The 112781-nt window shown below is 46.9% G+C and overlaps 1 protein-coding gene and 1 non-coding gene across 6 annotated transcripts; both read right to left on the bottom strand.

Annotated features, from left to right (window-relative positions):
• Positions 1-4928: 4928 nt before the first annotated feature.
• Positions 4929-89961, bottom strand: LEMD1 (LEM domain containing 1). 5 transcript variants are annotated; one of them, XM_037884965.2, is made up of 10 exons: positions 89830-89961; positions 39148-39359; positions 37377-37552; positions 14760-14931; positions 14292-14417; positions 11101-11174; positions 10158-10241; positions 9336-9434; positions 7219-7307; positions 4929-6507 (listed from the first exon to the last, which is right to left on the bottom strand). In XM_037884965.2, the coding sequence occupies exons 3-10, from the start codon at positions 37512-37514 to the stop codon at positions 6261-6263; spliced, it is 1029 nt and encodes a 342-aa protein (XP_037740893.1). In that variant the 5' UTR covers positions 37515-37552; positions 39148-39359; positions 89830-89961; the 3' UTR covers positions 4929-6260. The 5 variants fall into 5 exon arrangements, with proteins under 5 accessions (XP_037740893.1, XP_043389674.1, XP_043389675.1 ...); XM_043533739.1 differs by lacking the exons at positions 37377-37552; positions 39148-39359; positions 89830-89961 and adding exons at positions 7745-7837; positions 22908-23062; XM_043533740.1 differs by lacking the exons at positions 37377-37552; positions 39148-39359; positions 89830-89961 and adding exons at positions 7745-7837; positions 22845-22995.
• TRNAW-CCA lies at positions 22663-22734 on the bottom strand. The gene has a single exon. It is a non-coding gene; the product is annotated as a tRNA-Trp (tRNA).
• Positions 89962-112781: the final 22820 nt, after the last annotated feature.

The following is a 112781-nucleotide window of genomic DNA, read 5'->3' as shown; positions in this document are numbered from 1 at the left end:
GACCCCGAATAGAGGGAGTGGAATTCCTGCTGAGCATTTATGAAATCATTTATCTTGCCTCATCTCAGCAGCCTAATTACTTCCTTTGGCTGCTTCCTTTAGTGAAGAGCCAGCTGATTAAATGCTGCTGCTTAAAACCCATCTCCCCGTCCTGCTGCTCTGACCATGTGTCATTTCCCCACTTCACATCCCTTTCCTACCTTCCTCTCACCTGACCTACCAAGTTCTAGCTGCACATCCTCACCTTCGAGCCCCCATTTCCATCTGCTCCCCTGCTGGATACCCATCCTTTGCTTTCTCCACACTCATAATTTCTTCTCCCATATTGTCCCTACTACTTGGAACTCCCCAGGTCAAATTCTTTGCAAGTGTAACTCTACTGACCGCAATGGAGTTACACAAGTAGAGATTTAGTCCTGTCTCTACTCACATGCAACTAAACTCTATTTAAACCCACCTTAGAACATGATTTTCCTATTAAAGATCAACATAATTTTAAGATTCTTAAATACTAAGCCATGTGCAAATTCTACCCTAAAGTTGGCCACACAAGCTCTAAACTTGTGGAGACTGGCATAAAAGATACCTCCAACATTCTGCTTGCAAATATGGACTGTTCAGCCATGTTCAGCTGAAACTCAGCAAATGTATTACTGAAATCTTACCATCTAATGACCTTAAGTGTACAGCATATCAAGTTCAAAGACCCAAAACTCCTACAAAATGGATTTAAAAGAAAGAGGTAGGAGCCCGTCTAGCTGAGTCTGAGCATCACATTTTGATTGCAAAAGAAGTTTACAACTTACGGCTATTTGTAACATCTGAGTTTCCAAGAACTGTTAAATTCAGTTGAGGCAAAAAGCTTTCAGCCAAGTAACGATGGCCCCAGAACAACTTGGAGTTACTGAGCTTCCACCAGATGTTTGACACCTTAAAATAAGAGTGAAAACAGAAATATAGAGCCCTGTTTATTTTTCTCTTTCCTCATTTGGCTAATTAATGAACTACAACCCACTTGTGATCTCTCTATAATGGAATCTGGTTTATTCATCATCATGGGCTTCATCCTGTGCCCTTCTGGAGCCCAGAATAAAGCTCCCACTAACTCCAATAGTGCTGGATGAAGTACCATTCATGGTAATGCTTTACCTATCTGCCATTTTTGGCAGGTTTCAGAGTAACAGCCGTGTTAGTCTGTATTCGCAAAAAGAAAAGGAGTACTTGTGGCACCTTAGAGACCAATTTATTTGAGCATAAGCTTTCGTGAGCTACAGCTCACTTCATCGGATGCATACTGTGGAAAGTGTAGAAGATCTTTTCATGCTTTGTGTGTATAAAAAGATCTTCTACACTTTCCACTGAATGCATCCGATGAAGTGAGCTGTAGCTCACGAAAGCTTATGCTCAAATAAATTGGTTAGTCTCTAAGGTGCCACAAGTACTCCTTTTCTATCTGCCATTCCACACCTATCAAAACCAGTGCAAGAGGCAGGTATTGGCTGTACAATGTGCCTTGTGATCACAATATCATCTTTATGGTTCTCATAAGGTAGAAATCATTCAAGGGGCTTGCCTTAAGCCAAGGAAGACGAGCAACTGTTTGAGGTTGTCTGCTCTCACTCAGGATACGCTGCAGCAGCCTCAGCACTTCATATCATGATCACCACCCTTCAGCAGCTGGGCCCGCAGTAAAGATCCCTGGCTACAGAGGGAATCGTTTGAGTTGGAAGAGCAGCCTTGATTACTGCAGAAGTAGTAACAATAAGCATAACCTTCCCCCCTGCCCCCCAAAAACTGGTCACTTAATTTCAGCAACAAAGCTGCACCCCTGCATAAACTTTCTTACAACTGCAATATGTTCTAGGCCACGTCTCAAGAGCACATGACACGAGGCATTCCTCATGAGTACATACAGTCAGGGAACCCAAAATGTTTGTGAAAAGTAAAGTTCAGGCTGAATAAAGGAAGAACCAACACACACACACACACACACACACGAGATCTAATAGATTCTAGGATTGTCGCTCAAGGGAGTTGGAAGTCCAGCTAGTTGATAACAAGCCTGACAAAGCACTAGAGAGCCATGCTAGACTCAGTTATGTCCCCTCCTCCCATTCATTCCTCAGGCTAGGGCTTTGTCTTCATTGAAAGGTTTGGGTTTTGAAATACGGTGAGAACACGCGGTATTTATCTTGTTGTAAAATCCTAAAAGAAGACAAGGCACGTGTAGCATTTGCTGCATGGTAGCGAGGTGAGGTTAGCACTATACCCACACCCATGGCTGACCTGGCCTAGTTTAGCACACAGTAGAACTACAGTGCTTTGTCTCCAGTAGGTTTTTACAGCTGGATAGTTTGGTGCGTTTAACAGACGCAGGTTGTCAGTGAGGACCTAGTAAAAGAATGTCAACTCTTTGGGGCCAGGGTTGTCTTTTACTCTTTGTCTGTACAGTAGAATGACAGAGCCCTGTCTGGAGGGAGCTGTAAGTCTGACTGTAATAATAGTATGGTATATTGCAGGGAACAAGAACACGAAGGGAGGAGGAGGAGGAGGAGGAAGGAGCAGTAAGCCAATAAGGTCTTTTCCATCTCCGTTCTCCATGGATCACTTCCCTATTCCCTTGTTTTGTCCAGGGCACGTGGCTGAAAATGAAAGCAGCAGCATTTGAACTTGAATAGGTGCCCTGCTGCACTTCTGGATGATCCCTGAACTTCGGACCCATGTTTTGCCATAGGCATTGGCTAGGACTAACGTACTGGTAATTTCTGATGGCCCCCGCCTTTCTGTGCCCATCAGGAACAATGGCTGTAGGCTAATTGCCAAGAACACACACACACACTATTAGTTACGGACTGTATTAAAGCTACCTTCCACACACGAGAATATTGCCTGTAGCTATCATTTTTCAACAACTGATATCCTGGTGTAGCACAGCTCATCTTCTATCAATGCCTTACACCACCTTCATGTTTGTTCGTTTTGCTGATCTGTTCTGTAAAATGAACAAGCACAATATGTGCTAAGTTAGCTCCCTGGGGAACAGGCATTGCTTCCTATACCGCTTTGGTAAGGTAACAGTTGCCTTCTCTAGCTCAGGGGAGAAGGGTAACAGCTGGCACAAACAACTTCTCTGGAGGTTGAGGAAGCTGCTTGTGTTGCCCCCTTCCAAGGTGAGAAGGGGAATTAAAAAAAAAAATATTGACAAGGATTAACTAAGCTTTCAATCTATTACATGCTTTAAGTAGACGAATCAATTACAGGGAAGCAGATATTGCTATAGGGTGGGTGGAAATTTGAATACTAGGCATTTTCAGCAGATCCAACAAACCAGTTTTCCGCATTTGTTGCAATAAATTAAATTCAGGGTTTTCCCTGGCCCCAGGTCTCTTCACTTAGAATGTACAGCACCGAACATAGTAGCCCAGCAAACTGAAAATTAAAAAATAAAAACCCACCTATATACACTTGCCCTTGCAGGTCCTAGATCAAGAAATAGAACCTAGTGAGGGAGAGGGTATTACCTGCTAACATTTTCCTCATGAGTAGATGGCAGCAGGAGAAGCAAGGAGCACATGATGTCCAGAGCAGTGGTTCTCAAACTATGTACCATTGTGGGCTGTATATGCAGCTCTCTGTGTGTTACATGGGCTCCATCCATCCATACCCCACACACACACACGCTGTATGGCCCTGAGGATGTCACCTGGGCTGCTGATGTGTGCCACAAGCAGCCCACAGGTTGAGAACCACTGGTCTAGAGACGGACAAGAGTAAATTCACTAGCTTCTTTGCATTATCCCAGTGTGGGAAGCACTGATGGGTCCCCCAATGTGTTCCATGGTGTTAGGCAGCTAATGCCAAGAGACGGGAAGTCTGGTTAATATTGCTTCTTCCTAGCACATTATAAACTTAATTGATCTGGTGGCAATGAGAGGAACAGGCTTTAAAAGAACTCGCAGACAAAAGTTAAACAAAAAAAATTGACGTTTGTGTGAACTACCCATTCAACATACAACTCTCTCCAGTGCAACATCCTTTGTAATTCCATGAAGACTATTGTGTAAATCTGGCACATCAGTTGCTGTGGTCTCAGATCACATCTCAATGCTGGGAAAATGACAGGTTCTCTTCAAAACACTTGTGGGCTTGTCTACACCAACACAGAGTTCACGGTAAGCTAGGTTGCAGACTGAAACGGGAGTAGATTACAGAGCATTAACAAACTGTGTGCACACGCATCAGAAGAGTGCGCATGGACAGTCAGCGCACGGCAGCCTACTGTAAGGTAGATTCATGCCCCAGCTTGCCACAAACTCAGAGTTCATGTAGACAAGCCCTGTGCTGCATTACCCTGTATTCAGAACTTGGAACAGTCTCAGCTCTTATCTCAAAACCAACATAAATTTTGAAAGTCTCTGTAGAGGCAAGAGAAAGTTTCTCAGAATCTGCAGGAAATGGGGGAAAAAAGGGAGACAATACCTAGCTCTTTTCATCACAGGAAGCACCAAACTTTGACCTTAAGAGGACAAAATTTAAAGCTAGTTGCTTAAGCCGAATCATCTATCAGAGGCAATATATTTTACAACTAAGACAGATTTTGGGAAGACAAAAGTTGCCATACTAGCTCAGAACAGCAGTCCCTGAGGGGGGGTATGCCAAAAAGCAGAATACTAGCTGCTTCAGAGGAAGATTTAAAACCCTTCTAGAATAGAAGGGTTTTGCAATAGCAAGCTATTAGGAATGTTAAGGGTGTACAAACTACATCTCCCATTCTCCATCCTAAATAACCAGACCTAAGAAACCAATTTCAGCTGGAAAATACAACACAAGATTTAGAGAAGGGACTGAGTGACAGCTAGATTGCTGCTTACGTGCCCCTGCTGTCAAAGGCTGAAATCACAAGGTGTGAATTTGAGAAGGGAAACAGATTTCATATCACAAGGCTCTTTATTTAACATTGTAGCAATTGAACTTAAAATAGCTTGGTACTTACACAACAATCTGAACCAGGTAAGTGTTTCCATGTAAATACAAAACCATGCAAAAATAGCACCGTCCAGCTTCCGTTGCATATGCTATATTGAAAGATGGCATTTTTTCAAAGCAGCTAGCATTTTAGAACGTGCAACTCAGAATACAGTGGCAGAATTTTCTGAGACAGTGGAATTAAAGACAACAATTGTAGGAGTCAAGCCCTTTCTCCTTGTTACTAGTTATCTGTTTAGGAAAGAGATAATCCATTATCTCACACTGAAACTTTAGCCAAGGTTTTAAGTGAGGGCATTAGACACAGTCGTAAAGTGATTTGCTGAGATCTTAGGCTAAATGAAATGCCTTTAAAAATTAGAAGAGACCATTCAATCTCTTATGCCATTAACGGACTACATGAGTAGACTTCAAATTAAACACATTTCATAAGGCTTTGGTGATGTGTTAGATTTCTTAGGGTCAAGCCCTAAGTTCAGAATTCTGTGTTTTTCCTACAAGAGCTGCGGACACTAAAAGCCCTCAACTTGGTCCCAGCAGGTAAAGAGAAATGAACTTTCATTTATGGTTTTAAAGCATCTTAATTTTTACAGCATTGTAACTTGAGTGATTTAGGATTTTATATTTAAAAAACAAAAAAGACAGCTCAACTTTAAATCAGGAGGAAGCGCATTGCCTCAGAAACGTGCTGATAACCACAGTACCCACTTTTGATACGATCCAGAATTGGAGGAGTGAAAAAGAAAGCAAATTTCCTGTCATAGTTAAGATATGAGAAGGCACTCCGGGGGAACCTGAGACTTGCTCCTCACTGTCTATGGTACCATGCTGGCTGTTACCTGGCTTGTTAGAGGTGTGCAATTTGTTTTCTAGGTCTCAAGCTAGTGCTTCTCCAATACAAGGGAGCAACAGTTCAGTACAAGAGCGTTCATTTTGGGGAAAGAATGATCAGCCACTGATAGTTTAGAAAAATGCAAAACCCTTCCGAGTGGATGAACTGATGAATCTGATCATGAGATACATGTCCGCTTCTCCCCTGCTCAAGGTGAGGTGATAAATTGTGAAACAAGTTGGGTCTCCAAGACATATGAACCTCTCTATATAATGAATATTTGACAAAGAAAACTCAGCGACTAGAATTTTTTTTTCCCTGTTGGCCTTTTAATTCACCATCTCAAGAGCTTATTCACATGTAAGTAGGGAGCGAAAAAGGCGTTTGCTTTGTTTTGTAGTCACTCCTAAATGCTCCCTAGCTAGGTATCAGGACAGCACTACTATCCTCTTCCTATGATGAAGTTTGTGAATGGATTGTCTGGGTTGGTCTCCATAGTTACATAGACAAAGAGTACGAAAACAAAGATAGCGAGTATAGCAATCCTTATGGGCATTGATAAGATTCCTCGATGGACCTCCTCCCGCTCTAATGCTGCTGCCTTGGGCTTCTCCTTTTCCACTTTGGACTTCTCCACAATATTCTGTGTTGACTGGTCACTCTCCCTCACTGATCTTCTCTTAGCAGGACTGTGAAAAGGATGGTAAAGTTTAAGACAACTTTTAAAAAAAATCCATACCGCTAACCACGGTTACCTTTCAAAGTTAAGCACACAAACTCAGAAATATAGCACCAGGAATCAGGCTTCTTGTGATCAAGACAAACTAAAATATAGTCATGGCTGGAGCAAACCTCCATATGATCAAACATGCTCCTTTGAGATTAACGTAAAAAGAGGTCGTTTTTGTGAACTGTGTATACGGGGACAGCCAAGGGTTGCTTTAAACTCAGGCTGGGCACCCACTGCAGCCAGGAAGTTCATTTTAACACCGAATGGACCAGCATGACCTGCCTTAAGATAGAACTGGAAGGAATACATTCCCAGATGGGCTTGTGCCATATGGTCACTATTTGTTGCGTTAACAGTGATGGTAAAGTGGTATTGGGAAACACTGCATTCTGGTTGGTAGCCAACAGAAGCAAAATCTGCAGGTCAGGATGCCTTTTGTTTAATGAGCTGCACTGCATGATAAGCGCTCCTCCCCAAGGCTTTCTAAGGCAGCAGCAGGACACATGGGTTCTTGTCTATGAGAAGCGCTAAAGAATTAGAAAGTAGCTTTTTTGCAGAGCTGCAAAGGAAGCTCATACCTAAAAGAGAAGCAGCTAAAAGCCTCTACACTAGTTTCAGTGTATTTTTGAGTAGTGAATTTTTGAATTTGTGAATGGCTGAAGAGCATTACCTCATTCCTATGGGAGACCGAGGATCAGGAAACCATGTTTCACCTTGACCATCATCTTTGCCCACTGAGTCACCCATTGTGTCAGCTGCCTAACAAGAGAAGAAAGAGTTTATAGTGGGAGATTTAGTAAATAGAATTTATGCAGGATCCTTTATTCCCAACTGCTGAGGCCACTGAACAAGGTGTGGATACTTGAGAGGAAGAATATCTTCGTTAACTTTTTTGGAGTGAGGATTCATCATGGTGGATTTTCAATGACCAAAACCAAGATGAATGGGAAAAGGCAATTACATGCCCAGTGCTAGCCTGGAACATTAGCTGTGATCACAAAAGCCGGAAGGAGAGTTGTGCCAGAAATGTAATAACCAAATTCTTTATTTTCAGATAAGAAGCAACTCAGTAAGTGGAAACAGCCTTCAAATAACTTCATTTAAAGTGAATATTTCCTCTATCGTGACCAGAAAAAACACCTTGTGAAGGATTTATAGCCACCCAGGAGATTAAGTTTAAAAAAATAATTAGTTGCCTGCAGTCTACTCTGTTTAACAAATATTGAGGCCTGTGGAGTATTAGCTGGTGTTCGATAAGTCATTGTGCTCTTGTCCAGCATGATCTTACCCTGCCAAAGAAGCAAGTGATTGCAGCTTACTTTAAGTAAATAAATCAACATTCCACAGTAAGAAGTACTTTGTATCTGGACATAGGATCTAAATCCACTAATTCAATAGCCCATATAAACAAGCGTAACAAAGACCACCACTGCAATTAAAAAAAAAAAGTGGTTCAGGTAAGAAAGAAATGGAATAATGGGTGAGGGGGAAATGGGTTTTAAGCTTTTTTTGATTGTAACATTTAGGGCAAATCTGAAATTCAAGACTGAATTTGTTCAAAAGATTGGAATGGCACTTACTCCAAATGGACCTAGTTAGGTTGTTGGAAGGCTGACTAGCATTCACTGATCCAAACAAAAAGTGTTCAACTGCCAGTCAACAATTATTTTTATGGATAAGCTAGGTTTATGGGCTGAAGCACACAATAGGTCTGGTCTAAAGCCCTCAGAATGAAAAAGAAACAGTGATATATCATATATATCCCACGTCTCGTTCATTTCAGCGGGAGCAGGACTGGAACCTGAGAAAGAGCTGCTAACGCCTTCAATCCTTTCCCACCATGAGATACTTACAAGGAGAAACTGGGATATGCCACATTTGTGCTTTGTAGCATACTGGCTGGTCCAGGGAGATGGATGGGCAGGGTCCCATAGTCAGGCAAGAATTATTGCTAGGCATCGGTACCGTCCATGTGACACTGCAGGAGCAGGCACTGAGCGGCGCTGGGGGGTTCCTCTCTTTTCATGTGCTGGTGATATAACATTTATGTTATCACAGCATCCAAAGGCCTTCATCAGGACTGGAGACCCACTGTGCTGGTTGCTGTACAAACATAAGGACAGCCATATTGGGGCAGACCAATGGTCAGTCTAGCCCACTATCTTGTCTTTGACAGTGGTCAGTGCCAGTTACTTCAAACACAATGAAGAGAACAGAACAATCAAGTAATCCATCTGATTGTCCAGTCCCAGCTTCTGGCTACCCTCACTTTAAGGACATTACAATCTAATGCCCCAATCTGGCAAAGATGTAGGCATGTGCTTAACTTTGTGCTCTGTGATAAGACTTTACAGGACTGGGGCCTAAAACAAATTCAACTCTGCTGCACTGAAATTTTGCATAAAGTTATTAAGGGTATATCATACAGTTTCAACATCTCTCGCTGATTTAGAAATGCAAAGAAACATTGTGATTTTCTATTCTTTAAAAGGAGGCATGCAAATGTTTGTGCATTTTGCTTGTTTTAAGAGTCCACCTTTGGGGTAGCGCTACTTTGTCTTAAATTAGGGTAAGGGAAGATTTGTATTCGGGATCAAATGCAACACCAAGGAAAGGAATTTTGAAGGGCATGGATAGTGCCTTAGGTAGCTAAATGCTATTCACTGATACCTCATTTGCACCATTTTGCTTTACTATTTGCTCTGGGACATGGTTTTGTGGATAGCACTTTTGGAAGATTTTCTGGAAAAAAGCCAGTTTATTATAAGTTAATTGGTGCCAGAGTACCTTTGTCCTACGACTAGCCTGGGGACTGCCGCCACCTGACCTCTTCTGTCCTTGTGTCCGATGTGCTGGCAACTTATCCTCTGGCAATATTTGCTCTAGCTGTTAATATCCAAGACAGGCATTCATTAATTGGAAGGGTAAACAACCTATGCATAATTGAATACTCTCCTGGTCAAAGATGCTGTATCAAGGTCAAGAATACCGTGCACAAGAGACTATTCTCTTGCAGTTAACAACCTGCGCTTATCCAAGTAATGACTACTAGTGATCTTTCCACCTGTGACAATAAGTCTACACCTTCATTTATTGTGCACTGCTAATTTTTTTTAAATGTAAGAACCTGGAATCATCTGTGCTTCACACATCAGACGTATAAAATAGTTCTCAAGATAACAGTTTCTGCTCTAAGTAGCAATCGAATATCAGCTTGCTTTATTTGTTAAAGGCCCAATGTAGATGTCTAGAATACGGCCCATTTGACAGTTAATGGAACACCTTCATTGACATGGGCCAGTAATTTCATAAGAATTATTCTCATGACTATTTCTAGTATGTAATTTGAACGATAAGGCTTTTCTATATGAACAAGAGGCAAATAGGCCAAAGCCAATGTTATAGGTCAACCCCTGATCAGTAATAACCATTGCTGAAAAGTTAGCAGTAGGTGAAGTAAGAAGCAGCGAAGAAACATTCAGCTCCACTACAGTATGCCTAATGAGAAGCTTTTTCTCATGCAAGTTCATGCACAAAATTCAAGATTTTTGAATTGTTAGGAGCACCAACATAACCATAAATTAAAACATTGGGAGGGTGGGTACTTTCCTCGGCCACTATCTTGGCAAGACTGTAATCTGCATCAGGTGCTAGGAGTTTCTTGTGGCGTTCTGAAAATTCGATGTGTGGCGCCTGTAAGAAAAAGAAATCCATGAGGAACGCTGAAAACCGATGGAGACTTTTACTAACAGTGACCTTAACTAAAGGTCCATATTTTTTAAAGGGCACAATATAGAACTGTTTATTTTACACAGATGGAGCCAGCATCTTAGTATGGTATTTATCACTTCAGCTTTCTTCAAATGCTGCAGGGCAATCTTGGAAGCCAATTGTTGTAATTATGAAATTTTTTTCCCATAAAATATGAAGAAACATGAGGAAGGCTTGTCCAATGGTTAGAGTAGTACCTAGGACGGAGGTTCAATTACATGTCTTGCCACAAACTCCCTGTGCAGCCTTGGGCAAGGTCACTTAGTTTCTCTCTGCGCCTCAGTTCCCCATCTATAATGTAAGATGGGGATAACAGCACTTCCCTATAAGAACTTTAGATAGATGGGATGAGTCTGGTCTTAAGGTTTATAGGAACTTGCTTTCACACCACTTATAATGGTCACCTTACTTTGTGTCCCTTTAAAATCTAAGCTTAAATGTTATTTAACATGGTGAAACACTGGTGACTGAATCAATATTTAATAGTTAATTTTATATTGTAAACACACTGATAAGTCAGCATTTATAAATTACTTGGGCACTTTGTATGTCAGGAAATACACTTGCATATTCTTAAACACCCGAGCTGACTTTTACAGTTGATTTCCTTGGGCTGCACAGTAGAAGTTGTGCCATAGAAGCATACTATAATTAACTGATTGAAGGTAATTGCTGCATTTGTCAAGAGCTTAATACAAAGAACATCCGTTTCTATTAACTTGAAATTTCCTGCATGTAGCAGCAGTTACATAAAATATTCACGCATTAGTAGATTACTTACTTTACAGTAGCCACTGGCACAAGCTGCTGTCACTTTAAAGTCTTTTGTTTCAAGGACTACTTCAGTACCTGTCTCTGAATAAGAAGAGGAAAACTAATAAATGAGGGACTTAAGAGTAATTATGCTGGAGTATCTATGCCACCTTGCCTAAGTCAATACTTCAAAACAAGAGCTGTAGGACAGCCATCTTTAGAAATTGCTTTGCTTAATTATCCTCCTGTGCTTTCACCCAGCTACAATGGTGATAGGCAACGTACAAACCTGTAGATGAGAAGGTGCAAAGAGGCAATGTGCCCAAATGCCAGCGGTCTACCTAACAGAGGATTAGATTCAAGTCTTCAGGGCTACAGGGGCAGGAGAGGGGTCAGAACAGTATTCATATATTGGCAATCACGTCTGGAAAATTAACAAGGGAATAATTCCTTATCCATTCCCTAGCACTATGCAGTAGAACCAGGAAAGTTTTTATATTGAGTGAAAATAATTTAAAGGAAAACAGGCAGCTTGTTTGAGCTAGCTATGCTTTTGTTAGGACAGCTGCTATGCTGTCAGATTAGTCCAACGTGCAGCTGTTGGTTTAGTATTTTTCAAAACATTTCTAATCCCCTCAGGATTTTGGAACTCCCTTTTTTCAAACAGCAACAGAAATTGAACCACCAAACTAATTGCTTAAAGAAAGCTAGCAATTCCTTACAGCCTGTAAAATAAAAGAGGCTTGGCTATCTCCTTGATAGGAACTTCAAAGGAGGCTTACAAGTGATAAAAAAGAAAGCTTGGTTTTCAGTTCTATGCAGCTCCCCAAAAAGGTCTTCAAGATTGAGCTACTGAACGTTACACTTCTGCCGAGAGAAAACCCTACATTCGTTTTTTCCTCTGAAGATACTTCAATTCCCTTGATAGTCACAAAGGAGTTGCATGCCAGATCAGACCACAGGGCCATCAGGTTCAATAGCTGTCAGACAGCGGTCAGTGCCAGACATTTCAAGGAACTCTGTGGCAGGCAGTCACAGAACAACCTGCCCATAGAATAAATTACTTCCTAATTCCCACACAGATTGATTTATGCCCTGAAACATGCTGGTTTACATTTCTTCAGACTTCTAAACGTCTCATTTAACAGTGGATGTTCTCATTTTCCATATAGGGCCTGATTCTAAGTTACAAGTTAGGAGCCAATTTAAGGCCCTTTACAATGTCAGAAGCAAATCCTCAACAAGGGTTATGATAGTTTACACCAACTGTGGATTTGCCCCTCAGAGTACTGTAAAGAAGTGTTAGTGCAAATAAGAATCAGGCCCCTAACTTCTAGTCCTTTTTATAAAAATCTAGCTAAGATCTCAGGCCTGGTCTCTGCTACAGAATTAGGTCAATGTAAAGCAGCTTATGTCGCCTTAACTTTAAGTATCTACAGTAAAATTTAGTTCCCACCGACTTAACTCGCCCACTACACCTACTTAACTCCACCTCCATGAGAGATGTAGTGCTTACGTCAATGTAGTCAGGTTGACGCAGCGTCAGCTTAGACACTGTTGCAGACATTCACAGTTGCTACCTTTCAGCAACTATCCTACAGTGCCCCACACTGGCAGTGAAATCGATGCAAGTGCTCCTGGTAAGGATGCGCACCGCTGACACAAGGAGCATAGCGTGGATGCGTAAAACAGATTCACTTACTGCGGTGGCTGCACGTCAACGTAACTTAGGTCAACTTAATTTTGTAGCGTAGACTTGCCTTCAGACTCAACAATATCTTGTGACGCTGAGTTACAACAGTTAGCTGTGCATCAAGTATTTCCTTTTATCAATATTCAGTTCATTACCATTCAATTGCATTCATTTGTTCTGTGTTTGTCCAGAGCCTAGCACAATGGGGTTCTGGTCCATGACTAGGGTTCCTAGGCATCTAATACAAATAATTCTATGTCCCTAATTTACCTTCTTAAAACTCTTGCTTTGTTTGCCTGGATTGTGTCTCCTTATTTCCCTCCTCTTCAAACTGAGGAGTCCCAGTGTTTTCAGCATAAGAGACGAGACTGAAGACTCCATCCAAAAGCCAAGGAAACTTATTTTCTGATTTGTGGAATACGTGCAAGCCCTGTAGTGTATGTGGTTTACTGGGGTTACGTGGCCCAGATCTGAATTTTGTTGCAGGGACATTTGCTGCGGAATCACACTGCTCATCCCAGTGTTTTATAGCATTTTTAGTTTTCCATCTCGGAGCAGAGTCAGTCTACAACTCTACTGACACTGAATAAGCCATGTGCCATTTTAGTTTTGGTTTAAAAAAAAAAACCAGACAGTATGCAGGGGTGCACTTGATAGTGAAGTGCAAGATGGGGATTGGAGGAGTGGAAGACAGCAAGAGGTGATAAAACAGTTAGACCACAAACCCATTAAGCCACACTAAATTAAGGACAATAGGTGAAATCCAGGCATCACTAAAGTCAATGACAAAGCCCCCACTGACTTCAATGGGACCAAGATTTCACCCCATGATTCTATGAAGAGCACAATATGGAAGGGACAGAAGGCATTTGACCTAAGAAATTACTCTGGAGTTCAGCTGCAAAAACTCTCAGAACCATTGCAGCAAGATTACTTTCCTTCATAAAAGGTCACCATTGAGATACTTTTGTTTAACATTTAAAATAATTTCAAACAGGTGGATTCACACATCGTGCACACTATATTGAGTAGACTTTTCAAATGTCAAAGGGCTCATCTACACTTAAAACACAGCTGCACCACTGTAGCGTTTCAGTGTAGACACTACCTACGCCAACAGGAGGGGTTCTCCCACCGGCGTAGGTACTCCACTTCCCTCAGAGGCAGTAGCAAGATCTAGCCGGGGATTTAAGTCTGCTTTACTGCACTGGTCAGGGGTGTGGATTTTTCACATCCCGGAGTGACATAATTATGACTACGTAATTTTCTAGTGTAAACCAGGCCTTAGGAGCACAAGTCCCACTGAGAGTCAATGGGATTTGTGCTCCTAAATTACTTAAGACCAGATTTTTGAAGCACTCAAAGATGCAGATAGGCCTAACTCCCATTGAAATTAATGGAAAATAGGTTCCTAGGCAATTTAGAAAAAGCTCACTCAGTTATACTAAATGCTCTCAAACACACAAAATATTAAGATTGATAAACTGACATTTTAATTTCTGCATCCAAAGAGTCGAATACTGTACCTTTTTCTTCCTCACTCTCAGAGTCCCGGTCAAGATCTCCACTTTCCTTTGGCTTGGCACATAATCCTTGTGGACTTGGATTCACCAACTGCCGTAGTTTATTCTCATAAAGAGTCCTTGTAGAAGCTAAAATAAGCAGTTCCGAATACAAGGGGATTAATAACAATTGATTTCTGAGCAATTAGTTTTATTGTTGTAAAAACCCTGAAATTTAGGACCAGATTTTCAAATGAGCTCAGCACCCAGCAACTCCAGTTGAGAACAAGCGCTGAGCACGTATGAAACGTCTGGCCACATCATTTAGGTGCTGAAATGGGAGCTGAGCTCTTTTGAAAATTCAGGTCTTTGTTTTTTGTCTTATGTTTTTGAATTGGGCTGAGACTCAATCTCTCACTTTAAAGACCCTTTAAATTGATTAGGAACAGATGGGGAAGTAGAATCCAGAACCATAATTCATTTGAAGCGTACGTAGTATCGGTCCAGGCTCGGCACCATACATGAAAAGCTTTTCCTGCAATTCATTGTCACTCAGTAGTTTAATGCTGATTTCATCTGTTGTGTCTTGATCTCGGTTTTCTTGTTCTTGCTTTTCTATCAACACACCAACAGTGACCTGGGCCATCTTTTCCAACAGCAGAACCTTTGAGATAAGATATGAGAATTTACCATGAAAGTTAAATACAGCACAAGGCATCTTTAAGCATTTATCCTGTTGCTCTGCAAATCCTGTTTTATTAATCACTTCTATATTTTTAGATAAACTGGAAGAGTTACATTCGGGTTTCCTGCCACTGTTGGAATGGTTTCCAAGTGCCTCACTATTCCATCACAGATTTCATACAAAGTTAAGTAATAATTATATTTAACTAACAATTACAACTAAGTGGAACAAGAGATGATGTGCTCAGATTTCAGAGGCGGCTTCCAGAAATGAGGTAAAAAGACTGTGTGTACACTAATATATATGGTCAATAATTACTACTAAATCCCTAGGCCTATATGCAATATGTTTAGAAAAGTAGTTTGAGTATCCCTTTATAGTCCAGATCTCCATTGTTTGCAGTATCAAGAGTTTGGAAATAATTTCTCCTCCTTCCCACCCTCAATCCTGCCTTCTTCACTTCCTTGTCTGTCACGAATGCTCCAGAAATATGGTTTTGTTAACTTGCTTTCCTTTTGCTGGCCGTCTCTGCAGCAGCCTAAAAATATTGTATCATCATTCAGTTATGTTTGTCGTGATGGAGAGGTGTCCTTTTCAGGCCTGCCACTCTGTCCAAGTTGTATATATGTAGATTTAATAGTCTTCAGTAAAGCGTCTAGAGCGAAGAGGCAGATTGCCTATGCCTATATGACCGAAGGGAAAGCCTATAAGATCTGCAAGTCAAAGATCTGCTTTGTCTGGGTTATATTAATAAGATAGGTTATTTTCAAGTACCAGACTGACATTCCCACAGCACATTTCCATATATATTACACAGACTAAATGAATCATTTCTAGCACAAAAATACTGCGCATGACTGCATGCAACAGCTGCTCTTCCATGCCTTGGTCTCTTGCGCCCTGGTTTTGATTAGAACAGGCACCGTTCTGATTGGAAGAGAGTCTGTAGAGATCCAGATATTTTAAGGGGGCAAAAGCATTGCCTAAAGCCATGCCTCTTTCACTCACTTCCCCTTCCCTTTAGTGGGAAGAAAAGGTTTCGAAGCCATCTTATGCATCTTTTCAGATTGTGTTTGGGAACCACTCTACCCCAATTCTACTTTGACAGAACTGGATAAGATCGAATTAAAGTGGTTTCACTCTGTTTGCTTACTTCTGTGTCCATCACCCCATCTGTCTCATGCCTCACAGGGACGTTGTGAGGTTTAATTCATTAACATTTACAAAGCCCTAGGGGATTCGCACATGGAAGTTGCTATAGAAGGGTGATGTTTTTATATAAGCAGAACACTGTATTCCTCTGCACACTTGATTTTTTCAATTGACCCATGAATGTCAGAATGAAGTCTTAGAAGCAGTACAGGAAACACTGGCAGACAAGTCCACATATTGTTGGCAGAACAGACATCTGTGGTGCACTTTCATATGCCTTTATTATTTATTGACTGTCATCAGCATATGAGGTGCTCTGCAAGACAGAAAGACAGTCCTCCAACAGTTTTCAGTTTGGAGCAGACAATCCAGTTTTTATCTCAAGATTAGTTAACAATGCATTAGAATGAGATTATTCCAAACACAAATTCTACACTTGTTTACCGAACGTCTTAAACATTCAACCAGACCTTAACGCTTTGCATCACGGGAAAATAAATAGTTAGACATCAATTCAAATTCTCACTCTGCTTATTTATGATTTGAGACGTGAACTTAACCGTACGTTGTCTATGATCACTCACTTCTACCCCTCATTTACCAGAGCTGTTTGCAGTGACTATTACTGCAATATAATTACGTGTTACAATATGATCAGTGCCAACGTTAAACTGGTACTCTGCCAGCGATCTGTCACTGTCTAATTACAAAAAAAACTTCACTAGCCAGGTCTGTAGACTTTTATTCTGTAACACTGGCTAATTCAAAACCCTGTCACCTCTACTATTAAGATAAAAACTCTGTTTAAAAAAAGCGTATTAAAAGAACATATTCTATTGTAGCAGATTATCCAGAGCTTGTCTACACAAGAGTTGCACCAGTTTAAAAACAGATTTGGTTAAACCAGTACAAACCCCACTGTGGACACTTAGCTAAAGGTCCAAGCTCAGCTGATATAAAACCAGGTTTAAACTGACATAATAGTGACTACACACAAAGCTGCCCCAGTTTATCGTCACACCATTAGCTAAACGGATGCAACTTTGTGTTTAAATCAGGCCTCAGGAACGTTAAAAGCAGACCTTCTTTCTAGTTCTAGAATTCTGTAATTCAGACTGGGATTTTCAAAGCAGCATGAACTAGCTAGGCATCCAACTGCTGACTTCCAGTGGGAGCTGAGCACCTACCTCTTGGCCCCACCCTAAATCTGTTTAATAACAAACACATTTCCATCTAGAAGAGGTTTTAAAAATAAAATTAATTGTACCTAAAAGTGTCTAATGAAAATTCTAGAACAAAGACCCTAATGGGTTATCTGAGGCAGCTTGCACTCATTTTTTCATGCAGGGAGCCAGTCAACTCACTATATTTTAGTGTAGCTTAACAAGTCTCTTATCTCTTGGCTGAAGCCCAGGATACAAAGTCAACTCATGCCTTCATTTCTCTGTAGTGAAAAAGGGCAATTTTCTAAACGACTTACTTATTTTTTACGGTAAAGTACATAATTTTACAAGAACCAAGTCTAGATATTTCATGTCACTGTTTCAAAACGTATTTGTGCCTCAAAGTTCATCAGCCTTTTTTTTTTTTTTTTTTTTTGGGGGGGGGGGGGGGGGAGAGGTGTTTAAAAAAAAAGAAGGTATCCCTGAAAAGACCCATTTCAATTTAAAATGAGGGTGTCATTTCCGAAGGCTGAATCTACCCTGGTCAAAATTACAATTGGTCACTCTCCACTGGGACAGCTCTACGGATAAGAATGCCAGATCCCTCGTATGCCAGGTTAGAAACAGTCTTGGAGACTGTTCTGATATTCCAGACAAATTCACTTACCCCCTCACATCATCTTATGAAATTCTGACTCTGTAATTAAAACAGCTACAGATGTTAAAAAGGACTTCCTCTTTCTCAAAGCCCAAATGCCCCTGCTCTTCATGCCCAGAATAAAGCTCTAGTGACTTATCTGTGACATCATTAATTTCCATGGTAATAGACTGGTGTCAAACCAGATTGTGACTTCACTACAGGTTCATTACAAGGAGGAATTTTGCTGGGAAGAAGAAAAACCAATCTATTACGCCGGTGAGGCCTGAAAATAACGTAACAGCTTCATGAGGTTAGAAATACAAGATGCATCTGTTCAGAAGGCAAGTAAATACATATGGGGAAAGCTAATCCAGGATAGATATTTATGGAAGGGATCCTTCAAAAGACCATCTGTAATGTCTACAAAGTTCTAGGAGCTATAGCAAAGGACAGAGCAGCAGAAATGCTAGTGTTTTGAGGGTCGTAGAGGCATCACACAGTGGAAAAGGAGAGAGATACTCCGTCTATAATCACTCAGTTGAGAGCATGACTAGAATACTGCATTCACTTCTGGACACCTCAATACTAGAAGGTATTAGTTACAGTCCTTGACTAAAGGATACTGTATAGTAATTACTAAGACAAAAGGTAATTCAGAAGAGCAACAAAAATGATGAAGAGTCTGGAGTGATTTATTTATGAGGCAAGATTAAGAGAACTAAATATGTATAGCTGACTGAGACTGAATGTTAATGAAGATCTCCTCTATAGGAAGTTAACTACACTGTAGAAGTCTTCCCAGAGAATTGGCGGGGGGGAGGACGGGGACGACGACATTGCTTAAAATGCTTAGGACAAGATAAAGCTCTCCACACTACGATGCAACTAGAAGTCACTGGCTGATGGGTGTTTTAAGAATGACGTTATTAGGATTCTGTGTTCCAGTTCTTTTAAAAACATTTAGAGCAGGAAATAGTTACAGAGAGCGCCATTTTAAAGTTCTGATATTCGCTCAGCCATTACATTAACCAAGCTCACTGAAGGTGGCTAATATTAAACAATATTTCTTCAGATGCTTTACTCCCTACCACAGACAGGCCTCAATCTGTCCTTGGCCCCTAGAATAACAAAGCTAGAAATTAGTATTTACTAAGTACCTGGCATGTTTCAGCCCCTGTTTAAAGCAAGAAACACCCCCCTCTGCCCATTATAGAAAATTATTCAGCTAGCACTGGGATAGACATTTACAATCCTTTATCTAGCTTTGTATTTATACTATGCACCTTTCACTAAAGGCCTATGTGAAAATAGGATTCCCTTTGAAACATGTGGCATTCTAGAAATAATTTGTACAAGGAAACAAGAGCTGGGGACCTTCAGTGACATCTCGCACTTACAATTAAAACATGACTAACAATTATCTTAAATTGTGTTCAGTTCCCTTCCCATGGAAGCCACATTCCATTTAAAGACCCTTTTCAGGTTGCACTTGTGAGTGTACGCATTCACTTAATCTACAAATACATTATTTTAACAAAGGAGTCAGCCAAACTGAACGAACAGCATTTCAGATGGCCATCTGCTAAAGCCTATTTCCATAAAAACCTCAACAAATTGCAGCAGAAAACTGAAAGTTCTGTTTTCCATTCATTTTTATGCATAAACATACAACTCTTTACTAGTTCATTCATTTGAAGAGATGCTATTAACCTGCCTCAAGTTTCCCCATGACACTTCATCTCTTCCCCCGCCTACCCCACCCCCAAACATACAACTAAAACACAAAATCAAGGCTGTATGTTTGGTTATCAGAGTCAATGTGACAAGGCTATATGACCAATTCAGCCCCACAAAGGCTAGGTTTAGACTTAATTCTAGATCTTGTAGCCATATGAATGATTTTAATATAGCCTCTTTCATTCACAGGACTCTTAATCAAGGCTTTTGGAATTATTGGTTTTGTCCATCAACTTCTCTTAATTTAAAGAGCATCAAGGACGACAGTACACTGGACTAAACGGGAAATTCGACTTCAGCTCTTTTTAGTCAGAAATTATGTTTCTAAATAAATAGAAATTATTGAGGAAACAGATAAGCTCAAAAAACAACTTTTGTTCGCAGCGAGATTTGGTGAACAATCTAGTCATAACAAAAGCCATCTAAGGAAAAGAGACTGAACATTTAAATGAATAGAAGAGCACTAAAGACCAAGGTTAAAGGAAATGCAGGTGTACAAAATAAAACATCTTGAAATGAAGGTTGAAAGGGTTAGAATCCAAGAACACTCAAAAGCTTTTTCTATTGCAAAATCGACAACACTTTTATAAGGCATTCTGTTGCTTCCCAATCCAAAACTATTTGCATAACCAAGTGCGTATGTCACTTTCCAAGCTACCATGACACTGCAATGTCATCATGACTAAATTAATAAAATGGCATTATTAGGTAAAATTAGTTCCAAAAATTGGGTTAGCAATTGTTTGTTCCAGGCAACTACTGACTGAATGACTTTGCAAAAAGCTCTGCTAAACTGTGTCATGTCATAGAAACAGTCTAATGATCTAACAGTTACTGGTGGGTTTGTTTTGTTTACCTTTCTCAAAGTTAGTTGCCTAAGTTTTCCTCTAGGCTTTGTACAGCGTCAAGGACTGTAAGGAGCTGGAGACTGATCCAAAACATATTGAAGTTAGTGAACGAGACCCCAATAGATGTCAATGAGCTTTGGATCAGGTTACTGTTCTGGACAGGTGCTGAGTTCTCACAGCTCCCACTGAAGCAAATGATAGCTGCAATTGCCCACCACCTCATGATCACATTTGACTATGCTCAGTACATTGAGAAGACTGGATAACATTTTAAACATAGTCAAAAGCAGTTAGACTTCCTATCAACTTTAAAAAGCCTACTCTGCCTGAAAGTGTTTTTCCCCGCTGTGGTTACGAAAAACACCTAAAAATGCTATAAACTGAAAGATGAGAGCAAAATATCCCTCTCAACACTGAGATTTGTTTGCTTTATGCATCTGACAGCAGCACTGTATGTAGAGATGGTCTCCGTTTCCCCAATTATAGTCAGTTTCCTCGGTTATATTTATAAGGGTATTTCATACAGCAGAGAAAACAGAATTTTAAGAATCAAAAAGTGTAGTTGTGAAGCTGTATGCATTGGCAGAGGAACTCAGAGGCAGGTGCAATAGTTGAAAACAACCTCAGATTTGTTTGTTTTTTTCAGTTGGCTAGGTTTGTTGGTAGTTAATGGAATCGGGCCCCAAATTTAGATTTGTGGAGGTTTTGATTGTTTTGTTTTTGAAAAAAACAATAAGCATTATACCCACTCAATCTCCTCCTGACTTTTAAGTGTTAGTAAAACAGCTTTGTGAGGATGTTTACATCCTCTAATTATTTGTAACTTAAGTACTGTAGCCATAAGTTTCTGCATGATAACCAGAGTGAAACTAACTAGTACAATAATTCAGTTAAAGGGAAAAAAAGAAAATAAAATTAAACTTTGATTGTTTCAATTTAACCTTTGGTGTAATTTATATAGGCAAATGAGGCTCACCCCCATGTAATTTTAACCCAGTAATGTCAATTTACTTTGCTTAAGTAGTTTGTATCTTAACACAACTGTGAATTAGAACATAAATGCTGCACAAGCACAGTGTTTAACCAATAATCATAAGTACTTGCTTAGGATTTACATCTGTAATGATCCCTCTTTTCAAGTTGATTTTGCTGAGACTAAAGAAGACTGCTGTAGGAATATATGCCAGGACTGTATCATGTACATATACATAGTGTTTTTAAAAAGGAAGAGGAAGGCATAAAATTCACTCTATCATCCTCCCTCAGGGGAAGTCACAAGTCAGCTGAGCATCTGCATCCAAAGGGCAGGAACATACAGCCCTCCCTGTGGGGCTAAGCAGGAGTGCAATAGCTAACAAGAGAGGGGTCAGCTGCAGCAGGATGAAGTAGCAGATTGCCTGAGGAGGTGCCTTCCAGCCCTACATTTCTGTGGCCTGGTCTACACTGGAAAATTAAATTGGCTTAACTACATCACACAGGGGTGTGAAGCAGGGTAGTTAAGCCACCCTATCTTCCCTCCCACACAAACAGTGCTAGGGTGAGGGAAGAATTCTTCCCTTGACCTAGCTGCTGCCTCTTGGGGAGGTGGATTACCTGTGCAGAGGGAGAATCCCTCCCAGAGGCCTAGGTAGCATCTACGCTGAAAGTCTGCAGCTGGGCCACTGCAGTATAGACAAGACCTATGAGTGGAAATTATATATATATAAAAATGCTCCTTGGGGTGACTCCTGCCCAGGGCTCTACCCTGCAACCACACCTCCCAACTGCCCTTTGTTTTAATTTGGGGAATCCTTATCCTTCCCATTATCTCCCTCTGCTTTGGGGGAAACCCTATGCTGCTCCCCCACTGCCTCCAATTGAACCCCCATGCACTATTCCTAGCAAAGGGGATTCCCAGAGACCCTATCTTCCTCCATTTTAATGGGGCCACCTCCATTTTACTTTTAGGGGCACCCCTCCCATGCACCATCAACTTGTGTTTTATTTCAGCTACCCCCCACCCTTCCCAGGGATCATTACTGGGGGACCCCCAGTGCCCTGTCTCAGACTGCCTGGGTTTATGGCTGGGGATCACCTCCCCTTATCCCCCTACACCAGAGGAAACGCCCCCACCCCCACCTCTAGTTTGTTATGGGTGTAAAACAAATCCCCCTGCAAGCCGGGGGCACGCTGACCCCGACGTGATTCGAACACGCAGCCTTCTGATCTGGAGTCAGACGCGCTACCGTTGCGCCACGAGGTCCCATCAGCCCAGCCTGGAGCCGCGCTTGAAGAGGCTGTGCGTCTCAGGTCTCCCCGTCACTCTCCCTCCGCGCATGCGTACTCTGCCCCAGGGGCGTCCCAACCTCACACCTGAGCCTCTCGCTCTCCCGGCCACCCCCGGAGGCTGCTGCGCGCTCCCGTGGCGGCCCTCACCTCGGTCTCCCCGCCGGACGCCGAAGGAGACAGCGATAGCGCCCCCACGTCATCCTCCCACGGCCGGGCTGGGGCCCACCCAGCCGCCTTCAAACCGCCCGCCCGGCCGCCTCGCAGCCAACCACCGCCCGGCCACGCCCCTGTGGGCGGTACCAACGCCCTGTGTCAGTGCCGCGGTGGGGGTGTCAGCGGGCGCTACCACTCGCACATCTCATAGGGTCATACCACCGACAACTCCCGGGAGGGGATCTGCCTCTCTTACTCCACAGGACTATACCATTCCCGTACATGCCCAGCCAGGGTTGGAGCTGTATTAGGTGCACTGAGTTTTCTCAGACATCAGTTCTCAGCTCAAGCTGAAATCTCTGGGTTTAATATTAACTATTATTATTATTGCATTTAGTATTATGTAATATTTAAATCACTATTGTACTTTAGCATTTTAAACCCTTTATACATTATAGTATTTAACATTTATTCTTACACGTTGGACTATTAACTAATCAGTTAATCTGATATCTCCTTTCATAATGTCCATCTCTTTCTTCTTTCTAATGCAGGATTGTACTATATGCTTATCTCACTCATTCCACTTGTCTCAGTTTGACATTCCTGCAAATAATATTATTCCCCCTCCAACCTCATCTTCCTCTCAGTAAATTCAAACCCCACTTTAAACTTAAGCCTGTCATCTCGTGTAGTTTGTTGATCAGGCTGGCTTCTGTGGGGAGTGGGAGGTGTTACATTGTCTGGTCTGGTTGATATAATGAGTGGTACAAGAACAAAGTGACTCCTTTCAGAGTAACAGCCGTGTTAGTCTGTATTCGTAAAAAGAAAAGGAGTACTTGTGGCACCTTAGAGACTAACCAGTTTATTTGAGCATGAGCTTTCGTGAGCTACAGCTCACTTCATCGGATGCATAGCATATCGTGGAAACTGCAGAAGACCAGAAACTGCAAAAGTGACTCCTGACAGCTGTCTGAAACCTACCCAGACTGGAACTGAGGAATGTCCTATAGGTGGCACTGTCTCACCCTGTCTCTCAGCCTGTCTTCAGCCCACACAAAATCAGGCAATGAAGAATGCAAAAGGAAAAAAGCAGAACATGCCATTCACATATTTACATCAATACTGTCAAAACAGTTATTTTTAAGCTGGGCACATCTTGCTGCTGATTTAAAACTAAACAGAATGGCTGCATCATTCCTGGAGGAGCTCTGGGTTACAGCGGCACTGGTAGAAAAGAAAGAACGGACCCCAGATGCCCCAGCATTTGCAGGGTGGGTTGGATGAGAGTCCCCCGATCCAAACCCACGTGTGAGTGGTTCTGGAATGAATCCCAGACAGAAAGGACCTATTTTTGCAAGTTGCAAGGTGACAGAAATCGCACCGATCTTCTGAGGTTTACACCATTTTGGGCCACACTCCTGCCCAAGCAGTTATGATATTTCAGTGCTGTTGAACCCTAGCCTAACCCGTGGGCCTTGAACACCAAGCCCCAGACAAATCCAGATCCAAGCACCATCCATAACAAATCAATTGTCTTTCTCATTTCAATCTTGTTTTTCAAAGGCAATTTCTCAACATCTCTGTGGTAGCTTCCTGTATTGACTGTTTGCTTCTGTATATGTCCGCAGAATGATCTACCTTTCCAGTTGTCAGGGCCATAGGTGCTGGAACTAGCAGTGCCGGGGGGATGCTGCTGTACCCCCTGGCTTGAAGTGGTTTCCATTATATACAGGGTTTATAGTTTGGTTCAATGGCTCTCAGCACCCCCCACTGTATAAATTGTTCCAGCACTCCTGGTCAGGGCTGTTTCAGTGGGAATCTTTCCATTGACTTGGATAGGATTCAAATCAGGTCACCAGTGCATTGTACAGTGGAGACTGCACCAAGATTCGCCTTTTGTAGGCCATGTCCAAGTTCTTCTCACATCACCAAAGTTTCCTGTACAATTTACTCAGCCTTTAAAGACCTACTTTACTAGGTGGCTAGTTTTTGCTAGACCCCTGCCTTTAGAGAGAAGCAGCATGGAGTACTAGATGGTGCAACAGACCGGCACGCAGGAGACTTGTGTTTTAGTCCTGGTTCTGCCACTAGCCTGCTGAGGGACCTTGGGCAAGTCACTTTACTTGCTCTGTGCCTCAGTTTCCCCATCTGTAAAATGGGGATGATGATACTGACCTGCTTTGGGATCTAGATATTTTTATTCTTTGAAACGAGTGACACTTGGCAGGATCCTTATTTGTCTTGCTGCAAGTCCTGCTACTCTATTTTTAGCTCTTCTTATTTTTAGCTCTTCTTATTTTTAGCTCATCACCTCCATATTGGTGCACATAACAAAATTCATGTGGTGGGGGTGGAGCTGAGGGGTTGGGAGTATGGGAGGGGACTCAGGGCTGGGGCAGCGAGTTGGGGTGTGGGGGTGAGGGCTCTGGCTGGGGGTGAGGGCTCTGGGGTGGAGCCAGGGATGAGGGGTTCAGGGTGAGGGAGGGGGCTCACGGCTGGCACAGAGGGTTGGGTGTGGGGGGGGGGATGAGGTGCTCTGGCTGGAGATGCAGGCTCTGGGGTGGGGCTGGGGATGAGGGGTTTGGGGTGCAGGCTGCCCCGGGGCTACAGCGGGGAGAGAGGACTCCCCCCAGCTCACTCTCCCCGCAGCAGCACCTTGTCTGGGGGGGAGAGGCAGCAGCTCTGGGGCTGGGACTGCAGGATAGGCGCCTCTTCCCCGGCTATAGTAGGTCTGGGCTGGGCTGGGTTGGGGCTGGGGGAGGGTTGAGGTGCGGCCTCCTGCAACTTTCACAATAAAGAGATTGTACTTCAGTACTTGCATGAGGTGAATTGAAAACTACGATTTCTTTGTAATTTTTACAGTGCAAATATTTGTAATAAAAAATAATAATAGAAAGTGAGCACTGTATACGTTGTATTCTGTGTTGTAATTGAAATCAATATATTTGAAAATGTAGAAAAACGTCCAAAAATATTTAATAAATTTCAATTGGTATTCTATTGTTTAACAGTGCGATTACAAGTGCAATTAATAGAGATACATTTTTTTAATTGCGATTAATTTTTTGAGTTAACTGTGATTAATCGACAGCCCTATTTATTATTTATTTGTGTTGCAGTAATGCCTAAAAGCCCCAGTCATAGACCATGCCTCCATTGTGCTAGGCGCTGTTCTAACGCAGAACAAAAAATAGTCATTGACACATCCAAAATGGCTATAAAATGCTACCTGACTGGAATTCTCCACTCACAGAAGGGCTGATCCAAAGGCCAACATAATTCAGTGAGCTTTGGATCACTTTGGACCTTTATGTCACTGCTGGCGTTTTACACCCACTTTGCACAAAATAAATGGTTAAAGAAGGTACAAGACAATGGAGAATCAGGCACAGGGAGTTTCCAAAGTATCTGGGGGCTTGGGAAGGGGACAGGCCTTTCTGAGCCTCAGATGCCCCAATATGCATGGAGAAACCCCACAGATCGGGAGGCATCCTTGCAAGAGTACAACCTCTGTAGAAGTCCCCTGGGGTCCCTTGTCCGCTGTGGCAGTACAGTTCCCTCAGGATCCAAAACAGCCATTTCCAAAATGCCCCCAGTTTTGCACCGCTCTACCAAATACACAGCATGTGAAGGGGTGTTTCTTTGGCCTATGTAAACAACAAAGGGTGCAACCTCTAGATTTAATGAGGAGTCCTTGTGGCACCTTAGAGACTAACAAATGTATTTGGGCATAAGCTTTCGTGGGCTAGAACCTGAAGTGGGTTCTAGCCCACGAAAGCTTATGCCCAAATACATTTGTTAGTTTCTAAGGTGCCACAAGGACACCTCGTTTTTTTTGCTTATACAGACTAACAGGGCAACCACTGAAACCTGTCTAGATTTAATGTTATCTGCCGTTAAGTTGATTGAGTGACACCTTATTTGTTTTCATGAGAGTCAGGATAATAAGGAACAATTGATCAATTTTGACCGTAATCTTAATGACCCCATTTGCACTCTCTTTAAATGTTCTCCTTTCAGCCTTACTCTTTGTATTCTCTTTCCCACCGTCTGTAAGTGCCATGTTTGTACTCCTTTTGCTTGGCAATGTTTGCAATAGCCTGTTGGTGTAGATTCACTGATCTCAGTAATAATAAAGAAGTATCAACAACATGGAAAATGTAATTCATCTACTGCAAAGGGATATTATAAAGACTCTTTATTACAGCAATTAACATACCTGCTTTCCTAGTCATGCTTTTACAGTTAGAACAAGAAAGTGCTTACTCCAGGTGCATAGATTTCAGAGACATACAAAAGAACAGAAATAAAGCCAGTTAGCCGCTTCCAAAAATGGAACTAGTCAGTAAAGAAAATTAATCAGCGGGAGACAGATCAATAGGCCGGTATTTCAGTGCAAGATACAGACATGATATGCATCTATAATTTATAATACATTCTTGTAAACTAGATATGTTACACCAGAAGTCACTGGGCTACATGTATATATAGCCCTAGGATAGCTATTAAGTGTATAAAGAAAATCACCTTGGTCATCATCACACGTGAGAGTTTTATTGATCTGATTCCAGGACAGTTTTCCTAGCCCAGCTACCAACGTTGGAGTGAGTAAGCCGGATCCTCTGCTACATTGATTTACACCAGCTGAGGATCTGGCCCTGTGTTTCTATGGCATCAATGCTGCAAAGTATCCTCAATACTTCCTGCAAGATACAGAGTGTGCCTTCAGCTCCCCTTGAAGTCAGTGGGAGCTGAGAGGCAAGCAGCACCTTGCAGAAGACATTCAGCCCTTTGCAGGATCAGATAGTCTATGAAGGGTGGCTTGCACAGCACCATTGCCCTACCAGAATTTTCCACCCCACAAGGCTTGTGTGATCTGTATGAAGGGTGTATAAGGTTAGGGTATTCAAAAAATACCGTACAAGGTATACATGCATAATTTTAATCAAGTCATACCAAGTATGTGGGAAAATACCACCAAGGCCTCAGTCCTGCAATGTGATGTATGTGGGTGGACTTTTGTGCCAGTATTATTGTGCCACTGAAGTCACTGGGGCTCTGCATGTGTGCAAAGGTCTGCCCCGTTACATTGCATTGCAAGTCGGGGACCTAAATAATTTCTGCAGATGTGACTGGTTTTAAGAAAACCTCAATGAAACAGATCCTCTATCCCGCTACATTTATTTCATATTGCATATTGAATTTGGCTGTAGAATGCTAAGCCACTGTCACTCATTAAAATGCGGCGTGATAATTAATCATACACATTTGTTTCTCAGTCCTGTTTAAAAAGCCTCCAGCTTCAAACATGAATGAAATCCTAGAAAACAAAGTCATTGTTTGGGGATTTTTAATACGATTGCATTCTCACAGGCATTGATTTAATTTCCAAACACTGCCAATGTATGTCTGGGACAGGGATTAAGCAAACAGCTTGAGAAAGGAGAAAGCAAAACATGTCATGTACCAAAAATACTCTTTATCTCCAGACATCTATAAAATCTATACTTTAAAGCGTGTGCTCTAAAAAATTATTACAAATATTTTTCTTAGATAGGAAATATAATAGTAAGTGAATAATCTACTCTGCATGTTTATATACTCTCCTATTAACAAGTTTCACATTTATTTTTCTTCTTAAATATACAGTACTTTACAAGAAGTTTGCATGGCTTTTAAAAGACACTAATTTACCATGCATTAATACATGAGGCTGACCGGGTCCTCTGTCTTTCCAAAGTAGAGAAAAGTCATTTATTGGCATCTTGAAAAACAAACTAAAAATAGCTGGTTTCTATGGCTACTGAGGCTGGGAGACTCCTGAGGAACATGTCTGGTTAGGTCCCTTTATGATAGAATCCAGACAGTGAAAGAAAAAAGGGCAACAGGGAGACACTTAACCCACTGAAAAGACAGTCCTGTACCTTTAAATGTGTGGGTAACTGTACATTTCATTGAAGAACAATGGGGTTACATTAGGGGTGAATTAGGCCCATTGTATTTTAGGATCCAATCCAGCAAAGCTTTTTAGCACAAGCTTAAATTTATGCATATGCTTTGCTGGGTGAGTCAGGGCCTTAGTGTTGCGTCTTCTGTGACTATATCCTTGCTTTGTTCTGCTTTTTGTTGGCATGCTTTTATACTAGAGATGGGTCTGAGGCCCCCCCAACATCCCCAAACTTGGTGGAAGTTTTGGGGTGCTTGGATCCAAGGGGTTGGTTCAGGCCCATCTCTGTACTACACGTATTTTTTTGGAGACATTTGAACACACAGACAGACTCTCTGCATTTATCAGCATAAATGAGAGTGAAATGTGACCCTATATATAAATCTGTACATATAATAAACTTCATAGTGAGGATTGTTTGATTATCAGTGGTTTAAGTCCACGAGTATGTTACCCATGTGGTCACCCTGCTTTACAAAGTGGCTGTGCAAATTATGTACAGATACATTCAATAAATATACATTGCATTTAACCAACTGTCTTTTTACCCTTAAAGAAGAGATGCAAATAATGGTTCAGATCCTGCAGTTCTTGTTCAGGGAAAAATTCCTGTTTAGCTCAACAGAAAGGACTGCAAGATACGGACCAGGAAGGCTATTCTGCTGACGAGTGGGGATGGGGGAATGGGGGGGAGAGGAGAGCAGGGAGATTTTCTGAAGTGACTAATGATTCTGAATGCCCATCTAGAGACACCTTAAGGGAGCCTGATTTTCAGAAAGTGCAGAGCATTCACCCTCTGGAACTCAGCACTCATTAAAGTGACTCAAGTTGGGGACCCAAAATCACTCGTCACTTTTGAAAATATTGGTCAAAGAACTCATTGGGGGACCATGTCAGTTACAGATAGATGGACCGTATCAGATGAGACAGTAGTGTGCAGATGTTTGATTTCTTCACACCTAACTACCCATAGATGTTCCTGTGCATAATCATAAAGAGCAAGATAACTGGGGCCACCAACTCAACATGGGGGAGTAAAGTGCATTTAAAAAACATAATCCTATCATATCACCCTAGAAGTGCAAGAAAGAAAAGGACACCTTTGGTTAGATAATCTTAAAAGAAATTGGATACACACTGGAATGCAGAAATCACTCTGGCCATAATAAACAGAACACTGGTACTTTCCCAGTCCAATTAAATGCCAAAAGCTTGTGTTTGCAAAGTATTCCAGTGGAATGAAGACTTAAATCCTATTGTGGAGTTTACGAAAAAAAAGAGATTCCAACTTGATATATTATAGATACGTGGGCTTGTGTATCAGATTAGATTAGGCCAGGGGTTCTCAAACTTCATTGCATCGCGACCCCCTTCTGACAACAAGAATTACTACATGACCCCAGGAGGGAGGACTGAAGTCTGAGCTTGCCTGAGCCCAGTTGTCCCAGGTGGGGAGGGCCAAAGAATGAGCTCCACCGTTCTGGGTAGGGGAGCCAAAGCCCAAGGGCTTCAACCCCAGGTGGGGGTCCTGTGACCTGACCCCCACCACTAAGTGATGAAGTCCTCAGGCTTTAGCCCTGGATGGTGGGACTTAGTGTTGGGCTTCGGCCCCTAGCCCCTGCAAGTATAACGCCAGCCCTGGCGACCTGATTAAAACGGGGTCGCAACCCACTCTGGGGTCCTGCCCACAGATTAAGAAATGCTGGATTAGGCTAGATCCCTGTTCTTTTTGCACATCTTCAGTAAGACTTTCAGGAATATGTTACACGACAAGAGTTCAAGCTGCAGCTTTTTTCTGGGCTTCACTCTTTGTGCATGTTCTGTACCCTTCCAGCTCACTGCACAAACATTTCCTTCATCTTAAATAAATGCAGTGAAAGTTCCCTTGGCAAGACCACATCTGTCAAGAGATCATCTGCTGCTGATAAAAAACAAAACAATTTGGGATGAAACCCCACCACGCACACACACACATACACACAATTTTTTGGTCCCCTACCCACTTATTGTCATGCAAATAAACATCTGGAGACTCTCTGGCTCCAAAGTAGGCCAATATTCACAAAGAGGGTACACTGCCTCTGTTGGAAGTTAGCCCAAGGCAACGCTCTGGTTATTTTGATCATTAAAGCTGTTTCCCCCTTGACTACATCATCAGCACTGCTGCAGACGCTCTACTGTCAAGATCAAGCAATGCTGGTTTCCTTTTAATTGCAACACATTTTGGGCCCGATCCTCAGCTCTAGTAAATTGGTGTAATTGGAGCTGTGCTGATTTATACCAGTGGAGCGTCTGGCCCTTTAACTTAAATACATTTTGCCAGCTGCCCAGAAAGGATTGGATGGGGAAAGGGGGCTGCATATTTGGTTTCCTAAATTCCCATGAGCCCACCACCTTGCTAAATTCATAGGTCCCCACTGGGTCATCTGAAAAGCTGGTCTTGGGGAAGGGTGGCAGGTGGCCAGTGGGGTGGGTAGCAATGGAGTTGCACACCTCAGTGCTTGCTGCATTGCAGAGATGAGCAGATTTGCCTGTTTCAGAAATATCCTTCCATTCTCATTTAGAGAAACTTGGATGGTTTCCTTCACTGTAATAGGATTAAAGATGGATTATTTCTGGTGGGAACAAATGCATCTTTGAGGAGCATAACATTCATTTTCTGAGGAACAATGATGGTAGCTAGCACAGCACACTTCTCTTTGAAACTGTTCCGGGGAGTTATGTTACAGTTAAGACTCCTGTTATAATGGGGAGAATTATACACAGACTTCAGCATGGATGGGATTGATATTAAAGCAACTGTCATAAAAAGGGAGAAATAACCTTACATTTCTACAGCACCCTTTTCACCCAAAGGATCCAAAAGAGCTTCACAGGGACAACTGGGAGTCAGGACACCTGGGTTATTTTCCTGCCTCTGCCACTGACTCCCTGGGTGGCTTTGGGCAGGTCACATCTCTGCTCTGAGCCTCAGTTTCCCCCTCAGTACCATGGAGGCAATGATGCTTCCCTTCCTTTGTAAAGTGCTTTGAGATTTATAGATGAATAGCTCTGTATTATTTTATCATTATTGTTAATTTAGTAGTGGTAGTAGTAAGATTTGTATTTCTATAGCACCACTGAAATGCAGTCACCTCTGACATGGAAAGGTGGAAGCCAGATGGACAAGCAGCATAAAGCATGTTACACAAGTATGGGAACAAGGGAAATTCTGGGCACTGAAGCAAAATGCTTCTTATATAGACATAAAAAATGCCAGGACTTGTGCAAGTATGTGGGTGAGGAAGAGAAAGGGAGAGGGGAAGCTCATTTGTACTTTGACAAGAGCTATTAGCTTTCCAGCTTTCACAGTTTTGGAAGAGTCTAGTGTCCTAATAAAATGCTGCCACTGGGGGAAAAAAATCTAACCTTTTGCCCACTGCAAACTTGTCATGTGGAAGTTAGCTGGCAGCACCCGCTCTCAGCCTGGGCAATTAGCAAAGAGCAAACTGCTTGGAAGTTCAGACTATTGACAGGTTTGCTGCAGAAAATCACGGTGCTGGAGCCTGGTGGGAAATGATGTGTGGATGAAGGAACCTTCAGCCATAAACCTAGAGGTCAAGTCATTACGATAGAAGAATCAAAAAGCACCACGAGGCATTTATGAGCACCACAGGGGTCAAGCCAGGAGCAAATGATTTTGCTTGGAGCCACTGTGGATAACATATTATTACTTTGGGAGCTATCTATCCACATACATGGAAAGTTCTCTTTAAAAATAACTGCACCTTGAGCTTTTAAACACTCATATTGTACTTGTGTAATTTATTGCATTTTCAGTTTTATATATATATATATATATATATATATATATATGTATGTATGTGTGTGTCTGTCTCTATATATTTTACATACTGTATTCATCCATGCCTACCTAGGAAGCTCTTTGCTGGAGGCAGGTGCAATTCTAGAGGTGAGAAAAATTCAGCAGACATATGGTGGTCTACAATATACATTCAATAGGTTACCGTATTGTCCTGGAAAGATCCCCCTCCTGCTTCCAGACCAGATTTTGGAACAACCACAGTGGAGAGAAAACCTCTGAAGCACCCATACCAGTTTTTACGTAAGACCCATTTCAGGAGCATTTAATTAGTACTATATGAACCTCCAGCCAAGCTGGATACATTCAATAAAGCTGTTAGCTCTTTGCAGAGTCTCAGGGTGTGTGTATTAATTTTGGAATCTTAACTATGAAGCCGTGATGGCTGCATAATCAAAGGCTCATAGCAGCCTAGGTTCCACAACGGTAACCTTGGCTATTCACCGAGTGCTCCATTAAACAATTAAAAACTCACCGTGCTGGAGAAAACATTAATATTCTTAGTTTACATGGGGTCCAACTCACTAAAAAGGAAACTGACTGTGATCATCTGCAAATCTCCTGCCTCTGACTTCGACCCAAAGGAATTTGAAAGGTCTCAGGGACTTGCAGCCAACTGATCTTCAGTTGGAACAACCTCCTGCTGCCAGAATGGCTGCTATAGCTTACAGCTGCGATGAGCAGGGGCTGTACTCACACAGACACTGGTCCTAAATAGGGATTGAATTTGTGTCCATCAGCACCAAATGCACAAGTCTCTGCCACTTGCACTAAAGAGGTAGCTCTTGTTGCTCTGTGTAAGTAGAAGGCCAGTAAAGATAGTCTCTGGTATCCATGGAGAGCTATAACTGCTAACAGTATGTTACACAATCAGCTGAGCATGAGGTGATGAGCTGACCTTGATGAAAATGAATGGGGATGAGTCAAAACCACTACCCCCACCTTGCTCAGTGCAGAAAACAGAGTAAAAGTTCACAGGCTGCCAAGCACTTCTTGCTGTGCAGAAACTCAGAACTGTGATAGGAAATATTCAGCTGTATCCTGGCTTTGGATACATATATTGGGCTCCCACTGGCATCAGTGGGAGCTGCGCAGGCCTATCCCTACCCAGAATACGGCTGTAGCTGGCTTTCTTTAGAAATCATGTTTCCTATTGCTGCCAACTTGCAGAATAGGGCGCACATTTGTGATATTGGCATCTAGAAATGCTCAGTGACAGGATTCGTCCTCTGCATCAGTTTTCCTTCTGCTTTATTATGGGGTCAATGATTGGAAAGAATTTTAGGGCCAAATGCTGAAGTCTTTACTCAGGCAAAACACCCAGTCAAGGGGCAATATCCTGAGGGACGCTGAGCACCTTCGGCTCCCTCTGCAGCCAATGGAATTTGAAAATGCTCCATTCCAGTGAGGCATTGACCCAGTGAAAGCTTTTCCTGGGTGAGAGACCCCAAGATTTGGCCTGTAATGTTTAATATTTAAACATGACCATTTGCTAAACCTCCTAGGAGATTTAGATATCCAAACTAAGCCTAAAATTCAGCCTTCTGCTAAACGTTCTGCCACCATTAGAATGAGATGAAAATGAGCCCAACAGCCTCCAGTGATGGGCTTCTGTAATGCATCAAGCAGTAGCAAAATGGTCACCATCACAAGTTGGCTCAGCCATGCCAAAGTTCGCTGAGAAAAAAAAACATCTGGGCCATATATATCTGGAGTGTGACCCCAATGGTTTCAGTGTTGGGTCCTTTCCCTATGCTTGATCCTTCATGTGCATGAACCAGACAGCACCTTGTGTGAGTATCTTCTTCATGCTCCATGGGGAAAATACAGTGCTTCTCAGCATGTGAACTTTCCAGACTGACTCACTAAGCAAGATCAGGTGCAGTTGGACTCCTTGCTATGGTCTGCTACCAGCTGTTTCGTGTTTGAAATGTTTGAAGTGACTCAACCATCTCCTAGAGCAACCCCGACTCCTGGCACCCGACAAAGATTATTTTAAAGCTGCTTAGTTCGTTGCTCTTCTTATACCCCAGGAGATGATCTCATGTGTCTCCTTTTATTGGTCATCCTTGCTGGGCAGAGGTTTCATGCTAAACCCTTTGGATAAGACAATAAAATAATGGCCCTGTTGGTTTTGGTAGCCGGCCAAGCTAGCAAATCTTCCCAAAAGGAGAGCTTGTCACCAGCACACACAGCTCTGTTTGTCAAGCGTAAATCCGGTCTGGCAGCAGCGGTCTGAGCACTGGAAAGGTCAGTGTGTTTTATAATTGGGGGAAAGGATTTGTTTTCTGAGTTAGCTCAACTTATTCTTCTTGGGGCCAGATCCTCAGCTGGTGTAAATCTGCATAGCTCCACTGAAGTCAACGAGTCTCCTCTGATTTACACTGGTCACAGATCTGGCCCCTAAAGATTTACCTGTCTGCCCTTCCTAGAGGGGAGCAGAGACAACATTCCTCAGAGACCCTACCGGGCAAGATTTTGCATCAGAGTTACAGCATTAACAATCTCTGGCCCCTCCGCCCTGCTCCTCCATGTTTGGTCTTTAAATAGAAATGGTGGTTTTGCCCCAATTACTATTTTTTGTTTAATATTAATAACCTACCCAAAGCCTTTGGCTGGCTGCAGTGAAGGCCTATTGACAGTCCCATGCAACGTCATTCACTTGTCCCCCTCCCCAGACCTCATCCACCAGATTTAGCACATGACCTTCTCCCACTACCCATCCTCTGCCCTGATCGATTCTGAGGGCTTGGTTCCATTCTGTGATGGGAATCGGGCCTCAGGAGATGTATCCAGAACTGGTACAATGGCTTTGCTGAGGGACTTAGAGGAGCAAGTGAATGGAGGTTTTCTGTTACACAGGAAGAGGCAGAGAACCAGCAATTTACCCTAACCAGGAGCATATTAAAGGGGGAGGCACCCCCATTCTCTAGGGGGCCCAAGTGGTCCCCACTGGGTTCTTGTTCAGTACAAAGCAGCTTCTACTCCACACCACTGAACCCTGGAGCAAGAACAAGGAACCTCCCACTGGCTTTTCCATACAGAGATGACTGGGGCAGGAGGGGGTTCATGAGGGTTCCCTACAGCCGCCAGCTTTGCAGTACTGGCTTAACCAGCCCTGCCTGAGGCAGCCATTTTGAACCCCTCCCCAGATCTCCACGGCTACCATCGCAGCCTGTCATGCTGACAGCCTGCCTTTCTGACTCTGTCATGCACCCAGCTCAGGCCTTGCCACCAGTTCTCGAAAGCCACAGCAGCTGCAGTTTATTCTGACTGAAAGGGCTACAAATACTGTGTGACCATCCTCACTGGGTATTCCCTCCTAGTCACTGCCATCGAAAGAGCAAACCCCTAGTAGCCTCGGGGGCTGCACATTTTGGAGGTGGCAGCAAAGGATTCAGGAGTGAAGGGGTTGAGGCTGCCTGAATTAACCAGAGCTGGGTCTGAGTGGCTAAATTTGGGTCTGGATTTCCAGTGCCATAAGGCTGCGGGTGTTTGGAGCTGAGGGTTGGGTTCTCCAACACTACCACAAGAAGACCTTCCTGAGTGAGGTCCTGATCCAAACCCGCTGAAATCAAAGGAAGAGTTTCTACTGACCTCAGTGTTCTTTGGATCAGGCCGTGAAATAGCTGTATTTTCTGGGATCCACAGTGACAATTGCTGGGGCTACTTTAGGGTACCTGAAGAGGACAGTCTGTCTGCAACACCTCCTGAAAGGCACAGCACCCAGGGAGTTTCCATATGGCTTTAACAGCAGGAAGGAAAGGCGTACAGACAAGGAAGGAGAAAACAGGGACAACCTTTGAAACTGTAGCACTACACTAATGCTAATGGCTATACCTGGATTAGGTGAGGCGGTGCCAGCAAAAAAGGTTAATGATTTGAACACTGGCATTTTCCAGACTGCCAGCTGCATGAATTTTTTTGAGAACATGGGCTCTTATCCTGGGGGTTGCGACCCACAGCATGTACATGAACAGGTGTCAGAGGGTCATGGCCATTCTGCCTTTCCCAGGTTGCTAAATGGCTAGATTGGAAGAGGTCACCCATTATGGGAAAAATGGAGAACCACGGGAGGATGCATACATGCTAGAGATAGACCTGAGCTCCAAAGCTGAGATCTGAGTCCCAGTTCCAAACTTTTCTCCACATAAAGTTCAGGGATTTTGATTCAAGCCCATTATAGAAAAGGGGCCAAATGCAAAATTCACTTCCCATAGTTAATATAGACACATAAGGGGCATGAGTCTGCTCTCCCACTGGGCTAACACCATAGACTTCAGTGGAGTGACTCCTGATTTGTGCCCGTGTGAGAGGGAGCAGAATCAAAGCCCAGTATGTTTGCACCACTTCCTAAGGGTTTCTCCATGCTGTCATCTAGCACATCTGAGCACAAAATGTCTCAGAGGCATTAGGAACTGCTTCTTGTAGACACAGACATTCGCCTGGGAGATACTAAAAACACTCTACAGCTTGTTCATTTTCAGCTGACAGTGCACTTAAAAACACAGAGCCAATTCCTGCTGCCCACTTACTCCAGGGAAACTGAGGGCAGGACTTGGCTCTTGATTTGGAAATCTCCTTCAGAGTCTGTCCATGGGGACATATTCGAGCAAGACAAGGACAGCTTTCTCATGAATGAAACTTTTACCCAGCAAAGGGACAAACTCTCTCTCTGCCGCGGATAGCTGTGGGGTCCAAGGCCAAGCACCTTTGAGACCGGGGATCTGTGCTGAACCACCCTAGCACCCAGGATAATGCCTGTTTGTGGCTCTTCTGTAAGGGTCATTTCTGAGTTTCAGCTTTTTTTCCAAGCCAGGCAAGTCTCTAGGAAAGAAGAAGGAAGAGAAAGAAAATGAGAGAAGTTGCAGGATAAACGTGTGAACACAAATTAACCAGCTCCCTCCGCCTTCTCCTCAGCCTGCTGCTGACATCGATGAGCGAGCCCATCATTCACATCCCAGGCGCACCTCCTCCTGCCAGGACACCTTCCCGAGCTCATCTATCAAGTGCTGTGGGAGGGCTGTACTGAGCAAGACAGCCTGCCCCCTGGGAATGTCGCACTGATGTTGAATCCCCCTTTCCCCTCCCTTGCCCCAGTCACAGCTATTGTTGCTAACGGGGGCTGTGTGCTGATGGTTAGATGATCCTGGCTGGAATTCCCTCTGCTACAGTAACCAAGAACATCCTACTAAACTTGAACTGGCTCCCTTCAAGTCCCCTAAGAAGCTGGCTGTCCTCTTATGGATGCCAATGAATTTGTTATACGGGGAAGAGAGGAGGAAACCAAATTTATTCAGGTGCAAAAGACGTTGTATAACCAGAGGTGCTGGAACTAGGGGTGCTGAGGATGCTGGCACTGTCGCATCCCCTGGCTTGAAGTGGTTTCCATGATGGACAGGGTTTACAGTTTGGTTCAATGGCTCTCAGCACCCCACTGTACAAACTGTCCCTGAGTATAACTGACTCCACTTCGAGCAACAGAGCGTTTGAACCCAAGACCTTCAATACTCAAAGCACAAGCTGCTACCACTTAGGCTAAAGGACTAAGCCATTAACTAGGAGCAATAGTAGAATCATAAGCCTCTTATATGGGCCACCCACTAGAAGGGAACAAAGATCTGCAGTCTCCTAGTGGAGGTCAGAATTAGAGCTGGTCAAGAAATTCTCAGCAAAACTTCTTTTTTTGTTGAAAAAGGCCGATTTCTCCAAAGCAAAATTGTTCATGAAGTGGTGTGTAAGCTCGAAAGCTCATCTCTCTCACCAATAGAAGTTGGTCCAACAGAAGATATTCCCTCACCCAACTTTTTCATGAAACTGGGTCAGTTTCGACAAATCTCCTGACTCAAAAATGTTTGGAAAAAAGTTTTGGCTTTTCAAAGGAAAACGACGTTTTATACAGAAATTTTAGTAAATTTAGACCCCCCACCAAAAAAAAGCTTAAAGGGGAAAGACTCAAAATGGAAACGAAACATTACAATTGATCCAAACTGTTTCCCCTGTGCACATCAAGTGTTTCGGTTAGTGGAAGTTTTTGAGATTTCAATTTGTCATCCTGATTCAGGACATGAAAACATTTTGAAATTTCAAAAGTTCTCACGGGACAGGAACCCTGTTTCCTGCGGCCCTAGTTATACTTGGAGGATTAACTATCGACAGTCAAGCATAGGAAACTCAGCTTTGCTGTTAGGAGTTAAATGAACATGCTGGTCTTCCTGTCCCAGGGTTTGGAGCATCACTCCTGTGACTCCCTTCTCTCCCCTCACCCCCCGATCTGCGCACCCTCCAGTACAGCAGGGGAGCAAAATAAGCAAGGGACACAGATGTGATGGGTGCCTCATCATGGCTACAGAGGTCAGAGAGCAGAAATGGGACTGATTCCCCTGAGGTGGGATCTCAGTCAAAGGGCAAAAGTGTCATACCAAGTTCAAACCGGGGCTGGGATCCAGCGATGTGAGTGAGCGGGTAAACGTGATACACCCGAGACAAGTCTCACACTGATGTCTCCTGCTCTGCGCTGGGCTCTTCTTTTTTCCTCTTCATCTTGCAGAAGCCATGGAGCCCGCAGAAGCAAGCGAAGGTGAACTGGGGCATCCCCTATGGCAGGTCAGGCTCAGGAGCATCCAAAGGAAACCTAGTTGGGGACGGGGAGAGGAAGAAAAGAGAGCGTTTTTTAAATCAGAGCAGCTCTTGCTGATGACTGGGAAGGAGGGTGGGCAGGGATGAACAATCACTGCCTGTCTTTGCAAGACAGACTTCCCCCCAACCCCAGATGCAGAACTCCTGGCAGTCTCCTCTCCCAGCGCAGAACCTCCTATCTCCAGCCTTCTCCATGTCAGATGCCCCAGTCACACTCTCTAAAATTTTCCTTTCCAGTAAAAGAAGAGGGGGTTGAACCAAACACTTGCTGCCCGTGGAAGCCTGTGAGCTGCAGTTCCCACATGCACAGAAACATAGATAGTTTGCACAGTCTGCTAAGCTAATGAATATTACAGGGATCTTAAGCTTAGGCTCATTGGGGTGTTCTAACAAAGCTTAGCAATATATACCCAGCAACCGCAATTAATGAGAAGCAGCTGATATCAAAGCTCAGTGTCTTCTTGTCCATTTTCAGTGGATCAAATCATGCCCCAAAGCACAGCCCACATTAGGGAGTAACAGCTCTAACAGCTGCAAAATGTAATTATGCAAACAAAAGCCTTTTTTTTTAAACACATGGAAGGGAAAGAATAACATCTGATGTCAAACCCACCCGCGCTTTCCCCCTATTTTAATTTTTAGCATTTCTAACTTTGCAAATGACTAAATCTAGTTTTGCCAATGAGAAAGAGGGTAACAGTGATTAAAGTGCTCGAAAACAGGAGTCCTGAACACTAAATTTCTACATTTTTATGGCTAGGTCAGTCTAGTCTCTGAAATACAGAAAGTCCTGAAGGAAACTTCAACTGACCCCTCATCCCTATCTCAGCAAGGAAGGCAGTGTGTGCTAGCGTACAGGGCATGGGATTGGGAGAGCGGACTCTTCCAGTTCTGTCACTAAATTACCATGTGAGTGAGTCATTTAACTCCTCTGTAAAATGGGGATAATGAAACTCATCCAAGCTTTGAGATCCATGAGTGGGAATTGCTATGTAAGTTCTAGCATAAGCTCCAGAGGGGCAAATATTGCCCACAGTGGTTAGCAATGAATCATAGCTTCTGACACTGGCGAGCTGCTAACAGAGACATGCCTGATTCATACATCCCGTAACTTTGTGGAAATTCAGGGCTGGACCTGTCTCTAACTTACATGGAGACATTTAGGAGAAAAATAAGAACACTACCTTTAACTGCATTGAATTAAACTGAACACACTGGGCCAAGTGCTGCTATTCGGCCCTGATCCACCAATGCACTTTTGCATGTGCTTATCAACGAGTAGTCCCATTAAATATGTGCTTGAGAGATTTGCTGGTCGGGTCCAGTGTGAGTGCAGAATAAGTCCACTGAGTGAGAGCAGGATTTGGCCCAAAGGAGATTTTGCAAGAGAAATGGCAAATATATTGCTTTAAAAAAAAATCCATTTGGCATGTGACTCTGCCCCTTCCCACCCCCAGGGTTACAAAATATCCCAAGCTGATAGTTACCCCAATGGAGAGACTGCAACTAAAATCCCATTCAGGGTGGCTGCTTGTCAATAGCTCAGCTGGCTCTCAGGGGGTCATGCTAAGCTCCTCAAGGCCATGGAGATTGTTTGACTGACCTTCCGGCTTCCAGCAAGGCCATTCAGTATCCATTAAGAGCCCTTCAATTCCCAGCACTGTCATTCCGACATGGCAATGAAAATCACATCAACCCCATCCAGTAACCTGGGAACCAGAGCGCAGCTACCTAGTGGGCTGGCTTTGTCCTCTGTGCTTTTGCCTGACTTTGTCTTTCCAATCAGGGCCCAGCACTAATATAGAGCAGATAGCAAGCAAGGGACAGAGTCCCTTTAATAAACTTCTCCAGCCGCCCACCTCCCCACCTTCCCCTTCGTTTGACAGCCTTCTATGTACCTCTCTAGCAGGCTCCCAAATTAAAAAGGCCCCAATGCTACCTCTGAGGCTCAGAGTCAGGAACAATGACAACAGGCTCCTTAACGAGTCTTCCTGTCTGCAGGGTTTCTTAGCATAGTGGCAGCTCTGTGTGCGTCTCTCTGTATGCTGCTGCTTTTTATTATAAGCCAGCGAAAGGGTCTTCTGAGGTAACAGCTGGCAGGGAGCAAAGTGCCACTGGACGAAGCTGTCTGAAGGCGAGATATGAAGCTAGCTCGTTAGTGTCTCCCTCTCTCTCACTGTAGCGACACTCTGTGACTTGAGGTGGCAGAAAGGAACTCTCTGCCGAACCGGTCTGGTATACTTGCAAATTTGCATTGAGAGAAAGAGCCAGTGAAAATGCCTTGGTGGCTTTACCCTGAGGTAACTGCGCCAACCTCAGCTGCTGCTGGTTTATGCCAGTGTAAGCAAGCGGAGAATCAGGCTCAGCGAACCTACTTCAGCTCCTGCTGCAGACAGTGGGCCAAATTCTGTCCTATGGACCCGATCTCGCTCCCATTAAAGTCAATGGAAAGACTGCCATTTCACTGCAATGGCGCTACTGCCCGTGAAACCTCAGCTGATGTCAGTAGCTGTAAATTTGGCTCATCAGGAGCCAGATGGGGCCCCGTGATTGAGTCAATGAATATTTTTGTAAAGGTAGAAAATTTCTCCTCGATCCCTGTACCCAAATACCATCCCCCAACATCAGCGATGGGCCTGAACAAAATCACCAGATCTGTCTCAACTTTGGGGGTGGTCAAAATCTGAATCCAGATTCAAATTTCTCAGCATACATATTATGTGGGCCCAGCTCTAGCTAAAAATTCCTCCTGAAACCCAGGCGTACTGCAGAACTTCAGGACTGTTAAGATTTTTAAACTATTTAACAGGGTTTTACCACCTGCACCTAAAATGGGCGAACATATTTTGGGGATATTTAAAAACCCAGAGGCCAGATCCTTAGCTCATGTAAATCAGTGTAGCTCCTTTGGAGTCAATAGTGTTAGGCTGATTTATATCAGCTGACGATCTGTCTCCCAGATATAGGGAAAACAAAATCTAGCCCATAATATCCATCAGAACTAGGCCCTAGAAATGGTATCCTCTTGAAAGTACAGTTGTGGGCATATATCAAGGGTAACAATACCCTACCATTTTTAGGGAAATGGGGCATTGGGACAATTTCCAGGGAAATTTCAAGACACACTGTCAAGATAAAAATCTGAAGTCATAGTGCAATGAACCTGCTACCTCACTATTGGGTAGTTTCCTTGCACCCTGGAAGAGCTGGATGGAAATGGTCTAGTAATATTCACCATTCACATAAGAAGCATAAAATTAATTGAAGCTTGAGGAGTTGCAACCATTTATGCCAGTGGTGAACCTGAGCTCAAATACTTTAGGGCCCAATTCTGTCCCTTCATACACACAAAGTAACGCCATCGAAGTTAGTGGGACTTTGGGCCTGAGCCAAAGTCCACTGAAGTCAGTGGGAGACAAATCCAGTGACTTCAGTGGCCTTTGAAACCTGCACTATATGTAGAGTAAGGTACTACTCAATGGGACAGAGTCTGATACCTTATGCTACAAGTAGCTCTGTGAAATCAGTGGGGCTGCCCTCTGAGTAATGCATTATTCAGTATGGGCAAGGCTATCAGAATCGGACCCAGCGTGAGAAAGGATGCCAGGATACATTGTTACCATTTAAAATACTTTTTCAAGTCAGGTTTGTTTCCCATTATTTATGCTGCTTGTTTCCAAATTTTTCAGCTTGGACAATGAAACTTGACAGCTCAGTTTAACTTTTGTTCATAGCTAGTTTCTGTTTGTTTTTCTCATGCATTTCCAAGGAAATGTTAAAATTTAAGAAAAATGAAAATGGGATCTTCTTGGATTTTAATATTAAAAACCCATGAACATTTGTTTAATATTATTAATGGATCAAGTCAATCCCTGGTGTGTGCAAACCAACAGAGTTACTCCAATGCTAAATTCAGCCCATTATGTCTTGTAAAACTCATTGGAGTGCATTTTGCACCCAAACGAATTATTATTACTGATATTATAGTAGCACCTAGAGGCCTCTTTGTGCTAGGCACTGTACATACATGGCAAGAGATAGTCTGTCCCAGAGAGTTTACAGTCCTAACAAATGGGGGGGGGGGGGAGAGAAAGGAGAAACAGAGGAGCTAAGTGACTTTCTTAAGGTCACCAGGCAGCTCAGTGGCAGATCCAGGAGTAGAGTTCAGGGCTCTGGACCACACCATATCTCTGACCATGCTGTCACTCTACGGTAAGTGTGAGTACAATAGGTAGATAGTGTGTCCCTTTAAGCCCAGTCAGGCAGGTAGTACTAACAATAGATCTCCCCATTCTCTGGTCAAGCTGTGTTAATCTTGGCTCTAACATGCATCGTGGGCAACATCATTCTGCCAGCATTTCCCTTTGCTAACTATCTGCCACTGCATACGTATCCACAATGAGCCAGCAGCTCACATAAGGCGCTGGCAAGCCTGACATAACTGATAGGAAATCCTTATTCTAGGCAAATGGCCACCTAGAAGGAACTAAAGACAAGTTTTAATCAAGCTGAACCTGGAGATAACAAACATTTAAGCATATGGTCTGTACTGTAGCCATGGCATTTCCTGCTGAATTGACATTTTCCTGCCCAGCAACGGGCTGATATTTACCGTTAGTGCTCTGCATCTCAGCGCCCTGGGCCAGGTCCAAAGCATGAGGCGCCTGATCCAAAGCCCATTGAAGCTTGAGACTTTTCATTGACTTTGATGGGCTTTCCATTAGGACGTAAGCAATCAGGGAGACAATTGGCCAGATCCTCAGCTGGTGTAGATTGATTTAGTTCCAGCAGAGTCCCTGCTGATTTACTTCAGCTATGGATCTGGCCCCACGAGAGCTTCCAGAGGAAACCAGAGGTGGCAAAAAAGTAATGGCTAATACCAAAAGAAAGAGTAACCATAAAATAGCTCCTAAGTGGCTACCATTGACTGTGTGGACCGGACTTTGCTCACGGTACAGCAGGTCCAATGAGGGTGCTGACTCCAGTTGGACAGGCCTTTGCTCTGCCTGCTTATGTCTCCAGGGCCCCATCCTCGTTGCTGTTGAAATTGATGGCAAAAATCCCATCGACTTTAATGGGAGCAGGTTCAGGCCCTCATTCAAAAGGAGGGGGGAATGGGAAAGGCAGAACTGCTGAGGATTCTTGTTGGACCCTTGCATGACTTGCCCTTCCCAACTCAGAATCAGCAAGAGAGGAAGATGGCAGCTACTACCATGAATGGAGCCCAGGTCTCAAGAATCCAGAGCACCTAGAGAAGCTGCTCAGAACCAGACACGTTCCTTGTCCTTACACGGCCACTTCCAGTTCACTTCACAAGCTCATTTTAGGCCAAGACCCTTCCCCTTCCTTGCTACACTTTCTCTATTAAACAGGGATAAAAAATTACTTACCAGACCTCACAGGGAGGCTTAACTAACAAACATTTGCGAAGCACTTGCATCACTCAAATACCTTTCTCCTTGGATATTAGCGGATCCCAGGACAGACTGACTTAGCTGCAGACACAAAACCATCATCAGAACCTGGGCGGTCTGACTGACAGGACCCAGCTTCCATTATGGAACTATTGATGTCTTTAGGGAAACTTTGTCGCACGGAGGCTTTTAAAAGTGACCCCTCTGCCTTCCATTCAGGGAGCAGACAATGATGAACGAGCCTGGAAGAATGAAGGCAAGCACAGCTGAGCCTAATGCTCCCGTTCTTCTTGAAAAGGTAGAAAAAGGATCTTGAAGGAGCAAGGAATAATTAAAAAATAAATGAACTGGCTTCGGTAGCAGTGACAGAAGCCCTGTTTGATTTGCAAGAGCTGGGTATGCTTCACAGAGCTGCGCTGCCCTTTCTATTCAAGGGAGAAGATCCTTTGGATAAAGCCCTGTGCAGCAGAGAAAAAATGCAGGGTGCATTAAAAATGTTAAGCCAGAGAATTCTCTTTAGTCAATTGCACAACCCCTGGCCATGTTTGTCACTGTCACAGTGATGAATTGGGAGCTGTCTGAAATCAGCATGCTCACTTTAATAATGTCACTTTCTCTGAGTCCTAATAAATGTCTTTCTGAACCAGCTGGACAGAACCTATTCCTTAGCCCAGCAATTACTGATTTCACTGGGTTCTGCTTTTCAACCCCAGCTATTCTTAACAGCCAGGTCAGGCTGATGAAATGGGAAATCTTTATTTTAGCTTAGACTTTCCATGCTGTCTTTTCCTCTCTTTCTCGGTTGTATGGCAAGAGGCAGTGTAATCTTGTGGTCAGAGCAAACAAATAGGAACTGGGACTTCTAGGCTTTATTCCCAGCTCTGCCACTGACTCACTGTGTGGTCCTGGGGTAGTCATTTCTCGAAGGGCCTGTCTACACTGGGGATTGGTGCAACAGGACAAACCCCTAGTGTAGACATGGTGCACCAGGGCAAACCCCTGTGTACGGTGATGCAACATGTCTACACTAGGGATTTGTACCAGTGCAAAAATTGGTGTAGCTAGAAGGGTGCAAAAATCCTCAATATAGAGAAGCTCTCAATCTCCCTATATGTAAAATGGTTAATGTATTTATTAGTCACCTTCCAGGAGGGTTTTGTGGCTTAATGAATAAAGTGCTATGAGATCTTGGTTAGAGAAGCGCAAAGGGACAAAATTCTGATGTGATTTACACTGGTTTAAATGCAAAGAAAGTCCACTAAAGTCAGTGGGCCTGAATCACTGCTGCTCTCCCCCTTGTGCAGCGATTTACGCCAGTGAAATGTGAAAGTAAAATGCTACCGTTGCATTCTGATAACATTTTACGCCTGCTTTGCAATGATATAAATGACAACGCAAGGTGCAGGGTGACAGTGAATTGGGCCCAGAGGAGTTACTACAGGAATAACTGGAAAAACTGAGGACTAAGAGAGTCTACCTGGGGCGTTATACTGGTATAACTTGTAAAACTTTCCCATGTAGACAAGCCCTGAGAGAAGAATCTGACCCATGCTTTTTATTCTAAGTTTATGTCTACACTGCAATAAAAGACGAGTACATTTGTCCCTACTGTTTATTCCTTCCTTGAAGTCATAGGACTAAATTTACCTACAGGACAATTGCTACTGTCAGGTTGACCAATCACCTGCATCTTGTGGTATCATGTATTGTTATCCTAAAAACGGCTACCGGTCATAGCCACTGGGCTCTGCTTCGGGTGAGGGAAGAATCAGGTGAACCCTCTTTTCACATGGCTAAAAGCAGAGTTGCACTGAAAGAGAAGGTTTGTTATGATGTGTCATTGGCCCTTTAATTGTCCTGGCAAAGGTTTGCACAGAAATTCTGAGGTTTCAATTCATGTGATTTTTATGCCACTCCAGTTTTGCTTTTCTGAGAAATGTGATCAAATTAAATTTTAATTCCCCCACTAGAAAAATGTTAAATTTTACACTTTGAACTCCAAATTTTAAAGCTGCCTTTTGCCCCCAGCAAGACAATTTTTCTTGGGAAACGGACTGTTTTTCAATGGAAACGGGTCCCGTTTTTTTGCAAAAAATTTGTGAGGTGAGGCCAATGTCCAGGTAAAATGACCTAGTACTGGAAAGTGCCCAAATACCAAGGACCTGAATAGAATAAAATAGCTTGTAATGAAATATGAAAAAATGCCTTCAAATTTCAAGTTGTTTCCCATTCATGGTGGATATTCCAGCCATCTCTGACCTTTGTAACCAAGATTTTCAAATGGGATCAGTGATTTTGGGAGCCCGATTTGAGACACCTTAAAAGAGCTGGTTGAGTAGACAGTGCTGAGCACCCATCCTCTGACCATCAGGCCCCTTTCAGGGTCTCATGTGGGACACCCCAAACCACTGCCACTTTTTTAAAACCTTGGGCTTCAAGTGTGTCAGCATTGTGAGCTATGCCCCAGCATAGAGGCCTATGTTAAGAGATTTATGACATATTTTTTACACCCTAACCCAGTTCCAAAAGCCAGCGGACTCTGGAAAGCACAGATCTGGGCTCAGATTGGGCTGGGTTGATCTTTACTCTTGACTGTTGTAACGAATCCACTCACCTAGGCCTTTAGTAGTCACTACTGCACACTATGCAATGTGGCCTTAAGAACTTAATGAAAATTACAGGGATGGAATCCAGAGCCACCTGCTCTAAAATCTATCACTTAAAATAATGGACCATCTATTCCTTTAGCTATTAGCAGTACAGGGCCATACTGATCCCATCCAGCAGAGGGCATGCCTCACGTACACACTAGACACTTCATTACACTCCTCTGTATGCCAGTTGCTGTATCGCTGGCTAATTTTAACACAGTATCCACATTATTTAATTTGTTTTTTATTTCCACTTCTAAAATTATGGTTATTATTTTTTCACACACCGTGGGTGCCTCCCTCATCACCAACCTAATGTGAAACCCAATTAAGAGCAGCAACCCATAATTTACAGCGGGATACTTTTTTTGAAACAGAAGAGACCGGAAAAGGACTAAATCAAAAAGAAATTCTGTCCCTTTAAGAGGAGATAATGAACCAAAGCACTGTTTCTTGGGCCCGCATGTTTGCAGAGAATTGCTAATTAAAACATCACTTCTGTAAAGTATGCTGATCCCATTGATTCTTCCCCCCACACAGTTAATTTGCTGCTAGGAAGGCAAAGTCACAAGGGTACTCATTATAAAAATTTCACTGGCTGCAGCTAATGGTTGTAATTAATAGGTGCAATAAATTTCAAATGGCCAGCCAGGGTGTTCATTAGTTTCAGGCTGACTCAGCACCAGTGGGGTAGCCTGTTATTTAATAACCCATTTTCAAGCGGACCTGGCGGCGGGGGCCAGGGAGGAGGCATCCCATGGTATATACAGTAGATCCATATCTTTCCATGGGTAGCAGAGCCGAGTGAATAGTTCATAACAAAAAAACTGTTTGTCCCTTTTTGTCCTATTTGTGAATTTTCCAACCAAAACTCAAAAGGCATGAAGACACTTAGCAAATCAAATGGGGCCAGATTTTCTAAAGAGCTCAGCCACCAAAATGAGCTCTTTTGAAAATCTCTCCTTTAATCTCTCTGCGACTCAGTTCTCCATCTGTACAATGAGCATAAAAAATCCTTCCTTCCTTCCACCCTTTGTCTGTCTTATCTATTTCAATTGTAACGTCTTTGGGGCAGGGATTGTCTTGCTGTGCATATGTACAGCACCTCGCACAATGGAGTCTCGATTTATGTTAAGGCGTTTATGTGTTACTGTGACACAAACAAACAATAAATAATAATGTGAACCCAGGCACGGATCAAACGCCGACAAAATGGCTTGCATGAACCACAGAGCTACACGTGTCCGAGCGAAGCCCCAGTTGTACAGATGTGTCTCTGGGTCTGACTGCCAGTGAAATGGACTTGGGCATGTCTAGCACATCACCTGGTCCTTATTTCTCTGGTAGTATGAGCTGATGGGAGCCTGACACAGAAAGCCTGTGTGGTATAATCAGTGGAGGGATTTTTTAAAAAAATATTTTCTCTTTTCAGGAGGGGCCTAACCAAAGAAATGTTAACAGCTGGCAGATGCACAGACATCCTGCAGCACAGCGGGGCCTAAGAGAGCAGCATGTCTGCATACTAGTTCTACTATACCTAGTGTGTCACCTGCCCTCGCCCACAGATCTCTCATCACCCATGAAACCTTCCTTGTTGCTGAATGCAGGTCCTGAACTTGTGAAGTGCTAAGAGTGCTCCATTTCCAGGACTGGGCTCTTAGTCAAAAAGTCCCTCATGACTGCAGAGGCAGCATGTCCAGCTATATCCTCCATAAGCCCCTTGGCTTTCCACCTGAAGTTCCCTATCTGCAAAGGCTTCCCAAAGAATCGATTGTGGCTGTGGTCAGGTTTTACGAGGTTCAGGTGCTTCCTGCAACATGCTCAGCACCCTGACCCCTGACTGACACCTCTGGGAGTTGAGGGCTCTTGGCACTTTACTGAAGTAGTGCAGCACATTGCCAGGTCAGGCCCTGAGGCTGGAGGGACCGGGTCAAACAAAAGAAGAACTGACCCGAACCATTGCAACGACAGCTTGGAAAATTGAGGAAACTCGGTCCCCATCCAATGTACATCCATAAATGAGGATGAGGCAGGAGGGAAGGAAAAATGAACTGCAAATCTCCTGACATTTCCCCCCTTCATTATCCATGGAACAGGTACAGTGTGGGCAAACTTCCCCATCACTAGCCCAGCAATGCACCATAGTCTCACCCTGGGAAGAGGGACCACCACTAAGATATAAGAGGGGAGTCAGTCTCCATGGCCCAGTCAGTGCTTGACCCCTCTGCTGAGACTGTCAACAAGGATCCAGTTAGGATGAGTGGGATTTTTGGACACTTGCCCATGAGTAACTGGACTGAGACCCATCAACGCAAAAGACACAATTAAAAAGAAACTGGAACCAAACAGCGACCTGCCTTGAGCTGAGAACCTTTCTACGATTCTCCACCCAGTTAATGGGGATTTTCCCATGGTGAGCAGGTGGCAAAGCAAACCCTGGGTGAATAAACAGGCCAGTTTTATCCCTGATGTTACTGTGGTGGCTTCATTGGGATGGATGGGTTCAATGTACTTGGGTCCTGATCTTCAGCCCACTGAAGTCAATGGAAAGACTGCCACTGACTTTAATGAGCTTTGGATCAGGCCCTTAATGATAAGAAGATAGAGGGGACTGGCTAACAAGGGAAGGTGGGAACGGTCTCTGCGGCCCATTGAGACAGAACTAAATAAGAACAGCAGCTTCTTCCTTCTTTGTATCTCATCCCCCGACATCCTCAACTTACAGCGAGTTAAATGAGCTTGGCGTGATTGAAGGAAAAGAGAAGCAGCCTTTTCCTTCATTACCCAACTGCTGCAGCTTTAATAAAAAACGGCTTTTCGGTTCGTTATCATCTGGCTGTAATTAAAATATTAATAATTACAACTCCCTCCCTGGAGTCATTTATCATAGTCTGCAGGGAAATTGCTCCTGCTCAAGAGATTGTCTTCCATATGACCAGCTGACCCAGCAAGAAATCAAGAACTCCAGCTCTGTTTGTAAGTAGGGGGAAGTGTGTTAACGCAGGGCCCAAGTGTGGCTTTGCCCTAAGCCCTGAGTAAGTTATCCAGCCCCTGGAGCAGACCAGCAAGCAGATTGTGACTTATCGAGAATTCCCCCTTGCTTTGGTAGAAGTACCTGTGCCAGGTTACCTGAATAGGTATGCTGGCTGGCACATAGGGGAGGGATATGGCACCAAGGTTCTGCCCATGCACATGGTGTAGGAGAGATATAGCTGCCCTGTACAAGCTGCTCTCACCTATAGGTAGCTGCCGATGATGGGATGCATAGGTGTGTCCTACTGTCCTGCACAAGCCAAGCCGCCATCTGGCCCATAACAAATACTAGCTAGGGTTTAGGGTGTCAATAGGTAGTGGATGCTCCTAGTAGCTTGACTGGCCTTCCTCTTTAGTTCTTGGTAGCTCTGAAAGGAATTAACAATATTGTAACAATCTGATTTCTCCTGTCTCCTTCTTTTCAGGGCAGGAGACAGCATTATTGTAATGACAATAAATAGCATGGCAAAAACAATGAAGAGCTTTGAACTTCTTAAGAGCTCTTCCTTTTGTTAGGGATGAGATTTCCAAAGCAGTCCAGGGGAGTGAGACCCATCTCTCCTGTTAAAAGTAATGACAGGTGTGTGTACAGTCTTCAAGGCTGCTTTGAAAATCTCACCCTACGTTTGTTAGTTCGACTAGTCGTTTTATTTTTGTTATAACCACAGTGGCAGATTTGGCCTGAGAGTCTTTGTCTCGTCTCTTAGAGAGCTAAGTCACAGAGTCCCGGCTGGGGTCAGAGGTGGAAGGGTGGCTGGAGAAGGGATTTCTACTAAATTAAACAAAAGCTTTGAGATGTTTCACTTCAAAGGGAAGACTCCGTCAGAAACTCATCATCTTCTTGCTGCAGTGAGAGGCAGGGATGTTATTAATCTCATTGACCCTAATTCAAACACTGGAAGCTGGGGCCCAAAAGTCTGCTCCTGGATGTGGTCAGCAGGGCTTGTCTACGCTTGAAGGTTAGTGTGGATTAAGGGAATGTGTGGATAAAAGCTCAATAGCTATTCCTGAACAATTCCATGTGTGGACACCCTTAGGGCTGGTCTACACAGGGACTTATTCCTGATTAGTTTATTCTGAATTAGCTTAATTCATTTTGGAAGTGGATTAAGTTAATTCAGAATAAGGTTCTCTTATTCAGGAATCAGAGCCTCTATACAAGAAATTATTCAGGAATAGCTATTCTTATTTAAATTCACACACTACCTTCACCCAAATTCACTTCTTTGGGTAGACAAGTCCTAATATAGGCGCTTAGACCAGCAGGCAAAGGTTGCTTTAACTGTAAGGCCGCATGAGCTACTTTCAACTCTTGGATGACAACCAAGCCCATAGCTCACCTGACCCTGGAAGTCTTATGTCTTCTTCAGTAGATGCTTTGCAACCACCCTTGCTAGCATCCATTCCTGCAGTCACTTGTCCCAAGTCTTACTATGCCCTTCGTGCCTCCTATGAGGTCTTGTTTCAAATGCCCCTTCTGCCGCAGTCCCCGAGACACTCCTCCTGAGAGTCCCTGCAAGGTCAACCCCATTTCCATTAGTGATAGGCCTGAAACAAAAGCCCAGAACCAAAACAACTCTGATTTTTTGGGTTGCTTGATGTCTGAATCAGGCCAATGGCAGAGACAGGCCCAAATATGCTCTAGGTAAAAAACATGCTCTCGCTCAGCTTGAAGGAATGGGTTTGATGCAGTTACCATAGAGTGAAAGCCTATGGCCTGTGCTTTGCAGGAGGTCAGATGAGATGATTGTAATGGTCTCTCCTGGCCCTAAAGCATATGAATTGATGCTCCTGTCATTATTATGGGCCAAACCAGATCCAAATACTCCTCAAACTGTGGAGTGTTCAAAAATCAGAATCCAGGTCTTGCAGCTTGGGTTGTCTCTGGTTTGGCAAGAAAATATTCCATCTGAAAAAAAAATACTAAGGGAGAAAAAGACTTTGTGGGACGTGTTTGGCCCTAGATCCATTTGTTTTTGACCGACAGAGGTGATCAAGTGATCAGACCCAGCTCTCACCCTCCTACCCCAGCTGGGTTTCCGTCCAACACAGTTGGAGTTGAGTGTTTCTCTCTCTTTCTTTTTTAAGCGCCTGCTTTGCTAAAAGAAAAAGCAATAGCATAAAGGGTAGTCAAAGCGAGTCTCAGGAGATGAGTATCTAGCCTGCGTTCTGCAGACAGGCTGCCAATAATCTTGTTCTGAGCAGCTTTGCCCGACAGCCACCGAAATATTAATGGGGTCTACTGCCGCTTCTGTTTGGGTATTTGAGATCCTTTGCAATCTCTTGGAGCCTGTTGACAATAAGAAGCAATTACCACTTAAAAATTGTGCCTGTAAACAAGTGCCAGCTTCCCGGCATCCTGATTATAAAGGTGGCATGTTGTGCCCTCCATATTCATGAAACAAAGATACAAATTAACCCAGCCTGGCGGCTGGATTTAGCCGCAGAATGAAGCGTTGCAATTACCGGAGATGACTGAGGCTAATCAGGATAAGTGGGGACAGCGTAAGGAGAGCTGGGATCCTAGAAGAACTGGTTCCTCAATCCTTTTCAGCAACGTTCCCCATTTAAATCCCCTATCGTTATGAAAGTGTGGGGGGCCCCAGAGCAGCTGCACTGATCATTAGGAATTCATTCAGGAACAGCATGGTGATCTCAGGGCTGTGCATTCCACAGGAGTTTTGCCACAATTCAAGATGGGTTAATGTACCATTAACAGGAAAAGGGGATTTTGCTCATTACTTTCCCAGCACAACAAAACATTTTGGTTTACGACAAAGAAGGTGGTTAAATGGGCTCGTTAATTTTTTTCCTTTCCTATTATTACTGGTTAATTATCCAAGCCCTCCAGGACTGGAGCATTAACTATCAGAGTCCTGCTCCTTCACTAATAGCTAGCCAAGATCAGAGAAACAGGTGTCCACATTGAGTCCAATTGAAGTCAATGAAGATGTGACTGCAGGGTTGAGTCCTCATTGACACAAGTGATGGGGACCGGTTGCAACAGGCAAATTTTGTGAATGAGCAAATCCTGTTCCCCCCCCTCCCCCCCGCAAACCCAAACCAACCAAAAATACCCTAACAGCCTCACAAGATCTGCTTTGTTCAATTAATTTTGACTAGCACTGCTTAGTTTTAATTATTTACGTGGCACACTCTTGCTAACTCTCATGATTTTATCATGAGTCTTGGGATGGTATCTGGTGCTTTTCTGAAAGCCCCAGCTCCTGGAGTCATGTGAGAAGCTCAGCTTTCACTTTTTTATAAAAGGATAAGTGTGGAGGAAAAAAGCTTAAGACTGTGACCCCTAAAAGCTCAAAGATCAGAAGGTAAGCCTCATGATGGTGGAGGTCCCGGATTCATGACTTTGAAATGCTTGGCTTGGGGATACATCATGCATGTCTTCCCACTGCATGACCAAATGTGTAGGGAAATATAATGAAGTCTGATTCACATGAAACCTCACCACCGCATCTTCTTTGCTGCTCAGTCTGAGCCAAGAAGCTGGGCAAGACCTTGCCAGGTTTTGAACTTGAGGATTATTGAGGTTTGCAGATTAGCACAGTGAGAATTAGCACAGTTCTGCTGTATGATTTTCATCTTTCTCCAATCACGCCCCCGGTTTCCCCCACCCCCAACTGATCTCACAGCACAGCCTCACAGAAGACACTGGGACAAATCCTTGGCTGGTGCCCATTGATGTGGCTCCACTGAGGGCAACCGAGTTTACTGCACCCGCCGTGGCCTCGAAGTGCACAGAGGGTAGGGGAGACTGGGAGTGCAGGATGGAATCAGAGTAAAAGTGATTGGAGGGGCCTGTCCCTTTCTTGGACACCTGTGCGATCCCGCTAGAGAAAGGAGACAATAGAAGAGAAAGGGCTTTTATAATTACCTGGTGGCTACTTTCTGTGGCTCTAGTTAACTGGCACTCTGTCTCCATAGGAAATAGCCTTCATTTGTGCATGAACCTTTTGTTCAGAAGAGCTGCAGGTGGGGGAGCTTTGAACTGTGTGAGAAAAGCCCGGCACTAAAAAAGAAACTCAAAGCCTCCCTCCCAAAGACTTCTTACAGCAGTTGTGCAGCCCTGGACGCACCAAAGCTGCCTTTCAGCTCTGAATGGGGAGGAAGGGCTCTGAAAGGCCGACATCACCCCCCACCCCTCCTTTGTCTGTCCCTTTGCTAACCACCCCCTACCCTATTTGTCCGGCTAAAACTTCAAGGTCGTGCAAGGCTTCAATGCCCCCTTTCACTTGCTATTTGTTACCAAATAAATATGGGTGATTAAAAAGGGATCAGGAATCCGTGCAGACTGTAGAGGTGCCTGAGAAGGTGGAGTCGTCCTCTATGTAGCCCATGGCTTTTAGCCCTACATGAGTTAGGAAACGCAATCACATAGGAATAAAAAGCCATAGACCACAGCAGAGGGCTTACCGAGGATAAGCCAGCCGTCTTTAGGGAAATAAAAAAAAAGGGAAAGGGAAATAAAAAAAAAAAAATGAAACCCCTCTTAATCCCTCTGAACTGTGGCCACCTGGACTCCATGTCTGACTCCCCAGAGTTCACAGGTTCCCGGAGAAAATTTAATTTAACTGGAGCTAGGCCCTGGAGTAATTTGCTCCACTTCTAAATAAAGTCACCGGCCTATCATGTGATCCCTCCCCACTGTCATTACTGGGATGTTCGATGGGGTGGGATCTGAGTTACTATAGAGAATTCTTTCCTGGGTGTCTGGCTGGTGAGTCTTGCCCACATGCTCAGGGTTCAGCTGATCGCCATATTTGGGGTAGGGAAGGAATTTTCCTCCAGGGCAGATTGGAAGAGGCCCTGGGGGTTTTTCGTCTTCCTCTGTAGCATGGGGCACGGGTCACTTACTGGAGGATTCTCTGCACCTTGAAGTCTTTAAACCCTGGTTTGAGGACTTCAATAGCTCAGACATAGGTGAGAGGTTTATCGCAGGAGTGGGTGGGTGAGATTCTGTGGCCTGCGTTGTGCAGGAGGTCAGACTAGATGATCATAATGGTCCCTTCTGACCTTAATATCTATGAATCTGTGAATCTTTCTTGGGCCATCCTTGAAATGAGTTTGGTGGCCTCAGCTTAGCTGCTTTTACAGAACAGGACATGCTGTCTAATGAAGGCCATTATGGAGTCTTTACCATGCGTCGCCTCCATTAATTAGCTAAAGCCTGTCGCAGTCCGGCTGGGAGCCTACAATGAGCTGGTTGCTGCTCTCACTAGAGGGCTAAACCTAGCCGAACACCTAGGAGTTTCACCGGCAGGACCTGACTTGCAGTGTATATGAATACCCACCTGTCTGGATGAAGTACACTAACGGCAGTGGGTGCCTGGAAAGGCCATATTCTGATTTTAGCTACACCATGTAAATCCAGAGTAACTGAAGTCAGTGGTGTTACTCCAGATTGACAGTACAGTAACTGAGAGCAGAATCTGGCCCTTAACATTTCAATGTGCTGTTGTGGTCGGAAGAGTGACAGTAAAAGGGATAACTTGAGGGTGTGCATTTATGTCAGCAGTTTGCACAGTTTACAGATCAAAAGCTCTAAAATCCCAGCTTTTCTCCTTCTGCCTCTTGTCTCTTTTTCAGCAATACAGGTTTTGCAGTCAGAGCTTTGCTGGCAAGGCAGCTGGTGGTGCAAACACCGCAATGGATTGATTCTCCTCTCACACCAGTGTAAATCGCGAGTAGCTTCACTGCCTAGTCAGTGCCATTCCTCTGGTTTAAAATGAGAGTGAGGGAGAGGAGGGTCAGGGAAATAGCATGCACCACACTCTCCCCCTGCCGCACAGACTCCTGCAGGGCTAAGGGAGTAATGCTGAGTTTGGGTCTGTCGTCCCTGCAAGTTGTACAATAGGGCTCTGAGTTTTTATGTTAAGGTTGCTGCATTATTCCTCGCTTACAAAGACATCTTTAAGGGGCAGATCCTGATCCCTTTGGACCCTTTGGGAATTTTACCATCAACTTCAAGAGCAGCAGGACTTGGTCCTTAGAGCCCTACCCTGCAAGATGCTCAGCACCCACATCTATCATTGACTGCAGTGTGAAATGAGGTGCTCAGCACCTCACAGGGTTGGGGTCAAAATATGCAAGAATGTGGAAACTCCCTATTAAGGACACCTATGTATATTAGGCCTAATTCTTCTCTCACTTACGTAGGCATTTTAATGTAGTTACTCCTCATTTGCTCCAGTATAAATGAGAAAAGAACGAGGCCCATCGTTTCTAATTCCCTTAGCGTTGATTTGCAAACGGAATTGTATAAAACAGGCAGCTAGAAAGCCCTGTGCTCTTCTCATCCAAGTTGTATTTTACAAGCTGCACTGTAGCATTGTAGTTCTAGGGGCAGCACTGTCTTCCAGCAGCGATGAATCCTAAAGAACTTACCTGCTCCAATCCTGCTCCTATTGAAACCAATGGCAAAACTTCCAGAGAGCAGTTGTGTAAAGCACGAAGGAGCTGATTTTTACATAGTCCATTTTCTGGCCATAACTGCACCTGCATTATTTCCTGCCTATTCTGCTAAATGCCTGCCATTGGCATCCCATATGACAGCATTTTATGTTGCTTTTAAGGATCTCAAAGCATGTGATAAACATTGGATCAGATCCTCAGCTGGGTGTAAATCAGTGTAGCTGCAGTGTACACCCGCTGAGGACCTGGTCCATTAAGTACAGTAATACTTTGCACTTATAAAGCCACTTTCATTTGAGGATGTCCAAGGAGTTTACAAAGGTGGTTTAGTGTTATTACATCTCCTTTATAAACAAGGAAATGAATTCACTTAGCTTTGAAAATCTGGCCCCACAGCTGGTAAGGGACTTGTCCAAGGTCACACAGCAAGTCAACAGCAGAGTTTGGAATAGAACCCAGGAGTCCTGCCTCCCATTTCCAAGGACTAGTCTACATTTCTTCTCTAGCAGCTATTGTAATGGCACTGGCTACTAGAAAACTGAATGCATAATAAGACGCAGCTGCAAAAGGTGCACGAAACAAAACTTTCTCTGTAGGCTGCTGGAGAAAGAAAGACTTTTGCTGAGAGTATGTTTCCCACTCCCTCCCACTCCACTTCCCAGGTTGATGGTCTCCTTGGGTGCCTCTTCCAAGAAACCTTTCTTTCTGCAGAATCAGAGGCAGCCACGAAACAGGCTCGTCTGGACAAGGTAAAGTGTGTTCAGAGGAGAGGAACACAAGAGATACTCCCAGCAGCTTTGTCTAGACACAGGAACAGTCCCTGCTCTCTAGCAAGTGCCTCCGCACCCTGTGTGCAGTATAAACCAGGGAAGTCAATGAAGCTACGCAGATTTATACAGCTAAAGATCTGGCCCTCTGCCGTTATTCTCTTCCCTTACATACCCTGCTGTCGCTCACACTTGTTCAGCAACAGTGATTGCTAATTACCAGGTGCTGATGAGGCCAGTCTAAGAAATTCCCCTCTGTTGCCTCGGTAAAAGTCTTTGGGAAATTCAGTTTCTCTAAAACGGTACAGTCAGCAGGTTTGGTGAAATCTTAAACCCTGCAGTATAGAATAGTACACAGGCCTTTCACTGACTAGCTGAGCTTCTGAAGCACGTGGATGGCTCTGAAATGTTGCTTGCCCACATCCGTTCTCCTTTAACAATCAAACCTGAATGTCAGGAAAAAGGCACCACCTGCTCCATATGGTCCTATGTGGACACATTTGCTTTTTGGCAACATAGTCTTTATCTAGGCAACGGAACTTGCATTGTGAATGCCACCTGCATGGGCTTAAATGGGCACTGCGCAGACATACTCTGAGCATGGCTACGTTGTTCTACACTGTCGTGCATTGTGTGTGGGCTGTGTGGCCACCTGTATGGTCCTGTGTTGGGGCACATAGTGCTCACCTGTTATGTATCCACTGGTGCTATACAACAACCTGCTCCTATAGACATATCTGTACACATATGCCTATGTGCTCCTATACAGTCCCATGCACCCTATCCCCAACTGCTCCTGTGTGGACATGCATGCTATGTGCCACGGTATCCCATTGCTGGACATAAAGCACAGCCCAGCTTTCCAAGGAGCCTGGTGCCTTCAGCATCAAAGCCAGGTGCCTCTGTGGGGTCAGCACCAATTGCCCGTGCACCCTCCTCTTAATAGAGCAGCATGGTGCTTTGCACTGTCTCCTTGCTCCAGCACCCAGGGCTGGGAGGATATAGGAGGAACCTGTTGTGCTTTTAACTCCCCCCCCTCCATGACACCAAAACAACCCAGCCCATCTCTGCTGCAAACCTCCAGTGCAGCCTCCAGCCCCATCCTGCTCCCTCAGTCTCGCCCCAGGAAAAGACTGCTCTCTACCCTTGGAGAGCGCCACACAGCCGTCAAGAGGGAAAAGGGAGATGCACGCACACCGTGTCAGGTTAAACGCCATCCCGGATCTTTCCTGAGCACCCTCCACTGCTTCCCCCCTCTTTCCTCTCCACCTCGCCCCCCTGCTGGCTGCACTAAGCCCTAATCAGACACGCCAGCCCCCAGCAGGGAGAGGATTGAAGGGACGCATCGTTTTCAAAGTCTCAGCGCCGACGGCTGGGCACAGATGATCTCACCTTTGGCAGCGCGACATCGTCACGGCGGGGCTGGCGCCCCGAACCAGCCGACCCGGATACAGGCCTGAAAAATGGCAACAGCTCCCGCCACCCACCCCGCTGGCTAGGAGAGATGAGATCTGCGTTGCCGTCTCCTTCCCAGCCCCCCGTCCATGGCTATTGAGTCACAGGCTTTCCGGTGCGGGGGGGACAATGCTCCCGGCCACACCAGCCTCCCGGGGATCCGGCCGTGAGCGCTGTGCACCCCGACTCCCGCTCCACACCTCCTGCTGCCGTCCCGCCACAGAAATCTGAGCGGCATCCAACGAAACTTGACTCATTTTTGAAGCCGTTGACCCCTCCCCTGCCTGCCGTCCCCTCTCCGTCTCTCCACCAGTCGCCAAGTGGTTGCTGTTCCACCGCACACTTGAGATGGTTCATCACCCCGGGGCTGGGGCTGGCGGGCGGGGGGTGGGGGTGGTGGTGGTCAGGTATTTCTCCATCCTTAATTCTCGAGAGCCTGGGTAACAAAGGCTCTATTGAACTCCTGCCTCTCTGGTCTGTGAAGCAGAAACCTCTTGTATCTACTTCACTGGCTTTGCTCTAACTCCCACAGTGGGGTGCGTATTACTCACGTCCCAGTGCTGGGGTATTGCTGCCAGGATGGGGCGTGGGGGTGGGGAGGAATAAGCCTCTCCTCCCCTCATCACCCCTGTTTTGGAAAGCACCCTGCCGGTAAGCCTGCAAGGGATCACCCGGCCCTAGCCTCTCACACCAGCTTTTCCACTTTCTCTCTCTTCTTCTTCCCCACCCTGCCAGTTCTCTCCCCCTAGCCCCAAACAGGTCACCCTCCCAGTCCCAAGGGATGAGCTAGGCATGCCTTTTATCACTGGCCTGGCCACTGAAATGGCTTGGCTCCACCGTTCCTCTCTCACCCTGAGAACACTGAACTTGGTGGAGCAGGGACGAAGATTTTGTTTGTCAAAAAGGCTTTTACTGGCATCTGGGCAAGGGGCAAACAATGAAAACATCTGACTGGGGGGGCCCAAGTCTTCTGGGTCTTGAACACACAGTATCTCCCCCTTGTGCAGTTCCCCTGTGGGGCATGTTTAGCTCTGGGGGCTTTTTGGAGGAGTGGGGTGGAGAGGGGGCATGCAGCAAGTTGGTTGTTGGATCGCTGGGCTCACAGCCTGATCTGATGGTGCTGAGCGTGCTGAGCTCCCACTGTCTTCTGCTCAGGGGACAGATGTTGAGAAGCTCTCAGAGCCCAGCAGCTTGGACCGTGACGCCGGTGGGCGGCTATTCCTAAAAGCTTCCACCGAGCTGAGCTCTTCTGAGAATCCAGGCACTTGTTTAGCTGCCTGAGCTGTTCGGAATATCTGGTCCCAATACTGGGAACTGGACCCTTCTGAAAATTCTGGGCAACATTTTCAAAAGCCCGCAAGTTCCTTGGGTCACTTCTGACCAGATTTTCAGAGGCATTCAGGTGCCTAAAGATGCAAAGTGGGATTTTCAACGCGCCTAAGCAGGCTGGGTGCCTAACTCCCATTGACATCAAACGTTTATTTGCATCTTTAGGCACCGAAATGCCTTTGAAAATCTGTCTAGGAGTTTCTTGAAAGGCAATAGAACTAAAGTCCGTGAGTCACTCAGGCCCCTTTGGAAATTGTACCCTCAATGTACGATTTTCAGAAAGTGTCAGCACCCAGCTGTTCCCAGTGACTTCAGCTAGCTGTGGGTGCTCAGCACCTTCTGAACCGCAGTCCTTAAGGGGTGTCTCAAATTACGTACCCAATTAGTGAGCCCTAATCTACAAATTTAGGCCTTAGTATAGCCAAGAGCTTTCAGTGCTGCCTCCCCCACTCCAGCCGCTTCGCTCTTCCTTCACTAGCCCTCTCCCCCATTCCTCAGGTGCTTTCATTCCACTGCTGCCCTGGGCCTCCAAAGAGCTGAGACATTCAAAAGAGTCTCTTCCCAGGTGCCACAGAGGCCCCATTCTTCTCCTGCCTCTGTCCCCTCTGTGCTCTCATTGTTCACCATGACTACACACATTCTTGAGCCTCTAATGAGAGCCACGTTGCCATTTCCGTCTTATGAGGGGGAGGGAGAGAGAAATAGCATTATAGCAAAAATAAATACAAATAAAAGGATAGATAGGTAGATAGATAGATAGATAGATAGATAGATAGATATCCAGGAACTGCCAGACTGGATCAGACCTAGGGCCCATCTAATCTGGTATCCTGTCTCCCACAATGGCTAGTGCTAGATGTATAAGTGGAAGTTGCAAGAAACCCTGCACGTATGGCATAACCTACCCCCAGGCAAAGTTTCCTCCTGACCCCCATCACCTAGCAGCTGGCTCGTGCCTTGATGCAGGCGGGCCCTTCCGAAAGTCTTGCTTATTTTTTAACTATTCACCGTTATAACTGAAGAGAGCAGCGGAGATCAGTGAGCTGGGAGATAGTGGGGCAAAGAAACCTAACTTGTTTCAAGACTGAACATAATCAATTTGTGCAGGGGGTGGTATAATGAGGTTGCCTGCAATGGCATATGGCCCATCTGCGACTGCTAGTAGCAAATATCTCCAATGGCTGGAGATGGGACACTGGATGGGGAGGTCTCTGAGTTACTACAGAGAATTCTTTCCCAGGTGTCTGGCTGGTGGGTCTTGCCCACATGCTCAGGGTCTAACTGATCGCCATATTTGGGTTTGGAAAGGAATTTCCACCCAGATCAGATTCTTGGGGGTTTTTTTTGCCTTCCTCTACAATGGGAGGAAACGAGTCACTTGCTGGTTTGAACTAGAATGAGTGGTGGATTCTCTCTGACTTGAAGTTTTTAAATCAAGGTTTGAGGACTTCAGTAACTCAGCCAGAGTTTATGGACCTACTGCAGGAGCGGGTGGGTGAGGTTCTGTGGCCTGTGATGTGCAGGTCAGACTACATAATCGTGATGGTCCCTTCTGGTCTTAAAGTCCATGAGTCTATGAGACTTGGGCAACAATCCATTTCCCAGCTATCTTGACAATATCAAGCTGACAATAGCTATCTTGGCTCCAGCTCAGAGAGATTAGAGCTATCCAATCACATTTATAAGGCCACCTGTACTATGAATTGAGTATTTGGAGAGTACCTTTCCTTGTAACAAAGTCATTTCCTTACCCCCAATCTGCCTTACTATGTCCTAGTCAATGAGTTATATTGGGACTTGGCTACATAATGCAGCACCTTCCAACTGGGGATCTCAAAATGGGTTCATGATGTTAACCCTTTTGTATTTAATACTATTATATACTTTTCTTTACTATGCACATTGTATATTGTTTGTCCCTCCTGTGTCATATGCAATATTTTCTGATCCTTTATGAATTACCACCTTCTCCCACCTATTTTGTATCTACATCTGCTTTAATAAAAAGAATTTAAAAAAATATATTAGCTTCATAATAACCCCTAATTAACTTCACAACACCCCTCCTTTTAAGGATGGAGAAAAGGAGGGACAGGTGCATTTAATGACTTGACCAAGGTCACACGGTGAGTCATTAAAAGAGCTGGGGGATTCAGAGCAGAAGTCTTGGCTCCCAGATTCACCTGCTGTAACCACATTGCTGTCAGGAACCAGGAACTGAATGCAGGAGTTCTAGCAGTGCCTTGGTCTAACCATTAGACCACACTGCCGCTAACATTCCCTAAGACACCGCCTTAGAGTTTACTTAGAGAGACCTGTGTTTGTAGAAACGTTCACATACTTGGACAGCACCATCAGCCAGGATGGTGGAACAAGCCAGGACATCCGGAACAAATTCAGTAAAGCCAGGAACACCTTCAGGAGCTTAAATACAGTCTGGAAATCATCAAAATACAACACCGAAACCAAACTCAAGATTTATCAGAGCTGTGTACTTTCAACACTACTATAGTGCAGAATGCTGGGGAATGAGAAAGTCTGACACGTCCAAAGTGTCTTCATTCCATACAACCTGCCTCAGAAAAATCCTCCATATCTTTTGGCCCAGAACAATCTCAAACCAAGATCTATTGACACAGTGCAGCCAAGAGGATCTGAGCCCCATCGTTCCCAGGAAGCGCTGGAGATGAGGGGGCCATGTGCTTCGGATGGAAACTGATTCCATCACCAGAGTAGCAATAAGATGGACACCTGAAGGCAAGTGAAAACGGAGCCGTCCGAAAACAACCTGGCGAAGCGCTGTGGAAGCTGAGCTGAGAAACCTGGGGCACAACTGGGAACCATTGGAAGGCCTGCCAGAAACAGACAGGAGTGGAGGAGCTTCATCACTGCCCTAAACGCCAGAGGCGTAACGGGAACATGATGATGATGATGATCATGTGTCTGCATTAGTTACAGGGTCTCCGCCATGGTGTCGTCTCCACTCAAACGGCTCATGTAGCACCGAAATGACTGAGGCCCAGCTACAAATGCAGCAGCAATGTATTAACCAGAGACACTATCAGCTGGATGCTCGTGGATCAGACAGAACCTCTGCGTCCCCTTTAGCCTTTACAAAAAAAAAAAGCCAAACGCCCAATTTCACTCAAAAACAGTCCTGTTGCTTACACACACACGCGCCATACTGGCTCCTCCAGGCTCGTCCAGACTGAGAGGTCTTTGGGGCAGTGACTGTCTTTTCAGTACATATGTGTACCGCGCCTAGCACAGTGGCACACATAGCATCGTGGGGCCTCTAGGCATGACAACAACAATAATAATAAAAAGGAAAAGCAGCCACTGTTCTGTTATAACACAGACTAGAGAGGTAAAGGAGGCTGCCTGCTTTGCTCACCTTAAGCTAAAGCACGTTGGAAGCTGTAAAAACATACCAGGGCCAGAATCGCTGCTGGTGTAAATGGGCGTTGCTCCATGGAAGCAATGACACCAATTTACATCATCAGAAAATCTGGCCCACTACGGATTAATTTAGGCTGCTAAGGATAATCAGACAGCTGCGAGGAGAGTTCCTGATCTCCGAAAGCCTGGCGAAAGTAGTGTTACTATACCAAGTTCATGATGAGGTGTGTTGGAGCGTCACAATACAGACCCTGCTCACCCCCACATACATCACCTCCAATTTTGCTAAAGTTCATTGCAAAGCTGAGAGACTTCCTCTGGCTGTTTCTCAGGGAGCAGGGATAAGACAATGGGCCAGAACTCTTCCAGCAAAGTGCCCATCAAATTACTGCATGGAACATTAAAAGAGAGAAAACATCCCTCTGGAATCTAGGTAACTCACTAATTAACAAGATCCTCCGGTGCCATTTTGCACCGCTCCCTGACTCAGATATTTCAGCTCCAGCAGCACCAGCTGTAATTAAGTCTAGGCTACGAGTTAGGAGATGCAGTAGCGGGTGATTTAGCCAGTGGGGATTTTGCCTAGATCTGCAGAAGCACGGGGGGCCGGATGAGCAATGGGCTCTGTCACTGAGAATGAGACACCAGCTGCAGCCAGAGTCTACGGTCCCTAAGGGGTACAGAGGAGTAACACACTCACATGAACTTCCTCACTCTAGCGCAAGAAGTTGGAGCAAGGAGGTGATGTAAGCTCCCCTCATTGAAGAGTGCTTTGAGCAATCAGTGTGGTAGGCTGTCTCTGGAGCAGACCACCTACACAGCGGAGTCAGTATTAGGACTGAATGGAAATGCTGCCTTCACTCCTGCTCACCCCCTTCCCTGCACCCGCCAGTACTCCCTACATGCCGCTGACGCTCTCCACCATGACAGAGCTGAGTTACTCAGAGATTTGAATTGGAAGGTGGCAGGCGCCCACGCGGCTGTCGATGAGCTGGACTGCCAAGAGGGGAGGAAGATGTGGAGGAAGGCTCTTCGACATTGGTCTTCCCAGCTGGGGGGGGGGGCACTCAGGCTGTGGGCCGCCCACTGTTTGGCTGGTCCAAACCTGAGTGGTGTTGTGACCAGGTGCCCAGGTTGCAAGCCCCCGCAGTGGGATGTGCCTGAGCAGAGCATGTGACCCCTGCAACTGGCTCCCACCCCCATTTCACCCCCAACAAGAACTCAGCAGAGCAATTTGTATCTCAACAACCGAGCTGGGTTTCTCTGCAAAGGGGAGTGGGGCTGAAACCCCAGAATACTCTCATCCTCACCGAGCGCGAGAATGGGGAAGGAAGGGGCCCCTGACACGGGGGTGGAGAGTTCAAGATGAGGTCTTGTGGGGGTAGGTTAAAGCAAGAGGGATGAAGGACGCTGCGCCCAGAGATATACAAAGGGAGACTCAGGGAAGGTCTAAGCCTCTGGATCCCTGCTTAATCCCCGGCAACTTTGACTTGGTAATGGGGAGAGAGGAAAACTGCCAGACTGTAAGTGATGCCTCAGCGAGCTGGATGTGAGGAGAGGGGAGGGGCAAAGAGAGACAGAAAATTAGAGAGGGGAGTTAAAGAAAAAAAGGGGGGGGGAGTGTGCTGACAGACAGATTCAGAGAGGTCTGGTCTAACTGACACCTTCCCAGGGTGTAGGTTACAGCAACTCAGCCTGGCTTGGCCCCACTTACCGCTCTGTGACTCACACCCCCTTTTGCGCCACCTCTGCCCCCAGAGCTCCGGGAATCCCAGTCCAGTGTGGGGGTAACTCCGCTGACTTCAGCGGCTTTACACAGAGGGTAACCGTGTCCCTCGTTGGGAGGGAAAGGGCTCGATCCTGCTCTCACTTCCAGCAGGCGCGACTTGGCCAGCTGCAGCGGATGTGTCTCATCAATGCCTGACATCTGCAGAAGGAGAATCGGGCCCCTGAGATTTCGGTTCAGCTGCCGATATAAGCCTCTGACCCCCAACAGGGAACAGGGAAAGAGGACAGTGAATTTAATCTCCCTGGGTGTCCAGCTGCGAGAGGGAGCGCTTTGCCCCCACTGTGCATGGCAATCCAGCCTGTTCGGAATGGAGAGGAGCAGACACCCATAGCCCCTGGGCTGCTGCTTCCAATCCAGCCTACTCAGTAGCCAGCTGCACTTCCTCCACCCTGACACAGCCGTCCCTCTGCCTGCTGCGTGGGGTGTACAGCCCCTCCGAGTCCGATCTGCCCCACTCATCCCTGGCACAGGCAAGACAAGACTTAGCCAGACCCCCATCACCAACCCATGGCATGCACGAACCACCGCGGGCAGGAGACAGCTACCACTGTTTGCATTGGGGTTTCCAGTGATGGAGCCTGAGGACTGGACGGCGCCAGTCCCACAGCTCTTGTCCCCACCTGCCTTTGTCCATCCTTTTCGGCAGAGGAGATCCCTGGTCTGTGGAATGTGACAGAACTGAAGAGAGAAGGGGGTAGAGAAGAAGGGTCCCAGACCTGTGGCCATCACTCCTGCAAATCTCTCCATTGACTTCAGTGGGGAGTCCTGCCAGAATTAATTTTATAGAATGCAGGGTTGGTTGTTTTGGGCCCTCCAATATCAGCAGCTGAACTCCAGACCAAACACGATCCGAGCCTGCCCCCCCGCCCTCGAAAGAGATAATCACACCAGATCTGAAATGCCATCGCGCGTACCTTCACGGCCACACAGCAGGGAACTAACCAGGATTCACAATACACATGGGCCCAAGCCATGGACTTCAGATCCGGTTTCTCCCACCTCCTCCCTAGAGCTGCTGCCTGATGGGATATTGGGCTTTGATTTGACCCACTGAAGAGAAGGTGGGTAGGCTTGAAATTTGAATCTGGAATCCAGATTCCACCATCGTTTGGGATGGGGTAGTGCTTCCACACACGGATTTGTGTCAGGGGCATCTAGTAAAGAAATAGGGCCCGATTCTCTTCTCACTGACCCCACCGTGGCTGGAGTCACGCTAGAGTAAGTGAAGGAAGCACCTGACCAGGAGTCCTCTTTATAAAGCCAAGTGGCTGATAGCCCTCTGCCTTTCACCAGTGCCTTACTCCATTCAGCCCCAGGGAGGTCCTCCTGATTTCCACTGGGGTAGAAGAGAGGAGACTCCCAGAGGACAGCTGTGCTTTGGACTTCCCCGTGCATTCGCCTCAGGCTCTGTTACTCAGGGCTTGATATTATTATTTTTTAATATTTTCCTGCAAGGCGTGTGTGTGGAGGAGGGCGGTGGGGGAATGAAAGTAAATCACACCCAGGAACACCAGCCCAATCTCCGGTGAAGCGAGGTGGGGATGCCCCCTGCTGACATTCCACCATTGCCGGCTAGAGAATAATTAGCTGAGGCAGCTGCTGGAACAAGTTGGATTAAAAAGATCCTTGGATTCACTTGCTCTTGGTCTCGCTCACTCCCCCACCTCTGCGCTCTCGCTGGTGTAGTTTTGCACCCACCCACAGTCCCCATGGGAAGAGGAAGCTCTGTGTATGTGTGTGTGAGATGGCATGTGGGTGTGTGGGTGTGAGAGAGAGAGAGGCCTTGTGCTAGGCCTTGCACTAGTTTGCACACACCCCCAGGACTGGGTGAGCCTGGATTAGACTCCTAAGGCCATTGATTTACAGCTCCTCTCTGAATCCTCACGGACTCTAGGGTAAACCAATGCAGAACATGGGCCACAAAAGCTGGTGTTGGCAAAGCCCTGCTAGGTCACCTTCTCTAGCCACGCAGACAGTGAATGATTATTTCACACTCGGGGAGGTCTGGTGTTCTGGTTTAACAGGACCATTCTGCTTCTGCAGGGATGCCCCAGAGACCTACAATAATGTAACAACACCTGGTGTTTGGGTCATTTCAGCAGTCCTGTTGCCTCCTCTCATGGCCTGGTGGTCTCTCCACTCTGGCCATGCCTGAAACCCTGTCCTCCACATGGCCACTGTCATGAGTCCTATGACACCACTGCTGTGCCTAACGCTTTACCACGCAAGGTTTTGCTAGGACCCTACCCTGGGGTGCATAAAACCTGGAGAGTCCTGAGAGAGAGAGAGACCTGGAGAATCTGGGAGTGAGTCTCAAAGTTTGGCTCCACTTCTGAATGTTCCCACCATTAACGGAAATGCACCTGGGAAGAGAAGTGGGGAGGGAATAAAAACAGAGGCCCTTTAAGAGCTAATAAGGGTCCATAGTGTATCGTGCCATCCCCACAGAGATATTTCTCAATGGAGATTTGCTGGCCGCTGAAGCAGCAAGAGGTTTCTATATCAGCCCAAGCCTAGGGTCAATATTGGCTTAAGTCATTGTGGACAAGCTCGGGTGGGTCTTCAGCCAGTGGACAAAGGCACTTCCCCCAAGAGGGGTTGGAAGGAGGGAGGTGGTTGCTTGTTCCAACAGTGATCTCTGGTGGTGGGGGAGAAGGTCTGATGGGCGAGGAAGCAACCACGCTCCATTATCAGCACCTATCCCCCTCTCCCTGCACACCTGTAATAAGAATCCCAGCCTCAGCCCAGCCGGCACCTCGTCTGTTGACAATAAGGCCCACAGCGGCAGCAGCAGCAGCACTGGTGACGCTGTGGCCAGGGGGTGGATTAAATGGGTGAATGGAGAGATGGGTGCATTAATTAGGTTTTCCAGAGAGGATTATGGAGGTGGCTGCTGCTGCTGCTTCTCCCCAGCCCCCTGGAGAGAGGAGGATTGCTGGCGGGGGAGGAGGAGTGGAGGGATGAAGTCTGCTGGAGACTCCTTCTCTCATGAACAACTTTCTCCCAGTTTGAAGATGCCAAGGACCCTCTTACCCAGCTGTACCTTTACCTGTAGACACCACACATCAGTTCTCCTGGTATAAGACTTTGCCCTTCCCTCCAGAAGAAGCAGCTCTCCTACTTTAAGGCACCCCCACCCCCCATGCACACGGCTCCCCCTTTGGGGACATGAAGTCCTCCCCGCCCCCTGGAAGAACAGCTTCATTTTGTTGAGAGCTCACTCCAGTATTTCTTATTCTGGTCCTACTTAAAACCCCCTAACAGCAGGGCAACTGGTCGTGGAGATGAACCTACTTCTCCAGCAGGTTTTCAAGTTAGCTCCATCCCTTTGGAGGTGAAGGACCCACTTCTTTTCTCCTGTCAGTTTTACATCTGTGAAACCCCACTGCCCGCAATGCAGCTCCTCCTGATTTACAGCAGTGTCAGTGACAGGGGCATCAGGCCCACAGACTTGGTTGGCATTACTCCTGACGGCCGCCAGTACCAGTAAGAGGAGAACCCAGCTCCAAGAGAGCTCAGAGCTGTGAGCTCTCCGTGCTGTGTCTGAATCTGCTCTGCCTGTCTAATTGAGGTACTTCAAATGCGCCCATCTCCCTGGCATTGAAGCCCGGAAGGAAATAACCGGGGCTGATGTAGGTTCATCTAAAGGCTGAGTTGGCTTCAACTTCATGTCATTCCCTCCCAGCCTCCCAGCAAAACCGAGGATTGAAGCCTGCTTAATTCTGTGTTGGGCAGCAAGTGAAATGTGCATTCGGAAACGAGACCTATCTGTGTCTGTGAGGTGATCAGTGAGAGTGGCATGGAGACGCGACGGATCCATCCAGACTCCATGGCCAGCATGACAGCCATGGCTTGGCGCTCGCTGATCAGCGCAGCATTGCAGAGGGAACAATGGGGACCTAGGGAGAAGCCTGCACGTCCCAGCAAGACTTTCATTAACCGCGTCTGTGCAAGGCAGCCACATCTCCAGTTAGCTTTCCTTTAATAGAGCAAATTCACAGGTCCTTGGGGCTGGGGGGAACGGACAAAGAAAGAGAAGCCAAGGGGAGCAGGAACAGGCCCCAAATTGCCACCCCTTTCTTCTCCCTGGAGAATTTGCAGATGCCCTGAGAATTCAGAAAGAAAACAACCCCTGTCCGACCTGCCTTGTCACCGACTGAATGCACGGGCTGGACTATCCTCAGGTAGTGGCCTTATGGGGGTTATTTTTTTAAGACAGTACTTACAGGTCTGGATTCAGGGGTTTCTCTCTCTCCCTCTCTCATTCCCTTTGTCTTTCTCTCCCCCTCTCTCCCTCCTTGTTGCCTCTGCTGTAGCTTCCAGTAGAGAAAAATAATTATTCTTCTCAAAGGGCTAACACAGTCCATGCACACACACAGAGCACACACTTTAGCATTTGCACCCAAATCAATGCACAAACCACAGGAGACCTCTTAACCTCTTCGGACCAGACCAGCCATTGGAAGTCAATATTCAGGACCACTTTGGTGGAAATGTACATGCACATACAAAATAACAACAGAAATGAAATGACAATGAAATCAAGGCAAATTCCTATTTTAAAGGAGTTAATTCTCCCTTTCCTTGTGCAGAAGTCACCATGACCATTCTGATTAATAAATGCACCATGTTCTTTCTTTCTTTTTTTTTGGTTTGTTAAACTAGGGATTGCCTCATTGTAGGAAATCCAGAGACTCTCACACACAATGGGTTTCTTTTTTTAGCACTAGTATTTGAACTGTAAGTTTTCAGATAAAGATTTCTTAGGGGAATCTCTTATGGAAACACTGGTCTCCACCTATCCCAGTAACAATTATTTTCTTAAAGGACTTAAGGATGTCCAGCAAAACACACTCACTCACGAACAAATTTCAGTTCTTCATCCTTCAGTTCACACTCATGAGGAAAAATATACTTCTGAACTAACCGGCGAGTTTATCTTTCCTCTTTGCCTACAACCAAGGATTGATGCTGACTGAAACAGATAGAAGAACTTAAATCTATTTTAGTTGAACACACATATACATGAATATATGCATTAGCTATATTTTGTATATAGTACACAGTGTGTATATATACAAACATTCACACTCACGATAGTTGACTACTACTGATGAAGAACTTATATTTTAGCTGATCACACATATATACAACTGAACGTATACGTTTCATATACAGTATACGATGTATAGATAGATATACGCACACATGCATATTCAAACACAGTCACCCAGTTGCGCTTCTGATACTTGACTAAAACAGACAAAGAATTTATATTTAATTTAGCTAAACACACACATGCACTGGCTTAAGAATTGCGTGTAAACTTCATGCATAGTACACAGTGCAGTGTACATGAATATGTGTTACATAGATACACATAGGTATATACACACTCAAATTTACACACATACATGTATTTCATTGATACCTGAATAAAACAAAGAGAACTTTTATTGCAGCAGATCACACATATATATACATGAACATAAGTATTTCAAGTACATACATAAACTGCATGCATGGTATGCAGTGTGACTGCATACTCACACACACACACACACCCACACACACAATACTTAACAAAAACAGATAAAGAGCTTAAATTTCTTTTAGCTGATCACATAGAGATGCACATATATATTACCTGTGCAATACATATTATGTAGGTATATGTACATATATATATATATATATGTACACACTCCCATTCACCATCCTTCACACACACACTTCCATGATACAAGACTTTTTAACAAAGAAAGGAAGAGAAAATGCTGTCTTACTTTTTCCTTCTTTTTTTCCCCCCTCTCCTCCCTGCAGCCTTAATTTCAGGACTTCAGTGGGAGTGGAATTCTTTGGTAGAGATTATGAAAAGCAACATAACAAACCACTGAGCACTGAACACAGACTTGCAGAGGGAATGGCTTTGCCAGCAAAGACGAGGAGGAACAAAAGCCCAGCAATAAGAGCGGTGCTGAATAGGTGTCTTCCTAATTGTAAGGGAATTGTATGGATGTGTGTGTGTGTGTGTGTGCGGTAGCAGGGTGGGAGGGAGGCGGGTAGAAGGGAAGATATGAAGAGACCTCCCTCTCATACAGGCAGTGGAAGGGAGCCTGCAACCTGAATGTGAGGTTATTGAATAAATTATCCTCCGTCTCTCGCTCTCTGCTCATTGGGCCAGGGAGCAGGGAACACTTCTGCATCAATGATGTTATGATGAGACCTTTGCATTCTCTGCACAATCTCACACTGTTACCTTCTGCTAGGCAGCGCACAGATCTGTGCATTCTACCCAGTTAGAAAGCTCAATTAAGACCCTAAATCATTCCCAGGGAAAGAAGCAGAGAATTAATTTGCTTGCTGTCTTTCTCTGCCCCCTACCCCTTCACTATAATCCTTCTCTCTTTGGGTTTTTTTTCCCCCCTTTCCCTTTATAGCATGACAGATGAAAAAAGAGAATCTGGCCCAAGGGAAAAAAAATTCACAATGCTCTAAATTCTGCTTTCAACAGGCAGGGAAATTAAAAATAGCCAACATAGTTCTAAATCTGAGGCAGGGTTCTTTCTCTAATGAATGTAATTAGCAAAGTGAGGGTGGAAGTGTGTATCCCCCGCTGTTTTCTGCCTCCCTCGGTGTTTTTCTTAACGCTAGTCTGCACAATTCAAATGTGATTGGGAAACATCATTTTTCCACTTCCAAGAATTGCTTGGGCATGAGCATCCTATGGAAATGACTGTTCTCCTCTCCACACACATCCATCCACGCCCCTGCAAATCTTTCTTCCCTCAGCCTTACCCGTGATTCTATCTCTGTAATAAGAAAAGGAGGACTTGTGGCACCTTAGAGACTAACCAATTAATTTGAGCATAAGCTTTCGTGAGCTACAGCTCACTTCATCGGATGCATCCGGAAAGTGAGAAATGGCAGAGAATCTATGGAGTCCACCAGGGACTTCGCTATTGCTAATTGATTTTATGTAGAAGATGCTTGTATACTATAGTAATGAGCTGCAGTATAAAACCCTTAGATAGATAGATAGATAGGTAGATAGATAGATAGATAGATAGATAGATAGATAGATAGATAGATAGATAGATGAGCTGTGTAACCCCAAACCAGTAGCAACGTGAGAGTTGTGCCATCTTCCGGCACCAGACATTGTCCTCATTTGTAGGATTTTTTTTTTAATTGTCTTGATGTCCTGAATTTCCATCATTCCCAACAATGCAGCTCGGCAGGATTTTTGCTCTGAGCTAATGAAGAGATGGCAAAAATAAACATGTCATATAAGATTTGTTTATATTTTTCCATAAGTGAACTGCCGTCAAGAAATGATTTGCTATGAGGGTCAAGCTTGTGGGAACAGTCAGACTGGTCTGCCAGACACAGGAGGTGTTTGTTTTGCCCATAATGCACAACATTGCCAGAGCCAGGAACGATAGACTGATGGACGGTGGCAGAGAGCATGAGTTGGAAATAATACCTTTAATACACACAGGGCTAGCCTGCGAATGCTTCTCTGCCGTTGGGGAGCAGTAACGCACAAGAGTAGCCCCATTGGCTTTAATAGGTGAAGAATGCGTCACACAAGTGAGGAAGGGGGTCACAATTTGGCCCAAGGCAGTTTGCAAATTGACAACCAACTACAGAGTAATTGGTCACTCAGGGTTATATTCTGATCCCATTCACTCATGTTATGTAGTACCTCAGCCCCACTGAAATACATGAGGCTAATCCCAGAGTAAGAGTGGCACAATCATGCTCTTATTTAAAAGTTAACTCACAAAGGATCACATCCTATGCTCCTTACTCAGCTGTGACCAAGTGCCCTTAAACAGGCAAATCCAATAGTCTACCTGAAAAAGAACCTCTAAAACTGGCTCACGAACAGCCACCAACTCAATGCCATTCAGAGACCAGACACCCCAATGAGGAGCTACAGTTTGTATTTAAGGAATGATGTTCTTGCAATGCCCAGAAGAGCCAGAAAAATATCCTTGCAATTGATTGCACGCTTGTGAATTGTTGTTATGGTGTGTGAGATATTCTTCTGCAGGTTTTAAAGAGGTTCACTGCTGTGATTACAACACATTTGCGTCCAATAATAGCGATCGATGTTACCTGGAGTGTTCTATTTTTAGATTTATTTTCTTCCAAATTGTGGGCCGCGTAGGACCTTCTGTCCTCTCACACTGCTCTCATTAACATCACTGGCAGCTCTCCACGCACTGTGATGGCAGGAGTTGGCTTCATTTATGAAATTAGCTCCATTAGCTCAGAAAGAAACAATATTATTTTGCATTAATGTCCAAATGGACACAAGTGCCTTTCTGCTTGGCAGCTGGGAGCCGGGGATTGTGCCACTGAAAGCAATTTCCCCTAGATTTTGCAAGATTTTACCAATTACCTCCAAGTCATGAGGTCTTAATGATCTCAGGATGAGTAATACACAGTGAATCAGGAGTAACTGATGTAAATTTTTAACAGCCAGGGTAACTAACCATTGGACCAACTTTCCCAGAGATACGCTCTACCTGGCCCATAAGTTATTGGGTTTGGCGCAGGAATTACTATGTGAAATCCTCTGGCCTGGGATGATCAGAGGGATCCCTTCTGACCTTAATGTCTATGAAAGTCAGCGTGAGAAGAGAATCGCTCTCATGACATTTTGTAGATTTGATCGGATGTTATTATTTTAACAGTTTCACCTGTTTTGTGATTTTATCTCAAGTTGTGTGATATCTGGTGCTTTTCTTCAAGCCCCAGCCCTTGCAGTCCTGTGATGATGGGAGAATCTCACATTAATATAAGTTAAAAAGTAAATTTCCAGTCTTCATGGTTGTGGAGAAAAGCTTGAAAACATGATGTCCTAAAGGGTCCAAAACTAAAAGGATCAAAAATATATTATCTCCTTTTTAAAAATGGTGTGAATTTTAAGCCACTCTTGTGATTTTATGGGACTGACATATGCTATTTGGACACTTGAGGTAGGCAACACTGCAAGCTTGAATTCAATTACGTAGAACTGGTTTATACTGGGAAAGAAACCCACCACCCACTAGTTACTAAAACAGTCAAACTGTCCTGTGAAAAGAACTCATCAGCTTCTAAAACCTGGACTTAGTGGACACTGAATGAGCCCAAGGATAAGATGCTGTGCTTGAATACAGTGCAGATAGCTCCCTGATACTGTTATTCTGAGCAATGCTCCTTATTTACTCTGTGCCCCTTCTACATTGGCGAGGGTGTGTGTTGTGTAGCGCGTTAGGCTAGCAGGTAGGACACATTTTGGCTGCTGTGTTGTCTTTTCATTAGCAGGATCCCTGAGGTGCAGAAGAGGAGATGGCTGTCTATAAACCACAGGGGGAAAGGAAATGCCCAGTTCAACTCCTGATATTAGGGAACTTAAGAAATAATGAGCCGGGCAAGTGAAGCAGAGCAGGAGAAGGTGAGAGAGCGAATGAGACAAGCGAGTGAGTTGGAACGAGATGGAGAAAGGAGCCGGTTGGAAGGCGAGGTTGGTCTGGCTATGAGCAGGCACAGCTCCCAGCAGGGAGATCGGCATGCCTCGACCCATTGCCTTCACTGGGGCTGGGCATGTGGGTAAGGGCATCTGGATGGGGCACATAGAGAAGGCCAAGGAATAAAGCGGTGTGTGAGCTGAGCCCATTTGCCAGTTTGGAGACCAGACACAGTGGTGAGAGGCACTATAGAAAACACGGACCTAGATGAGACAGCCAGGGGCAGAGAGGGCAAGAAGAGGAATAAGGGAGAAAGAGAGGAACAGAGAGAGGACTAGAGACAGACAGAGTGAAGGAGACCAGATGAGCAATGGGGGCGAGACACGGAGAGCAATAGTGTATATCTCCAGCATCCGATTTATGATTTTCCTCCCTCCCTGAAGCTGAGCAGCGAGAGGCTGGGATCATCTGTCTTCATTACATCATCCAAATAGGCTCTGTCAGTTTACACTGTAAAACTAATCAATATCCCCCTGCAGACCTTGCAGACTGCTGGCCCCCCGTCATGCTTTAGTAGGCAGCTTCTACCTCTGGTGGTGCAGGTTGGGAGCGAAATGGCGGGGGGAGGGGGGTTCTGAAGGGCTGTGAACCCCTAGATAGATTTACACTCATCTCTTGGTGTGTTTTGCTCACACACAGAGCCCTGACTTTTTCCTTTCCAGCAAGAAGGTCTGTGATTTAGGGGTGGACAGATCTGGGCAAACTATTGCAAGGCATTGTCTGCAAATGTTCATGTAAGGTTTTTTAATGAATTTGCTTTGGCCATGTTCACACCCTTTTTTTCTTTCTTGCTTGCTTTCCCCATAGACATTATCTAATCTAATCTATCTATCTAGGTACTTCATGGGCCCCCTTCACCATCATATCCAAGCACCTTGGTGTTTGCTTTCCACAAACATCCCAAGCAAACTGCATGCACAAGTTGCACAAGTTGATCCAGTCAGGAAGCAAAAAGCCACACTAAATGGCTTATCTGACTGGTTGGAAGTGCAAGAATTCAGTTCAGAATACTACTATTCTCCCACAGAACTGTCAGGTAAAAACAATCCAATAGGACAGTCATCGAATAAATGCAAACAACAAACACATTTGAGTAAATCATGATCGGCCTGTGGACATTCCACCAGCGGAGAATGAAGCTGGGCTAAATTATCAGAAGAGTTCAGCTTCCGTGTAGGCACCTCCACTAGGGTGACCAGACAGCAAGTGTGAAAAATCGGGATGGGGGTGGGGGGGTAATAGGAGCCTATCTAAGAAAAAGACCCCAAAATCGGGACTGTCCCTATAAAATTGGGACATCAGGTCACCCTACCCTCCACTAAGTTCTGCCTGGAATGCCAAAAATGCTCAGTAGCCAGCAGCTGCCACTGTCCTGCATAAGGGAGTTGCTAGGTGCAAAGCTCCTGGTCAAAAATCTGGGCCCACGTTCATAGAATAAATTGTGAGCTGCCCACTATTTGTTCAGCTCTAGCGACAGAGACACTCCAACATTAACCCAGCCTGGAATTATTCTTCCACGGTGCATATTTCAGCTCACCACAATCCCTGGCTGTGCACGGGAAATTCTCTTTGTCTCCTCTGTGCCTCTGCATGCTCAATCCTCACGTATAGGGACAGGGAGTTAATAAACCTGACCCATAAAGTTCAAGATTCAATCATCCGGTGCTGCTGGATGTGAAGCAAAGACGCTGAGGCTTTCGATTGCTTGGCAGGCATGGGCCTGACTGAACAATGATGGAGGGGCACGGTGGGGAACGGCCACAGGAGTTTGCAGGGGTGTGTGGTGCAAAGGGGTTAACCCCTTCAGCGCTCCCTGAAAAGGCTTTTGGCCTGGTGGGATGTTTGCAAAGGGATACCCATCAAAATGAAGGGAGCGGCTGGATACTGCTTTCCATCACAGGAGTGTTAGGGGGCTTAACTATTTCTAGTTTGCAGAGGGCTTCTAAGATTTAGGGCCTGTTGAAATCAATGGGAATCTTTCCACTGACTTCAGTAGGCTCGGGATTCACATCCTGAGCGTGCTAGGGAAGTGCGAGAAGCCAAACGTTACACCAGTGTAAATCCAGAGTAACTCCCCAGAAATCAGTGGCATGACACAGCTACACTGGTGTAACAGGAGGATTTGATCCAAAGCATTAATACGAGTAGCTTCTCCTTTTTGTTTAATAACCAGGCAGTCTTCCAGACTGCCCCAGGCCATTCTGCTGCACTTGCTGGGCGGGGGGGCCGGCTCGGTGACCTCATTAGGTCGTTTACGTCTGGAACTTTCCTGGTTATCCCCAGAATCAATGACTCAGGCAGATGTTCGAGAGACATTGAGCCCGGTTCTTCCGCCTGGCTCCTTTGTGCCTGTGCACAGGGGCTGTGAAACAGCACCACATCGAAGTGCCCTCGCTTTGCAGAGGCGTACGCGACTGCACGAGGCAGATGTGCTCCGGGTCAGCCACGAGGTATGGGCTGGATGCAGAGATCACTGGCTGAGGCTGTCTGGCCTGGGTTTTGCCAGGTAACAGATCAGCTGATCTGAATGGTCCCTCCTGGCCTTCCAAACTATGCCACAGAGCAGAGAACCAGGCCACTGGGGTTTATCCTTCGATCCTTCAACCCCCTTAATGTTTCCGACCCCAACTCTGGACACAGCCCAAACGGTCAGAGGGTATCCTCCAAGCTTTGCCTAAGAGCAGGACCAGGCCTTCAGCCCCGTTCAGCCCTCACCCCTTTGCCACTGAATGCAAGCTAGACTTTCACTTCTGCATCCACAGCCCCGTGGGCTTTACCAGGCTGCCCAATGTCCATTTCCCACAGAGGGTTGGTGAAGAGGAATCTCCCAGCTCGAGGGGATTTGGAATGGCCCCGCCACCTATGGTGTGGAGGGCGAAGGCTTGCTCCTTGCTCACCATGCCCCTCCGCCTTGGCTGGGTTGAGCTCTGCTGCCAGCACCTGGCTAGTTCCTTCCTATTCCCCTTGCTGTGGAGATGGGGGTTCACTCGTGCCAGGTGGCAAGTGTCCTCCATCCCACCAAGCAGCTGGCAGCTCCCCCAGAATCTCCGTCCCTTTCAGATTCAGGTCCTTGTACTTGTCGCCACAACCGCTTTTCCTCACAGCGCCCTGGATTTCCCTGCCTAGGGATCCCACTAACTCCCCATGCAAGGTGAACACCCTAAATCCCCCTCGCTCAAGCCCTGGGGATTAGCCCCGATTCCTGCCACCGACATAGCTGCACCAGTGCAGAGATGCAAAGTCATTATGTGCCCTGTTGGGGAACCATCACTGCTTGGAACCTAAGTGATTTGCACGGGTGCACACTGGGGCTTACAGCAGCTTAGCCTGTCTACACCTGCGCTTTGCACTGGTACCTGGCTGCCGATGGCTGGAATCCAGGACTTTTGCCTAGTTCCTGGCTTCTCACCATGCTGCTGCTATGCTCCATTAGAATAATCACACACCAGTATTCCCTCTGACAAGGAATCTGTATGCTCAGAACCATTAGACTTGATATAAAGTGACAACTGATAGCAAACTGTATTGGCAGCCTCTCATTGAATGTAATTACTTAACAGCGATCCTCCTGAATCAATTCATACCCGCGTAGCTCAACTTTAATTCTGTGCTCCCCAGGGCCCCAAGAAGTGACTGTGGTTTTGTTGTTCTTCACTTACTTCGCTTTTCAAGGCCTTTTGTTTACAGCTGTTGATCTTGGCAAAGTGACCAAGCTGATTCCAGATGTGAAGAATCCAAGTGAAGAGAAAGTGGCCAAGGGAACAAGTCTTATTTTCACTAGCAAATAAGAAGCTTGGGGCGGGGGCGGGGGGTTTGAATACAGGGTTAGTTAAAATCAGCAGTGTGGCCCATGTTCTAGCTATCATATTGGTTATTAATGACAGGGGAGTCTGGAGGTGCTGTCTGAGATCAGGGCTTTGTTGTGCTAGGTTCTGTACATACACACAGGAGACAGTCCCGCCCCAAAGAGTTCACTACTGAAATAGACAAAGGAAGGATGATTATCCCCAGGTTACAGATGGAGAGCTGGCACATGGAGAGAAGTGGCTCGCACAAAGGTCACAGAGGGACTCCGGGGCAGAGCAGGGAATGGAACACAGCGCTTCCCCAAGCCCCACTTCAGTGCCTTACCTGCAAGACCCAGCCCCCGGTTTTGTTTTATATATTTCATCCCTACAGCCCCCTATGCCCAATACAACTGGCCCAAGCTCATCCGCAAGCTCCCAAAACAGCCCAGATTTAAGTCCCTCTTACAGACTCACTTCTGCGACTTATCTTAGCACCCAGAGGCCCCACCTGAGTCCAGGGGCCCAGGAGCTATGGGCTGTCCATACCCAAAGACATGCCTGATGCCCTTGGGAGATTATACGCTAGATGGCCGTGGCAGACAAAGGCACAGGAGGAGAAACAGAAGTGCGTAGGTGACTTAAGCAAGGTCATTCATCAGGTCAGTGGCAAAGCCCAGATCTCCTGACTCCCTGCCCTGTGCTATACCCCACGGACCAGGCTGGCTCCACTGAGCTGATCTGACTGGTATATAAATTGCCCATTGCCTCTCTTCCTCCAAGCTTTGTCTCGTTGTCTGTCTGTCCTTAGCTCCATAGCTGATACAGATCATGGGCCAGGGGGGTTCCTCTCTTTCTATCACCATGAACAGCTTTTGTTTCGCAACGAAAGCTTCACCTGGATTCCATAGGGTCTTTCTCATCTGTGCAGCTGCCCCATGTTTCCGGAGGGATCGAATAGAGAACCTCTGAGTTGATGTGCCTTGCCCCTTCCTTCTCCAACCCCAAAACAGGACAGGGGCCAGATGTTCAGCTGGTGTAAAGCAGCCTAGCGCCACTGAAGTCGATAGGACTACTCCGGATTTGGCCTGGTATATTGAGGAGGCACAGAGTGTGAGACACCCCATGCCTCAACCCAGAAGCCTGGCTTCCTATTGATGGCAAAAGGCTCGCCCAAGACAAAACCCATCCATCTTACTCCCAGCCGCGCTGCTAAAAATAAGCCAACGAAGTAGCAATCACCTCTGAGCAGCGGCAGCTCCGTTAAAGCGCCAGGCATCTGTGTCCAGGCTCCTCGGTGCGTACAGGCCAGGAACCTGATAAGCTTGCACCTGTCAGGGGCAGCTCTGCCATTCTGTCATCCTTCTTAATTGGAGCCTCGGGCTGCAGCTTATCAGCTGCTGGCTCTTCCCAGATAAGGTCTGGCATTCCTGGGCGGCCTGGCTGTCCTTCCAGAGAGCTGCTCTACCTGACTGAACTGAAGCATTTAGCCCGGCCCCAGCTCTCAGCACAGACACAAGGGAGATGCCAGCTCTCTAACCACCCCCAGCCTCATCCCCCGGCCCGGGGACTGGGGAGCTGAGCATCTGGCGGGGAGAAGGTAAACTTTCCTAGGATTACCTGTTCAAGGGATTATTAATTAATAAACGCTGGATACTGTGACCATTTTTAATGATCAATACTAGTTACTGGTTATTCCTTCATAATTGCTGGTTGTCATTTTCCATTTGTACTACGGTAGTGCTGAGAGACCCTAGCTCCATTGGACTACGGACCTACACAAACATATAACACAGAGACAGCCCCAGGGAGCTGCCAGTTTTTAAGTAGAGCTGGGATTAAAACCCAGTTCTCTTGGCTCCCGATCCATGGGCCCACACTGCCTCCCATCAAAACCAACAGAGTTAGTGACCAAGGCCGGGTGAGAAGTTTATGCAAGATCAAAAGTACCAGTAGCCAGGAGTTCAGGGAAATGAGACTCCCTGGAATGTTCTAACGCCTAAGAAGCAAAATTTGCTTAGAGAATTCTTGGCTCCCTCCTTGTTTCATCCAGCGATATCTTCCCTACTCTGCCCCATCCTACATGTCTGCACCTGGCATTGCCGGGACTGGAGGGGCGACGTAAAGAACTAACCAGGGAGCAGTGGGATCCTAGGAGGGACCTAGTCCTGCTGGGGAACCAGTCAGAAGAGGAGCAATGAAAGCTCTTATTCCTGTGTACCAGCGTACTGAATGTATTTAGTGTCAGTGTATGCGTGTGTCTCAGCACCTGAGCGCATACGTAGGTCCCTCACAACACCCCAGGTGGGGGATAATTCTTATTCTGCCCCATTATATAGCAGGACCAACTGAGGTTCAGAGTAGTTAAGTGACTTGTCCAAGGTCACAGGGCAATCAGTGGCAGAACTGGGAACAGAGCCCAGGAGTCTTGACTCTCAGTCCTCTGCTCTAACGACTGGATAAAATCCTTCCCACAGCCTGGGCGAGAACCCAGGCATCCTGAATGACCGTCCTCTGCTCTAGGCCCTGGAGGATAGTGCCTCCAAAAATGACTGAGTTAGTTGTCCCTCTCTGTGCAGATGTGTGCTGGGAGGGAGAGCCATACTGATTTGATGTGATGGATATTTGCATCACTTTCCGTTACAAACAGCCACTCGTCATGCAGATCTCCAGGCATTTTTTAAAAAGGGGAGATTAATTTAGGGGAGTTCTCAAATCCAGTTTCCTCTGGCAACGGCTCTATTAGGCCACGCGCAGTGGAGATACAGACTCTTGTCCTCCTGCTATGACTGATGGAATTTGATTCTGTGCTGCCAAATTTGCAGGGCTGCAAACACATTCTCACTCTTGATTAATGTGAGTAATTTCTGCTCGAAAGAGGGTTGAAATGAGCAGCTAAGGGGAAGCAAGCAGTGAGGTTTCCCCTCCCTCCCTATCCCTCTCTGCTGTTTTCATTTTACCATCCCTGGCATGGACTAACAGATAAACAAAAATGCTGGACCAGTTTCAAGAGTAGCAGAAGGCGCGGGAGGCAGGCGGGCATCTCCGAGGATGCTCGGATGCTGTTGTGCTCGTTTGGTTTATAAAAGGGAAGAGATATGGTATATTTATCCATCAGCCTCTACCTGATGCCTGCCCCTCCCCCCGAAATTAGCTACTGGACCCATGGATCAAGCCCAGCCACATCATATTTAATCAGCAGCTATCTGGGAATTCCCTATATTCCATGATCCCTCTGACCTTCACAGTAATGGCAGGGAGAGAACTCAGATACTTCTAAAGCACATGCCCCTGCCCCTAAGATAAAGGAGAATCTTCTGCAGGTCTATAGGGGCTGTGACACACAGGTGAGCAGCCTGCCCAGTGGCAGGCAGGGGTGCATGAATACCCCAGCTGGCACATTGTACTGGTTTTTGTGCCTGTAGCTCCTTCCAGCATTTTACAAACAATGAACAGATGCACACAGGGCCTGGGAAGCAGCGAAGTGTTGATGGCCCATGTTATGGATGGAGATGCTAAGCCCCAGAGGTGAAATGACTTGTCCCACATCATGGAACATGCCAATGAGCAGAGCCAGGAACAGAATCCAACAGTCCTGACTCCAGGCCACTACTACCAGTAACTCACTCTTCTATAGCACTTTTGAGCCCCAGATCGCCAAATACCTGACAAAGGACGTCAGCATCATTATCCCCACTTCACAGCGGGGGAAACTGAGGCCTGGAGAGGAGACGTGAATTGCAAAGTGGCACAATAGGTTAATATCAGAGGTAGGCTAGAGTCCCAACCCCATGTGTTATCTTCTGGGCCACCCGACCCCTCGCTGGCCTAGCCTTAGCTCAGTACAATATTGAGAAGGGGTTCCCCCTGCTGCCCATCTTCCAGGGGCACAAGAAGAACTTTTCGTGTTGTGCCCAGACTCCACTCAGACAGCTCCCTGCTGACACCAAAGAAGATTATGGAGCAAAGTGAGAATGGGCCTCTGCGATCCAATTTACGCAGCAGCCAGGGCCGGCTGATGGGCACGTTGCAATCGGCCCCCCAATTTGGCCCCCACCCCCACGAAACACCATGCAGAAGCTACAGAGAGGTGTGGCTTCTATACAGCAGGGTGCACTACCCCCTGCTGCCACTGGGGGGACCCCTGCTGGGGCTTGGGCGTCTCCCGCGGCTGCAATACCGCTGCGTGCCAGCGGAGGGCGCGTCAGCCCCAGCAGGGGACGCTGCCGCGCGTGGGAGACTGAGCGGGCCGCTGAGGAGCCGGCTCCGTGCAAGGGCCAGAGGCGGGGTGAGGGGCGTCTGCAGCTGCTTCTCCAGGCCCAGCAGCAGGTGTGTGGGCTGGGGAGTTGGGGTCTCTCAGCCAGGGAAGGGTCTGGTCTGGGGGGTGAGGACACGTCCCCCGCTCCCCCAAGGAGTCCCCGTGGGACCGTGTGCAGGTGGCCTCAGTTTCCCCCTCTGCAAAATGGGGTTGATAATCCTGTGAGTTGCCCCCCCCCCCGCGTGCACCCGCTCCTCCCCCCCCCCCCCCACGCGTGCACCACGCTCCCCTGGTGGATATTCCCTGACGCCCACTCAGCTCGGCTTCCCCACGCGTGGGCGCGCACGGATACAGGGACACACGGCTCTGTTGTCCTGGCACATGGGTGTGCCCATGTGCACACACAAACCCGTGCACACACCCAGCTGCCCAGTGCACACTGCTCTGCTCTCCCTCTTCTCCCCCCCCCCGGCATGTGCACACACCCATTCACACTTTCTGCTCTGCTCCCCCTGACACACGTTTGCACACACACACACAGCTGCTCCTGGCATGCACATAAACCCCCACACTGCCCTGCTCTCCCTGACACACACAGGCACACACCTCCTGCTGCCCCTGGCACGTGCACACGCCCACACACTGCCCTGCTGTCTGTGGCACACACGCACCCTGAGAAACACATGCTTCCAGCAAATCAGGCTGCTCCCTCAGCCCCATTCACAGCAGCTGCTGGCTAAGCCGGGGAGGGGGGGCTGGATGTGTGTGCCAGACTCTGGCTGGCGCGCCCTGGAGTGTGGACTCTCTGCTAACCCCAGAGCTGCTGTCTGTGCGCCGTGCAGGTCGCGGGGGACCCGGGCCAGGCGGTCAGCGGGGTTACCGCAGCGGGGCTTAGCGAGGAAGCCTGGGGCTGCCTGCTCCGCCGGGTTGTGTGCAGACACCTCGGGGCTGGGCGCAGTTTCCTAAGCCTCTTGTGGCTCTGGCTTTGAGGTGTGCCCTGTCAGAGGGGCGGGCAGCCTGCAGCTGGCCCGGGTGCTACAGGTGCTGGAACTGGGGGTGCTGTCACACCCCCGGCGTGAGGTGGTTTCCATCTGATCCAGGGTTTACAGTTTGGTTCAGTGGCTCTCAGCATCCCCGGCATCTAATTCTGCGCGTCTCCCCTCCATCCCCCCCTTTGTCGTGACCTAAGATACCCACCAGGGGCACAAGCCTTTTAACCTCCGTCCCCACGTGCCCTCCCCCCTCCGTGTCTGTGTCAGTGGGGTGCATGGTGGAGCCAGAGGAGAGCGTGTAAGGGGGGTGAGTGGGTGTGCACAAGGGTGCAGTTGGCAGGCTGAGCCCGTGGATGGTGGAGGGGGGGGTGAGTGTGAGGGCTTGTGATGGTGGCAGTGCTGAGGTGTGCCTGGGGGGTCAAGAGTATGGAGAAACGGGGCTGGAGCATGAATGGGGCGGAGAGGAAGGGGACATGCCAGTGTGGGTTGGGATCAGATTTCAGTGCTGGGAGGCTCTGAAACGTTCTCTCCTCTCCTTGCAGGGCTGGGTGCTGCTCAGGGTGTGTGTGGTGGCCTGCGCACTGGGCTGGGAGTCAGGAGACCTGTGTTCTGTTCCCTCCTCCACCACCAAACAATTGTGTGACCTCAGGTAAGTCCCCACGCCTCTCTGTGCCTCAGTTTCCCCTCCTACCCTTCATCTGTTGTGTCTGTATAGACTGCAAGCTCCCTGAGGCGCGGAACATGCCTCGCTACATGTCAGTACGGCACCTATCGCACTTTTAGCCTTGATCTCAGGCAAGACCTCTAGGTTCTACCATAATATAATTAACAACAACATGTGGGCGGTGCTGCCTATCCCCGCGGTTGTACCCTGAGACATCCACGCTGAACCCAATTGTCTGTGCAAGTCTTCAGCCTCTGAATTTTCCCACCAGTTATAGCAACAACAGGAGCCCTAGTGTAGACAGGCTGCTGGTGTTTTGACCAACCCGCTCAGAGTAGGTCTAGATGACAGGATCGTGGAAATGTCAGGAGCCCATCTACACTGGGACTATCAGCAGTATGGCATTGTAAGGTGCCAGTGTCTAGTGCAGACGGGGCCGGAGTGTCTCAGCCCACAGGTTGCTCAGGGTCTCCGGCAGTGAGTTCTAAGTGCAGTGCGGAGGTGCGGTGTGGTTGGAAATGGATTGTGGTGGAAGGAAGTTCCAAGACTCCAGAGCCACTGGCACTGCAGCCCCCTGCCCTGAATCAGACCAGGTGGGTTTTGTGCTGGACCTGCCCAGCTCACCACACCCCGGTCTCAGGCTGGGGAGAGGAGGATTGAAAACCGACCTGAGAACAAGGATGAACAGGTTGGGTTTAGACAAGAGCACGAGAGGAGGGATTGTTGGGGGAGGAGAGAGCCCCCCAATCTAAACTGGGCTCTGAACTAGCCACAGAATCTAGACACCTGTGCAAAGTGAGCTAGTTCAGACCCAGATCTAAGATGTGGGGCTGGCCCCCTGTCTTCTAATGGGCCAAGCCAAAACCCTGGATCCAAACAGCCTCAAACCTTGCATCAGAACTTGGCAGCTTGGACCCAGCTCTACCAAAAGCAAACAAAACGGGGAACAACCTCAGTTCTTCCTCTTGCTCCCAGGGCCAGCGCAGGTGCCCGGGCAGGTGCTGGTTCAGATATGGGGAGTATGCGACTGGCTGGAGTAGAAAGGCGGATGCATGGAGCAGAGGGTGTCAGTCAGCGCTTGCCCAGAGAGTGAGTGAAGGCTAGAGAGGTCCTGGCCTGGGGCTCAGTGCAGGTCGTGGCTGAAGGGGGTGGTGGGAACGGCAGGCTTGGCCAGCCAGTGGGGAATCCCTGCAGGGTATCGATGTGTGCACTGGGCTGCCAGCCAGGCATGTTCTATGCAAGCAGGATTCCCAGCAGAACAAGGACCCTGCGGCATGTCAGTTGGGCACAGAAGAGGCAGCAGGATACCACTGGGATCTCCCCTGCTGCGTGCTGTCTGGCAGGGATAGGTAGGCAACAGGGATGCCACCTGTTGGTTCTTTTCCTCGCGCTGGCCAAGGGGGTGGTAAGTGGCTCTTCCCTTCTGCTACCAAAATCTGGGGCCCCGTGCCATCCTCTCCCCCTGGAGAGGCGGTGGCTTTTGGTCTCCTTTTCAATGAGTTCTTACAAAGGGAGGGAGAGCGTCACATCCTCATCTGGCAAAATGTCAGGGAGTGATTCAGAGAGAAGGCGAGCGGCAGAGAGAGGCAGCCCACACAGGAGAGTTGTTTCTAGTTTCCAAATGTCAGCATGTCCTTTAATTAAATGCTGATTAACTGGGGACGCGCTCCCTCGCGCTGGAACAGGGCTGCTGCCATTAACATCAGGCTGCTCCGAGAACCGGGGCGTTCGGCTCTCACTTCCTCTCGTCCTTGGGGGATAAACTATCTGGTTCAAAAGGGCGGTGGGGGAGTGGGGAGCCTTCAGGAGAGAGTGTGGTCTCATGGCTAGGGCACTGAGCTGGGAGTCAGGAGACCTGGGTTCTGCTCCTGCCACTGAGCTGCCGTAAGACCTTGCCCAAGTCACTTCCCCTTCTTGTGCTCTCGTTTCCCCTCCCACCCTTTGTTGCGGCTCATTAGACAGTGAGCTCTTTGGGGCTGGGGCGCGCTCTCACTGCTATATTGTCTCCATGCAGACGTTGCACTGGTTTAACTGAAATGAGTATTAAACCAGTGCAAGCCCCTGTGCGGACGCTCTTCTTTCGGCTTAAGAGCAGCTCATTTTACCTCAGCTTGAACCTGTTCCCCATCGACTTCAGCTAAACTGCAATAAACCTGTTGCCGACCAAAATGAATGTCCACACAGCCTCTTGCACTGGTTTAAGATTATACCTAGAGCAGTGCTGCTTCCTCATGCAGATACCCTGAATGTATGTGCCTCTGGCTGCTAGCTTAATACCCCCAATAACAATGGCCTAAACCTCAGCCGGTGTTCTTTTGTTCCCAGAACACCCAAGGCCCTGCTGCAGGATCATGGAAGCCCAGGGGATTGTTGCCCTTTTCTTTACCGGAGTTGGATCACACTCCTCTCTTAATTCCCCCGTAACACTGTGTTACAATTCCCAAGTACGCATGCATAATTACATAGGCGATTGTCAGCAAGAGGTGCATTCTAGCTCAGCCACAAGATAGGGGCTGGATGCAGGGTGATGTTCCCTGGCCTTTGCTATGGAAGTCAGACTAGATGGTCAGAATGGTCCATTCTGGCCTTAACACCTGTGACTTTGACACAGATTTGACTTTTGTCGTCTGTCTACATGTTATTCGTCCTTTGTCCTGTGACACGTGGAAGCCATTCAACTCCAGAGCTCCCTGGGGACAGAGACTTCACAGGAAAAGGAAAGGAAGGCCCCACAGCCACCGCACTGTCTGCTCTGCCTTGCCTCAGTAGCGTAGCTCTGTTACAGACAACTGGGTAATCCGTCTGCAGAAGACTCCCTGGAAATTTACTGCAAGGTGACAGCACCTCAGGGAGCAATGTGGGGCAAGATTTTCACAGCAGCCTAGGGGATTTCCACACACTGAAGTGAACAGGTGTTTCTCAGTCTCCTAGACTGCTTTGAAAACTTCTGCCTCTTGGACAGCATATTAAATCTCTTATTGGACAGCCCCCTTTGAGAGACCACTTCTGTACTGTGTCCAGTCAACGACTCAGATGAGGGAAGGCTGGGGCACAGGGCAGTGGCCTGGGGCAGTGGCATCATGTCTCAGGAGCCTCCTAAGAAATGTTAAATAGTTCAAGGCCTGTTTCTCGATGCCAGGGAGTGGGAGGAAGGGTTTATTTTCCCTCTTCCTGAACAGCAACTGTTGCCCTTTGCATTATCCAGTTCTGGCATCTGCACCAAAAGATCACGCTGTTTACACTTTCCTCCTGCCAGTAGTGTGGGCTCTGAGAACTCCGAGGCCTCTTTGCATTGCTAAGAGCTGGAGTAAAGCGCTACACAACGGAAACCATTTTCAGTGCACAGCAGCAAATTTTGTTTGTCCTACAAACCCCAGCAGCTATGCTAGGTATCCTTAAGTGCCATCTACTGGCATCTTATTTATTCACTCATTTGCATATATACAGCTACAGGGCACTCCCATAACATCCGCCGCCTTTACAGCGTAGAGGGGCATTGGATTGGTTGGAAAATACACCCTGTCTGCTCGGGTGATGTAGAGCTGTCAAAAGGGCTCTGTGTCAGCACTGTTCCCAGCCCCTAGCATAGGGGGCAGAGTGGGGGTATGTCTGGGGCATGGCCAGAGCACACGGCACTATGGTTAGTCTCTTCTTCTCAAGACCTCTAGGGAGCCATGGTCAGCAGTATATAACATAGAGCAGCCTGAGGCTGCTCTAATTTATACCAGGGGCCAGACAGGACCCTGGACTATGGGAATGCAAAAATGACTTAAAGCTACCTTTTCCCTACCTCCCCTTCCATCCCTGCCTGGGGTAATCAAGAATCCAACCCTGAGTCTGTAGAAATGGAATGCAAGAGCCATGTGCTCCTGGGGGGGAGTTACCCGTCCCCCAAACATCAAGCCCTGGGGCTGTCAAGTGACAATGGCAGGGCAGGGGTAGTCAAGGTCCAAATTTCTCGGTCAAGGTCCAGACCCCAGAGAAAATAAAAACAATAATGATAATAAGTAAATAAAAAGATTTCAGGATCCAATCCAAAGCATTTGGCAGTCCGGATTTGACCCGCAGGCTGCTTATTGATTCCTCCTGGCATAGGGAGCCACTTTCTTCTAACACTGAATAAGGAACTTTGTATAATAAAGAAGACAAGGTGATTCCCTAAAGCACTTTCTCCCTCTACTTCACTGCAGAGCTGCTGTCTAGACCCTTCCCATACCCCCATCTGCCTGGCTTTCTGCTACTGTTTTAAAGAAGCAGGATGGGTGCTGGACACTCATCAGGGCTGTTTGCTAAGCCTTAAGGGCGAATGAACAGAGAGGTGGATCAAAAGCCTGCCTTCCAGTGGAAATTCAGGGGTGAACCCCAACCCCTGCTTCTCTGTAATCCCCTCTGCCCATCTGAGCACCTGCAAGCCTAACGCTGGACTAGGAAGTGCCGTCTTTGTCAATGAGCCTGCTGCTGCTCATTAAATCCCGACCCGCAAATCCCAAGCAGCGCAGTGCGTTGCACTCCCACAAGGAGTCCGCCTGTCCCTTGGCCCCTGCTCGCTGTCTGGCATTGCCTGCCTGGCTAGCATCCCAGTGCCCGAGTTAGCAGCCCACCGGCCCAACAGGTACCAACCCACTCTGTCCTGCTGCTTTCCCTGCGTCTTGTCCAGCCTCCGCTCCTGACTTCTTTGCGAACATGAGCAGAACGTTGAGAGACCCAGAGGGAGAGATTGCAGCGAAGTTTTTTGTGCTGGGAGGGACATGAGGTTTTGGGGGGGTGGGAGGGTTTGAGGGGAAACAGGATGAATCATTTTAGAGGAAGCCAGATTTCCATATCCCCCCTGCTCGAAAATTAAAGTCTGATCTTAGTTTCAGGGTAGCAGCCGTGTTAGTCTGTAACCGTAAAAAGAAAAGGAGGACTTGTGGCACCTTAGAGACTAACCAATGGCTTTCGGAACCCTGCCTTGCAGCGCCTTGGAAAGCACGTACCTCTCAGCAGCCGGCCCTGTCGGGATCAGTGTCCATGCTGTCTGCCTGGCAGCGGGATCTTCCTTCCCCTCGTGCTGAGCATCATCTTTTCTCTGAACACCGAGGTAGTCAAAAGCTGCAACTTAAGCACTTGACAGACTGGGGAGGGCTGGATGGACTCATTGTGCATGCAAGGCAGCCATTGGCTCTGCCTCTCCAGCTGCCGTGCCAGTAGGTTAGGTTACGCATGTCATCCCTCTCCTCTGTTCCTCATATTCCTGTGTCACTGTCCTTCCCCGCTTGGTGCTAGAAGGGAGGAGGGGGAGGTTAAGTTATTGCTGTGTGTGTATGGGGGGGGGGGGGGGGAGATTAACAAGGCGGCGCGAAACAAGCCTGCCGCCTAGTGTGTGCACTAGAGCAGATGCAAATGCTGCTAGAGGCAGAGACCAGTCTAGCAAAGCCACCTATTCTGCCGTCGCCAGTTCCCGCCCTGCACAGTGCAGCATATGGTGCATGGTTTTTAATTTCCTGGGCATGACACTTCTTATGGCAACTAGCAGGTTTCTCGTTGCTCTTTATCAGGCCTTTTATTAACCCCCCGCTGGATCCATACAGGCCAACTGTCCCCGTTGGCTGAGCAAAGCGCTTCCCCTTTTACTGCTCGGTGCTTCCCGCGCCTTGCCAAGTCCTCAGCAGAATTCTTGTCTCCGGGATTTGAGTCCCAGCCAGTGCAATGAGATCTGTATTGCGCCTTTAAGGCAGCATTTCCCCAACTTTGGGGGAAATTAAACCAGTCATGCCCCTTCTTCCACCCTGCCACGTGGTGTTAAATGCAAACCCCAAATGAGCTGTCGCTGAGTCGATTGCGTAGATCTTCACAATGTGATCAAGGTAGTTAACATTTAAAGTATTGTCATTGGCATCTGAGCTAGCAACCACTGAGGGTGTTGTTCCAGGCTCTCTGCAAAGTCAGGCAGAGTCGCTGCATGGGTTACGCTTGTCACGCTTTGAAGTGTTTTTTGCAACCATAACAGCTAAAAACTTACTTTTTTTTTTTTAAACATGAAAGCTGAGGCTCTGGAGAACAGTTTGAGAAGTCTGCCAACCCCGCTGGCAAGTACAGGGGGACATGCCCCTATACTTTTGTGAAACGTTTGTTTAAGGAACTTTATGGGAACTTTATCACTTGAACTCTCGTTCCATCCAACATAGTTCAGTGGAGTTAAAAGGGATTGCTAGTTTCCTCCCCCTTATTTATAACTCTTGAACGTGGGCAGAGGTTTGATGACAATCGCTGTGCTGTGTGTGGAGTTAGGCATTGAAAGCATTAGCTTTTGTTTGGTAAATGCCAATTTCCCTGTACACGCCCAAACCGATGAAAAGATATTTCCCTCGATAATAATCAGACTGTAGAGACAGGCAAAGTAAGAAGAACGCTGCCTGAGGACTTATTAGAGTTTGATTTAAGGCTATTGACTTCATATCTTTTGACACATGATGTTTACAGTTTGTGTTTTAATGGGTATAAAGCTTGAATTTTTTGAATCTCTTCATCGATTGTCATTAATAATTGCTTGACCCTCCTACAGTCTGAACTTCCCATAATTTCCTGCCACGGGGGTAATATAAATTGATTAAAATTGAAAAAATGATCACAACTAAACATCAATATTATCTGTTGAAATTATAAAAAAATAAAAACCAAATTCAGCCAAGCGTAGGTATAGTTAAAGTGGGACAACTTCTGTGTCTAGACAAGCCCCCACCCTGCTTCATTCTGCCTAGTACAGTATTGCAGGGGAAGTAATACAAGATCAGCCCGTACAGTAAACCCCCTATTTCATAAAATCAAAATGTTATTAAAATCGAACCCCACAGGTGCAGGGCCTGGTGAACTGTGTGGCTTTTTTCTTGTCCTTCACCTCACTGCAATGGGGTTCCCCTTGCACTGAAGGCAGCGGAATGGGAAGCCATGCCGACCTGTTCCTCACTGTAAAATCGAGGCTCCGGATGCACAGGTGCCGACTTTCCAAAGACTGCGCCAGACCCCGCACCCACTCCACCCCTTCCCCCAAGACCCCGCCCTGCCCCGCCTCTTTCGGCCCCCGCTCTATCTCTGCCCCACCTCTTCCCTCCCAGTTCCTCCCCCTCCCCTGGGCACACTGCATCCTCACTCCGCTTCTATGCCCTGAGCCTCCTGCACGCTGCAAAACAGCTGATTGCGGCAGGCGGGAGGCACTGCGGGTGGTGAGGAGCAGCTGATGGGGTCTGCCGGTGAGTCCTCAGCACCCGCCATTTTTTCCCATGGGTGCTCCAGCCCTGGAGCACCCATGGAGTCAGTGCCTGTGCTTGGAGTATGTATAGCTATTTCCTATTTCTGGCTAATCTATTCCTGTTCCCACGTGCTGATCCCGGCGGTGTCTCACTGGAGCTCTCGTCCTCTCTCAGGCATTGAAAAGCACAAAAACGATCCCGTTAGTGTGCACGGGGCATAGCAAATGGATTTGCTGTTTTCTCAGACTTGATTTTTTTTTAACAAAAGGGAAAAAAAATTAATCACTTCATGCTGCTGCAGTTACAAAGCAATACAAAGGCTGGCAAGCAATTTTAATCACGTACCCATTGTCTTGCTCTGCCCAAAGAGTGTTTTGTAAGGATGATTAGGACAGCAGATGCAAACAATGAATTCTTCCATTCCTTTCATTCTTCGGTAGTGCCTAGAATTGTAGTTACGTTCTCACAGATCCACAGCAACGTCAGATTTCACTGTTGTCCCTATGATATGCATAGTGACCACTTAGAACCGCCCAGGAATGGAACCCAGATCCTCCGGCTGCAGAATCGAAGGCCTCTACTGCTTGAGCTAAATGAGACTCTGCTTAGCAGTACAGGGCCTGTCGCGTGCTGGTGGGAAGTTCTGATTCTATCTACTAGAGGGCAGTGGTTTGCATCTGCCTAATCCAATGAAGCGCAACACTCTGTGAATATTATTGCAAATCTTTGCACTGTTGAAGAGTGAAGAGGAATGGAGGAATTCTCAGAGCCAGCTGCTGCAGGGAGTTATTTTTGAGCAGCAGGCAAGAAGTACGGGGTTTTGTGGGTTATTGACAGTGAAAATGAGTGTTTGTGGGATCAAATCAAACAGCTGTCAGATGTTAACAGCTTTCAGCTGCTACTGACCTGGATAGGGCTTAGACCAGCCAAGCTAAAGATTGAAAGGCTTTATGCTTAGACCTGCCTTGAGTGCAGGGGAGTGGACTAGATGACCTCTCGAGGTCCCTTCCAGTTCTATGATTTTGTAGCAGAATACCAATACCGAGCCCCTGGGCTGGTTAGTCCTTCTCCAAAAGAGCTCCTCATGGCTTCTCAGAAGTTTCTGGTACAATTGCCCTGGCAAGGTAGAGGAACAGAACAGACTTGTTATCCTGTTATCTTCTGAACATGAAGTACTGGCAGGGAAAGGCTATTTATTTAGCATTCAATTTCCTGAACTTGTACACATCCTTCTCTAGGAATAGTTCCAGGTGCGTTTTCAGCAGCAAGTCTCCTGTCGGTCAGGTCTCTGCATAGACTGGTTCTCTGCAGGGAAATGTGTGCACGTGGCGTTCTCTGCAGGGAAATGTGTACATGTGGCGTTCTCTGCAGGGAAATGTGTGCACGTGGCGTTCTCTGCAGGGAAATGTGTGCACGTGGCGTTCTCTGCAGGGAAATGTGTGCATGTGGCGTTCCCAGCACTGCAGAAATCAAGGAGAAATGACCAGCCCCGGGGATGTAGATTGAGGGGCAACAGGAGGAACAGAGCCAGAGACGCAGAGATTGGGGACTCTTGCGGGCACTGTACTTGTGCTCCAAGGAGAGACTGATCAAAGTCGAGTGAGTTCACTAGTGAGGAAGAGAGGGTGCAGGTGCACACATATGGACACTCATACACATGTAGACATGTGAATGTACACAGATGGACACACACAGTGTGCATGCATAGAAACAAACACATACATTTAAATACGCCCCCACAGCCCCATCTCAGTGCCTGTTAAGTGAGAGGGCTCTGGTTCTGTCAGTACAGATGATACAGTGCCTGGCACAATGGGGCCCTGATCCCTGGCTGGCACCTCTAAACTATACTGTAATATAAACAATGTCAGTAATTTATTACCATGCCACAAACCAGATTCTCCGGGGTAAGTGAGTTTTTTTGAGCAGGCCCCCATCAGAGTTTGGCCCCATTGTGGACAAACTTATACAAAACAGCACCCGATTTGGGAGGTTTACAGCCTTGGGTGCTATTGTAACATAAAAAGCAAATAGTAACGGTCAACCATAGTTAAGGTTGAGAGTCACTGTTCAAAGACGACTATTCTAAAAATGCACATGCTGAGGGGTAGGGTTAGTGCTCCAAATTTGGGGTCATTTGAGCAAGCGGTTCATGAGATTTAGTACCCCTTAAAAACATGTTTACAGAATCAGCTGCTTGTTGCAATCCAGTAGAACCTCAGAGTTGCAAACACCTCGGGAATGGAGGTTGTTCGTAACTGAAACGTTTGTAACTCTGAACAAAACGTTATCGTTCTTTCAAACGTTTACAACGACTGAACATTGACTTAATACAACTTTGAAACTTTACTAGACAGAGGGAAAATGCTGCTTTTGACTATCTTAATTTCAATTAAACAAGCCCAGAAACAGTTTCCTTACCTTGTCAAATCTTTTCTTTTTCCACCATTCCCTTTATTCTTTTAGTAGTTTACATTTAACACAGTACTGTACTGTGTATGCTTTTTTGGTCTTTGCTGCTGCCTGCTTGTGTACTTCCGGTTCCAAATGAGTGTGTGGTCGACCGGTCAGTTCGTAACTCTGAGATTCTGCTATAGTAAGAAAGCTCTGTCGTGATTGTAGGTTTTACATCTGACAGGTGTCTTTCCAAAATCCCTCCACTAGAGGGAAGAGGAACCAACATACGTAGAGACTGGAACTGTGAGAGATAGCTTCTTTGCCTTGAACATATTTAAGATCAAGCTTAACAGTTGTGACATAGGCCAGACCCCCAGGTATGTATCCTGACTCTGCAATGAGTAGCATAAACTCGCACGTCTCTGAAGCAAATCCTAATGCAGGGAAAAGATTTTTCCTCAACATTTTTAAAAGCCCCGACTTCATCTGTCTTAAATTTAAAAAATGGACTGAAATATAGAAAGTCTCCTGGAGACTTTACTGTTCTTCTTTCTTGTCACTGTTTTCCTTATTCTGAAACTGGCCATTCAGACCAAATGCACTTTGGTTGCTCCTTGTATCGGGGAAAAAAACATGCTCAGCACTTCTGTAATTCCCTTCCTCTGAGGAGACTCGAGGCTTGTTCCAAACCCTAACGCACAACAACCTTGCGAAACAGCCAGTGCCCTTCTGGTTGGACTGAGGGGGACCTGAAGCAGTGACTCTCCCAGTGTCATACTGATTCAGTGGCAGAACCAGGCCTGGAATGCCGGAGCCCGGACTCCCAGTCCCAGCTGCCAACTTTCACGTGGTAAATAAGCACCCAGACTTTCACAATAAGCCAAAAATCAAGCTAATCCCATTTCAAAATAAGGCCAGAACAAGCCAATTCCTAAGAACCTCAACACTCTATGTGACTAGATCCCCCCGGCACACAGTCTGGGACTGTGGGGGGCCCACTGTGCACCCCTGACTCTCTCCCCTGCTTGCCGGGAGCCAATCAAAAAAAAAGCTACAAGCTGCAAGCCAAACAAGCTACAAGCCAAAAACTAGCCAACAGGTAGCTCACCAGCCAGTTAAGCCAAAACCAAGCCCGATTTCTGTCTGCTCCCAGTCCCCACCTACTCTAAGCATTGGACAATGCTCTTCTCTTTCAGTCAATGGTTCCCGGTAGGCCAGGGCAAGGAAGCCCAGCAAATATATATATAGCTCTCAATGCTATATGCAGCGGGGAGTTCTTGGCTTTTTGCTTGAGGTCTGTGTGACCCTTCTCTGCCCTTATGTCAAGAGCAGCGGTGCAGAGAGATTCCAGGGAGGGGGCTGGCAGCCATGGGGCTGCCTCCCTGGTAGAACAGGTCTTATAGCTGGAGCTTGCCCCTGGGTTAATATTTAAAAGGCAGCAGCATGCGTGTGTGTGTGTGTATGTATTGGGGGCCGAGGGATGCAAAATAGCTGCTGGCGATTCTGTTCTGGAGAGCTGCTTTAGCCCTCCTCTCCACCTGATTAACCCCTGCCCTACCGCAGCATAATGCCCGGTACAGATCCGTGCCCTCTCTGTGTGATCAGAGGAGTCAATGCTCTGTTCAGGTACAGGAGGGGCCACAACTTGGTTGCCTGATCGATGCTTTTATCAGCCATCAGGCTGGCTTGTGCTCACATCAGTGCCCGTGAGAACGGAGCCGGTGCCATAGCCAGCTACGGGAAGGGCGACTGCTGGAGCTACACAGGTGTGCTTTAATTTGGCCCGGATGAAGGAAAGTTCGGTAGGCTGCCCGGCGCCACGGCGTGGGTGGGTGGGGCGGATTCACACCACCTTGTGTCTGCGCTGGTTTGGCCTCGGCTGGGGTTAGGCCAACCCAGCTGGCCTTTTGGCAGCCAGTCATATCTCTGAACTGCCACAAGGTGGCAGCATGTCCAAAAATTAATGCAATGCCCAACCAGGGCGGGGTTTGGGGGGGCTGGTTCTGTTCTTCATCTGACTTGAGCATGGGTGATGCTGCCAGCCCAGGGACTCTGGGGATACCAGAGGAGCTGGCAGGGCACTGCAGAGCTGTTGTGCTCTGAGGACAAGAGTTCAGAGAGAGGTATCACAGGGACTGTCAGGGGTACAAGGGGACAGGGTTCAGACTGCACTTGAAGTAGAGGAGAATCTCCATTAGCAGTAAGGGGTGTGTGACACACACCTGTTTAGTTGTGATCCCATCCAGTAGGGGGCGCTCAGACACACTAGCCAGTTCATTATACTGTTTTTAACCAAAACAACGAAGCAGCCCGTCGCACGCTGGTAGCTCAGTGAGGTTGGTGATGGGCTCCAGAGCTGATTCTCCCCTTTGATCGCCAGCCTGAATCCAGCCTGGGTCAGCTGGCTTCATGCTGCCCTCTGGGAAACCAGATGGTGATCACGGCCTGAGAGCCTGGCTTTCCACGGCACCGTAACTGGCACAAATTGGCTCCCTCCTTGGCACTCGGAAGCAGAGAGGCCAAGGAGAGAGCTGGCTTGTTTTCCCTCTGCAAAGGGTCCCTCCCGGGCCGGGCTGAGAGTGTACGGGGAAGCTTGCCTTGTTCCCAGGCTGCACCTGTCCGGTGGCTAACCAGGATGTCATTCTCCAGGGCTTTGCACCCCACAAACCCTTTAAACATAAGAGCTGCCCTGATATCAGTGTCTTTGTGCAGGTGTGTCTGCTCCCCCCAAACCTCTGCCATGTGAAGCTAGCAGATCCAATAGCCCCAGGGCTCTGCGCTCTGCCTCACTTTGTCTCTGATCTCTCAGCTAACAGGGAAGCAGCTATGACAGGAGCAGCAGCAGGGTCTGTTCATGGCAACGCACGAGAGGGACCCGGGTTCAGATCCAGCCACAGCAGAGGGCAGGTAAACGGAGGCGGCAGAGGGCAGGAGATGGCGCTTAATTCTCATTTGCAGGGCGTTGGAGGGAGACAGGGAGGGATCCGGGCTGGCTCCCTGCAGCAGAGTCGCAGCGGATCAGCTGTGCCTTATCTAACCAGGTGACTGATAACAAACCTATTGCGGCTGGTCTCTTCCGCAGTCCAGGAAGTGCATCTGGGACTAGCTCACCTCCTTTGAGGTGGCTGTCCCAGCGTGCTGGCTGCCATGCAGAGCGGACATGGGGACATGTGGGACATGATGACACAGGCTAGAATTTTCAAAAGGGCTCAGACCCCCACAGTCAGGGTCAGATGTTCAGAAGAGCTCAGCTCCCACCGACGCAGTGATCAGCTGTAAGCAGGTTGGGTGCTGAGCCCTTAGAAATCTGGCCCATAAATGTCTTCCTCCTGGTAATGTCATGTCTAGGTCATGAGTCCCCAGTCAAAAAGCTCAGAACCAGACCCGTAGAATAACTCTGTGCCCTTCTCTAGCATCCTCCCTGCGTGTTCCTGAATTGTGCCCCGTGATACCTATCTATGAAATATTTTCTAGAGGAGAAAGCTGAAGCACAGAGAGCAGAAGCAACTTGCCCAATCTTCACCCAGCAGCAGAGAGATTAGAACCCAGATCTCCCCACTTCCAGACCGGTTCCTTATCCATACTGCCTCCCTGGAGTCTCAGCTGTTTAACTGGAAGTCCACCCTCCATCAGATGCAGACTCAGCGCTTCAGGTCAGTGTCTCATTTACGTCAGCAAGTTTGAAGCTGTGTCTAGAGCCACACACCACTCAGCATCTTTGGCTGGTTCATTTGAGTTTGCTTTTTTTTTTTTTTTTCCCCATTCCTTTTGCTTCATATGGTTTCTTCCTCCTCTTGAGCTTTGCTTTCAGGTTTGCGTTCCTGGCAACTTACAATGAACCTCCAAACAGAATTGGCCTCTCCGTTTAAGCTCTGTGCATCCTGTAGCAGTTTTCAAGGGTTTCTGAGAGTTTGATGGATTTAGGTCTGTTGTGTGAACCCTCATTTTGTGCAGGACTAAAGTGAAGCCACCAGATGTGGTCTCTGAAAGCCGATCTGCAGAATCATCCCAAACCAGATCAGTGTTAAATAGGGGCTTGAGCACCCAACGTTTAGATCTGTATCCCAAGCACCCCAAACTTTGGGGATGTTGGATTCCAGGAGTTTGGGGAGGCCTGTTGTCTAAATGGAACCAGCTGCAAAATTGTGAGTAGGATCTGCCTTCATATACTAGCCCCATTCCCACGCCACCCCCCACAAAGCTGGGAGCTGTTTGGATCTGGGGTTTGGTTTGGATCCAGAATCTTCAGCATGACAGAGTAAATGTGCAAAGTCCAGCACAATATGCAAAATCACCCTGACATTTCCCTTATGTTTGCTTAACGAGTAAGCAGCTAAAAATATGTTGGTTATATCCAGAGGCTTGTGAACCAAAAGATTTAAAGCCATAAACAGTTGTTCTAACCTTGTACTCATTGCTTTCAGTTCTACACAAATGTAGCTTCATTGACGTAATGGCATTATTCCCGATGTACACTATGTGAATGCTAGGAGGGTCACATCCAGCTCCTGCAAATGCAGGTGCTCTTCTGTGGAGTTTCTGGATGTAATTTATAAGGGTCTCGACAGTGTAGAGAGAAGCTTCATAGAGACCAGTCCTGACAGAACCTTCAGCCATTGCTTTGGCAGCTCTGCAAGTGCAGGGAAAGCTGCTTCATTCATCAAAGCAGTGCTAGAATTGCGCTGTTTAATAATCTGCATTAGGATTTGCTACTTTGGATTTGAGCTGTGGTCGGTGAGTGTTTTGTAGATTACAGGTCCGGTTCTGTGCTGCCCTTCTTGGAGGCACGGCACAGGGAGGGGTGGGCAAAGATGCCTTTAAGATCCCCAGATTCTGGCCCAGATGAGGACCAGTTTGGTACCTAACATGACTGAGAGCAACTCGGGGTGATGCTATCATTTATGGCAGCCTCCTAAGGGCTGCCCAAGGGCTGTCATAGCCCACAGTGCCTGGAGTGTTATGCATTGCAGAAACCCCCTGTCTCATCCCTTATGCGCCCTACACTGGGCCTTGCCAGGGGAGCAGGGCAGGGTCAGTTACACTGGTCCTGTAATGCTCTGGTGCCAGGGGAATTCTGCCCCAGCCATAGAGGCCAGGGTGATGGGGAGAGTGCTATCTGCATTCTAAAGGGACAGTTCCCCTGGGCTTTAAGTTACAGATCGAACCAGCATGTATCCGAGCTTGGCTGCGTTTGTTCAGAACATCTGGGTCTTACAAGGCAGGGTGATTCTGCAAGTACCCAGAATTCCCTTTTGTGCTGCTTCACCAACCGGGTTTTGAAATGTGCCAGCTCACTTATTTCCTGTCCCGAGATCCAGGCCCTATTTCATTCGCAATATTGCGAAAATTGTAGATCCCGCAACATTAGGTGTCCACCGCAGTTTTTTAAGTGCGTTTACCTTGCACAATCCACAATTTTGCAGATCTTTTGAGTATACAATTAGTGCTGCCCTAACTCGGAATCTACAGCAGTTGTGTTAAGACTTCTTTAGTCTTCTGGATTTTATATTGGACCAGTGGCTTTTTTTTTAATGAACATAACATAGTTGCAGCAAAATGCCAGATTATATAAAAAAAATCATCATGCATAACAATACCAGAGTGTTTACATTGTTCCAGCAAATTTTTCTTTAAAAACATTGCTCTACTCTGGCTTTTCCAAATTACCGCTATCAATAAAGGTCCATTATTATTTTTCCATGTCTTATCTGCAACTCAACTGCAATTATTTGAAGATCATCCTGCAATTCAAGTAGGGCTTTTCCCATGATGGATAAGCACAGCTGGAGACATGTGCAGGGGAGCAGTCTAAAGATTTGCTAAAATACTGCACGTTGTATGTTCCCCTGGTTGTTTTGGGGAGCTGGTCCCTGTCGGAGATGAAAGGCATGGAGTTAATAGTAATGATCATTCTTTGGTGCCTCTATGGAGCATTTTCGTTCCGAGACCTCAGAGCTGGCTCAGGCCTGTTTAATAGATGGGGAAACTGAGGCAAGGAGAGTTTGGGTTTTTTTTGTTTTGTTTTGGTTTTTTTAGGGGCTGATTTTCAGAGATGCTGAGCGCCTGCAGGTCGTATTGATTTCAGCAGGTGTTGTGGGTGCTCTGCACTTCTGGAAATTAAACTCGAACTTGATTTGCTCAGGTGGCATATATAATTTAGTGGCAGGGTCAGGACTAGAATCCAGGTGCCTGGAGTCCTAGGCTTCTGTGTAGTCCACTGGAGGACAGTTATCCCTTCCATGGAGTACCATGCCTCTGCCAGAGCTGGGGTTGCAGGGTGAATCTTCAGCCCCTACTATCTAAAAGGGAAGCAAGCCTGTCTGCACCGTGGCAGTACAAAGGCTTTCAGGATGTATTCATAGAGTGTGGGGAATAAAAGGCTCCAGATACCATTGGACCACTTAATAGCTTGAGAATGATACTGCTAATGAAATATTAGGGGTCTTCAGCTAGGGAAAAAATCCTGCTGTTATTTACCTAGGGAACTGAGAGCTGTGTGTCATTTGACACCACTGGCCAGGAGCTCCTGCTAACCATGGCTGCTATTCTCCCCATGCCAATGGCCAACTCAAGGCCGGTGCATCACGTAAATCCCATCTGAATCAGGTTCTATGGATCTATCCCCAACCAGATTTTCTGCAGTGTAGGAGGCTTGAATCCCCCTCTTCAAACTCTGTCCCCGGGGGCTGAAGTGGGGTTTTCTGCTGGCTTTGTGCACAGTGCTGGAGTTCCTCCCCATGCGATGGCTAGATGGTGATTCTCCTCACAAGCAAACTTGCCCGTGATCACACAACAGGTCAGTGGCAGACTTGGGACTAGAACCCAGGACTCCTGAGCCCTAGCCACTAGACCATGCTGCTTCTTGGGCCTCTGCGGAGTGGCACATGCCAGCAGTGTTTCCATCTGGAGCACGTTGCAAGCCTGGCAGTTTCCAAATGCCATTTGAAATGAGGGTGAAGCCCTTGCAGGCATAGTCTTTGCCGCACCCGATCCCGTGTGCGCTGGCAGATCACCCAAGAGCAGCCCCGGCATTCCTGAGCCCCCGGATTGCTCTGAGAGGGCAGGATTGGCCTGCAGTGGTAGACAGCTTCATTTGGTTTTCCTTCTTTCGACTACAGTTTTTGCCATCTGCTTTGCCTCCCTAATTATAACAGCAGAGAGCAGTGGATGTCGGGTCTGTTAGCAGGCGTTGTGTGACGGGAGGGGAAGGGACAGGACAGCGTGCTCCAATGCCCTGGGTGGAGCAGTCTGGTCCAGAGGGGATCTGGAACACAGGGTTACCTGCAGCTGATCCCAGATGTGGGGCCGTGCCCTCTCCATGCCCCTCTGACCCCAGCGTGGTGCATGGGTGCGATGGACAGGCCCAGCCATTGGTCAGCCTCAGGGGGCTCTGCGCTGGGCGCTGTACGTGCCGTGACTAGCTCCTTTTGCTTTCCCTCTCAGAAATGTTTCCCTGCTCCCCTCTCCCACCTGTTGCCGTGGAGCTGACAAACCCTCCGGCTGCACCAGTGTCTGCGGAAGGCAAGGGCTGTGCTGGGTCCCCTGCTCGGGCTGAAAATAGCAAATGGGCTGAGCTGTGGGGAGCAGACCCCGGCACGGTGTCCTGGTGATGGCAGATGCGGCAGCGAGTGTGTGAGGGCCCCTGCCATTCCCTCTCTGTGCCATCAAAGCTCTTCTCCCTGGGGCAAGCCAGCCATGTGCATTGCTGCAACCCTTTCTTTCCAGAAAGCCCTGTTATACGGCCAGGAGTGGCCACAGGGATCCTCTCATCTGACCTGCTGAATCAGCCACATGCAGGTGCTCTTCACCCAGCCGTAACTGGTACGGTTGGTCTCCAAGCGGAGCACTGGACAGCAGTCAGTGGGGTGTGATTCGCATCACTCGAGCTTCCCCCTGCCTCCTCCGCTCCACCAGCATTCCCACCCTGGTCCTCCCCTTCGTCAGTCTCTTGGACAGTCACCTCCATGCCTTCCCCCAGGCACACTCGCCCTCCCTGAACTCATCTGCTAAGCCCTCCCCCCTCGAAAAGAGACCCGTCTGCTGCGCAGCTCCTGGGGAATCTTGTTGATGTGGCTAGAAAGGCCCTTGTGTTCACCCCCTTCCTTGACCTCTGGCTGTCCTTAGGCTGTGACATGCTTGGGGCAGTGACCGCCCCTTCTCGTCTGTCTGGAGAGGACCGAGCACTGGGCAGGTGCTTCTGCAGACACACAAGTGAATTAGCCACAGCAATGCTCTGCGAGGGAAGGGTTTGACCTGCTGTTCACGCACCGGAGCTGCCTGTTTGCTCGTGCTCCTCCCTGCAGGCAGACCCTTCCCTGTAGCTCTTTAACCCAGCTCCTGCGAAGGCAGCCGAGTCCCGGCTCCGTGCTCTCGCTCCCCTGTGGCAGGAGAGAGGTTTGTTCCTGGCCCATGACTAAGCCAGCGGGACGGATCCCTTGGCTTGGAAAAAGGGAAGCTTGTCAATGAGTCCTCAGTGGAGGGAGATGGATTGTTCCGCCAATTTATCTCACCTCTGTCTGTGCTCAGTTCACACGGCGCCATAGAGGACAAGGTCCACGGCTGGGAGCAAATTCCTTTGGCATTGGCATTTGACTGCTCTGCCTGTAGAATAGAGAGAGAGGAGGAGACCCAGGGATTTGCATATTACATGTACGTTGCTTTTGCCACCTGTGGCACTTCCCACATCTATGTGGAGCTGGGCTTCATTGTCGCTCTCCAAAGAACAAATAATAATAACAAAGATCTGCCCTTCTCTAGCTTATTCCAACCCAAGGATCTTACTGACATCGACAGATTAAGCCTCACAACACCCTTGTGTGAGCAAGTGTAACTAACCCCCCCTCCCACACACTTTTCAGATGAGGAAACTGAGGCATAGAGCAATCAGATTTTCAGAGATCCTGAGCCGTGGCAGCTCCTGTTGATTTAATCATGAATTGTGGGTTCTCAGCACTTCTGGAGATCACACCATAAGTGGCTTGACCAAGGCTACCCAGCAAGGCTGTGGTAGAGAAAAGAATAGAACCCAGGAGTCCTGGCTCCTAATCCAGTGCCTTCACCAGATGATTTCCTCCTTCAGAATTAAGGACCCAAACTCCCCGAAATGGTCTTTGGTTCTGATGTTTCAATGTTCGGCTGCCCAGCTTGAGATATCTTAAAGGGGCCTGTTTTTCAGAGGTGTGGCAGCTGCAGCTCCCATTAAATTGAGGGTGCTCAGCACCTCTGAAAAGTCAGACTCCTTTAAAACATCTCAAGTTGGCCACCCATAGAGCAGAGGAGTGAGGAGAGTTTTGTCCTTAACGTCTAACCCTTTTCTAGACAAGGGGGTGGTCTTTATGAGCCCCTAAATGCTTCAGGTTGTTGTTTTCGACTCTGTCCTGTGAGTGAGCCCCAATTCCCTGCCATCCCCAGCCTTGTGTGTGGGACAGATCAGCACACCAGCTGGGTCTTTTAGCCAAGCCTAAGAAAGGTGGGCACCCAGCTTCCGCCAAAATCAATGGGCAGTGACAGTGTAGACATCCACCGTGCTATCCTGCTAACGTGTCCCACCTCTACTAGAGACCGGACGGGAGCTGAGTCTCCTTAGCCCATTGAGTCAGAGCGAAGTCCGCCCGCGTGCAGAGGCCCAGCACATGGCCTAGGCACCACATCTGCCCTCCGCCCTCCCTAAATGGTAGGTTTTGGGGTGCTGTCCTGCACAGGGGCGAGCGTCCTCCTCAGTCCTGGCTTCTCTGTTGAAGCTGCAACCCTGTGGGCCAGCTGTGGAAGGGGTATTTGTGCTATAGACAGCGGCCCATTGGGAAGTGGGCTGAGTCCCTCCCCAAACTCATCTCACATAGTATCTAATATCTGACCTTCTCCCCCCAGGATACTCTGTGGGCCAAATGCTTCCCCAGTATTGTCCATGGATTTGTCCTAGTGATAAGCAGCCATTAGAAGAGAGCAATTTGCTTCAGCATGGGGAGTGCCAGTTCCTGTGTGATAACTCAGATTGCTCCCAGCTAAGCTTATAATTAGGTGCTTCAGTGTGTTCCTTTCTTAACCTCAGTATAACTGGGATAGCTGACCCAGAAGGGAGTTGCCTGAATATCCAGTCCCTTTGCATTCCTCTTCCCCAGCCACTACACCACTGACTTCCATGTTCTCTGCAAACCCTGGGAGCGAAGTTAGGCAGCAACGGGCAGCCTTGACTCCTGGTCAGTAAGCATTTATCAGCCACATCCATGCAAGAGCCACTTCCCCAATTTGTGGCTCTGTAAATAATTAGCAGCAAATATGCGGATTAATTGAGCCTGTGTCTCTTCTAGGAATTAGAGGGGAAAGGGAGATGGCAGGGAGGAGCAAGGCGAGTTGAATGTGAGGAAAGTTCCACCAGTTTTTCCCTGCTTGGGAGCCTCTTTGCCGCACGGGGTCTAGAACATCTTCCCAACCTCTGCAATCCCAGGAACGTGGGCCATGGAGCCAGGCAGGGGAAGCCCATTTGAGCTCACAGAGCCCAGAAGCCTCAATTTCAGACTTGGAGCACAGATGCCAGAATAGCAAATGTGACTGTAATCTATCCCTCTGTCAGGCACTGTTTCTCCTTTCCTTAGAGCCGGGCCACACCTGTCTCTCAGCAGCCCCTAGCAAATCTTTCCTGAGCAACTCCAGCCAAACACTCCTGCTTGCTTCCCCCAAAGACCCACTGCTCTTTGGAGAGGGTGACTATCCCCACAGTGCAGAGGGCTAAGCCAAGACCTATGCACTACTTAAGTCCTGCTTCAGCCCTAGTGTTAGCAAGTTCTGGTGCCTGCCCCATCTCTCTGAGGTTTCCAGGTAAGTGATACCCGTTCTCCTATATGCTGGCTGTGTAAGGGGCAGAAAGGAGCCATTCTGAACCACACAGCCAAGAGTTAAGTAGTGCAAACCGATGGCCAAACTTCTCCCTAGGATAACTCCGTGTCTTTGGCCCCAAGAGCCTCTTGGGTGGAAAAGAGCAACTATTGATTGCAACCTTATTGTTCATTTGACATGGCCCTGCGTTTCAGGCTCCGGCTTTGCAGTGTCCAAAGGCCTTTTGAATGGATTTATATGAAAAGCTTGGAAAAAATACTTTCTGCATAATTTTTATTCCCATGTAATTCATCTGCCTCTGGTTGCTAAGTGCACAATTCTCCAGCTCCGATTGGTGGATCTGTTGTTATGGTGATGCTGCGAGGGCAAAATTGAGACTAGGTGCTGCTGGATTTATTGTTTTCCTATTGGTCTGTTGGTTGCTATGGTCAACTGTGTTTTGGCTGACTGTATGTTTTTAGCGTGTGTGAGGTGTGTAGCGTAGCGTCCAGTGAGTTTAGTTGAGTGCAATGAGGTTAGTTGATGGTTTTGTTTTGTTTTTTTGGCTGAAGTGTGTCTAAGGGTATGTCCACACTGAATTGTAAACTGAGTGTGTGGGCTTGAGCATCCACACTGCACTGTGAACCTGAGTTTACAGTTGCTGGACCCAGCTCTCTCAGCCATGCAAACACGTTCACACTGCACTGCGCAGACTTCCTGACTCAGGTTTGCAGCTTGACCTGAGTCCACAATGACAGGGCTTGGACCTGGGTCACTGCAGGACTCAGGCTCTGTTGCACTCCCCACCCCAGCAGGGTCCTAGGACCTGCTTGTTCACCTGAGTTAGACTGATTTGTATGTGGACAGAACGGGGACATGGGCTCAAAGCGAAGTCAGAGTCCCAGCTTAGTGTGCAGTGTAGACGTACCCTCAGGTGATTAATTCCCATGTGGGATGGTCTTGTGGCTGGTGCACTGTACTGGGATGTAGGACACATTCTGCTCATTTCTAGACACTGCCACAGATTCCCTTTGTGAACATGGGCAAGTCACATCTCAGTGGGAGTAGGTATTACTCAGTGTAAGAGTATCCAAATCTGGCCTACTCTTTCCTGTACTTCAATTCCTCACCTGTAAAATGAGGATAACAATATTCCCTTTATCCATTTTGTCAATTTAGACTGTAAGCTCTTTGGGGCAGGGATTTTCTCTCGCTCTGTGTATAGCACGGCAAGGCCCTGATATTGACCAGGGCTGCTGGCACTCCTGTGGTACCAGCAATAAGAAGCTGCTGCTGCTTTAGCCTCTACAAAAGCAAAGTGACAATTTTGAAATAGCCAGCGGAGGTCAGATCTGCTTGAATTTTTAGGTACACAGGCTCAGCTAACCTCCAAACGATCCGTGGTCTGTTACCTGAACGGTACTTTGCCTTTGACTGGGGCAGCTTTACTGCCGCATGCTGGAACAGAGGCACGAAGAATGTCTGGTACAAGCTGTGCCTATGGTGACAGCTACTTCAATAGAAGTTATTTAGATAACGTGGTGATCAACAAACCCCTCTTAGCACATGTAGGATGTGGAGAAGGGAGGAAATGACAGGATAATAGCAGTTTAACATTCCCCTCAGCTGAAGATCTCAATGTGCCCGACACAAGTTAGGTAAGCCTACAAACTGGGGAAACGGAGGCATGGAGAGAGGTCTTAGCCTGTCCAAGGTCCCGCACAGTCAGGAGCAGAACCCCGGAGTCCTGATGTGCAGCTGTCTGCTCTAACTCAAGGCAGCAGCAAAAATCATCTGCCTCGGGCCCCAATTTTGCAAAAGCGGACGCTGGTTTTGTGTGTTTTCAGAGGCTGCTGAGCCCTCGCAGCGCCAGCTGAAATCAGTGGGATTTGCAGGGGCACTCGGTACCCTGTGAACACCAGGTCCCAGGTGACTCAGATTGGGCACCCAAAATCAGTGGCCAGTTGCACATTTTGCCAATGAAGTCGCCCATCTTGAATCTAAAGGTCAGACCGAACTCCTCCGTGGTTGGCCTCCTGGCAATGATTTTCATGTGCCTGGGGGTGTGTGCAAGAGACTAACGTGACGTGGGCAGCAGAGATGGACATGTTTTGTCTCCGGGAGTCTGTGCCTATGTAGCTCCCGGGTGGCAGGGTGATGGGAAGGTGAAGTGCTCACTAGAAGGAGAGACTCTAAAACACACTGTAAGGTCTTCGGGGAGCAGGACAATCTGCCTGCTTCTGTCTGAGTGGAGCGTGTGTGTGCACGTGAGCTGTCTTGGGTTAGCAGGGGAGAAAACCTGCGTGTGAACATCTGTAACTGCACCACTGTGAATCCTCCGGGATCTGGGACAGCTGTGCCATTCCAGTATTGCTCTACTTGGAAGCGAGGTGAAGGCAGGGGGATTGCTTAAAGAAAAGAGATGACTTCCCCTTGTGCTGACACTTGTTCCATAGACTAGCAGAGAATATTATCTGCAGTTAGTATGTACTTACTGCAGCAGATTCTTTACTTGTCCAGTCTAGACTGTCAGATGCACCCATGTTAGAGTGTTCAGTATAGGATTGTCGTGACTTTTTATTAATAGGTATGCCTAGTGGTTAGAGCAGTGGGCTGAGAACCAACGCTCCTGGGTTCCAGTCCTGCCTCTCAGAAGAAGTGGGGTCTTATGGTTCGAGCACCGGACTGGGAACCAGGGCTTTATTCCCAGCTCTTTCATTCACTCCCTGTCACCTTGACAATTTGCTCAGCCTCCCTTGTGCCTTAGTATCCCCTGCAATCAAACGAGGCGAATGTTCTCCTGCCTCGCAGGGATGCTGCGGGGTCTGAGCGCTGAAGGTTTGCACCGGGGCATTGAGCTCCACAGACGGATGTTGCTCTAGATGGGTGTGGAATTACGTAGAGCGTGATGGTGGTGCCCGGGACCTGAGTGACTCCATCGGGGATGCTAGCAGCCTGCCAGCATGGAATGCCCAGCTCTTTTAGCGCAGATTGGCCGGGCTGCATTTCCAGGCTTGGAGGCTGAGATGGGTGTTAGGGGAGACCAGAGAGGGCCAAAGGGTGATTGAAAACGAAAGATCTCTGGGATGGATGGTTCAGGGGTTTGGTCAACTTGCTAGCAGGTCACCTCCAGCCCAGCCTGGTAGCTAGGAGAGGTCACCGTGCTTGCTGTTTGGTGGCTTGTATGCGATGAGCTGGGGTCTCGGTGCATTTATAGCGGACTGGGCCTGTAGTACGAAAACTGCCATGCATTTGGCCCCCTCGCTGCTAATCTCAGCACGGAGGGACCAGCTGCTGAATGGATCATGAATACTGAACTCCCCTCTTAGTCATTTCAATGCTCTGTGCCTCAGTTTCCCCATCTATTAAATTGGGATAATAACCCCTCCCTACTTCACTTGCCAGGCTCTTCTTTTATTTGTAGCACCATAGCACCTACAAGCTGCAACGTGCTTTTTGTATACATAGGGAGGGATGTCCCTGCCTCAGAGTTCATCAATCCCTCACTCCAACCGACATCAAAACACAACAGAATTGAGGCCATGCATCTGAAATGACAAATAACCCAATACAAATTCTCCAGTGGGAAGCAGGAAGGTCTGCCAGTAAACACAGCTCCTCCCCATGCTGACCTGCCCAGGTGGTACCCAGCTGTTTCCTCATCTCCAACCTAGTACAAATTACCCAGGAATGGGGTGGGAGCAGTGGGGTTGCACCCCCTGGTTTTGTACTGGTGGTGGTGGGCGAGGGTGAAGCTCTGTGGGGCTTCTGCTGCAGTGAATGATCTCTCCTGCTCCCCTGCCCGCAGAATGCTGGAACACTAGGTTCTGCTCCATGCTTTGAGCAGGGGGTTGGACTAGATGACCTCCTGAGGTCCCTTCCAACCCTGATATTCTATGATTTCCTCTGGGGCCGGGGCTCGCATGGATCTGCAGAATGCAGATGCACCAGTTGAAGGAGAGCGCTGTAGAGAAGAACAGCCTGAGCAAATCCCTTCTAGAGTCTGTGATTAGAATGCTGCTCAGGACTCACCAGCCTCTCCTCGAAAACTGTTGGCAGGGAAACCTCCTCCCCATCTCTAGCAAAAGGACCCATCACTCCCGTAGCTCTGCAGTGTCATCTGGGATCTCTCTGCTGTTGGCTCATTCTTGGGGTGGGGAGGTGCTTTGGCTTTAAGGAAGAAACGTGGTGCTCTCTGTGTAGAGGGTGGACGTGCCCATATCTCTATGCCCATCTGGGGAATTCACCTGCTACTATGGACATTCCCGCAGAATCCTAACCCACCGGTCCCTGGGGGTGCCCACTTAAGGGCCATGCTGGCAACTTGACAGGAGCCCCAGGGCTGGGCCTAACTGGCATGAAACAGAACAGATTGCAGCGGCTGTCATTGCTCATGTGGAGGTGCAGCCCGTGTTGGTGCAGGTCCCGGCATGCCAGGCCCATCTGGATCGAGATGGAGAGTTACCTGCTGGGCTTGACTCTCCACTGCCTGGCATCCTATGTAGCCATTTCCCCTGACTAAAGTGAATGGGCGGTGGATGTAAACACTGCTGTCCAGATCTATGAGCATCTGCACTCATGTTATGGAGGGGTAAGTGACTGCACAAGGAGCCAGGCTGGGTAGGAGGAGGTCTGATGTCTCCAAGGGATGCAACCTGTATCCAACATGAAAGCAGCCATGGGCTTCCCTGTGGAGCTCCCCAGACCTCATCTGACCCATTGGCTGCAGTTTGATCAATCTGTACTCTAGGAATTGCATTTCTGTAACAGCTCCAGGGTTCACTTCCCTGTCCAGCCCTGCGGATTCACTGAGCAAAATATCCCCAGGAGAAGCTGCTATGCTCACAATCATTGGCTTCAGCAAGCTGTCACAACTTCCAAACCAAACCCATTTTTGAAAAATATTCCTCACTGCAACGAGCTCATTTCAGCAAAATTTGCCTTTGAAATTTCACACGATTGCTTGATTTCGCAGCCCTAGTTAGTGGGCGCAGCAGGACTTTGGAAAAAACCCAAACAGGCCTCCATTCCACCCAGCTGCTAAACTGCCATTTTGGAAAAACACCTTCCACACTGCCTTGCAAATCACTGAATCAGAGAAATGCCAGGCTGGAAGGGACCTCAGGAGCTCATCAAGCCCAGCCCCTTGGGCTTGCAGATCAGGTAAACCTGGGCCAGCCCTGACAGGTGTTTGCCCAACCTTTGCTTAAAAACCTCCAGTGACAGGGATTCTAGAGCCTCCCTTTGAAGCCTGTTCCAGAGCTTAACTACCCATAGCATTAGAAAGGTTTTCCTAATATCTAATCTAAATTTCCCGTGCTGCAGATTAAGCCCATTTCTTGTGCTACCTCCAGTGGCCGTGGAGAACAATTGATCACTGGCCTCTTCGTAACAGCCCTTCGCATATTTGAAGACTGTTGTCAGGTCCCCCCGCAGTCTTCTTTTCTCAAAACTAAATATGGCCAGGGTTTTTTTTAACCTTTCCTCATAGGTCACATTGTCTAAACCCTTCCAAGCCTAAATGTGCCACTCTGTATTGCACAGGCTTCTGCTGACATGTGCCTGACTCAAGGCCAATGACCATCAGACCCTGCTGTCCTCCACAGACTGTTGCTTAGGGGACACTTTGCTTTGGGATAGTGTTGGGAATGAATTGCGGGTTACAATATGGAGCTCAGTGCCTCCCTACTAGGGATACTGTATTGCTGGCCTGCATCCTAGTGAACATCTAACATTCAGTGTAATGCTCCCAACCTCTCCCATGCTGCTGCCATGTTTGTCTGAGGTGGTTTCTCTCCCAGTCTGTCTCTGAACAGCTAGCACGAGGAAATCTTCCTGTCTTCCAGCTGCACCTGCAGAATTTTTGGCTTCCCCACTCCATGTCATTCCCATCAGGATTAGAGCTCTCCCTTCCGTGGCATGGTGATTAATGTGATTTATTTTTATGGGGAATATTATGGGCCGATAGGCAGCCGGTGTGACGCAGGCACTGAGCTTACGTCCGTGCTCACTAATTGCTTGTAAAAGTCTTTGCTTGCATGCAGGTCCAGTGCTGCTTCTGAAACTGGTTCTGCGAGTGAGTTCTCTTTCTGTCGTCGGTTCTGGGCTCACTGTCCCTAACTGGATATGTTTGGCCTGGGATGCTACTCTGCTTCCTGGTTCTAAATGACTTTAAGGTGCCAGGTTGACAGCAGTGGAGACTGAAGTTCCTTTTGGTGTCACGTGAGCAGCAAGAATTGCCGTTCTATTGAAATCACCCTATCGTGCAAGGCATTGCATGTAAACATGTTAAGCGATTGTTCCTGCCCAAAGAGTTTACCATCTTAAATAGACAAAACAGACAAAGGAAGGATTATGATCCCCATTTGGCAGATGGGGAACTGAGGCACAGAGAGACTAAGTGACTCTCCCGAGGTCACACAGGGAGTCTGTGGCAGGGCTGGGCTTGAACTGAGATCAGCCATGATCTAGTTTGCTGCCTTAACCACAGGCCATCAGTTCTCACCTGCTAGCTTATTTACACACCCCACCTGCCTAACATACCACAGACATGAACAGTTTCTAAAGATGAGAGCAGAATTCAGCCTCCAAAGCCTGGTCAACTCTTGGTCTGTCTGTCTGGGATGTGCAACAAGGTCTTAACTTCTCATTTTGGCTGGACGGCCCTCTAGAAGACTAGAGAGTTGGGGTGGGAAGTTTCTCAGTTATTGTGGTAAGGATGCTGAATCTTTCACAAAGGTCAAGTCCCTCCCAAGGTCTTGGTTGGGTGTTAGAGTTATAAAGATATTAAGATGAGCTAGCAAAACAGCCTGACTAAAAATCCCTTCCTCTCCCAATTGCTCAGCTTTCACACTCTTGTGATGTCGTCATTTCTCCAGGTCTCCAAGGAGTTGTCCAGTAGAAAACAGACAATTCTGTATGAAAACAGACAGGACAATCTCCCAGGATTTTCTCCAGAATGCAAAAAGGAGAGGGGGAAAAAAGGCAGAGTGAGGGAATGGAGACTAACTACTGCATTTCCCTTCCTGGTTTAGAGTCACTTTCTATCCGCTTCCCCTTTTCCATCACCTTCTTCTGGCCTCTTGTTCTCCATGCCTTCTTTCAAAGGCATGCCATGCCCTGCCACACAGAGGTGTGTTATTAGCATCGCCATCCTATTCCAACCCTCCCGTCTCCCCCAAATCCTCTTGGATGACGCAGACGTTTTAACCTGACATTACATACGTTATTGAAATTCTAGTGACCGCCAGACGGTGTTGGAGAGGGGATGGGCATGGTATCGCAAGTTATGTGAGAAATTAATTAGTCACAGACAGATGATGTTGATACCTTCTGTAAACCTGATTTATTTCCATGGGTGCCTGTTTTTGGAAAGCTGAATATGTTTGGCTAAATATAATACAGCAAATAGTTACTGGCGAAGATGATCATGCTGCAAACACAGAGTCTAATGGAAACGCATTAGGCTGATAAATAGAAATCTAAAAGAT

Source organism: Chelonia mydas, chromosome 21 (genome assembly GCF_015237465.2).
Source record: "Chelonia mydas isolate rCheMyd1 chromosome 21, rCheMyd1.pri.v2, whole genome shotgun sequence".
Classification (NCBI taxonomy): domain Eukaryota; kingdom Metazoa; phylum Chordata; order Testudines; family Cheloniidae; genus Chelonia; species Chelonia mydas.
This window is presented reverse-complemented; position numbering and strand designations above follow the sequence as displayed.

Bases quoted from the DNA above. Each gene is read 5' to 3' on its own strand.
- LEMD1 (XM_043533737.1), bottom strand. From the start codon at position 22,738: ATGGGACCTCGTGGCGCAACGGTAGCGCGTCTGACTCCAGATCAGAAG. The intron at 14,932-22,666 runs GTCAGCGTGCCC...CTTATCTCAAAG, and splicing joins CGTGTTCGAATCACGTCGGG to GTTCTGCTGTTGGAAAAGAT. The intron at 9,435-10,157 runs GAAAGTACCCAC...GGATATTAACAG, and splicing joins TTGCCAAGATAGTGGCCGAG to CTAGAGCAAATATTGCCAGA.